The 119072-nt window shown below is 38.4% G+C and overlaps 5 protein-coding genes across 11 annotated transcripts; 1 reads left to right on the forward strand and 4 right to left on the reverse strand.

Annotated features, from left to right (window-relative positions):
• Nucleotides 1-43809: 43809 nt before the first annotated feature.
• atpaf1 (ATP synthase mitochondrial F1 complex assembly factor 1) lies at nucleotides 43810-47851 on the forward strand. The gene is made up of 9 exons (XM_008406748.3): nucleotides 43810-44042; nucleotides 45099-45207; nucleotides 45298-45360; nucleotides 45578-45640; nucleotides 45937-45987; nucleotides 46070-46117; nucleotides 46306-46401; nucleotides 47197-47304; nucleotides 47386-47851. The coding sequence occupies exons 1-9, from the start codon at nucleotides 43828-43830 to the stop codon at nucleotides 47566-47568; spliced, it is 936 nt and encodes a 311-aa protein (XP_008404970.1). The 5' UTR covers nucleotides 43810-43827; the 3' UTR covers nucleotides 47569-47851.
• Nucleotides 47852-49221: 1370 nt separating this feature from the next.
• Nucleotides 49222-76870, reverse strand: rhpn1 (rhophilin, Rho GTPase binding protein 1). 3 transcript variants are annotated; one of them, XM_081606207.1, is made up of 16 exons: nucleotides 76780-76870; nucleotides 64444-64543; nucleotides 62925-63040; nucleotides 59177-59305; nucleotides 58483-58558; nucleotides 57479-57556; nucleotides 57182-57306; nucleotides 56421-56587; nucleotides 55622-55809; nucleotides 55149-55305; nucleotides 54685-54810; nucleotides 54392-54586; nucleotides 54241-54317; nucleotides 52253-52399; nucleotides 51457-51609; nucleotides 49222-51367 (listed from the first exon to the last, which is right to left on the reverse strand). In XM_081606207.1, the coding sequence occupies exons 2-16, from the start codon at nucleotides 64492-64494 to the stop codon at nucleotides 51158-51160; spliced, it is 1995 nt and encodes a 664-aa protein (XP_081462333.1). In that variant the 5' UTR covers nucleotides 64495-64543; nucleotides 76780-76870; the 3' UTR covers nucleotides 49222-51157. The 3 variants fall into 3 exon arrangements, with proteins under 3 accessions (XP_081462333.1, XP_081462334.1, XP_081462332.1); XM_081606208.1 differs by lacking the exon at nucleotides 76780-76870 and adding an exon at nucleotides 64953-67324; XM_081606206.1 differs by lacking the exon at nucleotides 76780-76870 and adding an exon at nucleotides 64718-64945.
• Nucleotides 69386-89146, reverse strand: LOC103463423 (CREB-regulated transcription coactivator 1-like). Of its 4 annotated transcripts, none has more exons than XM_081606210.1 (14): nucleotides 88853-89145; nucleotides 85481-85597; nucleotides 84870-84997; nucleotides 83942-84001; nucleotides 83616-83710; nucleotides 83022-83107; nucleotides 82893-82936; nucleotides 82180-82403; nucleotides 81277-81428; nucleotides 80958-81188; nucleotides 79575-79661; nucleotides 78518-78604; nucleotides 78267-78441; nucleotides 69386-76980 (listed from the first exon to the last, which is right to left on the reverse strand). In XM_081606210.1, exons 1-14 carry the CDS (start codon nucleotides 88976-88978, stop codon nucleotides 76823-76825), a joined length of 1770 nt encoding a protein of 589 aa, XP_081462336.1. In that variant the 5' UTR covers nucleotides 88979-89145; the 3' UTR covers nucleotides 69386-76822. The 4 variants fall into 4 exon arrangements, with proteins under 4 accessions (XP_081462336.1, XP_081462335.1, XP_081462338.1 ...); XM_081606209.1 differs by having other exon boundaries at nucleotides 69386-77034; nucleotides 88853-89143; XM_081606212.1 differs by lacking the exon at nucleotides 85481-85597 and having other exon boundaries at nucleotides 69386-77034; nucleotides 88853-89146.
• Nucleotides 89147-90145: 999 nt separating this feature from the next.
• klhl26 (kelch-like family member 26) lies at nucleotides 90146-96583 on the reverse strand. Of its 2 annotated transcripts, XM_008403470.3 has the most exons (3): nucleotides 96282-96582; nucleotides 94756-94938; nucleotides 90146-93738 (listed from the first exon to the last, which is right to left on the reverse strand). In XM_008403470.3, exons 1-3 carry the CDS (start codon nucleotides 96329-96331, stop codon nucleotides 92157-92159), a joined length of 1815 nt encoding a protein of 604 aa, XP_008401692.2. In that variant the 5' UTR covers nucleotides 96332-96582; the 3' UTR covers nucleotides 90146-92156. The 2 variants fall into 2 exon arrangements, with proteins under 2 accessions (XP_008401692.2, XP_008401693.2); XM_008403471.3 differs by lacking the exon at nucleotides 94756-94938 and having other exon boundaries at nucleotides 96282-96583.
• A 2140-nt stretch (nucleotides 96584-98723) lies between these two features.
• On the reverse strand, nucleotides 98724-108878 carry il12rb1 (interleukin 12 receptor subunit beta 1). The gene is made up of 13 exons (XM_081606214.1): nucleotides 107257-108878; nucleotides 107055-107185; nucleotides 106922-106955; nucleotides 104570-104692; nucleotides 104136-104212; nucleotides 102817-103045; nucleotides 102587-102733; nucleotides 102347-102445; nucleotides 101146-101301; nucleotides 100900-101055; nucleotides 100688-100757; nucleotides 100143-100218; nucleotides 98724-99380 (listed from the first exon to the last, which is right to left on the reverse strand). Exons 1-13 carry the CDS (start codon nucleotides 107327-107329, stop codon nucleotides 99081-99083), a joined length of 1671 nt encoding a protein of 556 aa, XP_081462340.1. The 5' UTR covers nucleotides 107330-108878; the 3' UTR covers nucleotides 98724-99080.
• Between the last annotated feature and the right edge of the window lie 10194 nt (nucleotides 108879-119072).

The raw sequence follows: 119072 nt of genomic DNA on the forward strand, positions 1-119072 counted from the left end.
ACACCCTGGTCACATGACCACTATTTTGTTGCATTTTGTGCCAAAACTAAAGGTGAAAGATCCTTCTGGGAAGCAGCACCAAGAATCCGGAACGGTCTTCGTTTCCGTTTGAGATTTTCGGACTCTGTTGAGTTTTTTAAGAGCAACTAGAAACTCGTTTTTGGAAATCAATCCATTGATTCATTGGACGTTCTGGTACGATTTGTAGTGTGTATCGCAATTTTTCCCTCTAAAGCACTTTCAAAATGTAGAAATTATTGAAGTTAATTTACTTAATGACTAAAATGTATTTTAGTAAAATAAGTTTCATTTAATTTGCTATTAAGTAAAGCTTAATAAGAAATTAAGTTTTACAATGGAAAGATGGATCAATATATATAATCATTGACATTTTCCTTACCAATGACTCTTTTATCCATACATTTGATGTTGCACATACAAATGTCCAAGGTGTAGCCAAATAATTTCAAAAGATCATAAATAGAGAATCCAAAACAGAAATTTTCTTGTTCTTTTGTTGTTTAGGATTGATGCTCATATTTAGTACTGGAAAAAAAGTCCTCCTAATCATCAGGTTTCTTGCAGACACCTAAAGACTTAGTTCAAATATTTCCAGGTCCTAACTGCCACACAGACTCAAACTCCAGTTCCACCAATAGAGAAGTAACCCCATATCATAATAATGCCACCACCATGTTTCACATTGATTATGGCATTTTTTTGAGTGTTGCAAAGTATTGTTTTGGGACCAAAGTGACCTTTTAGAATGGTGGCCAGAAGGTTTAAGTCTGGATTTATCAAACCACCAACAACACTCTCTCCCACTAGACTCTGGGATGTTTCAGACAGGCTGGTTTGTTGTTTTATCTGGAAGAAAAGGCTTTTGCGATGCTGCCCTGCTCCTTTTTCTAGACAAATGGAAATATAACTAGTATACTTTGCATTTCTTGTCTCAAATTTTCCATTATATATACATTTATTTTATGAAATCGTTTTCCGATTTGTACCTTTAAATAATTTTTTTGGTTTCTTGTACCCTCTCTGCAAGGTGTGACTTTTCTTAAAGGATGCAGAGAAGTGCAGTAAAAGAGCCACAGCTTGAATTTTATTTGAAACTTCCTTAATTGCAAACTGCACTGTTCATCTGATAAATGACAGAAATGCTGTAAACTTTTAATTCTAACTTCTAATACATGAATCATAAACTCCGGAACAGAAGGTTGGGTGCAAGTTTGCATGGGCGTGAGATTTTGTATTTTTTATTTGTGATTTTTTATTTGTGTTTGTAAGTGCATTTTAGGGGTGAGGGGGAGGCTTACGGAAACCTGTACAAACAGGGTTTCCCCCGTCTCGCAGACTTTGGGGGAAGGGGACGGAGGGATTGCAGGAGGTCTTCAGACCAGTGGGGAGATAAACGGGAGAAGTGAGGGGGATGAAAGGGATGAATTCCTCCAGACATGGAGAGGAAATCTGCTCAAATCTCCTCTTGTTAGAGAAGAGAGAGGGATCAATCCAGCACTCTCTTCTGGCTGCAGCTTCCATTTCAGCACCAGCTGGAAAAAAAAAACATTCAACATGATGATTTTTTTTTATACTTCTCCTCATCCTCCTTTCTTTCCTGTTTCTCTTTCACCTTTATGTTCTTTATACTTGTTCCCTTGATCCTTTTACATTTGAAATACAGGATGATCTGATTGACGATTGACAGAAGTAAAAACCCAAGACAGAAAAAAAACCTAAAGTAAAGCAGGTAATTCTCTGAAGTTTTAATTAATAACTCGTTTTCTTTTAGTGTCACCACCAGTCCCAGAGGAGGGAGAGGGAGTGAGGAGGGGGGATAGGTGTGTAACAACAACACAACTAAAAGGGGGTACAGGTCTATAAAGAGGTAAGGGGAAGTGGGACTGGATCACATGGGAGCCCCTAAGACCGGGGGGATCAGCTACCTGTCATGAATTAATCAATCTCCTACGGCTTGCTCTGGTGAATTCATTAGCAGCTCCAGCTCCTGTGTCCTCACAGTATCATCCAATAATTAATTTAAAAAGGTGAGACTAAGTTTTGCTCTGAAATAAACTTCGCAGGTGACTGGCTGTCTCCATGGTGACAGGACTGTCAGAGGATGTTCGGAGAAAAATACACAGTCATCTCACATGACTGATGTACAGCCATGTGAGATCTGTTTCTTTTATTTATTTTTTTTTGACATTCAAATGATTTCAATGATTTCTGAGAGTTTCATGTCCTTCTGGCCTCATCATTTGATTCAGTTGCATAAAAATTTCCCTGTAAGAGGTTGGTAACCTGTGCAGGCTATAACTTGCCTCTCACACATAGACTTCTAGAGACAGGTGTGTATAAATAGGCATGAAAAATGGATGATTTTATGTATAAAAACTGTAATAATTAGTTATCACTCCACCTTGCTGAGAAAACATCAATGTGACAACCAAGAGACACTACAGAGAAGTCAGTGAGAAAGTCTGATCGATGGCGTTGTTTAAATCATCATCTTAAAATTGAAAAATTAAGCCAAACATCTGATTTCAATCAGAGAAGAGATCTTTCTTAATGATGCAGGAGCTGCAGAGATCCACAGCTCAGGCAGCAGAACCTTTCGAAAGGACAACTATTGGTTGTGTGCTCCACCTTTATTAAAGAGTAGAGAAAAGAAAGCCGTCATTAAAATGAGCCTTTCAGAAGTCTCTTCTGCAGATTGTCACAAAGTCAGAGTTGTAAATTAAAATAAAAACGACTGAAAAAGCAAAAACAAATCGAAAGCTCAACATAAAGTGTTTTTACACAGCAGTTTAAAGGGTGGCAGAGTTTTCTGTTGTCCACTGTGACACTTGCCTGCAGGAAATCCTTCACTCTTAGTGCTGCAAAGACGTTGTGACCTCACCTGATATCTTTGCAGCAGCGTACATGATCAAAATCAAGTGCAACGATAAATCTCCCTCTGCTGAAAACAAACAACACAAAAGTCTGTTCCGCCTACTCAGATCACTGCCATGGTCAAGCTTGCTGCCTCCAGGCAGTTGTTGCTGACCGCTTTGGATAGATTAATGAGCGTGGGATCCTAGAAATGTTAATTAATTTGATTATGCCAGAAGAGGGGAGGGGTCTATGGTTAGGTGGAGTGAGAGGTGAGCATGCCAGGGGGGTGAGGGGGGAGCAGGGCCTCCCTCAGAAGATGAATAGGTTCTGTGGCTTCGGCCAGCTTTGCCTGCCTGTAATATATAGCACGTGCTGCCACATAGTCAATGCACTTTTAATTCACTTTTTTCTGCACACACAGACATTAACAGACCCATATGCACACACACACACACGTTCATTACTCCGTTTACTAATGGAAATCTAATCATTACTCCACCTGCTTGTTCACACACACGTGAACACAGCCCTGTGGTTTATTTATCACTGATATCCCCTGATGTATTAATACTGGACCTCAGGGGGTGTTTATATGCTTATGAAGCCACACAGCAGAGTCAGACTAATTGTATTAACCGACCCAAAGAGGAGCTCATGATTCTGACCCCACGCCGTTTATGACCTAAAGATCAATTGACCTCTTCACTCTTTTTCCTTCAGTTTTTCTTTCTTTCTTTCTTTCTTTTTTTTTACCTTTACGCAGTCCATCACCCACCTTCTCCACATTTTGGCTGCAACTAAATTATCCCTTTCTCCTACTTTCTAATTACCATCATCGTTAAGATACTGTAAATGACGGACTGTAAAAGCATGTCGGTAAAACGGAGGGGCACAAACAAACGTGAGCTTTACTGCTGCGGCCTGGCGATGCTGATATGGGACAGCAGTTACGGCCATTTGGGGTCTATCCAGCTGACATTTTCATTCCAAATTTAATTGCACACTGGTGATTATGGCACTTAAGGTTTTATTTTGAATTTATCTAAAGCTGCTCTGGCAGCCAAGTGGTGACACTTTTTTATTTTATTTGGTAATCAATCAAGCTGAATTTACTGCCGCTTTGAGTCTTTCTGCCCTGCACAGTAGGCCCAACATGTACAGAGTTGTCCGACACATGAAAGGTAAACAGGATCAGAAGAGGTGCTTTTTTTTTCCATCCAAACCTGCAAGCTTCTACATATAATACCTTGTTCATCTGTGCTTTTTCCAGCCCTCTTCACCTTATTTCTTTTGATGCAGGAAAGCAGCAGCTTTGACCTAATGATCTCTCTGCATGACAGAGTTGACTCACCATAACTTCCTAGATTTTAGTTTGCCGAGTTAAGAGCGGGTCTTTAGACCTCATTACATTTTTGGCTCAAAAACTATGACTTTGTTCTTTACTGACTTAAGTAGAAAAAATGAGTCATCAGTATATTGTAAAACTCTTTAATCTGTTCTGTCAGGAGCAGGAAAATAAAAGTGGTGCAAGAATATAAACCTTGAGGAACCCCACATGTGATCTTTCATTCTTCAGAGTTATAACGGCCTTATGGCACGAAGTAATTCTGCTCTGCCAGGTAAAATGTGAATCAGTCAGTCTGATCCGATCAGCAAAGTCACATGCAGTAGTGAGATCCAGAACCATCTTTGGTGGAACTTTAAACATTTTCTGGCGTAAAGCATCCTGTTCGGTTTTGTTTTATTTTACTTCTTTAAAGTATTACACGACTCATTTAAAACAAATCAAAGTTTCTGCTCATTCTGCTAAAGTCCACGGGTGAAATCGAAATATTTTTTGTTGTTTGCAAGTGAAAAATGTTTTTTTTTTTTTAAAGCGTTTTGTCTGATCTAAACAGTACAGAATTTTCCTCAAATCGTTCCCATGCAGCACCATTTAACAGATGTGTGTATTTTTCTCCGAACATCCTCTGACAGTCCTGTCACCATGGAGACAGCCAGTCACCACAAACAGCGAGTCACACACGGAGACGGGCCCAGGCAGGGCCGGGACAGCACTTGTCACAACGACCCAGTGTCCCAAACGAGCCGCGCTCGCAGTCAGAGCTCATTGCTCGCTGGCGTCTCCGGCAGTCAGCCGGCTGCTGTGCGAGAACAGACAGGTGGAGGAGAGGAAGAGGGGAGGACAGGTGGAGAGGGGGTTTCAGCAGGGCTTTTTGTTTACTGAGAGGAGCCATTAAAATATTTTCTTTGTCTCTTTATTGGCATTTTGTTTTTTTTTGACAGTCATTGTTTTCTGTATTTGTTAGGATACAGGAAAGGTGCGCACTGTGACAGATGCTACTGGTTTATTAATAAAACTCATGCCTTTAAAGCAGACAACATCTCAATAGGAGGCCATTACTCTTTTGTTTCATATGTTATCCTGTATCTTTGTTTCGTTCAGAGGTAAACAAATCCCCCTAACTGTGGTTCTCAGGGAATGAAAGGAGCCACAACTTTCATATTCCCTGTCCTGTTTGTGGTAGAATGTTTTGGACTGGCTATAGTTTTGTTCTGTTTTTTGGACTTCTGCGTTCTCTTGTTTACTGGTCAAGGTTTTTCCTGATCCCTCTGTTCCCTGTACATGTTTATTTCCTGTCATTTCCAGTCAGCCTCCCATAGTTTTCTAAATCCATGTGTCATCAATGTAATCAATCATCAGTTTCCACTCCAGTTATTACAGATTCTCCTGTTTCCTTTCATGTCTCTCTTGAGACTTGTTAGCTTGTTAGTTTGTCTCTTCATTTTTATGTCAAACTTTGTTTTTTTTAAGTTCATCTTGTTATTTAATTAAATCACTTTATGAATGGTACCAACTTGGTTTCTGCTCATTGTGGGTTCTTCTTCATGAGAGCTCAGATTTAAATCAGATTTTAAAAAATTATTTGAAGTTTATGTGTTTTATATGACGTTCCAATTTCCAGAGAATCAGAATTTTTATTGCTCATTAGTTGTAAGCCATAACCATCAAAATGAAAATCATCAAAAATACACTTGAAAATAAAAAAATGTACATAGTATGTGACATGTGGCTCTCCCTTTTGAACTGAATTATGAAAAAATAATTTGCTCTCATATGTTTCATTATCTACTTAAAAAAGAAAGAAAAAATTTTAAGAATAAAAAAAAATATTTTCAAGAAAGCTACAGAGCATTACAAATTAAATATTTTTATTTGCATACATTTCTTAAAGCCCCACTAAGATTTACTCAACATTCAAAAATTTTGGACAAATTTAGGCCCACATTTTTACAAAGCGTTCTATTGAATTGTTATATAAAATTTAAACTTGCACTTCCTTGATTAAGTTATAAATGAAGGCAATAAAACACAAAGTGGAAGGAATGTTTGGCTTTTTATCTATATGTAAATTTAGCAAACATGTGGACGTTTCTGGTTATTTAAGTCAAACCACAGCAAAGGAAAAGTGCAGTGTTTTGCTCAAAGCCTCAGAGATTCTTGTGAAACTCTTTCAAGTTCTGGTAATGCAACGTAATGCAACTGTGAAGCATTTTCTGAGTCTGTCAACTTTAAACTGAATGACTGTCAGATGTTTTGGTAACTTCCTGAAACACTGTTTGCTCCAGACACCAAGAGTCCTGGCTAATTGAATCCTTTACTCACTGAGCCAAAAAAACATCCAAACTGAAAATGTTTCTCTGGTTACTTACCTTGACCTTTAACCCAAATGTTCACATAAGTATTGTTTGTGGGATGTAATCTAACTGGGTCCCACAAAGATGTATTCTTCCCTCTGCAAAGAATAATGATATCTGTTAAGCTATTAATCTTCAAATTTAAACCCACACAAACCGTATAAGCCCCTTGTGTTCAGCAGCAGTCTTTTTTTGTTTGTTTTTAGACCAACAAGCTATTATTTGTAAAACTTTGCTCTTTCGAATTATGCTGAGAAATTAATGCAATGTACCGAATGCTGGATCTGCAAACAATATTTCTGGCAAAAATAATGAAGAGACCCACTTAAAAAGGTCTTTTAAGAGTATTTATCGTCTTATGGGTGAGTGGTCCAAAGATGCCATTATGGAAATAAAACTGGTGGTGGTTTTTTATGTGCAGGTTCACCTGCTGTGTGCTTCTAATCACTGAGATAAACCCCTTCTTATCTTGTGGGCTTGTGCCCTACATCAGCGCTCAACCGCATGTCTGCAGAACTTGCTGTAAATGCTCTGTAAGCACTTTATCAGAAACGCTTGTTCTTTTGGTCTTTTTCTGCTTCCTTGTTGTTTTTGTTTTTCTTCCCCACCCCTCATCTGTCTTATAAAAAAAGAAACCTGCATTCTGACACTCATTAAAAGAGAAAAGAGGCAGAGGGAGAAAAAAAAAACATCAAGAGACAGAAGCGAGGCACTCTCACGCTCGCCTCTCTCCATCCTGCGGTCACATACAGCCGTCACGGCGCACGGAGGTGCGCTTGTTATCTAGATCAGACTCCCTCTGTTTTTGACTCACCAGCCACCTCATATGAAGGCGATCAATTATGGATCAAATGAGGGCTTCTCTTTATTTCATCCCAGTTTCCTTCTGTGCTTTGTGTCCTCCTGCACTCGTTGAACGTGTGGGAATAAAACGGACACAATGTGCAACATCCGCCTCCACATGTGTTCACTGATCATCTCTATGAGTGAATACTTAGAGATCCGATCTGCCTGTATTTTACTAAATTATCTGACATTTTAGCACGTTATTTGCCCATTGTTTGTATTTTTTAGATATTTAGATCTGAACCCTAATATGTCCACTGTAAGAAAATATAATAAAGATGTGTTTGACTGGAAAAGCTTGGTAAACAGAGGAACAGGAGTCTGTTCTCTTCATGAAGGCTTAGATCTCAGTTGGGTGTTTTCTATGTGGTGTTTGCATATGTAACATTTATGCTCTGGTCTGAACTGACCTTACCGATGTGTGAGCATGAAAAGTTTGCTACAGTCATACCTGATCAGGTTATATCCCACCTTTCTATCCCGTCACTTGTATACAGGTTTCAGCAAGCTTCACACAATGAAGTAGACACACAAAAACTGAAAACTTTATTATTGTCAGTAAATGTCAGTAAATAGGAGGAGTTCATTTTCTCAGTTTTAACCTACTAACATCTAACTTTTTTATGTGGTATTTATTATATGCCTCTCTAACCAGCTTAAATGTTGTAATTGTAATAACTAATTTTTTGTTGTTATAGTAGAGGCAATAAAATAAATGAATACTACATCAAGGTTAAATTCATATAACTGCATGGGATATTTGCTAATAATATTTTGATTAAAAATAGACAAAGTTCATCCAAAAAGTCTGTTTTCTTTTTTTAATTAAATATAGAATTTTAATTACCACACATTTCAGCTGATTTTTTAAAGTTCACGGTCCTCCTTTCGACCCATATGCAATTACTTTTAGGTCTAACCTTTCATCTTTATTATTATAATTTTGTTATTATTATTATTTTTAAAACATTTCATCCTTCTCTTAAATCTGTTTTTCTCTTCTTGTTCTATAGGGTTTTATTTATAATATATTTAACTAATTTTGTAGGCCAATTATTTTTTGATTGGGCTATATGATGGCCTTATTTTATTATTTGTAGCAATTGCTTTATTTTAGTTTATTTAAACTAAGCAGTTCAATTTTGGTAAATTTTTTTGTGCTTTAGATAAGTTGTCCTCCCCTCTTATTGATGCTTTATGAAGCACTGAAAGGTTTTAGGTTTAATTAAATGTCAGTGTTGCTAGTCATGTATGACTGACAGGAATGTGAGGCAGCATTTAGTTTCTGAGCTCCAAAAAAGTACCTGAAAACCAGAGACTTTTGGATCTTTCAAAAGTACCCAAAGACTGAAAACATTAGTGTTTATCATATCTTCCTAATAAAAAAAGCTAAGGATTATTTTATCAGTCCTATCCTGTCACGGCTGTTCTTTACTTAAAATTGCAATTTGTTTTAACCTTTTGCAAGCTTATGTCTCATGCCTTTATGCTTCAATGTGATGCTTTATTTTGCCGTATCCGACAAGGGTTTTTTAATTTAAAGTAAGCCACAATTTTGGCAGATAACTTGTAAGTGTGTCATCCAAACTTCTAGCTGTCACAGAGTTTCTTTTAAACTCAGTAATGAAACTTGTTTGCTTTTCCCATTTGGTGATGGGATCGTATGGGGGAAGGAGCTCTGCATGGTATACCTGACATCATGTGTGTCACTTCTCTCCCTCTCAGCTGTTAAAGTAAAATAGTGGATGACACCAACGTCATTCCTCCCCCTTCTGTCTCCTTCCTCCTCCTTCCCCTCTTATCCCCTCCATCACTCTCATTCATAATTTATCCGGAGGCTTTTTTTTTTGTTGTTTTTGTCGACACAATCCCAGCACAGCAGCGCAAACACTCTCTCCAGTTTCCCTCGGGCTGCGTGTCCACTTCCTCCTGCAACAGGAAGCAGGTGCCGATAAGTACAGGAAGTGAAAACTGGCACCAGCCTCAGGTGAAACTGCCCTCTTAGGTGTTAGATATCCCTTACCATTACTTCTTTTGATATACACACACACTAACACACACACTCACACGCGCACACGCTGTATACAAACACTACTGTGTAATGTATCCCTGCTAAAGGAAAGTTAATATTACACCTGACTACAGATGCACTGATCAGCTTTTACAGATGGAAAACGACTTCCGGTTTTCCTTTTACATCTGACCTGCTGATTGTGACTTTTTGAGATATTTAACACAAATGTGTGTAAGATGTGTTTTTATTGCAGCAATTAAATATAACAAACTCTGAGAAAAATAAAATACCATTGGTTCATTTGATGAAGAAAATGAACCAAACAGAAAATAAAATGATTACAAGATTACCTCTGTTGTAGGAAAGCAAAGATTCTTCAGATGTAAAGTGTCTTTTTGCAGGTCACTGATTGAACAAGGTAATCTTTGGTCGGATGGTAGATGATGCGACTAATTGGAGACAGATGATTCGTTCTGGCGACTTCTGAAGGGAGGATATATACAAAACATAGTTTTGCCATCAGTAATATATCATTGAACCTTCAAATGCATTGACATGTTTTTATGTATAGTCAACTAAACATGTATTCATGGAATAAAATCCTGCAATTTAATAACTTTTAAATTGTCACTTGAAAATTGAAAATATGAACATTATTTAATATTTTTGACAGAATGAGAAACTCACTCCTCCCCTTCTCTAGTTTCAGGCCAATGCTCGTCTTGTCTGATGCCTGAAACGTGTCTCTAGTCAAGAATTTGAATTACATAGTTACTGGTTAATAGGAAAACAACCAGTAACAACCATTGTTAAAATACCCATTTATTTTATCGATCTAAGCCCAAAAAATATCAAGTTAATTCCAGTTGATGTGGATTCTGAAGTCAGTTATTTTTGTATTTTTTTTATGAAAAACTCTAATTATACATCCTTTGACTGGCCATTACTAAGATGCCACCTTAAGTTGTTGCAACTGATTAACTAAATAGTCCAAAACACATTGTAGTGAATGACTGCTATTTTCTACTGAGAGAACATAAGTACCCTACACCTAAAATATGTTGCTCGTTTTTGGTAGTTTCTTAACTTTTACTGATTTGCCTTACATGAGAAAAAAAAATCTTCAAAGCAAACAATAAAAACTGTGCTTCCGACTTGAAGGAATTCATACATTGACACACAGGTGAGCATCAGGTGTTGAATATCCCTTACCTGTACGATTCACCGAGTCTGCAGTACATAGATCAATGGGTTCTGTCAAAAGCTGAACCCAAAGCATCACAAAAAACCCATACAGAAAGGGATCATTGAATTAGTTAAAAATACATATTCATAAGAAATATATATGTAAATTAAAGGGTGTGGTTTGCTGATCAGTCCTGCTGTTTTTTCATCTCTCTCTAACCTGTAATAACATTTATTACTAAATCAAGGATTGTAGTCAATTAGAGTTGTGGTCAGTTTTCCTATGACTATGTTAGTCAACAAAGCCATATTAATCTGATATTTACTGATTTACCGTCAGATGAAGGGAAAGCGGTAAGGATATTTAGAAACAGCCCATCGAATATTATAGAAATGTGAGGAAAAGTTAGGGTTTTTTTTTTTTTGCAAATTTATTTAAAAAAAATATAAGACCAGAAAATCTGATTTATACAAATGTGAGACACAACATTCTCTGGTCTGAAGAAACAAAGATTCACTCTCTTTGGTGTTAATGCCAGGTGCTATGTTTTGCAAAAACTCCATTATTCCTGTAGTGAAGCATGGTGGTGGCAGAATCACGAATAATGCCTCAGCATAACAAACTGTGTAAAACGTGAAATTCTGTGAATAGTTTCAGGATGCATGTTTGTGTTTTTATGTCTTGTCTAGGACAAATTAAAAGTTTTTCCCATAAAAGGATGATGTAGGAAGATGGAAAAACTGAGTGAAACAGCATCTTTATCAACTGGTGCTTTGATTTGGAGTTTTAGTCCTCCTGTTCCAATTCACAATAAATAAATGTTGTAGTATATTGGTGTAAAGTTGTCAGAGCTGCTTCAGAGTAACGCTGTGCTCAGATACAGTGACTTGCCTTTGACTGCTGCAGCCTCAGAGTCTGAACAGGACGATCTCATCCTCAGCAGTCGATTAGACAAACTCTCTTTCTACTTCACCTCCTCAAAGAGGCGTCACTGTGAGCCATGATAGACATTAGTAACTGACCCTCAGCTGTGAGACGCTGAGAAAAAAGGCCTGGATCCCTGAGAGAGTTTTCAATTGGAGGAGACTCGAGGTATGGACAGCTGATGACAAGCCTCCTCTTCTTAAAGAGACAGAATAACTTGTTCACATTTGCTACACAGTTAAGTCAATCAGCAAAGTCATACAAAATCTCATGATATTACAACATTGCAATACTTCTGTTTGATGTGACTAAAATCTTATGAGCACCAGCCAATTGCAGTGGTTGTGGATTTTCCTGATGAAGTTGTAGTATACCATGCCCCAACTACCTTTTAAGCCTTTTGTTTGGTAACAAATTTATGTTTTCAATAGGAATGATAAATGGTGACAGAGTGACAAACAAGACACCAGCAACATGTAAGTAGTAGAATATTAAAATGTTAGAAACATTTTGGTTTTAGAGACAAAGTAAAAATAAAAAATGAAAACTTCTTATGAATTGCATTCAACTTAGAAGAAAACCTCAGATTGACTAGGACTTTCCGTCTTGTGATTGGAAAGTTGTAGGTTTGATTCCAGCTTCCTCCTGCCACACGTCGATGTGCCCCTGGACGAGGCACTTAACCCCAAATTGCCTACCGATCTGCGTATCAGTGTATAAATGTGTGTGTGTTTGTGAGTGTGAATGGGTGAATGTGACTCTAGTGTAAAACGCTTTGAGTGTTAAAATTGACTGGAAAAAGCGCTATATAAGTTCAGTCCATTTACTATTTATTTCATCAACAACATTTTATAAGCCTGCTACTTTCAACCATGTTCAAAACTAAAGAAGTTTTTTGGATGAAAGTTGAAACACTTCGATGAAACAAGACAGAAGAGCAGTCACCTTCTCAGTAAGCACTTAGGATTAGTAGAGCACATAAAAAAAAAATTAAGACAAAATTATGAAAAAGAGAATTACAACACAAGTGCCTTGTTTGATATTGATTTATTGAAGTCTAACACTGACCAATCTGCATTGTCTTCATGTTACAGGCAGAAGAAGAATACAATGCTTTCATATCTATGCGGACATTCATGTTCCCCCCACTTCATATAAAGAAGGTCTTATAAGCCTTTCAGTATATTGACTTATTACTATCCATGATTACATTTTTTTAACAAAACGCAGCAGTTTCAGTTTTCTTTTTTTTTCTTCTTATGATGCATTGTGTTTAAGCAACTTTAATTTCTCAGGTTTTAACAACATAAAAAAAACCCAGAACAATCTTACGAGACCTTATTTAAGGTGTTACAGTCATAAAAGATTGGGAATAATTTCTTTACAGGGCAAGTGTGATTTGTAGAAACCAACATCTGAGTAGAACGCATAAAAAAAGAGATGTGGCTTGCAAGTTTGCAGCAAAGTAAAGGTCAGAGTGATGGAATATATCAGCTCCTGTGGGAGCAATGAAAATTCACAGCACATATTGTAGGAAAACCATATTTTTCAAACATCTCATTTTAGTCTATGTCAGGTTAACTAACTTAGGCTGGATTTCTGTGTACAAAAATATTCACACCTTTTGATCTATGCCACACTAACAGCTAAGAAAATAATATTCCTTTTTTTCTTTTTGTTTAGTTATAGACACAATGTCCAACTTGTTTTTACTGGGATTTAATGTGATAGACCAACAAAACAGCACATGGTGGTGGGGTGAAGTTAATACCTGGTTTTAAAGTAAAGAAGAGTGTTAATCAAATAACCAGTCAGAAGAAACATGCTAACTCTGGAGGAGCTGCACTGCTCAGGAGGGAAATGTTTGAGACACCTTTCCAAAGCCGTAGCCTTCATGCAGCTTGAAGTTTGCCACAAGTAATGTGAATTCAGTTTTTGTCCACAGTAGCATTAGTACATTGTACTTCACCCTGCGTACACCAATTCCATATTAAAACATGGTGGTGATTCCATCATGCTGTGGGGATTACTGAAAGGTAAGTTCTCTTTCCTGTAAGACAACAATACACAAACAGGGCTGCATTGGAATGGTTTATATACAGTGCATTCATAGTTTTTAATGGCCCAGTCAAAGCCAGAACTAGACAATGCAGAATTTGTGGCAGGACTTGATATTCACAGGTGATTTCCATTCAGTGTTACTGAGTTTGAGCTGTTTTGCTAAAAAAAAATGAGCAAACATTTCAGCTCCAGGGTCTACAAAGCTGGTAGAGACGTATGCCAAAAATATGCAGCTTCAATGTTAAAGGTTTTCTACAAAGTATGCGCCAATGGAGGCTGAGTACAAATACACACCATGCTTTTGAAGTTTCTACTTGCAGAAACATGTCTTTTGATTTCCACTTCACAAATTTTCATCATGTTCTGACCCTGTGATTCCTCCAAAATTCCCACAGAAATCACAGTGCCAAACTCCCATTTGAAGTCTCTTATCAATAATTAAGAAAAAAAAAGCCCTCAAACTGATGGACCCCAGATGACCTGTTCCCCACATCTAACGGCCCTCTGTCTATGCCGTTGGCTCGCCATGGAGACATTCCCAAGAGACTGTTTTCCGGACGGTTTTCCATGAGCGGTATGGAATGAGCTCCACATCTCTCGCCCGTAAAGAGACGTGGGGAAAAAGCAGCTGCCTCAGCACCTGCCGGCCCCCAGCGAAAATCAAAATATCAATAAGCTCTTATAGCATTAAAGAAAATGCCTAAATCTGACACTTTCTCTCCGTCCATCCCATTCTCTTTCCCTTTGCCAATATCACTCAACCACTTACACTTGGCATGGGCCCACTGGAGAGTTTTACATGTACATTAAGAGAGGCTTTCTGCCTCTATTTGTCCTCCTCCGCCTCTTCTTCCACTCCACTATATCTATTAAAGTAAATATACACTGGGTTGTGTGGTGACACATAGTCCATCCTCATTCATTTTTGAGCAGGTGATTGACAGAAGTTGAATAATAGCCCCGGTCAAGGAAGAGAACCGCAGCAGGATCGCCCGGCGAGCCCAGTAATAATCTTAATGTTCCACTGCGGTAAGAAAATCAGAGGAAAACCTCACCACTGTTTGTTCCATTAGAATACAGCGGGAATAACTCAGGTTTAGATAATCCATCACTGTAAAAGCAAAGACTGACCTCGTGAAAAAAGTGCCCTGCCAGGGGAAAGAAGGAGGAAGATATGATACATATAAAAGCGCTACAAAAGTGGGCCGAATAAGCAAAAAGAGATATCACAGAGTGAGAAGAGTTTAAGTAGGGAATAAGGTGTGGAAGGGATGAATGGCCTAGGGCAGGAAGAGGATAGAAAGAGGAAGAAAGGATTGGGGGGTCTGGGAGGAAGGAGAGTGGTGGTAAAGCTGAATGATTGCTCTGTGAGAAATATTATTGATGATTCAGGCAGTGTGAATTATTAATGGGGAGCGAAAAGCATCTTTGAACGTGTCTCTGACATTCAATACTGCCAGAGATCAATGAGCTGGCGTGGACGCAAAGAGAAGAGATGAAGGGAGGAGGAAGGAAGAACGTTTGGAAGGGAGGGAAATAAAAAAAAAAGTAGCAAAGAGAGGAGTGAGGGAGGCCGTTTTTTTTTTGTTTTCTTTTTTTGACATGTGGAGTATTTCAGATTGGGAGCTTGTCAAAAGGGGTTAGGACGGAGGAAAGCACGACGAGACGGCCAACTGCAGGGAGTCATGTGACGGGGTTGAAGGTGATTGGCTGTGACATTGTCCGGGGTCTAATGCTCCTCCTCAGACATAGGAAACAGCAGAACAGCTCCTCCTCCCCCACATGCTGGACAAGGTTTTCTCTCCTGCGCACCCCAACCATATCACTGCATGTGTGTGAGTTTAAAAAATGACAGTCCAGCGTATTTTCCCACACAACACAATGCACATATTGTTAAAGATGGCTCTGTGAGCTTTTTTTTCCCAGCAATCTGATCCCTCATCACTGTCTGCACTTTTACACCGATAATTTCTCAACTTCAGTTGACACCACCATGACCTTCCCATCAGAGAGAGCAGAAGACTTATCAAAAAAATAAATAAATCAACAACGCTCCCAGTATTGGTTTAAAGCATACTTAATCATGTGCTGCATCCTCTTAAATTTACTTTGATCAGGGCGAGAGGCATATGCTTAAGCTAGTTGTCTGCACAAAATATTTACAAATATTTAGAAAGTATAATTTCAGCACCAAAATCCAACCCATCCAGTAATAAAAAATAAAACAAATCCATGCATCAGTTTTCCCTGCACCTGCATATTCTTTGCTCTGGTTGTCCCAATAACAAAGTTTCAAACTTGATTCTAATACTAAGAAAAATGCCCAATATCATTGTGTAGGCCTTGGGTTGATGAAGATCAGGAGATCTATATATTGCCTTAAAAGGGCAGCATTATGTTATTCCAGGCACACAATGGCATTTTATAACAAAATAAAGTAACTATGTTACCTCAAGTCATTATAAAAATGCTGTACATATCAAACATGACTGAGAAGAAATTTGACTTTACAATTTGATGTCTTGAAATTGGGCTTCTGTCCTTCTAAGAAGCTTCTACTCTTTCCGCCTTCAGCAAATCTTCACAAAAGATTTGAAAGAGCCAAACTAAGGGTTAGTGAAGGTGTACATACATTTTATGTCTGTAGCATTTTTAATTATTTAGGCAACCAATTTCACCCCCCAAAAAAGAAATTAATGCATTTTTATTTTTGAAGAATCCCGCTGCGGAATACAATTTGTTTGGGAAAAATTGGAAATGATGTAAATTCTCTTCTAAAATACTTTTCACAAAGTTCAAAGTTAACTTTCACAGAAAAAGCTTTAAAATTCGACACCAGTACTGACTCGGTGTTTCTAAGGGTTTCAGGTTGTTTTCATCTGTTTACATTTTCTGGGCATCTTCAGAAAAACAATGTGATTAAAAATTGCATGAATGTAAAATATGTGCTTCGTCCTGTTTCTGTGCACCTTCCGAGCATTGGAGCGAAGTGGAAACCTGAACCTATTCTGTGAGCTCAAGGGTCAGCGGACCTTGCAGAAAAAGCTGATCCTAAGGGACAGACTGTCAGGCCTACTCAGACGCTCCCCCCCAAAACACAAACACACACCCACACACGCACTCACGCACACACACACATACTGTTTGTTCGGACTGTCAGTCCTCGCACTCTGACATAGGCATCGTTGTGAGTGACACTAAAAGGAGACAGGGCTCAGCTCCTATCGCCACGGTAACAAGCTGATGGGGAGACAGACGAGCTCCAGCCGCCACACCTGATCACGGTGCAGGATGAGAGCTTTTTTCTGATAGACATGCAGCGAGCATTCGCTTTCTGGCTGTCATGTAAACAACCAAACAACTGGTGCAATGGCTCAGTGTGGATGTAATAACATGTGTCTTTACTTCTGTGTTTGCATTTCTGCATGAATGGCCACATTCAGCCATCTTTTGTGGTTTATTGAGTCCAAAACAGTTTGGGTGCATAAAGCATCATAAAACATTTGACTGTGTACTGACTGAAAATGAAAATGATCTCTGCCCTGAAAAAAAAAGAAGAAGAAAGAAATAATAGTTTTGGAACTGGACAACAGCAGTGTTATATTTTATTGGCCTAAAGTTGTTATTGTTGGTTTATTTACTTCATTTTCTTCAGTGTTTTTCTGACCCCAACCGCCTGCAGCCTGGCATGCGTCCAGGTTAGACACAGTTCCCATCACAAGGCAGGTCCTGAATGCTGACATACCTGTTTTTTATGATCTGAGAGCAATGTGAGCAAAATCCAATGTTTTTGCATCTATATATTGTATGACATTTAATGCAACACTTTATGATAAAAAGGAGCACTCTTTGACGGGAAGTGAAGACTGCACAATATTCCTCACTTATGTGTCTATTTCGAGTATCTGAAGCCACAAAGAAAACTCTACTTCTAGCAGTTTTTTTTTTTTTTTTACAGCAAAGTGGATATTTACATTTGTAATAATGAACACTCTGAGGCAGCAGCACATTTTGAGTCTGCTTTTATTTTTCAAGCACTGGTGTTTGACTTGATCTGAGAGCATGGAGTTGCTGACGTGCAAACATTTCTGAATCAGGCTTGGGAAAATTGCATGTTTAAAAACTGGAATGAAAGCATGTAAGACACAAGGAAAATTTATCAAATAAACCTTGATTTTCCATACTAAAACAAGGAAATTTGGATCTGTATGAATGTTATTGACTTTAACATTAACAAAAGTGCCCAGTATAGAAAACAAATAGACACTGAAAAGTCCATCCGATATACCAAATACTGTAATGACGACTGCCATTAGTTTTCTGACTGTGGAGTTGTAAATTAAACTAAATAAATTGAGCTTAGCCTGATATTTACAGTGCATTATGACCAGAAGGAGCCCGATTTGTCAGGGATCAAAGTATAAATATAAGGCATATGATCGACATACCTGCAGACACATTACGATCGACAAGATGAAATGCAGTTGACTGGGTGAGACTTGGGCCTCTCAAAAGTACTTTTAAAACTAAGAACGGTCTCGGGTGCTACAACATAAACTGAATTGGAAACAGTTTTTCCATTTGTTCTAACATCCTGAGCTCCCCTCACCCAGCTTATCCTTCCGTCTTTCACCTCTGAGCTCTAATACAAAGGGACATGCACGATTGACCCACTCTAAAGCACTAACAGACTGTCTGGCCCCAGCATGGACACTAAAGAGAGACGGACTATTAACCTCCATCACCCGGCCTCCCTCGCTCTCACTGCCCTGTCATTCTCCCCTCTTCCTCAGCTTCCTCTTCAATATCAGCACCTGAAAACAGCTGCGGGTGAGTTAGTGGCTGGTTTGCGGTCGGATCGGCTGGAGGTCTGTGACAGGGGTTAAGAGCGGGGTCAGTGACTTAGTCGAACACATTGTGCTGGTTGGTTTTATATGCATGTATGCCATTGTCGATTATTTGTCTGAAATGACTACTGCGCCCTAGACTTAGACTTAGAGGTTTTCACTCTCATTCCAGTCCCTTTAAAAGTCACAACCCAAACCACTCAAGAACTTGCTGAAAGTCATGGATTGAAGAGATTAGCAGAACCACATCATGTGGAAAAAGCAAAATGTGACTCCTTAGGATTACAAACCAAGCACCCTCATCTCCACAATTAAACTTGAAATCTGTCCATGAAAATGGTCAACGGTACCCGGCGAGAACATGGAGCAGCCTTTCACTCCAACATACACTTTAAACAAGCTTCATTCCCTCCCCAAACTAACTGACTGACTGTGATTAGCCCCACTTTCTTTTCTGACTTGTTGCAAAAACTTCCTCAAAACGAACCAAAGCCCACTGTAATTTCCTTCCACCTTAAAGTTTTTACCCATGCATTGTCATTCCGACTGATTCAGGAATCCCTAGTGGCAATCAAGCCCTGAAGCGTTTAAATTTCATTATTGTCATATTATATACAGAATATTATTATTAAAAAAGGTTTGTCTTGTTTTTTGGGGTTTTTTTGGGGTGATTTGGGTTTCTAATTATGTGGCCTTTTCCTATACACAAGTGTAATTGAATCAACTAATTAATAATAACTGGTGTACTTTTTCCAAGCTATAAGAGGATGTTTCACAAAAGAATGTTTCACTTCTTATTTAAGCTTTACTGCTTTAGACTATCGACCATTTCATGATGCTAACCATATAAATCCAAAGATGGGCCACAGCATCTCTAAGGCTCTACAGGACACAGAGCAGAGCTTTGGAAATCCAGCTCCAGATGCAGTGTGATTAAAAAAGCTCTGATCTTTTCTGCTGCCTCTACAAACACCAAATGCATTAAATGAATAATGAAAAGGATTTCCAAGAAACTTCAAAGGCATGTGACCTGCAATGGATGACAATTACAAGCAATGCAACCAAGAACTGTGGCTTTAGAAAAAGCAGACTGACTTTGCTGAATGGGGCGAATGGGCCAACCACTGATGACACATGGGTGATTTTTAGTTTTAACAGATGGAAATAAAGGATTTGTTGCATAAACTTCAAGACTATTGATTCTCAAAGCTTTTACAGAACGTCAAGAAACATTTCCATATTTTCCTTCTTTGTGATACATTTTTGGATAGTGCATGTTTAAAAGTATTTTTCTTCTTTTGGTACATTTGAGACTTTTAAGCCTGGAAACTGCCCTTTGTGTTTGACTAACTGCCCCCAGTCAAGGAGAAACAAATCACTTCTCATTTGAAAGCAATTCTCACTATGCATCATTTGCTCTTTTCATGGGACGTTTGCTAAGAGGATCCCACACACAGAAGGAGGAAAGAGTACAATCAAGAGTCAGAGAGGCAAACAGGGACCTAAGGCAGCAGTGGAGTCCCCATAAAGCCAAGGTTAATCCCTCTGCCGCTCCATCCATCACTGAGCAGCGAAGAAGAGGGGTGTCTTTGTAGGGTAAGGGACCACTTTCAAGCCACATATATGCGTGTGATGAAAGAAAAGAGAGGCAGTGTGGGGTAGAGGGGAAATACAGTTGTTGGGGAGGTGGAGGGGTCTGTATCGCCCCATTGTCTCCCCAAGCACCCATAAAGGGCGTAGGAGCAGAGGGATCATAAGCCTCGTTTGGCAGGAGTTATGGTCACTAACACAAAGCAGACAGACCAGAGCAATAACGGCTCGGGATGTAGTTGTCACGGTAACCAGCAGGTACTGATGCTGGCGGGCCAAGAAGGATGCTGGGTGGACAGCAGCCAGGACAACACATGGAGAGGAGTAGAGACATCACTGTCACTGGTGATCAATGGTCAGCGGGAAGACTGGGAGGCAGCAGCAGCAGTTAGCCACCCACAGAAACAGATAGAGTTTATTACAGAGGTCTGGGACGATAGAGGCTCAAAATGATGCTTTTAAAAAACAAAATTAACAACTGCAACAAGAAGCAAACTTTTATTGAACATCCCAGTCCAGGACACAAATCCCCTCACGCTGAGGCTCAGTTGGTGCATAACAATAGCATGAACCTAGAAGGTAAAATGCTCTGATAACATTTTTATGGTACTACTAAAATGTCCCTAAATTAAATACTGACGAACTTCATTCCCTCTTCCTCAATCACATTACAAAATTACATACGAGTCTATATGTGAGACTCAAGACACACAAACCACTTACTTTTAAAAACAAAATTAAGACATCAACTTTAGATTGAGGATGGGTGTCCTGCTTGAACAGACATAAGATGCAGTAGGGGAAATAAAAAAAACGCTGTTAGGAAGCTAAGATGGTAGAAAGTTCTCTGCTGCTGCTCATCTTCTCAGGAGGGATTTTGGACCCATTCTCTGGACACAATCTGTTTCTCAAATTTTTAGCTCCCTCCAAACACGTTTTTAGGAGATTGGCCAGGCTATTCCAACTCCTTTGTTGTCTTTAATTATGTAAGTCCAGATGCTCTCATGTTGAATGAAATGTAACCCGTCTTCAGGGTTCTGGTGGGGAACGAAAGTTCTGATCAAATGTTTCTGTTTCTGCTTAGGGATGGCGGTTATTGAGCCATATTAAGGATCCGTTCCTCTAAATGTGCTGTGATAAATTGATGCATAAGAGCTTGACTTTAGGATGATGTGGCCACAGGACTTCTCTCCAACATTCTCTGAACTATTTCAGCATTTGTCAAGAAGGCAAAGAAGGACCTCTTAGTGTGCTTTCTAAACCAAGCGTACAGGATTTGAATGCATTTACGGCTTATATTAAAACTGTGGTCCTACCTGCCTTCATATAATTGACAAACTCCTCTTGTGTGTAACTAAGATGGACCAAATCTGTGTCATGATTATTCTCACCTCATGAGACCGAAACAGGCATCCTGTCTCAAGGATTTTATAATGATTCAATTTCCCAGTATTCACACTGACAGTGGTCACATTCTCACTGAGTTTCTTGCAGAAAGCCTTGTAGATCATTACAGCCAAACTGTGATCTTGTTCCTGGCATCGACAGCTCTTTGGTCTCCCCACACTGAGGGGAGACGATAAAATGCCAAATTGAGAAAACGAGTATTTGTGATTGATTAATTTGTCAATTTCTGTGCCAAATCATCATACAAGCAGCCAGAACTTTGTCTGGGCACCGAAGGATCAAATGCTTATTTTGACCTAATAGCGCGCGTTCGTTTGTTTGCAAGTGATACAATTCTCTATTATGATTATCTTCACTGCATTTTTTCATGCCCTTTGTATTTCATGTACAGCCTTCTGCTTGTGTTGAATCTGTGAAAAATACTACACAAATCATTCAAACAGAAAACCAATTCCCTTCTTAAAAACACATCTTAAACGACACAGAAAGAAATATCAACACGTTTACTTTTAAAGTTTGTTTTGAAAAAATTCAGTCTGTTCTCATCTTCAGTATTTTTTTGTGTTGAAAAGTAACATTTTAATCATCCACTTTTCTTTTTTTCTGTAGATCTCTCGGGTATTAGGCAAGTGTGCGGTGTTAAAGCCACAGTTTGCACATATTTTGCTCTTTCCCTCCGCCTCTCACTCCTTATGTCTCGGAGGGTCATTTGCCTGTTCAGATGAGATTATGAGCTATAATGGAGGAGGTGTGGAGTGCTGAGACAAGGAGAAATGGCCCGCCGTGTAGATAGAAGATTTGATGGTTAGTCGATAGCTCTTCTCGGTCGTCAGAGGCAGAGGAGGAGAGCACAGAGAGGGGCCACACATGGACCTTGATTCTATGGAAATGCATTATTTGTGAAGATTACCTGAAACGGTCTCGGAGAATCATTTTGGCATGAACTAACCTTGAACATTCCCATACTTATGTAAATGATCTCCATCAGTGGTAATCAATGAATGGAATAGCCTTGAGGTTCTTAAATGTTACGCAGAGCGTTTTCGGTTGTTAGTTTGGTCATAACAGCCTTGTAAGACAAGTTGAGGGTCACGCTGTCAATTCATCTTTTTTGGCCCCCCTCACAAGTGCAATCAAATTGTTTTCATCCCATTGATATTGTTGTGTATATAGTAAAGAGTTCAAATCTTGTGCAGTTTAAAATGTGTGAACCTGCTGCTTTTCTCTCAGTGATTTTTAGAAGAAAGTTGCCTGCAAGCTGTCAGTCCACTTCAATGCTGTGTTGTCTGTCCCCGTAAGGCCGCTGTCTGAGTGGAAGAAGGACACAGTGACACGAAGCCCCTGAGGGACGAGTTCATCACCGACTCTGGCAGGAGGCATGAATGACGCCTGACATGTGGCCGGACTCTGAGTGCCGCCTGCTGCTAAATGCTGCACAGAAAAAGCCCTCTGATTGACCAGATCTGACACAAAAACAAGTGAGCATGCAAGCCTGCGTTCACACACAAGGAGGTGTGATGACTAGACGAGGATAACAGGATTTCCCTGCTGGTGTAATACTAACACTAGTGCCTAGAACAAGTTGTTCATTTGATGCATAAATATTTACTATGTAATCAGCTTTGTGTCACTGTTATTCAAGCAAAACAATTATTGAATGATTGTTTTCCTCCCTTCTTGGTTCTGGTCAAAGCTCTAAAAAAATCTATTGTTATTATTTATTTATTTGATTAAATCAGGATATAAAACCCCAAAGAAGATTTTTTTTTACCAAACTTGCCTGCTTTTTATAACTACTCTTGTCTCTTTTGCAAAAGTTGTCCAAAAACTGGTCTATTTAAAACCAGCAGGTTTGAAGTTTAGGATTGGAGAGGTTCATTGCTGATGAGAAGCACGGGTCCTTTAAACAATTTGTTCAACCATTTCATCAAAGTTAACTTTTTTCCTGCAGCTCACTTCATGTTGTTTTTATAGTCATTGATTACTTTGGCAGATAAATCTATTTTTTTAGATTCAGGAAAAGACTAATATGCTGAAGTACATCCCTCAACTGTGAGCCCAGCTGGAAAAAAAGGAGGCAAGATAATCTCTAGAAAAAATAAATAAATTATACAATGTCAGAAAAGATGCAGCCAGAGGAGCTTAATGGTCAAAAACAAACCAAACAGTGGTTAAATAATTGTTTTAGTTGTTCAGTTTGCTGTTATAGCTCCACCAAGTAAGTCTGCTAGATTATCACCCTTCAATCACTGTTTCTGGAGGTAGTGGTTGAAGCATATACAGCTTGATCAGTCACTAAATGTTAAAAAAAAATCTGGTGGAAATCATTCTGTCATTTTGTGATCCCTGTTGTATGCTTTGTGGATTCATAACTGATGTTTCCCAGTTTTTTCCCAAAGCCCAACCTCAATCCTCTCCTGGAGAAAGCCTCAAAGCCTCAGCCACACCAAACTGAGAATACATACTTGAAATAATCACCTCTCAACAACAACCATCCACTGTGGAGCCTTTTCTCCTCTCAGACATTTCAGTACCAACCCAGCTCTCCATCCTCTAAACTCCCCAAATCAGCAAAACCTACAGTAATAACACAGCCATACTTCTTTTAAAACTCAGCTATCATTGGCCAAGAGGCATAAATTAAACACAGAAGACCTTCCGTTTTATCTGTTACTGCATAATTTCATCCCATTTAGTAGTTAAATTATTAACTAATTTAAACAAAAACACAGATTTTCAGACAATTTATGTTCTCGTGGTTTGCTGCTGACGTTAGGGAAATGTGTTTTTTTTTTATGCATAAAAAAAAAATAAAAAAAAAACAGTCAACATACCAACAAAACTTGGAACCTCGGCCAGTCTCTGCACTGTGACGTGCGTGCAGAGCTGTTTGTGTCTAAAATGCATGAGAATGTGTGCAGTGAGCTGGGTCTATATGCATGGCCGCACCCACTTTAATGCATGAAGCCTATTTACTGCTCATTCATATTTATCTGCAGCACATGTGTGTGCTCTGGCCCACAGCTGTTCCTGAGCAGGTAGCCATGCACTTGCAGGTTTTGAATGTGAAGCTGCCCTCTGGTGCAGCACGTGAAGTTCACACACTTCATGTGTTTGCAAACAGTCTGACTAATCCTGATAGTTTCTGTATGAAGTCATGTTTTCTGTGAAAAACACAGTGAGAAGCTATAACAGCTCTCAGTGTCTGGCTTATTCGCAAAGAACACACACACACACAGACACACACTCAGCACCTATCAATGAGGATACTGAGTCATCGATTAAGTAGAGTCACGATTATCTTAACCTTCGCCCTGAGGCTCCTCTGCTTCTACAAACGAACAAGACGCTCCATCACAGTGAAGATAATGGTGTGTTACATCTGTTAGTCACTGACAGTAAACATTTACTTCACACAAAAATCATCCATGGAAATCTCATGTCGGTCAAATTGATTTCATTTAATTGCATATTGCTTTCTAAAGATTTTATTTTCCATCCTATTTTTTGTTGACTGTGGCTTGGATTCCCATCTGGGCCTGGTGGCTCCTGTGAAATATGTATGACAAACCAGCAGAACTGTGATTGACCTCCTACTGGGAGAAAACTACTGGAATGTCGCCACATTTCAGGAAAAACAATAGATTAAATATAATTACCTAAACACCCACTTATCTAACACAGTTTGAGTGACGGAAAATAGGGCGGCATTAACAAGCTGTGTGACTTCCAGAGGTTGGTAGATGAAAACATGGCATCCAGAAGATTTTCACAGGAAAGACAACGGATATGTCAGGTCCTGTGTCAAGTAATTGATGGATGCTTTTCTCCACTATTGCTCAAGTTCCAAAAATGTAAAATCTGATGAAAAAATTAGACGATGTCAAATAACTTAAAAACTTTTTTCTCCAAAACAATACGATATTTATTCTGTACAATTAAGCTTCATTATTGGGGAATCCCTTTATTTTTAAAGCATTTTATAATCCTACCTCGACTTTTTCTTGACTATGATTTAGATCCAAACTCAACAATGTGTGACAATCTGAATGTTTGACAACTTGATTCTCTTTCCTGCCTGTATTGCTTTTGACGTTTTAACGTCCCACCGTCTCTTCCTCTTTCAGCATCACCCCCACCCACACACGTCTTTCTCCATCTCACTCCGCCTCTGACACCCTGATCAATTCCCCATCAAATCCTAATGCTGCGGTTTAACTCAAGTGTGGCATCTTAATTAGAACGATAACTGCACACTGTCAGGGTCATCGACTGCGCCGGACGCCAACCAATGCCTCTCATCGACAGGCTGCCAGCGCTCAGAGAGGCTCTGAAAGCTTGGGGCAGGCAGACGGAGGGCGGGGTGGACACAGAAAACCAAACGGCCAGAGTTGAGGATGAGACAGGCGGGTTACTAGTGACCTGAGAGAGCTATGGTTTACCAGAGAGGGAAGGAAATTAAGACATCTGAGGATCGGCCATTGTTTGGTCAAGTATTGCTCCGCTTGGCCTCAGTTAACACTCAAGAGAATTGATAGCTGTAAGGTTTTCTGTGAATAGGATGGGAAGCCTAATGAAACAGAAGACTGTGGCAGGAAGGACTGTTGCAAAAAAATACTTTGACGTATGATAAAGAGTGAAGAGAAAGATTTAATATAAAGCCATTAAAGTGAAACCTAGCAATGATGAAGGCTACATTAAATTTTATTACGGAATCAAAAATGTATGAATAAGGTTAATTTCTCTCATTTCTATTAAATCTGAATCTGTAGGATAATTATTTTAATGATCCATCATAAAAAAGCAATGAGTTGATTTTTTTATATATATTTATTAAAAATATGAGGTATGAAAGAATTAGTATTCACAGTTTAAATGAAATGAAATGATTTCTGCTAAAAGAATCAACCTCTAACGTTAGTTATCACATTAATTGTTTTTGACTGTTACAATAAACTAACAGAAACAAAACCTAGAAAACTAAAAAGCTTAACTTTCAACTCTATCAATTTCTCCGAAGTTTGAAGAAAATGGTTTTGAGAATAATTGACACTTATTTTGCCACAAATCTGAGGAATAGGTTTGAACAAAGAAAGTAAAAGTTTCAAAGAAGATCTAGTCACCAGAAAACACACCTTTACCTGATGTCGGCTGTTTTCTGCTTGATGTTTTTGTATGTTGTATCTGCATCCAACCCGCCTCTGGTTAGGAATGAATAAAAGAGAAACCCAAAAACAGAGAAGAAGAAAAATCATTTTAGCTGTCAGCGAGAAACAAACTTTAGTGGTGATTAGAAATGGATACTAAAGATATATACGTTTTTTTTTTTTTTGCATAAAAACACATTAACTTGCATATAATCCAACAGAGAGACTTGGTAAAAAACGAAATAAATCAGTGGGAAAAGAACCACCTAAAACAAAATGTTACAACATGACATGAAATTAAACGACATGCTTTATGTGACAACAGGGAATAATGTTATGTTCTTTGTTGTAGAAACTGTTTGTCTCAGGTGTGTTGTCACAGAAGACAGACACATAGGCATCACAAACAGAGAGTTGCCCACCGTCACCTGTAGACACACAGTTGTCAGCCACAGCACACTCTGTGCTAAAAGAAGCATTTTTCACACCAGGCAGGGAATTCCCTCCTGTTCATCTTGTCAAGTGGCCATTTGTCCTCTTTTTATCCCCCCCTTTCCTCTGAGGAGAGATGAGGAGGAGAAGAGGCGTGAGAACAAGAGATGAGAGACAGAGACGGGAGGAGCAAGTTTCCCTTTTTCTTGTGACAAATAAAGAAATCAATAAATCATTGCAGGCCTTTGACGGCTGTGGTGAAGGAGGGGGCGGGAGGGGTTTGCCCGTTCTTCATAGACTATTTATGAAGCTGTCGTCGCCGTCCCCCTCTCTGCAAGTGTGTGTTGGACAGCCGCTCGCGTCGCGAGTGAGAGCACTGTCTGAAATATTTAAATGTTTGCGTGCATTTCACACTGGACCTGTGGCCCCTCTCGGAGGATGCTGTGGGCTTTATGGGGGGGGATGGGCAGGAGGTGAGATGTGTTTGTCAACATGTTTGTTTATAACAAATCTGACCGCCAGTGGCCGGATGTAAATAAAGCAACCTTGATGCTCCTCATCTGTCACTCAAAGCTTCCTCAGTTGTTTTCTCTCTATAGTGCAGTTGTGCGGCAACAATGTTTGAATTATGCAACTATTATTAACTATGATTAATGGCTATTTAATAAGATCAACAAAGTTTTTTTTTTTTTGTTAAACAAGTCGGGGCACTTCCTGATGACCAGCAATCATTAGCCAAACACGTTCAGTGTCACCGACAAACTGATCCTGTGTCGCCGGATGCTACCAGGATCCTGTGACTGTATGCTAACAACTGTGGCTGCCGTTAGCATACAGATTTGAGCTATGCCGTATTATCCAACCAATATGCAGACACTGACATCTTAATGGCTGTTTCATATTTGGGTTTACTGTATGTACTCTGCGCTCACTTCACATTGACGGTTAAGATTTTGTAGTTGAGTGTACCGATATGCATATACTTCTTGTGACAAATTCCTTAATTTCCCACAACCTGGCAGGACACCAGCAAGCTTGATGAGCTAGTTGTGTGCCAAGCTCAGTTTCCTCTCTGCCAGGGCACCTACCTGCCGCACACCTGTTGTTGGTGTGGCCAGTGGCGGAGCTAGACTTTTAAAGTTGGGGGGGCCAAGGGGGGGCCAGGACTACCTCTGGGGGGGCAACATTTAAAATGTGTGTGTACATCCATCCATCTATCTATCTATCTATCTATCTATCTATCTATCTATCTATCTATCTATCTATCTATCTATCTATCTATCTATCTATCTATCTATCTATCTATCTATCTATCTATCTATCTATCTATCTATCTATCTATCTATCTATCTATCTATCTATCTATCTATCTATCTATCTATCTATCTATCTATCTATCTATCTATCTATCTATCTATCTATCTATCTATCTATCTATCTATCTATCTATCTATCTATCTATCTATCTATCTATCTATCTATCTATCTATCTATCTATCTATCTATCTATCTATCTATCTATCTATCTATCTATCTATCTATCTATCTATCTATCTATCTATCTATCTATCTATCTATCTATCTATCTATCTATCTATCTATCTATCTATCTATCTATCTATCTATCTATCTATCTATCTATCTATCTATCTATCTATCTATCTATCTATCTATCTATCTATCTATCTATCTATCTATCTATCTATCTATCTATCTATCTATCTATCGTCCTGCAACTTTTACATGTGTCTCTGCTCAAACACACCTGGATCAAATAAGCTGCTCATTTCCAGCCTATTGCAGAGATGAATGAATGCTGGTGAGGAAATTCAGACATTTTGGAGCAGAGGTGAATCTAAAGGTTGCAGGATGGTAGGTAGCCCTTGAGGACTGGAGTTGGTGACCCCTGGCCTACTGGATCATTTCAGTGGAGATTTCAGACTGTGGCAGGAAGCCGGAGTGCCCGGAGAGAAACCTGTCAAATCTTTTTACATTTTGTCCCATAAATTTAAATCAGACACATGTTTGGTCCCAGTCAGATTTCTCCAGCTCAAAATGATTACTAATTAGATCTTCTAGGATTCTTTTCTTCTTCCGATGTTAATATTTGTAGCTCCTTTCCAAAGGGCCCTTTGTCTTCTTCCAGAGGAGGGGCTGGAGAAACTAACCTCTGGTGTCTGATCACTTCTTTTCGTAAATGTAAATGAAACCGTTGTTGATCATGTCTTCACTGCAGTCGCTGTCTGCAGTGAAGACATGCTCGTTGTCTGCCTTCACGGTTCGTTCTCCCTTCATTAAGTAACAGTAAATGTCTGTCTGCTTTGGATCCCCACAGATGACGGAGGACAGGTGGTACGTCTCCGTCCCACATTCTGCAGGCACATCGATGGTCTGAGTGGCTTTTGTTCGGTATTCCCTGGTAAACCTATGCAGAAAAAACACCAGGACCTTGTTATCGGTCAGACAGTGTTTCTTCTGCCAGGGTGACCCGCAGCCTGAACAACGGCGTTTGCACGCCAAATCCAACCAGTATTCAAGCAGTATAGAAATACTGGTTGAAAATAATACTGGTGGAAGTGAAATGAGGGCGCCGTCGTTCAGGAGCCTGAGGGAAGTGGCTCCACAGTTAGAGCAGGAGTCGTTGTCATACAACTCTCTATCTGTGTCGCCACCAAACGAATCCAGCCAGACCAGCACAGACTCCAGCAAACTTTTTGTGTCAAAATCCTTTCCCCCGCCTGATGGCAGCTTCTTCTCCCTCAGCTCCATCAGAACTGGGGAAAGGTCTTCCTGACTAAAATGCTTGCCGGGCTGGCGGACAGCTGAGAGGAGGAGACTCCCACAGCAGGGGATGGACGATGCCTCCAGAAAAACCCTTTCCTGAGCGAGACACCGCTTGGTGACGCTCAAGTTTAGGACGCTCTGGAAGGCAGCGTTCACCCAGCTGTTCTGGAGCTCATTGGAGAACTTGAAGTTCTCCTCCTCTTGTCCTGGTCCTGCAGATGTCGTCCCTACATCTGGCAGATCTGAGCCAACGCCATCCACTGCATTAACGTCAGGGGAACAGGAAACCTCGACAGCAACAGAGACATTTACATTTAGAGCTGGTTTTTCGGACAAACAAGCAACTCTGTTGTGTTCTGAAATACAACGATCCCCGTCCGGGAAACGTTGTATTTCAAAGGACCCTGAGAAAGTGGCCTTCAGAGGACTACTATCCTGTAAGGATGGGACCAGCGAAACCAAAGCTTTGGCTGTCACTTCAGCCACAGCTTTGGCTGCGAGATCAGCCGCAGACCAATCTTCCCCAGCCGGGTTAGATTTTTCTGCGACTGCAGTCTCACCCTCACGTTGTACCATCGTTTCTGAACAAACCTCCCCAGCCGGGTCGGTTTGTCCAGAGACAGTACCATCGTCCTCTGTACTGTCTCGTTCAGAGGACGAGATGGAGTCCGAGGTCCCAACATCCAGCGAACAAACCTCCCCAGCCGGGTCGGTTCGTTCTTTGGAATTGGATGGAAATCCATTCCAAAACAGATCGTCCTCTTCATTCTGATCGTTTTCTTCGTTGCCATCCTTACCTGGAAAAAAACGATCGCACACTTTCTTCATCCCAGTCGTCACGGCATATCCGATGCCCCAACCAACCGGGAATATCAGGGGAACAAGCGCTGTCGCAAAACTGAACATTGTTGCTTTACACAATTGTGAAACTCCAAGAAATGTAGAAATGTCTGGATCCTGACTGATGCTTAGAGATTCCAGCATTCAAGCATTAGAACTTCTTTGATCTACTGTGATGTACATAATGTCACCTATGACCTCATCAGTGAGCTCACTGGACTTCTGGTGCAACGCCTTGCTTCTGATCGTTGCTATGGAAATGATCAGCTCAGCTCTGCATGACTCAAGCTGGCATAAATATTTAAATAAAACATTATAATTTTTATTTTACATGAAGAGATTAAAGGATTTGTATATGATTTAATTTTTGCTTTTGTGGTTTTCCATACATGCTGTGGTATAAATGTTCTGAAGCCTTTTTCCACTATAATTTTTAATTACAATTACGGAAATTTATTAGGATTATTAATGTATTAATAATTGCACAGTGCTAGGAACAGTCTGTGACTTATTATATTTATTTGTATACATTTTCGCAGACAATTTAATGCTGTGACTATTTTACGAAACATAAGAAACAACAGGATCCAGCCCTGCACTTATACATCATTTTATTGAGGTCCAAAACTTAGAAGTTCTTGTCTTGCGTCATTCAGGAGTCTTGGGTATAAAAGGGCTTCATGATTGTATTTCAAAGGCAGATTTCAAGAACAACTCGTCCCTATGTTACGGAGAGGAAGCTTCTTCAATCAAGACAGGGCTCGGATGTCTTTTACTGAACATTTCTGTTCAGTTTTTATTGAGGAGAAAACGGCCCATGCTGATAACGGCAACAGCTGTTCGTTACCTAGCAACTAAAATCAACAGAAGCAAGACAGTGACAAAAGACAGAACCAGATCCTGTTAAGCATTCTTCAAAATAAAAGACTTCCTCTATCCAAATAAATCACACTTAAATATGTTTCACTTCACCTTTTGTAATTATATACAATCATGTTCAATTCAATTAATAATAATCATCATGTAAATTTTGGTTGACATATAATTGTAAATCAGCCACTTATCATGCAAATTATACTTAACATATAAGTGTACCGTGTGGCACAAAGTGGCCGTCTGGCTGATGTGCGTCCTTGTGTCTGGTTGCGGCGACTTGAGTTTACACTTTGAAAGTTTCAAAAGTTCTCTCTTCCACCAAGCTGGTGAGAAGAGTATAATCCACTTAAATCTGTGCCTCCAATTCAGGTGTGTCTCCCTGGATTGGCTCCAAAATGCTAAACTACAGGCCTGTTATATTCATGTTCTACTCTGTATGGCTTGAAATAAGTTCAACAGCATTCTCGGTTGTAAACGATCATTCATATTGTGGCCAAAACAAGAAAAAAAATCTCTTTAAATGTGATTTATACATAATCACACGAAAATGTCATGACTTCTTTAAAACTGGAAGAGAAGACGCTCCACTTAGATTCCTGCAAAGTATGTTTATTTCTGTCAATTCAATATAGATGTCTTGTACTTTGGGTCATGATCTATATCTTATGACAGGCAAGGGACAGAATGTGGATGCACCAATCAATTAGGGGCATTGTCTTTCTATAAACTATTTATTTACCATAACACCCTAGAGTAACAGCTTTATTACTACAATCAAATCCACAATTCATTCCTCCATATCTATTCTTCTGTCTTCACCGAATGAACAAAATGCTTGAATTCCCCTCCCTTGATTCAGATACTCAACCCAAACCCAGAGGGAGCACTCAACCTTTTTTCAAAATGAGATTAATGAGAAAATATGGAGTAACAGCAGCTTGCCTGGTGTCTTTCAGAGCTCCGCTGGGTACCGCTGTGTCTGAGTGGACCTTCACTGGGCATTAGTTCATTAATAAATTAGAGTTCAGATCCAAATGGAGCTCTGCCAAAGAGTACCACTTCACCAACCTGCAGTAATCCAGCTTTTACAGGAAGATTATCCAGATTATTACACCAGCTCAACAGACCCTGAAGTCAAATTACAAAAAAAAGGGATGATTGAAAACACTGCTAATTTTTACTTTAGGATAATCCCCAAATGAGTATTAGTACCTTGTAAAACCTCTGTGGAAAGACTAAAGCTGACGTCTCTTAGACATGCAGTGAAACACTCACCTAATAATTAGTTTTCTTCGGTCTCTATTCAATGCGGTCACATTTTTTAAAACTCCGTCCCAGAACTTTTACAAATTTGAATCAAATGTAAATGCTTTGTGTTGTGAACACGTTTATGTTTAATTCAATAATTCTCTTTTCAGGAATACATTCATACTCCTTCCCCAGCTGCTGTTATATCTTCCATGTTGCCAAGTATATTTGTGTCTTCAAACCATGACCAATGAAGTGGGTCTAATAAATCTCCTCTAAGCTTAAAGTCTTGTTTCTCATTTAGTCAAAGCAGAAATGCTTCTTCTGGGTCAAGGTGGAGGAGACTTGTCTGATCTGCAGAAGTTGCTTTAATCATGACTGATAATAAAATGAAGCAGAAGATGATTGGACATTGATGGTTCAACCTCAGAGACCGGGATTACAAGTGCAACTTCAGCCAAAGTTGTTGTTATTATTATTATTATTATTATTATTATTATTATTATTATTATTATTATTATTATTATTATTATTATTATTATTATTATTATTATTATTATTACCCACAATCTGAAACTGAGACAGTCAGTGGAAACAAAGTTTGTGTGTCAGTCACAAATGTTTGGCAGGAGTTGGGGATTAATTATCCATTAAAGCCAACAAATACAGTATCACAGGAGTGATACTTAATGTTTTTAGCAGACGTGTAACTTATAAACTCATAGAATAATTTTTGCAAAAGTTGTAAAGTTTGTATCCTTCATTTAGGTTTTGCGTTTGTTTAAGTTCTGAAGAAAATGTGTAGCTTTTGTTTAGCTTTTGTAACAATAAATTTTTTCAACCTGACCAATAAATTCATGCTATTTATTGATGGGTTGCTGAAGATCACACTGTCTGTGCTACAGCATCAGATATGTAATTGTGCTGTAGCATCGTTTTACCACAGTTGTCTGTCGTCATGCGCCATAGAAATGTTAGTATGCGAATGTGTGGTGACGATATTAGAAATCAGCTCAGATTTTTTTCTTTTCCTTGAAGGTTTTACAGCTGACAATAATCTGTGGATTGAAATGCAGAGGCTAGTTTTGTAGGATCTCCAAACGTTCCCTGTAAATTGTTAACTTTTTAAAAGCTGCTACATTTGTAGCCCCCTTGGAAAACTTTATTTTCCATTTTCCCCACACTTTATAAGCACACTCAAATAAACCCACATCCAACGCTTACCTGTCAATGACTACGTGAAAATAAACTGAACTGAAGCTTTAAAAGGTTCTCCGAAAAACTCGGTGGTAAACTTTTGACATCAGTGACATTCCCCGTTCTCACAAGGATATCTCGGTTGCCCTCCTTCATGGTGAGTGTGTGTACCTGTGCAGCACAACACTATGAGAGTGATCCAGAGAGCAAACACTAGATTAAGCACTGTGAGCGCTGGCGGCGACGCTGAGATTTAAACTCATTCTGTCTATGGCTGCTTCACATAACGAGCTGAATCAGCATGCACCATGAACACACACACACACACACAGCGTTAAAGTGAGCATGCGTCTGACATCCAGAGAGGAACGGGAGAAAGGCACGAGCTGATATAATGAGCTAAGGTCCTTTTAGAGACACAACTGTCACTTTATCATCTCTTGTCTTCTGTTTTTTTCTACACAAGTCTTTTTCCTCGGCATCCTTGTTTCATGGAGTTTCCTTTCTCAACAGCAGCAGTTCAGAACATTTAAGAGTCTGACACGGTCAAAGGTTAAGAGAAGATGTCAAAGTTTATTTAATATCCAGACTCGTTTGCCCTAATCTGGAGATCTCATTGACATCCGGCGACCCAACGCAGCAGTACCAGACTCAGCGGTGCATCTAGATCCTAAGAACAAAACGCATTCCTTCAATGACAACAATCTGCCCCTTCTGGTTAGGAAAGACACATGGCTTGAGAAAGGAGGAAAAGAAGCAATCTACATTAAACATAACAAAATAACATTAAACAGTGGAGGTGGGGTGAAGTTCAACCATTCACATCCAAAGACTTGAAGAAAGCAGCTTGTGTCTTGGCTTTATTTTACAAGTGATACTGGCCCGAACAATAGACGGGTAGTTGGACTGAGCCCTTGACTTCTGTGACTTTAATGGCTCTATTCATCTGATTGTTGGGAACTGTAATTCATAAGCTTGATGCTCTGAGCTCAGAGTCACTCCACACCAAATAAATGCCCAAGTGGGTGAATATGATGGCATGCAGAGACTAGGAAACCATTAGCCTTTTTCTATTAAAAAAAAAAAGCAATGTGCAGACAAGAAATTGCGAGCAAGAAATGGATGTATGGCAAGCCAAATGGTGATATAATAGAGAGTTTTGTAATGTGTGATCGAAATTTAAAAAACACCACTAGATATGCCACCATACAACATCAGATACTAAATGAATACAGGTATGCACTTATACAGCACAACCCGGCGTTTAAACTGTTGTTTTATATTGATTTTATAATATTATAGCATTGTTATTTACTTCTGTGTTGTATTTTTTTGTTATTTTGATTGACCTTCTTAACATATTTTTAATTTCAAATTGATGTCCCTGGCAGATGAATCCTGACTTTCTAATAAGCTATTATGCTTATTTACACATTTTGTTCAAAACAATATTGGCAAGTCTTCTAAGACGATTTATTGATTAAGCTATTGTCAAATATTTTATTTGTTAGGCACGTGTGTAGAAAGAAGGTTAAACTGTCCTTCACTATCATCCTGAGTCTAAAGCGTTGACATGGATAGGCTGAATGAATTAGGACAGCATCACTCTTGGAAGAAGTGGCTTTAAGACTATTGGATTTGCTAATTACAAATTTTATTCAGTGAGGAACAGCAGGCTATAAATTTGTCTTAGACAAACAGGAAAAGTAAAATTGGTTCATCAAATCATCTGTACAAATACTTTATTAACCTATTTCATGTTTAGCAGCATCAGGGAACAAATGAAAAACATGATTTTGAATACTTCACTTGAAGCTCTGGTGAGCTTCCACTTTCTTTTTTTTGATCAAATTTGATCAGATTTTAAATTTTATTTACCATTCCATTCAACAAAAGTAATTAGCAACTTTCAACCAAGAAAAAAAAAAAAACATTTCATCACAAGGTTCTTGCAGACAGAACTGCTTTACACATGCAGAACTAAATGTTTTAAACTTTACATTAATCATTTCTCTTGATAATTTTAGAAGTTTTTTTTTTTCACTATTAGATGAGAGCAGATTCAATTATATTCCAGAAAAATCATCGTACAACATTTTTTGTTTGCCTGTTTCAGATTAGCACTGCAAAGCGTTGGCTCTGCTCCTTCTTCCTCTACAGACGTTGGCCTCTTTGTTAGCTCCGGATCACTTTCAGAGTCCCGCTGTCACTGCTAACAGCAGCATGACCCTGATGACCCTGTCTTATATCCTCTGTCTTATCTATCCCAACTCAGCAGCCTGCACCCAGGCCCTGCCACGTACCCTGCTGGTACCACTCCCCAAGAGGAGCAGAAGGCGGAGGAGGTGGTGCAGAGCTTCTTCAGGCCTGTCGCTGCTCATTTCAGGTTAGCTCGTGTGCATTAGCACCAGCAGAAGTGACAGCTGTCAGCATCACCGAGCTCGCTCCGGATGCTGCCCCCACCTCCCACCAACCCATCCGTCCTTGGAGCGTGGCCAGGTTGAAGAAGAAGAAGCATGTTAAACAAGGAGGGAAAACAGAAATCTGTACTTAAAGGAGAGAGAGGTGAGTAAGGAAAACATTCTAAGGAAAGGAAAGAGAAAAGAAGCAAGAGTCGTCATACAATTTAGAAATGTTTTTTAAATTATTTCATATTTTAACCACAAAGAAGATCATCTGAAAGTATTCTTCTCTGTTTTACCTGATGCTGTTGAGATAGAAGGAAACATAGCACTCTGCACACTGGTAAAAAAAAAAAAAAAAAAAAGTGTCATTATCCAGAGGGAAAAATGTCCTGTACCAGCATGGGCTGAATGGCCACTCAGAGAGGAAGAAGCCATCACATTAAAACCAAGATAAAACGTGTTTTTGTTTGTTTTGTTTTGTTGTTTTTTTTTCATCAGTTGAGGCAGGAGCTATTGGCCAAACGTTATGTGAATATGGGTGTATAAATATTTGTTTCTGATATATATACACACAGTATATACAATTATATATAAAAGAGAAGCCAGTAATGGGACAGGAGGAGGAGAGGAAGGAACAAGGAGAAGAAATAAGACCAAACGTTGTGTCATTAAATGATTAAACAGTGATGCAAATGACAACCATTTTTATTAGAAATTATCCTTTCCCAGCCATTAAATCATCTGAAAACGTACATTAAAGCTGCTTCAAAACCTCGCATCCCAACCTACACCCTGCTGTTGTCGGTTTCTGGCCTCTCTGTGGCCCCGGAGCTCCTCCGGGTCCGTGTGCGAGCAGTGCCGCCTGCTGGCCAGGGGCGGAGCCGCAGCCTGCCGCAGTTAGCGCTCTGAGTCCTGCGGAGCTTCACATCCACTCTGACAACAGCAGCTGTGGAGCTGCGGACACGGGACAATTATTCTGACTAGCACGAGAAATCGACGAGGTTTGCTTGATGTAAGTATGCTTATTTTTCTTTTTAGTTAGTCGTTATGTTTTTTATATTTTTCTCTGGGAAGATCAAATCAACAAAACAGATTTGCATTTTAATTATTACTCTCTACTTATGTTATTAAGACTTCAGGTCACGAAAAAGATGTTAATGAAAGTGATTGTGCAGAATAAGTCTTTGTTTATTCTTCACATTAACAAAGATGGAAGGGAAGTAGCACTCTGAACACTTTTTAAAAAAATAAAAAATGAAATGCTTCATTTTAATTTATAGCATTTCTGAATCCTCTTGTCCTCTTATATTTTAATCTTTATATTATAAAATAACAGATATTAAATAAAGGGCCACCAGATTTTTTCTTTTTTTTTCTTTTTCAGCATTGTTTTTTATTATAATTTCCAAAATCTCTCCACTACTTTTTGGAATATGCAAATACTTATACATATAAAAAAAAATTTATAAATACATAAAAATATAAATAAAAATATTGCTGGTGAATAGGTCCAGGGAGTTTTACCTGGGATTCAACATGAAAATTAAGTGTTGAAGTTTCAATCCAGCAACACTATCTATGTCCTGTTTTTGTTGTTTACTTCATGTACCTTATGTTAAAGTAGCGCTTAGCGTCTTGTTTTCACAGTGCTTGCTCCAGGGGTCAAAGGTCCCTGTAATGATCGCATGAAGACCATGGATTCCTGAGGTGCAGACAGAACATGCACACGCTCTGCTTTCATTGACTCCTAGCACAGAAAGTGAGTGAAGACCACCACAAGAAGCTTTAATAAATGTACACATGAATAAATAAAACACACACACACACACACACGTAGAACTATCAGCACCGCGGCAGAGCGGCTGTCTTGATTCCTAGACAGACACACTCATGCACTATTAATGGGATCCCTCTCTAAAACCATGGGATTCCTTTGCCAAGTGTGACCCTTTTCTTCAGTGTGTGTGAGTGGGAGTGGGTTTGTGTGTGTGAGTGTTTACAGGAGGTGTGGGCAGGGGGGGTGGCATCCACTTGCCCAGGGGTGCGATTTTAGTTTGCCGGAGGGAGGGGATCTGAGTGGTCCCAAGACCCCAGAAAACCCCAAGGCTTGAAATCAACCCTCACCGCGCTCATACACTCAAAACATCCCAGATCTCCTGCTGACATGCAGAAGGGTCCATTTTTTCTTTTTATCCAGAAGCGGAGTGATCCAGTTCACGGCTCCGGAGTTCACTTTCTGCTTCTTAAAATAAATGAAAACCATCTTCTGTCTGCAAGGAAATTGTACAAATGTTGTTGGAAAGATTCAGCAAAAGTGGAGGCACAGACTCTTTCAAATAGCAGTTTGATAAAAACATGTCTTTATTATAATAATAATAATAATAATAATAATAATAATAATAATAATAATAATAATAATAATAATAATAATAATTGTTGTTATTATTATTTTTATTATAAAAATAATAAGAATTATTATTGTTGTTATTATTATTCACCCTGGTCTTATTGGAGGAGCATCAGAAACATTGTAATGAGAAAGAACAACAATAAGTTTCCTTTTAACTTGAGATGCAGCGATCAGTCCGTCAGAGATCAATTTTCCTCCAACAGTTTTGATTGCTGCATCGGATGATCAGGTTTTCTATTTTTTTGTTATTAAATGCATCAAAACTAAGAAATTCCACCATTTTCAGTCCATAAATTCATGAACCAACTGCATGAACTTTGATGTGCTACCTAGAGACTTTAAACCTTTGTTTTTATTCAGCATGCCAATTCTTTATAGAACAAAATTAAAATGTCAGAACTGCTCAAATTCTGAACTGGATGGTCAAAACTCAATGGAAGCCAAATAGGAGAAGACTGATCTGCATCTTACCTCTGAACGCACAAATCTCTGGATTTTGTCGCTCAAAGCATTTTAATGCATAACATTCAGAGTTACTCGCTCTGCTTTGAGTCTGCACACAGCGTCCACAGCTATAGCTGGTTAAAAACAGGCTGAAGCATTCATCTTGTGGTTTTTATTGTTACAGTCAAAAGTTTTGAAAGAAAACACATTTTTATGTAATTTGACAAATAGCTTAATGCAAAAAAAGACTTCACTGAAAAGTTATTGAAAATTATTTGTGTTTTGCAGAATCAGATTGAGAATTTTCAGGATTTTTTTTTTCTTTAAAAACCTGACCAATTTTTTTCCCCTTATATTTCAGAGGAGGGGGGAATTAGTCACATATGTTTGAAATAATGATTTGTTTAGAGCTAACAAGCAAATCATTATTTGCTCAAACATTTGCTCAATCCTCGTTTGAACTAATCCCATTAAACCATATCATCCGAATACACTGGTCATGCTTTTCCAGCTGTTGATATTCTTTAGCATTTCTTTTTTTATTGTATTTCACTCACTGCTTTCTTTTCTTTCAGTAGCAGGCAAATATAATTTGAAGCGTACTGAGTAAATGCTTTAAATGGTAAAGATATCTTAGCACGAAAATGAAACCAGTTTTATATAGTAAATAACTTACAACAATTAAAAGTGGATCAGTGAGAAAAATAAGTAGCCAAGTGAGAATTGAACGGATCAGAGTAAAGACAAAAAAAAGTAGGATTTTTATTAGGTAACATAAGTAATACCCCTACGTTTCCACAACATGTGGTCAGTTTTCACTTTATTTCAGGTCCTGGCACTTTTAAAATGTATTGCCATTTTCCAAACATAATTGCTTCTTTATTTATCAAATCTGACCACTGGCTAAAACAAGAGCATAATTTTTATTCTACAGATAACTCCCCCAAATGCAACCAAATATATTTGCTGATTAAATTTTGGAAGACTTTATTGAAGAAATATGGCTCCTAATTTTGTTGATATTTTGTTTGGAGTTGTGGTTACCAAATGTTCTTGGTCAAATATGAAATAAAAATAAAGTAGTGTTTCAGATACTGAAAGTCATTGTCTCTTAAGCTTATTGTTTGTGTATATTTTGAGAAAACTGCAAATCGTTTAATGTTATGCAAAATGTAACAAAATATGTTATAAGAAAGTAAAACTTTGTTCAACCAGGATGTGTTAAATATTAGAAATGCTATCTTACCCTACTTAATGAATGCACTCAAGAGGTGAGAGAGTTTGGTTTAAAAACAGCAGTCAAGTTCTTTTGAAATCAAAAGATTTCCGTAAATGAGTCCATCTTTGAGTCTGAGTGTTTCTGTTTCTGTGCAGGTTTTACACACCGCATTGTTCTGAAACTACAAAGTGTGTGATTTGGTGAAATACTTCAACAGACTGAATAAAAAATGAAAGCATGAAGCAGCTGTTCCATATTTATTACACAAAAGGCACTTAGAGGCTGAAGGCTGCGGAGGAAAATCTGTATTTCGGCTGCCGTGTTGCACATCTGAGAACGCAGCTGCACTGTGCCAAATGTTTGTGGTTTTTGCTTTTGCTTTATTTATTTATTCATTTATTTATTTGTTCTCTGCAGAACGGGATTTACCTCTGAATTATGGAACAGTCCCCTTTCTCTCCTTAAGTAAAAAATAACATCTGTCCGGCAAATGGAGAGCTTAGTGTTTCTCTATAATTAATGGTAAAAGCCTCCAGAGCTGCGCATGAAATATACATCCTCCACACAGCAGCCCACCACCATAACAAAGAGAGCAAGAGAAAACAGAGGAAGAGGAGGAGGGACAGTGGGTCAGTGAGAAGAGAGACTTAAAGAAGAGCTTAGAACCCAACAGCACAGAAGATTAATATGTATTTAAATGAAAAAAAAAAGTGCAAATCTACTACCAAATAATCTTTCAAGACATCCTGAAAAAAATGACAAATATTACAAACAACACTTTTGCTTTGGGATCGGCACTTTATTTTGTTGTGGGAACATGATGCTAATAGAGTTCATTGCATAATTATTAGCAAACATATTTAAGATGTGTAACAACCTGTTAAATAAGTGCATTTTATTGCAGTTCATTAAATTTACACTGAAAAAGAAGAATTACTTTTTTTTTTTAAACTGTTAATCTGAATACATTTATTAGTTGGGGGAAATCCTTAAATAAAATTTACATTTTTCTTTCCAAAATCCTTGATACCCTTTTTTCCAAAAAAAAAAAAAAAATTATCAAAGATTTTATATTTACACTACATATTTTATGCCTATTTTATTCAAGTCCTGGATTTTTCATTTTGTAATCCATGACGTTCTGCTGTTGAAATATGATTTGGTTTGTGTCTTTTAGTTCGTCATTGAAGTGGGAAAGACGAGAGAACATGCCTTTGAAGTAAAGCAGTCGTGTGTTCGTCTTTCTACATAAAGAAATGTTACCATAAAATACGAGCTTGCCCATATCCATAGCCGTAGCACGATCAAGATAACTGGAAATGTGACAAAGGGGCTGGACAAGGTCCCGAGTTTCTCTTGAGAAAACACAGGAGGAAGACAGAAATCTCCAAGGGTCATTGATAGAGAGTATGGTATATGCTTCGATGACCAAGTCTTCAAAACAGCCACTAGTTTCTTTCTGCATTGAAAGAAAAGTTTGTCATACAAAAATCTCTTCTGTCCTATTGTCACATGTAAACACGGGGCATTTGTCAAACTGTACCGGGACTTTATCTGGAAATCTGTGCTGTGGTAAAGAGGATAGTTAGATTGAGCCTTTCAGCAACGACAACTTCAAGGAGGTCGGGTATCAAACAAAGCAGGATAATTTTCCTTCATCCTGCCTTGTATGAAGGAAAATCTGTGATGCTGTGGGACCTTTTAAGCCTCAAACCTCCTGATAACTTTTAGCTGCTTTCTACCTGAGCATCCACATAGATCATCTTTAGTGTCATCTTTCAGTGTGCAGTATCATTTTTGCATCATTTGGAGGTATACAACTAGAAGGTGATCTGATAGACTTTAAGGCTGATGTTCATACTAAGCCAACCTAAAGGCCATAAAAAGGAACTTGCAACTGAGTTTCTTTTTTGAGAAACAGCCTTTTCATATTTTTCATCGCCTTCTTTCAGTGACATATGATCACACTGTTGTCACGAAGAGTTGTTGGTTTTTACAAGTTTGGACTTTGTGTAAACTTTTATATTTAAAAGTATTTTTTTGTAATACAGCACACTGACACTGAGCTGCAGCAGGTTCTGAAGAAGACAGGTGCAGCATTTTCATCTTTAAAAGCTCTATTAAAATTGATCGTCTCACTTCAAACTGACTTTCCTTTCAGGAAGTATGATAAATGCTTCTGTCTGCATAATGACTGAAACTTGAACAAACTTCTTGATAACTTTGACAAAACAGAGCAAAGATCACTGAGGGATGTTGCCTGATCATAAAATCCACCCTTCTTTTTTTCACATTTCCCTGCTGCACAGTAAATGATGTCATTGATCAAAAGACATATTCATCTGCAAAATTATTTATTATGAAATTCCATGAGAGACAGCTGCTCATGACCAAAGTGATGTGTATTACATACAATCAAACTGTAGAGTGAAAAGTCAACCATGTGGTGCAGTGATGAACGGCTGAGACACAATGTAAACACATGAACACAAACATTTTTGTTGTCCTCTGCTCGGCTCCAGAAGCACTAAACTGTTCCGGGCTGCTCTGTTTATTGATCAGAAGAAACTGAAGAAAATATTGTGGAGCATAAACACTGAAGCACTCAAACCATCATGAGGGAAATGCACATGACACACATTTGCACAAACACACGCAGAGACATGAGCGTGTGTTTGCATGCTGTGAGGACAGGACACAGGCCGCAAAAGATTATTGCTGAGCTCTGTGACCAACAGAGATGAGGGTTTTAACTAAAGATGGAGATGGGAGCTGAGGATTGAAGCAGGGGCAAAACACAGTCTGTACTGACCTCTACAGGGTAACGGGTGTCTCAGCAATCACATACAGTCTACAACTTCTTACTGTTACAAAATCTTACATTAGGACTTAAAATTTCATTTGATATTTCCATTCCAGTGTTTGTAGGGTGTGATTTTATTTGCAATGTTCTATCTCACTCTGGTTTTACGACAGACAGACAGACAGACAGACAGACAGACAGACAGACAGACAGACATACAGTAACACAGACAGACAGACAGACAGACAGACAGACAGACAGACAGACAGAGAGACAGATAGATAGATAGATAGATAGATAGATAGATAGATAGATAGATAGATAGATAGATAGATAGATAGATAGATAGATAGATAGATAGATAGATAGATAGATAGATAGATAGATAGATAGATAGATAGATAGATAGATAGATAGATAGATAGATAGATAGATAGATTTTTTTACCGTGAGAAATACTACTGATTCTCAATTTACTAGCATAAATTGAAAAAAAAGAGATAAAAACACCACCTCTGGAAAGGCGGAACCAAAAACATGCGCCGCCACATATGTGATCGGACTATTATAGATGTGGGACGGCAGCGATGGAAAGATGTCGGCGGCCTTGATCCAGATGTCATGTCTCTATCGGGGCATGTTGGCCGTCAGGGCCACTGGCACCAGGACGCTGATTCCCGGGCTGGTCCCACAACAGTTTCGGGCCTTCTCTGTACGAAAGGATCCGGAACTGGAGGAGAATCCGTTCTACAGCAAGTACCAGGACAAGATCCAGAAGCTGCGCAGGTCAGCGAGCGGACGGAGCTAGCAGCGTCCGAAACCCCGTCATTTAGTCAGCTATTTTAAAGATTATCAGATGCTACAGCACAGAGAGGAGTCATTGGAGCCAAGGAAAGTGTGACTGAAAGACTTTATGTCAAATAATCATTTCGGCCCATTAGTCTGTTGTATTAAGCCCGTAAATGTTTTTAAACCTTAGTTCATAAAAAGTTGTCAAATGTCACCGCAATGTTATCCTATAGAAAAAGGCGTGAACATTTTAGGCCAATTCAGCAGCAAGCTTGAACCTTGTGCCGAATTTTAGCCCACGTTAGAAAGAGTGGACATGACCAAAATAATCAATCCTTTACATGCTAACTATTAAAAATTAAAGTTAAACTATGGGGGAAAAATGCCTTTCCTGCGAAAATGCTGTGTGAATGCTGTATATTGACTATTTTAGTGAGAATTTCAGAAGGATTTTAAGTCAGTTGCAGAAGATTTGCAGAAATATAAGAAATAGGCAAAAGCAGCAGAATAAAGCACAATCCTGGAAAGTCCAAATAGAAAAACTTTTGAAGAAAATTAATACCATCTGTTTGAAAATGCTACAAAATGCACTGAGCATATTCACTTCAGTAAGTCAAATGTGATCTAAATTGACTAAGATACAAAGGTATGCAGGGCTGTGGCCATAATAACACAGTAAAGCATTCAGATTTTTGTACAAAAAGTAAATCTCAACTTCCATACGAGTACAACAGTATTCATCTCTCACTGGAGTCTCACTGTTTGGCTTGGCAGATTTAGCATATGTCCATCAAAACAGCAGGAACCTGTAGGAAATACATTTTAAATTTAAAACAGCTAAATGCCTGTGAGAACTACTAACCTGCAGCTTTAAGGTGAACCCCTTCTGATCAACCTCATAAGTGTCCCAAGATATTTTTACTAGAAACTAGACCAACAATACTAGTTAAGATTTAGTGTCTTTGCAATGTGTTGGCAGTAAAATATGAAAAGTATTCAACTGAAGAATTTTGTTGTGGAGCAAATAGTGATCAGTTTTCTGTATGCTTTTAGTGTGAAACCCCAGGAATATAAGGAGCGCCTGGAGAAGCGGCATGAGGTCAAGAATGACGTCCTGGGACACTCCAAGCAGGCGGAGTTCGTCCAGGTCATGGAGCAGGAGGTGACGTTTCTGCTTAGCTCCTCGTTCAGGCATTGGTTACTTTTAAACCGGAAAAAGAAACAACTCCTTTTGTTCCTTCCTCTTTTTTAGTTTGAGAAAAGAGATAAGATGGCGTCTGGTGATGGAGCATCTGGAGCTTTTACAAAAAACAAGGTGAACTGGCCGAAGAAGCCAAGCTGAGGATCAGATCTTGAATGTGTAGCGTAGCAGAGTCACCGTTTGAAAGGCTGAAAAATATTTTAGTTTTTTTTTTTTTTGTGCAAAAATACTAAACAAATACTTTTAATTTAACTTTTTTATATATAAAGGAGAAAAATTAAAACTTTTCAGCAAGAGGAAGATGTATAAAAATAATTTGGTGCTCTTTTAGACATTAGGTTCCATCCTTAACCTGGAGATGATCAAGGACAAAACTGGCGAGGAGATCTCACAGGTGAGTTTGACATTTTGTTGGGTTAAGTACCCTCATTGTAAATCTGTGTTTCTGAACTCTACTGTAACTTGTAAATTTTGTTAAATTAAAACTAGCTAAACTAACTAAAAAATTAAAATAAAATAACTAAAAAATGTTTGGTGCTTTGCTTTGGTTCAGACAATTTTTTTTCTTTTCTTTTTGTCGCTGATGGTCAAACCTTCACATTTACTTTCACTCTATGGCGCCCTCTGGGGGGCTTTACTTGTAAATCGCAAAATAGATCTAGACTGAACTTTTATCTTCTACTCTTCCAGCTTTGGATGCAGTTTTATTCAACCAAAGACACGATCAGCGCCGCCATTCCAGTGAGTTCATTACCGATGAATCCTGGATGTAACTTTAATAATTTACTGATCATCTAACACCTGTCTTCTGTCTTGTTTGCAGTCCCAGATGTATGAGGTGATTTTCCGCAGATCCAAGTCCTGCCCCATGGTAAGATCCCTGCTGAAACTAATCCATGGTTCACCAAATCAGAGTGTGTGTGTGCATGTGTGTGTGTGTGCGTGCGTGCGTGCGAGAGATTGTGAACTGCAGAACCAGAAATCATTTCAGATTTTTCTTTGCTAACTATTCTTTTATCATGGATTCCCTGCTCACCTCTGTCTGTGTGCTCTCTCCAGTTCCTTTACGCTCTGCCTCAGAAGGAGGGCTATGAGTTCTTTGTGGGTCAGTGGTCCAGACACGAGCTGCATTTTACTTCACTCATAAACATCCAGGTAAACTGATTCACATTTGCTACCTCATGCTTTTGACAGACAGGAAATGAGCTCATGTTTAGTTCAGGTTGCTTCTGAAATTTTCCTACAAATGCTCTTGTTCCTTGAAAGGCCTGGAAATATGAACTCTGGCAAAACAAATGTAATCAGGCCATTTGAAAGCTTAGTTGTTTGACGTAAGGTAATTTCAGTTCAATAAAATGTAACAATTTCAGTTAAATTTATAGGCATATTGTACATGAATGGTCCACACTTAATTTCTCGTATCTGTAATTTTATTTATTTCCAAAAAAAATACGCTGAGCATTTTCAAACAGGACATAAATCAAACACCGGATCTATTTGTATTTTCTGGTCAGTCACTATTTTAATCTGAAATTGTCAGAATAAGTTTATTCAGCTCCTTTCTGATACAAAATGAAGTTTAAAAATGCTTTGCATTGTGTCTGGATTATTTACTAACAAATATAAAAGATTAAATTAAAAAAATAAACCTGAAACACAATGAAATGATATGAAAGGATAAAAATAGTTATGTATGGATATAGACACTATAGAGATTAAACTGTTAATCTTCTAACTAATCTAGGATTTCTGTAATGTCAGACATTGACATCATGACTTCACTTATTTTCCAGCCTTTTAAAATATGTCGGTTATATCGCTGCACTTCCAAAAATATCAGAACACATTTGTTATGTAAATATTTTATGCATGGACATCTAAAGTCAGCAAATCTGCATAAAAATACATATTTGACAGCGTTCAAAGTTTTTTTCCTGTGCTTGCACCCAGACGCTTGGCGAGAACGCTCCGAGTCAGCTGATCCTCTACCACTACCCGGAGCTGAAGGAGGAGAAGGGCGTCGTGCTCATGACAGCAGAGATGGATCCCAAGTTCATTGTAAGCCTGTTTTAAAAATGTTTTTCTTTTTTTTTTTAAATGTCTTCAGGGACATTTAAAGCATCTCTCTGTTTCTCTCAGACTGTCCACCAGGCTCAGTGCTTGGCCAATCAGGTGCAGCTGTTCTACGGCACACAGAGGCAGGAGACGTACCGATTGGTGGAGACGTTTAACCACCAGCCCGAAGACTTTAAGCACATGTCGGTGATAGCAGAGCTGGAGCAGAGCGGGCTGGGGTCAGCAGGCGCCCCGGGGGGCTCCTGAGATCAGAAGATGTCCAGGGACTATTTATCTGTCTCGGACTGAAGCATCATGGCTCCTCTCTCTCCATGTGGATCCAAACGCTTAAATGGATATTGTGAGCAGAAAAGACGCAGGAGCAGCATCTCATGAGCCGACATTTAGTGATTTAGGAAATAATGTGGTGGAAGAAATGGAGGCATTTTTATCCACTCTGTTCCAGACTGGATCCAAGAGACTGTAAGCACTGAAGCTGAGCTCAAAATTCTTCATTTGATATTTAATTAAAAAAAAAAAAATCTTGTCAGTCTGAGTGTTCTTCTCTTCGGTTATACAGCAGTTAGACATGCATGTCTTCAGCTTCTACCTCCTTACTTTTCACAACAATTGCTATATTCATTAATAACTAAAAGTATTATAATGTGGGTGAGCTTTGTTGCAGCTGGACCTGGCCAGCTCATCGCCATGGATTCCAATTTGACTTCTTTCAAGTATCAGGGGATGTTTGAAGAAAATGTGAGTTGATCCAGAACTGGAACCTATAGCATGTCATGGACTCAAAACATACCAGGAAGTGCTCCAAAGACTGGCTGAAAACAAAACAATAAAAACGAATAGTTGACGGAAAACAAAGATTATGAATTTACAGAGATGCCGAGGGGTGACATGAAAAGAGCTGTCCATAAATTTTTAAAAAACATTTCATAGCTGAGGGTGAGGAGTTGGATACGGTGTCCTAACGTCTTCCTCAGAACTCACCATTTTAAAATTGTTTTAATGAGTGAAACAAGGTCCATTTTGGGTTTTATTTTACCTGTAATTGAGCCACTTTCTTAATGAAAAGTCGCCTTTGGCACAATTAAATTCAAATCCTGTTTTTAGTCATGCTATGTTTGAAAATGCGTATCAAAACTATAGACTTGCAGCATTTCCAGTCTCCATTTTTGGCCAAATGCCAAACGAATTCATATAAACAATTCATATAAATGAATTGTTTCATTTATATAAAATGAAACAATTCATTTTATATAAATGGTTTCATTTATATAAAACAATTCAATATTGGGTTCAGTTTTCTCACAAGTGAACTATGTGTTTATTTATCAATGTGATGGCATTTTATACATCAAAGACAGTGCACACCCCTACCTGTTGGGGATTGTCAGACATACAAACATGAATTCAATTTATCATGGCTGACTTTTTTCATACAATACCAAACAAATAAAACCCAAAAAACATCCAAGTGTCTAAAACCAAAAAGACTGAATACTGTCTTCAAAGTTGTTGACAAATAATGCATTGAACTCATCATATAGCAAAACAGGCTTTCATTTGGAAACTGTTACAAATTGTACTTTTGGGGTGAATTTTAGACTTTTATAAAACCCAAGCTTTATAAAAGAAAACATAGAAAACATTTGTGTACTTCATCTGAGCTTAAAGAAGACTATCACTACGAAAAACAACTAAAGTGAAACGACACATTTTGACGGGAGAAATTTACCTGAAATTTATGAGGCTGTTTTAGTTGTTAAAATAAAAAAAAAGAAAAATATTTTCCCATTAACATCCTCAGCTAAAGAAACTAAAACAGTGACTCGACTGACATACACACAAAAAACCCACTGTTGACATTGGAATAGTCGCACCACATGAAATACTTCACCAGACAAATCACAGCCTCAGTGTGAGTTTATTGTTGTAACAATAAAGCTACAATATAAACAAAAAAATTCTCACAGTGCATCAAAGATGTCTAAACTACAAAAAAAATAAAAAACATGAAAATTCAAGTGCATATAATCTAAAGAGAAATGATCTAAACAATTATTACAGAGAGAGTTGAGCTTCACACCATAAAGTCATCCAAACCAAGATGTTTCTCATCGCCATGGTTACAGAATATTCTCAGAGAAACCTGAGCAGTACCACTGAGTAATAATCCAGAGTTCATACATAAATGTCCCCTTCTCGTCCAGTTGACTTTCAGGGCATTTTCACGTTTTCAAGGGTACATAAGTGACTGACTTTTCATCACCTGCCAATTTCTTCCTATTGTAAAAAAAAAAAAATGAAAAAGCTACATTATGCCTTAGAGCAGGGTCAACTCTTAAATTAAGTTTTGCACATATGGTTTGCTCTTAAATTGTTTCCTATTATAATATGGCCTCATGCGCAAAGTTTGCAATAAATGAAGAAATCTGGTTCTTTGAGTAATTATTTACCAAAAGATAAAAAATGTTCATCTTTAACTCAAGTAAAAAGAGAAAAATTGTCTCATAATATTTCTTTCCATACTTCATTTTGTTTTCCATGCCCATATGTGGAAAGTAAAGGTAAAATAAAGCAAATTTAATACTTTTACAAAATGTGTAGGAACTCGAGACATAACTAACTTACTGTGTACCGTTGTCAAAAATGATGTAAAATACTTGAGTCATTTGCAGTCAGAGCAACTTTTTGTTATTGCTTTTTTTTGTCCGGTCAGTGTGAAAGGGCGCCCCCTGTAGTGTGAACAGAAAATTGGTCTGATTGGCAGCTTATAATTGCTAACTCCTCTCTCCAAATATTACTCTTGTATGTTTTTTCCCTCAATATTTGCTTTCATCAGCAACTATTGTTTCTCTGTCTGTGCTAAATGAGCGGGTTAACGGCTGCAGTACCAAGGTGAATTTAAATATTCTATTATCTCCCAAAGTAATATTTTAATTAATTAAAACACAGTTAGCACCATTGGCTTATAATAAAACATTAAATATTTATACTGTTTCTAATTCTTAATCACAATCCCTGTAGGCTCCTTCAGCAATGTGATAAAAGTGTCCTTTCTGGATCTGGATTTTATTTTGTAGTAAAACCAATAAAATCAAACGGATTTCTATATACAGTACACTATGTTCCCTCATTTGATCATAAGAGTCTTATTCCAAGACCTGCATACAAGAGGCTGATGGTGATGAAGACAAAGATTGAAAATAAAATAAAAACAACATCGTTCAACTTTTTAAAGTAAGAAATTTGAGTGATTTATCTTTTGACTTAACATTTTTTAAGTGAGGGTGATTTTATCTATCCTAAAACCAAGACCAAAAACTTTTTCAACTAGCAACACATTCTTCAACCCCCACAGCGTAACTTGCTACAGTATGTACTGAAAACTTAAGGATGCAACCACTGAGGCTTCCTTAGCTGGAGAAAAAAAAACTATTTTTCCAATAATACTGAAACCCCCTTCAGTGCTGCTGTTGCCCTCTGGTCTTGTTATTGTTTCTCATGATTTCCTTAAGTGTCATTTTGTAGAAACAGTAAATTTACAGCAGAGAAAATCAGGATTTTATCTGCTGATATAAACAAATTTTAAAAAAAGTATGCACAGTAAAAACAAAGCCATGATGTTTTAAAGTAGAGTTTTTCATTACATGATTATGTCACAGCTTCTTTATAGGCAGGTTTTACCAAACAAACTCACATTTTGACTAAAAAATTGTCCAGTTCTCCAGAGAGACTTGCCTTTCTATGTTTGAGCTCCTTTGCTCGGCACAAACTGTTGCTGCCCACTGTACCTTCTCTGCTGTTGTGGGTCCCTGAGTGATTCCTCCACAGTCCCGTCTCAGTACATGGTCTCCGTGTCACGGATATTTCCAAAAGACAAACTAAAAGTGCTTCCTAGTTTCTTGGCGACACCGCTGCCTTCCCTCTTTTTCTTCCTGTTCCAGTTCAACAAGGAGCCGGAGCTCTGTCCCTTGGCCCCGCCCAGCAGCCTTTGGCGACTGTTTTCTTTGTCGCTGCTGTGGGACAACATGGCCGCCTTTCTCTCCATCTGCATGGACAAATATGACTTATTCAGTACGATTTATCTCTCAGGTCTGCACTTGCTGTCAATTTGAGCACACAAATTGTCACATTTACCTGTGTGTCATGTGAGTGTAACGTCACCACACTGATCTCTACTTCTCTGTCACTGCTGCTCGTCAGCATGAGGACCACCTCCCCGTGTTTGGCCCACTTACAGTCTTGTCCATCCACTGCTACAATGTAGTCTCCCTCTCTTAGTCCTGCCTCCTGAAAATCAAACAAAATAGAGAAAAAATAAATAAATAAATAAATAAATAATATATATATATATATATATATATATATATATATATATATATATATATATATATATCAGAACATTTATTTTTACATTCTCTGTAACAAATATCTTGTTTTTTTAGAAATTGGCTGGTGGTTGAATTTTCAGTTGATCTGCCTTGATCAGTGACCAACAAGTAAGAAAACTGAACAATTTGATCTTTTTCCAATCAAACATAGATTCTACTAAATTAATTAATTTTTTGCTGAAAAACTAGATAGCATGGGCAAAATTCTGATTGGTGCATATATATATATATATTTTTTTTTTTACATTTTCATCATCCTCATTTCTTACTTTTTGTTCTGAAACTTTATTCTTTATTTAATAAAAGTTGAACGTAGAGTGTGTTTTTTCATTTCACTAGGATTTTTCTGTGGTAAGGAACATAGCAGCCATTAAAACACTTGGTTCCTTTCAGTTCCATGACCGATTGTTACTACATTATTTAAGCATCAAGAAATTCTCGTCAACACATTTTATGGATACAAATGCTATCCAGAGGATTCATCTTGTTTTTATTTAGTTCTTCTTAAGGCTTACACCCTTAACACATGCAGTTAGTCTCACCTCTGCACAGCCTCCAGGTACGACTCCAGCAACCAGTACAGGGGAGTCCCCTCGGAGTGTGAGACCCATCCCACCATCTCTTTTCTGCAGGCAGATCACACGTGGGGGGCCCCAGCGGGCCCTTGCACAGAACACTGACAAGGGGCCCTGCAGCACAGGAAGCAGTTCTGTGTGACTGTCATGTTTTTGATTATTTCTAAATAAACATATACAGGGTCTCTCTAATGCAGGGGTGCCCAAACTTTTTGAGAGCAAGTTCTACTTTTTCTCTCACTAGCCGCCTGAGATCTACCTCATGACACAAAGACACAAAAATTGCAAATTAAACTCTATTGACTTATTTTATATGCGAATATACATCAGTTATAGCAGAAATAATAAAGTGACAGAAAACTTGATCCAGTTTCTTCCTCAGTGAGATTCTGACACTGGGAGCAGCTTACTGGTTTCTCAGTCAGAAGCTGGTTGCAAACCTGAGGCCAGCAGGTGTCAGTCAGTCATGGTAGATCTGAAATTTGGTTTGATGACCTCAGTGTGAGAAACTACAGACTGACAGGAGGAACCAAAGAGCCCAGTAAAGGTAAAGGCAGATCTTCTGAAGTTGGGATATGATGAATTTAATTTCACATAATTATCGCGGTAGAATTTGTTAAAACTTAATTAGATATATTTGTCCTATTTGATGTTTGTTGTGACATATAGTCACGAACGAACAAGGTCATTAGTCCAAGTTTGTCATTTATTGAACGTTCAGAAACTACAGCAGGTGCGATGAGCCACAGCAAAGGTAAACAAAGGTAAAACAATCCGAACAGGTGATGAACTCAAAACCACTCCTACTTCTCTCTCTCAAGCACACCCGTTGTCGTGGCAACCGCCTGCGCCCCGCAAGCCGAGCAAAGATTACATTAAAAACACAACATTCAGTCCGTTACATATCAGGTTTCCAGACTTGATATTTATTTCTCGATTATTAATAAGCCTCTCATGAACACAGCGGTGGTTGAGTAGCTAATTTAAACTCCTACTCTGCTCGTCAGTCGGACTTTGAGTTCCTTTTTTTCTCTTTTTCTTTGTTAATGGAACCAAAACGCACTGAATTGCGCAACACCTTGTTGAAACAATAATTACTGAGATTATTAATTTTAACATGTTTTGTTGACTTTTTATAATTATTTTTTTCATGAAGCTACAAACATTTAGGATCTTAGTGAATATTTTTGATAAGCCTATCAGAAGAGGAAGTGCTGGTCTCAGCGTCCTGGCGGCGTTCAGTTTGTCACCTGCCGAGATCGACTCAAAACCTTTCCGCGATCGACCGGTCGATCGCGATTGACGTATTGGGCACCCCTGCTCTAAAGAATCCACACCCTTGTTAAAAGATTCAGTTTTTGTGACGTGTGTCTGTCCCTATCAAATAAACCAATCCAAACCGACATTTATTATGTTGAGATCAACTGAAAACAAACTAATATGTAAAAAAAACTGAATGGTTAAATATTTAACCCTTATTATTATAGGATTAAATGTTTGCCCTTATAATAATAGATTATTGAAGCATGTCATATATTTGATCACTCTGCCTCCAAAAACATCTCCAAAAATATCACACTGAGTTTATTTATTATCCACGTCCCTCTTCTGGCAACTTCATCAAATTTTGGTCAGACTTTGTTCTAAAGTTCAATTAAACCATTTCAAAAACCTAAATTTCATCTGGTTAAGCCAATCTTTAAGCTATATTTTCTAAGTTTGGGTAAAAAATTGACTGATATTTTGTACTTGTCTTGCAAGTATGAATTATTACAAATTATTCAGCACTTTTATTACAACCGTAGCCAAAAAACGACTGCTTGCTACAAACTCTGGGGCTCTCATAACTCCCCTTGATATAAATGAAAGAAATCGTAGAGACAGATTATACACCTGATTCAAAAAAGCGGCAATTTGATGTCTCCCATATTTAAAAGAGGTTTTCTCTTCCTCACCAGTCTTTGAAAGATGTCAGAAACCTGGACTGTAGTGAAGCTTGGTGGAGTGATGTCTGGTTTCTGCTGAGTATGAGCTGCAAACATAAGAAGTCACACTTAGTTATTTATGAATTGCTTATCTGCAACACTGCATTGAAGAAGTTCTCACCTTGTATCTCTGGGGCTTCTGCTGTTTCATCAAAGTCGTCTTCGCGGTCCAGCTCCAAGTACTTCTCCAAGGAACGCTTGTGTGTTTGACATAGGACGTCCTGCAGGATGTCCATCTTCCTCAGGATCTTACACAGACTGTGGACACGCATGGCCTCCTCGTGCCTCATAACCGCACGCCGAAGGTGGGCTTTACCTTCATGTCAGCACAAACAATTTTAAAGAAGTGAGTGATAAGTCTGCACTAACATGTAATTCCTGCTGAGAGCAGATTTCTGAAACATGTAGTCTCACCAAGCTTTCGCCTTTTTTCAGGATCCTGCAGAATCTGGCTGAGAGTTTGCCCTGAAGCAATGTTGACATAAAACTTGAGGAAGGCCTTGTCTGACTCGTTATCACACTCCTCTCCATCAAAAGATACTAAAGGAGGAAATAATACACCAAGTTAAGTTCGGATGCGTTGTCGGAACCAGGTGAGGCGGGATTGTGAAGTGATGCGCTTCAGTGACAACGTCAGAGAGGAACAAGAAAAGTTCTCTGTCTTTTTACACAATGTTAGTATCACAAAACCTACATTTCAAAAATTTCTAAACATCAGTAATATTTAAGGCTCCTATTCTACCTGGATACACTTATGCTGATGAACATTCATTATGTTTTTCAGGTTTATAGATGAAATGAATAAATTCCTCAGTAAAATGTGATTTAAGCAGAGGCCAAAACAACTAAACTAAATAACAATCTTGGTATCTCCTTACCTGTGTGGTCGCAGAGCGCAGCAGCAGCGTAATAGTGTGAAAGAGCACGGAAGTGTTCAGATTTGACCTGAACCATGGACGCCCATGAAAATGGCACATAATCCTTCATCAGGGGTTGCGTCATTGTCTGGTGCACCAGCGAGTAAACATCCGACACCTGCAGAACACAGTGTAAAGAAAGTGTGTGTTGCAAAGGAAACAAACTGGTAAATTACATTCTTAAGCAAAAGTAGCTGAATTAATCTTGATTGTGTTTTGAAATTATTGAAGGCCCAAAGTCATTTTATTACATGCAGACCGGAAATGGGTGCATTTCCGGTCTGGAAATGCATCCACCAACATGATGTTCTCTGAAGCTCTTTAAGTTCACAAAGCAGCAGGTCTGAACATGTGCTTTGACACATCACCTTCTACTAGATTCGAAACACTGATAGTGTTCATTGAATGTTACACAAAAAGCAAAGTTAACTCACCTGTGCAGCCTCTTGTGCCAGCTGGAGTTGGGAGGTAAACTTAGTGTCCCGCGTGGTGATTGTGATGCGTTCAAACACACACTCCTGCACCTGAGCAACCATTAGGCGAACCAACATGCTGAGAGACAGAGCGCTCATGTCCAGACTTGGAGCGTTGGAGAAGTTCTCCTTAAGGTAATTAAATGCACCTAAATGGACAGCGAAGGCAGTACCTCAGAATGTGAAACATCAGCTTAAAGATTTTTGCACAACAGCGGAAAAAACTGAAAAATAATCAGATTTAAATCTCAGTCATGGTTTGGATCTTCTATGATTAAACAAACATTTGATACAGAAAATATGTGCTGGAGCACAACTCAAAGAGAAAGAACATCAAAGTCTCCCTAAAATTACCTTGACTTTAGGATTGTGAACGACGGCGCACAATAGCACACAATGGTGTTAAATGTCTTCTTTTACGAAAACATATTTATGTCTTATTCGTGACATTCATGTTTTGGAAAAAATAAGATAAAACTTGCAGTAATAAAAATGTTTTATCTCTTTTGTTTAAAAATGTAATTTAAATTTAATAAAAAGAGTATCAATCAATTGCTCAATTAAATCTTCCAATAATATTCAATTAATTGAAACTATTTATTAAATCTATATATTGATAATCCTAATGATTGGCTACATGTAATGGAATAGAAAACAGTGGAAGATTACTTAGAGCGACTGCAGAGATTCTTCCATTGTCTCACAAAACAATTGAATGAAATATCTGAGGTGTTTTTGTAAACGTGAGCTCTGCCAGCACCTGCAGCTCGCTGAAAGGCGTCTACGGCCTTGTCGATGCCGGATGTAGCAGCGCGATCCTGCCGCGCTCCGATCTGCGTGTGCAGGGCTGCGATGTTGAACAGCACGCTTCCCTTCTCAAAAGCCAGCGCACGCTGGGATGACGGGACCCCCGTCAGAGAGTCGTACCTTGGGGATTATTTAGAAGGAAGACTTCTTACCTTTTTAGGATAATAGGGAGTTTGCATTAATTTAAATAAACACCTATAGCAGTGGTCCCCAAGCTACGGCCCGGCGTTGTTATGAACGCCGCATTCCAGGTCGAATTCTTCGAAGCAATGTCTGTAAGTAGCAGCTTATACTTCAAAACGAGCCTTTATGTTAACATATGAGGAATTCATATGTTAAAGTTACTTTCCCTCAATGGAATATATACTAGTCAGTCCCAGTGACCGTTTCACTAACGGTTTTTACCCATGTGCTTTCTGGGTAAAAATCAATCGATAAAACCCCATCCCCCCCCACCTCCTCACCCCCCGCGTCAACAATTTCCGGCAGCCCAGGTGATAAACGTGCAACACTTTTCCCACCAGAGAAGGGAAAAGTTATGTGGCCCTCACAGGAAAAAGTTTGGGGACCACTGACCTATAGAGTCCAAAGTTAAAAGATATTACGTCCACTTCTGGCTGGTACTCTATGGTCATATTAATGGTAATCGCCTTAAAGGTGAAGCATAAGTGAGGATAATTTCCTAGATTTTTAATGAGAGTGAACATGTTGTACCAGTGAAAGTGAACGCCCAGGTTCCTGTGTGAGGAGAAGAAGCGCTGGTCCAGATAGTACAGCTGATTGTAGTACTCCATCAGCAGTTCTAGCCCAGCCTGGCTCCGACTGGGTGTGCGCATCGCCTGACAAACAAACAAACCAAAAAAAAACCAGAATTGTAACAGATATACAAAATCCCTGCTAATGTCCATCACTGCTGATCTTTGGGTGTTTTTCATTTTCATGGAAGCAAATCCAGTATTGGACGTCTGGGAAGTCTGCTGTGTATAAAGCTGTGATGGTGCTTTTATGAACCTGTCTGAGTTCAATCAGCTCTTTGATCTCGTTGTCATACAGACTGCTGTCCTCGCCGTAGTGCTCACAGATGAAATCCTACAACAGAGGAAAGATAAAAGAAACTCATTGTTTTTTTTGTGTGAACAAGCAGTTTTATATGCCTTCAACACGCAAAAGAGGATTCTGTGCCGCACAAATTTCAGCTATCCTTAGGTAAAAGACGAACAAAAAAAAGATACTCTTGTTGCTGCACATTCTTGACTTAATATATCAACGCTGAAACAGATCTTGTTGCATTAAACACAGTAAGAAGAATCTTTCATGAAGAGGGAAAATGATGCACTTATAAAGAGATAAAAAACAGCCTTCTTAAGTTTAGGCTTCCTTCTTTGTTTCAGGTAAAATATTAATATTAATTTAAGCTGAAAACTTATCTGTCAAGTTAGGCTGGCTGTGATGTGCTTTGAGTGTATTAAAACAAATATAACTTTCAATAGTACAAATATTAGAAGGTATTTGGTATGAAGGTGTGTTTATTCTTTGACGATTGACTGACTGAACACTAAACATCTGTATTTTTTAAAGTGAACGTTGACAAAATGATCAAAGTTCCTCCTAATCTTTATATTAGCAAGCAAGTTATGGATCTATGTGTGTAGAGACTTTTTACTGCTCTGAATCCAGTTTAACTGGAATAGGAACTGGTTAATTTGTAATGAACATTTAGGATATGGAAGTTCTAAAGAGGATCTGATCGAGGGTTCATCTCACCACACTTAATGATTTTCCTTTGAGGTCTGCTGATTGGCTCAAAGAATGGACACCTAAATTAACAGAGTGTTTTCATGGGGTTCCACTTGGATAATCAAATTGTGTGACTTTCGCTCAAATGTTTCATCCAATCAGCTGTTTGGAATATCAGGTCCATAATCAGTCAAATCGAGCTCTTATATAAAGTTTAACAGGCAAAATAATTTTTCCTGAACAAAAAAGCTGAATAATTATCACAATAATACTCTCACCTGGATGGGAACAGTAAAGTCCACTTCTTTGGTTTCTTTAAGGCCAAGGGGGATCATGGGAACACTGATGGCATCACTGTAGACAGACATAAATAGACGTTGTGGGTCTTAGTCATACGTAAGCACTAAGCAGGTTTCAAACAGAAGACAAGTCCGCACCGCCATCTGCTCATCTTAAAACCCAGCAGGGGGGCTCCACTCTCTGACTGATCCTGCTAACAAGCAATGTTAAAGCCAATTATTAAGCCTCACAGGCCGCTCAACCCCCAGGTAAGCCCCCACCATTAACTAGCACTGCAAACAAAGCATGCATGCATGCGATGGGGTCATTAATGACACAAATGAGGGGGTTTGTCCTGGCCCTGACCTTGGACTGTGGAGGGGGAAAAAAACTACTGACAGACAAAATTTGCATCTCGATAGCTTCAAATTAATGGCATTGCTCTAAATTTCAGGTCTAATTTAGAGCAATCTAAATTAGACGTAAAATGATCCTTTCTAAGGAAGAAATATTACTTTGACAGTTTAAAGCACAAACCATCACAAATATAACTGTAGACAGATATGCAACCTAAACAGAGCGTGAAAATAGAAAAATGACAATCCACTTGTTTTTGCTCATTATAATTAGTTTAATGAGGGTGGCCTAAATTGCATGCAACAAACAGACCATGAACTGTGTCTGTGTGACTACCTGTCTGTCTGGTAGACCTCCATGTTGCTGTTCAGCTCTTCCAGCTCTTCTTTGAGCAGCTGCAGGTTGGAGTTGACAAAACTGAGCTCCAGAGCCACCGTCTCCTTCACCTTGTTGTTGGTTGTTGCCCTGTAAAAAAATATAAAAAAATTTAAAACAGGATTAATTATCAACAGAAACCCCTTTTCGGTTCCCTTACAAAAGTACTCATGATATAACAGAAGCTACCCAATAAATATGCACACCTTGATGTAGGGTGTTGAAATCATACCGCCTGCTTAAATCTAATAGGCATGTGTAAGTTTTTACAGCTTGAGGTTCCGAAATATATATGTTTAAATTGCTCACTTACATAATAATAGCGCACACAGTCTAATTCAAATGAATTTTATTTTATGAACCACTTTTTTTTTTACACAGTTAAAAAACAACATATGGATTTGCTATTATTGAGTAACTCCACTGTCCTATTAGTCGATCAGAGCCTCTACTGTTCTCTAAACACAGACTTGGCACAGAGCAAAGCCAGCTCACACTGTTGTTCCAGGAAGTCTGAGGAATCATTGGGTTTGGCAAAGAAATTATTCCCCCTCCAAAACTCAAATGACTGAACAAGCACATAAGAACAGGCTGGAATAAAGTGAACTCCAATGCTAACACAGAATAGCAAACATCTCCATTACATTTGGAGGATGTTTATTAAAAACATGCAGTTTGTAGATGAATTAATGAGTGTGTAAGGAGCTGGAGCTGTACAATTTCACAACACTTTGATCACATGGTTTTTCCTTGTCAGCACTGTCTGACTTCATTCGCTTCTCCATGTAATCCGTCAGTGAAAAAACATTTAGCAATTTTCTTCCCCCCCCGATTTCCTTTCATGAATGTTATTATTACCTTCAATCCTCATATATATACATTTCTAACTGTCCCACTGTCTTTTTTTTTAAATATTTACAAAACAAAAAAAATAAAAAATTGGGATTGCAGAATATTGGGAAAATATTGGTGAGTTTTGCAATAACTGTTCAACTTGGAATAAACAAATAACTAAAGAATCTTGTTTCTTTCTACTTTGGGTATAAAACCAGTAAAAAAAAGGGACCAGCAGTCTCTTTACTGGTCACTCCCATCTCAAGTCTCAACATGCACACAAGCATACACATTTATCTAGTCTCACGCCAAAGGCAATCTGATTAGTCAGCTTTAAATGGGCTGCCAAATATCCCCTTCATTTACACACACTTGCACGCACATCAGGAGAAAAAAAAACCTGACTAACTCACCTAAGAAACTTCAGAGATACTGAAGTTTTAAGAGGAAACCTGAAAGCGTGGCATATTACTAACACCCTTCTTTGTTAAACATCAAGAATTACTGAACACCTCCTACAGGACAACACTCCTTAAAACAAGCCAGCTTCCCAACAGTGTCAGTGAGTAAAACTGCATGGTGAATAACCAAACACACACTAACAAACTATGAAGGGGGAGGTTGCCAGCCAGATGAGTGGGGGGATGAGCTCAGTGAAACTCATTGGGAATCTCTGCATGGGAACAGGACGGGAGGCGGACACAAAGCTGGCTGATTACAGGCTGCCGGGCCGTGTGGGGGTCCTCTTTGTCTCTGTGACCAAGCGTCCAAAAAGAAGGCGCAGGAGTGCTTTTTTTTCTTTTCTTTCTTTTTTTCATTATCTGAACAGAACTGAGTCATCACGTTTTAACACAACAGCTTAAAAAAACTGCCAGCTCTAATGTGTGATTAATCATTTCAATCAAATAAAAATAAAAAAAGCAGGAATGAGAAAACAAAGAATCAAATCCAAAAGATTTCACAAATCACAAACAACACAGCAACCAGTGTACAATATGATTTGCAGACTTAGCTGGACCACTATTGCAACATGTGTTACATTTTCAGCTGGTCCAGTTCACTTTCATTAACTAAACCCTTTGAAAAAAACCTTTCTTCTTTGTAAAATCTAAACAAAAATGGAGATTTTTGTGTTTTTAGGATTTCTCTTTTGTCTTTGGCAAAAGACCATAAGTCATTTCTCCCACTAGAACAAGACATGTACTTTTGTTTTGGTTCTATTTACCCAGAATTCCCTCTGCCATAGTCCGCTTCCTGCTTGTGGAGCAGTTTCCGGTCCTCTTGGCATTCACATATGTATTCAAACTGCTTCAGAGTTCACCTCAACCAAACTCAGACTAGGTTGTTGGTAGAGTTTGCTTTTTTACTCAACATTAGCGTCTGATTGCACATTCACACCTCTGGAAACATTTACATTAAAAACCCATCTCATAAAGGAGATAATTTCTATTTCTACTCGTTGACTTTTATTTGTACAGAAGCACAGGAAAAAATAACCTGGGAGATTTTACTGTACTGGTAGATTTATAGTAATACACAAAGAAACTGCTTTGTAACTTTTGGATGTTTCAGATAAAATGCAATGTTTAATTTTACTATGCATGTTACTGTAAAGAGAAGCACATTTTGAATTTAACCACAACCAAAAAATAAACGTTCTCCTTTTCTGTGGATTCACAAATCACAAGAACACAGTTTTACCATCTGAGAGTCAGCCATGCAATCGAACAGGTTTTTGATCCAGAGAATTACAAAACATTGGTGGAGAACAACTTGCTGCAGTCAAACAACTTCTGAGAAGAGCGAATGAGGGACATATAAATGTCTTAAACCAACAACTTTACATGTCGTGCTCTTTTAAATCATGCAAGTTTGTTGGGAAAAAGAGACATGCAGCAAGAGTAACTGAGGACGGGGGTCGAACTCGGGACGGCTGCGTTAATATCCATAACCTCTGTAAACGGGGCACCTGCTCTAACCACTGTGTCACATAATGACCCTAAACTCACACATTGTTAGTGTAAATGTGGCTTTACTTCCCCTATGTGAATTGTATTTTTTGATACATGACTTACTCCCACTCTGAGTGCTGCACAACTTGTAACTAATGAGACAAATATAAAATTTAACAGTAGGAAAACTTTCTGACTAAAAAAAAAGTTGTCTAAATGTTTTCTCATGTCTAAAAAACATTTTCTAGTTCCATGTCTTAAATGTTGGAGTTCTAGAGTGATGATAATTGACAAATTCATCAAACAGGACTGCCATAATGCTCACCGTCACTCGTCAAACACATGAGGTCGGAGAACTGCTATGTAGCTCTGGCACTATTCTGCACTGAATTCACCTTTGCAGGTGAATTCTGCACTGTGCAGAATTCATTTGGTACTAAATAAGCATCAGCTGAGACAGTAAATGTGTTTATATTCAACAGTTTAAATCTGGCATAGCACATGTCCTCCCAGATCTCTAAGCTGCTCTTGTCCTTGGTGTGAATAAATGAATTTTATTTTTCTCAAATTAATAAATCAAAATTATTATTGTTTTAAAATTGGATTTTTATTAGTAAGCAAAGACATTACAGTGATTTAAAAAACACAATTTCTATTATAGGTTTTATATGGTAGAGGGCGCTTCAGATGTACAGCGTTTTTGTTCTGATGTGCAAAGCAGAACATGGTGAAAGAAGGAGGTTTAAATGCAAATGAAAAGGAGCGCTAAAAGAATCCACAAGTGAACAGCAATTCAAACAAAAATGTTCTGAACGCCCATACTCCTGTCAGTTTTGTCTAATTTCTCCCTCACCAGAGGATTGATGCACATTAACAGCGCGGTTCTTAGAAAGGCATCGGTATAATACGTTCATGTTGCTTACCTAAAAAGATTCTCTGCTCCTGCTCTCATGCGCATCTCCTTGTTGATCTGCTGGTTGATGCGAGCCCGTCGATGCTGCAATTTACTGCGCTGAGTCTGAGCGAAGGGATCACAGCCCTACAGGGGAAACATTAAACCACACGAGGAGAAAACTTTTTTCTGATTCTTACATCCAGCAGTCAATATGAGAATCAGGTTTTAGTACTTTGATAGTTAGGATTATTCCAGAATCTGCAAGCATTTTTTTTCCTTCAGTAGACTGCACACGGGTTTAGAAGCAAGTTTAAGATTAATAATAAAGAGAAAAAGAAAATGAGTTTATATTAAGCAGGGGCTGGAGTTTAAACATGCTGAATACTCCCTCTGCTTCTCCACAAAACTTTTTCTAATCACCTTTTCCCTCAGAAACTTGTAACCTTCTTTCATTTTAATGCACTCACTTCCCTGTTTCATTCCTGCTCACCCAATGAAAGTATTTATTTAACATGCGAATGTCAAGTAATCCTCAAAGTGCCTGTGTGGATTAGGATTCTGGCTGAGCTCCCACCTCTGCTCAACCATCAGGAAGCCTGCAGGACAGAGGCTGCTCAACAACAGAGCACAAAACATCTAAAGGAGGAGACATTGGCGAATCGTCACTGCACGCGTTCCTAAATGCTCAATTTCATTTAACAGTGAAGGAAAATGACAAGGTATGCACAAATATGAGCTGTCAAGTAATGCAACAGGTGAATGGTTTCAAACATGTCCACACATGATTCAGAAAATTAAAGGATTAACCAATCAAAACAAAAAACATGTTTTGCTCAGATCTGAATTTAATTCTGCAGTAGAATGATCTAACTTTAAAGCAAGACATATTACTGGGAGGATTATGTATTAAAGTTAGATATTTTGCCCAAGCTACTGATTTTCCCTCATTTTTTAATTAATACTTATGTGTCTTTGGTGTAGCATGCAGAACAAGGGCTGGACAGCAGAACAGGTTGGAATACCAGCCGGGGCCTTTATCTTTCACCTGAAGTTCCCAGGGGATAGTCCGGCTACCAATTGTCTAAAAATAGATGATTTGAGTTTAAGCAAGAATCTGCAAAAATTACTTTAATTTGAAAGAGGACCTTGGATCATTGAACAGCAGTCCAGTTCATTTTCTCCTTACCTCTTATTCATTAGTAATTAAAGGCACACAAGTTGAATATGGCAACTTGTGTGCCTTTTTCCTACCACTCAATTTTCCCTTAATAAGCTGAAGTACTGAGTACAACAATCGGTGTCCCTTGTGCCTTATCTTCTATGTGGACGAGTTAGTGACTGTATGCTGAACAAGTGTCAAGTCAGCAATCCTCCATGACTGTATAGACCATAGCATGACATTTCTGCTATAAAAAAAAGCTTTTTATTATTATTGGTTGTAACAGTGTAATAATCTGAGATAGAGAATTGTGCGTTTTTATTAGTAGCAAGCCATAATCATCAAACAGGCAGATGAAACATATCAGGGTGAGTTTCTGGTGTCTCACCTTGCGGATGCTCCCGCTGTGGCTGCTGTCTGTTGGCAGCGTCGCGGGCATGTCGTCGTCGTCGTCCGAAACGCCGTCTGACAGAGATAACTCAAAGTCTCTGTGAAGAGTAACGACATTGGATTTATTAAACTCATTATTCACATGCACACATTGCACACTAATGTACACTTAACATTTAATTTGAACTAAAAACAAACAAACAAACAAACAAACAAAACAAGTTTTATTCAGTTGAGCCTCAACTTTTAACAGCTAACGGTAAACCACTTGCCTTGTGGCAGGTCCCTCCATCGTAACCCAACAACACCCGGCGGCTTAAACGGCCCCTACATCCCTTACAGCCTTATTGCCAGCTTTGTACAAACAGCAACGCACCAAAAGTAACAAAGAATAGGCCAAAGGCAGGTGAACCTTTATCTCCTAAACACAAGCCAAGCTGAACACTTTTTTCTCTTGATAAAGCCTTGTCGTTGTTTTCAGACAGAGTTCTGAAAGAGATTACTCACCGAGGGAGGGTAAAGGAGAAGAAACGTAGCCAATCAGGAAGCGGCTTTTTAATGTGACAGTAGACAGAGCAAATTAAAGAGAGGAAAGAGGCAGATTGGCTACTTCAACTGACCAATCACAAGTTTCTTAGGGCGTGCCTTTCTACTCCTCCCACCTCCTACTGCTCAGATCGTTGTTATGGTTACGACAGGGGCAGTGGCTTGTGTACCGACTCCAAAACGGTGGCAGCAGCAGCAACCTCCCCTCGCACATAGAAACAGCTCAAATAATAGCAGTAACACTTTGCTCCCGCTAAAAAAGGGTTGTTTTCAAAATAGAATTATAATCTTTTATCTCTTAATTAATCGTAAATATATTTGAAGATTGACCGGTTCGTCTCTACACAGTTGTTTATCCAATTGCAGTCGAATGGAGCAAAAATCACATTTTCCTGTTGTGACGAATATTAAATAAGTTAAAACTAGAATTAAACCTTATAATAAAAACTACAATGCATAGGATAATTCATTATTTTCTGAAAAACACGATGCCTGATTTTCGCAAGATCAGCGCATGTTTTTATTTGGCCACCAGGTGGAAGCCTCGTCTTCCTAAAAATCCTACTCTAGATGTATGTCTGTGCCATTCTAAATGTATGAAAGATATATTAAAATTCATGTATTATGAAAGTTAAAGTATGAACTGAATTCAGTTGAGCAAACTAACCAGTTTCACAGGACTTTCTAAAAAGTAACCAAATCCATCATGCAGCAATTTTTTTAACCCTCCTATTATGTTGCGGGTCAAATTGACCAGTTTCAAAGTTTAAATTTTTTTTAAAAAGAGTTAAAAGTATTCTGCATGAAACTTTTTCTATTTGTCTTAATAGTTGCACTCTATGTATAAAATGAAAATGGTTCATTTTACACATTTGCAGCCCCCCTGCGTCTACTTGTTACATAGATACTGTTCTGGTCAATTTGACCCGGCAGTCAAGTTGAAGGGTAAAAAGGTAAAAAAAATGTCCAATTCTATTTGTTTCTTTGCACCTATGAGACATATTTCACCACACACAAACACCACATCACACATGCATGCACACACACGCGCACGCACACACACACCACACACACACACACCTAAACAAGCACACAAACCCACTCTTTCACTATTCTCTTTACTTCACTAAGAAGCTGCCAGAGAGCAGGTGGTCATACAACTTTTGACAGGAACCTTTTCTGTTCCCCTGGACAAACTCCACCCACACTGAGTGGACACTCAGTAGAAGTGGAGGGGGGGACATAAATACTCTCTGCAAGGGAGTCCTAAACACATTACACACTGAAGGTACATGTGATATCGTCACTGTCAGAGATCAGGAAATGAGCCACAGGGAAATAAAAAGATAACAACCCTGAACGCTCTGGAACTTGTTGATCATGCCAGGGCCGACTAGGATGGCAGTAACTCACATTACAGACATCAAGTCAGTCTTTGAGCTACTTGTGCCTAGTGCAATACAGAAAATCCTTCTTGAAATGACAAATCTAAAAGGAAGGCGAGTTTTTGGAGAGAACTGGAAGGAGCTGGACCAAATGCATTTACATGCATATTTGGGGTGGGGGTCCTCATTCTGACCAGAGTTTATAAGTCAAAGGATGAATCAACAGGCAGTCTAAGGGATGCAGAGACAGGCAGGGTAATATTTCGGGCCATATTCCTGGAGACTTTTCTCCAGAGTAATCCGATTTGACAATCGATGGACAAGACAAACTAGCAGCTAATAGAACAGTGTGGAACATGTGGGTTGTAACTTCCCCTGTTCTATAATCCAGGCCCTAATGTCACAGTGGATGGAAGACTTGTGGCATTCATAAAGATCACCGCTGGCATTCAGAGGTCGCTGCTCATTTACGCATTATATGCCTTCCACACCAGCTAAATATGGCATAAAAATTTGGGCAGCATGTGATGAAAAAACCAGTTATGTTTTGAACATATAGGTTTAAACTGGAAATCCAGCTGGAGGATCATCTTCAGGACTCATTTGTCTTGATTTTAATCAGTGGGTCAATTTGACCCAGAGCAGAATAGTGTCTCAAGTTCAATTATAAAGATGACCCCTTCAAAAAAATATCTAAATGTAATATAAAAAAATTTACAAAAAATCACTTTCAACAATAGTTAGTGTAATTTTGTGTTTAGGTTTTTTCAGTGGGCATAAAAAATGTAAATCGCATTTTTTTATGTCCAAATGAGTAAATTGTCGTCATTGATCCTTTATTTGTGAGAAATAAAAAACCATCATTGCACAAATATTGATTGAAATGGTTAGTATTGGAGTTAATCAGATACAAAAAAGTTTTGGAGGAATTTTTTGGTTTCTGACACTATAACATGACTAAACACTCTCCGTCAAATTGACAAATTGACCCACGAACATTATTGCTGTACCCAAGAAACGAACATAATAGGAGGGTTAAACGTTTAAAAATAGACCATCATTACAAGAAATGTCATTTTTAAACTTGCTCTTTGGGTCCGAGATTAAAAACTGCTTAAATATAAGAGAGTTTCAAGTGATTTGATTTCAAAATTATTTCTATCTCCTATCTGCCAGAATAATAATCATGTTTGAAGAGATTTTTCTTGCTTTCCTCATAGTCAAATATTTCATACATTAAGATTATATGCTGCCAAGTCATTTGGTGATATTGTCATATTATGGCTTTTTACATTTTTGATGAGATCATTTATGATATTAGTTTTGGAAATTCTAACTAATGTAAAACAAGAGAAATTTCCTCTGATTTAACTTCAGACAGTGAGAAAAGATGTGTCTTTTTATTCAGTGTATGCAATTCTGGTTTCAATAGCATGTGTATCAATGCCCAAACAAAATAGCATGCTACAGGAGCATGCTGGCAGAATCTGGTAAGAGAATATCATTATGAAATGAGTCATACACTAACATGGGCTGAACAGCCACTTATTGAGGAAGAAGCCAAAAGCAATATAAAAAGCAGATTATGCTTTGCAAATGCATTCAGGGACAAAAACCTTAATATTTGAAGACAAGGCCGGTGATCTTTTCAAAATGAAACAGAAACATTTTGCCATTAAACACTTGAAGCTTGTGGTAATTTAGGTTTGGCTTTTCTCTACATAGGTCCAGTTCTACTTAGGACAAACATCGACACGTGTTTATGCTCATCATTCTTTTGTTTCTTATGCCGTTAATCTTTCTCCGCCATATTGAATTTTTTGTGTTCTATTTTGTGTTTTCGGTGGTCTACATAGATGTTTGTTTACTATATAAACATTTCTGCATGGGCTTGTTAGAAAAATTAGACAGTTGACAAAGAAAAAAAAACACCACCATTTGTCACATTACTTTCTCCCTTGAAGCAGTTTTAAAATCTTCTGTATCGGTTTAGCCAACAGGTATTTTGTTTTGTCCATCTTTTATGGTAATCTCGCAGCTGCACAGCTCAATTGAACCTGCAAGAATTGATTTTGACCTGCAGACTAGATTAGCACCATTAAACTGTGTGATTAAAATGCAGATTGCAGGATGGCTACATTTTTGTTTTCCTAAGTAATTAAAATGTGGCAACTTTGTAAAGTTTCCTTGGGTATTTTAGAAATCCAGAATGTTTAGCTCTATTTTGGTGCTTTAAAAACAAAGCAAAAAAAAAAAACTGTTTGCAGAACCTCTGAGAGTTGACAGGGGTTAAATGTAAAAGTAGTTGATGCACTGCCACTGCACAGTGTAATACAAAAGGTGCATTGCTTTGTATCAAATAGCAGTTCAGAAAGTTATTCCAGCCTCCTGCAACTGTTATACAAATGCTTTCACTTCTTGTAAATGTCTGATCTTTCCCTGTTTAATACAAAACGAAGCAACAATTTACTTTCCAATAATTTGCTTTTCCCCAAAATACTTTCAGTATTTGTCTGCTGACCCTCAGAGGCATTCACAAACCTCAGTGCCAATTTAGCTTTACATTGGAAGCATAACATATACTTAGATGTGTAATGTTTAATATGTTAAATACAACTTCACGTTTAGCCTTTTTTTAATTATAAACAAGCTAAACTTTAACTAAAATTAGATACATCTAGAGGTTCTTAAAGTACCTACTCCTCAAAAGGCCAGTATATTTAGTTTTAAGTAACAGACATGACCTTTTTTTGTTCCAAACTCAACAGCTTTTAGTGGAAATCAACATTCTGAACATTTCACAAGCATGCACATATCCAAAATAATCTTTTAAATTTGCATTTACAGGTTACAAAATAGAAACAATAGCCAAAACACTTTTACAAGAGGACTGAAACATCATGCATGTCTACAGCAACACGCTGTGATGTTAAGAAATAAATTATTTTCTTTTTTTATGTCCCGAATCAGTATTTTTTTTTTTAAATCAAGACTATATGCAGAGAAAAATTCTGTCCTTCACATTCAATTTAATCAAGGGTTTTCTTTCAGCTTTATAAAAACAAATGGTCACATAAAAGAGAATCACATGGCAACAAATAAATACCAACAGGTCTCACTACAACTTACAGGACAACAGTGATATAATGCTATTCTCACGATAAGCTTAAAGTGGAACATAAAACTGTATTTCTAGAGCCTGTCATATAGATTTTAATGAAAAGTAACCCCTGGTTTTTAAAGGGACATCATTTTCTGACTGAGCAGCAAATCTTGGACACATTTTCTCTTTTACAGACAAAATACATAATCCATCTCCAATGCTCTTTAAACACAACCTGATTGTTGTGCTGCAGCGTAATGCAAGTTTGTCTCAGACTAAAACAAGGAGTCTAAAGTAAAATTTAAGATGTGTAGATGTAAAAAAAAAACAAAAAACAAAAAAAAAAACAAGTCAGGTACAAACTTTCATCTTCAATTCTAATCATGCTTTTACTCTAAGAGACTTTTTGTACCTCTTAAATATAAAGTTAACAAGCTGCCAAATCTGACATCAAGTCCTAGTGCTGCATTTGCTGAAACTAATGCCACACTAGTGTCTCCTGTATGAACCTACCCGCCCTGTAATGTTTCATATGTCCAGATGTGAGACAAACTGAACCATTGCTTTACAGTCGAAGCTACTTCGGTGAAGCATCGCAACAGCATATAGTACACTTAGTAACAGTTTGCGTAGATGCAAATACAAACTGTTTGAGTGTAATGATTTTGAGATTACAAGTAAATAAGGAAGCAAGGGAAAGTCCCAGTAAGAGCTGGAACACTCAAATTCACTGCAAGGTTGTTTTTTTTTTCTTTTTTGAAGTATTGAAACATAAAAACTGAGGTACAATAGATCACATTTATGTTTCCATTGTTCCATGTTCCCCAGCTCAACAGAAGGACCTCAGGCAGATGCAATGAGAAAATTAAAATGCACCGAGTTTTATCTTAAAAGTGTACAAATATTCAAAATCCAAACATGCCTGGTGAAAAAAGTCAAACTTTTAGGATGCCTCGTCATTTCGCAGCTTTAGGTTTGGTTGGCTATTGCATCATCATGTTTGAAGGGAAGACACAGTCCCTGGAAGTTTAATCCTAATCATATATACATAGTAAAAATCAGGTTTCCTGCATGTTTTTCAGATCAAAATGTTTAATATCAATTAATCTTTTTCGGCTCATATTAAAACACAGAACATTGAGATACACTGTATGCTTAGACAAGATACTTCTAATACAGAGGCCAGGTTACAGATCCAATACATAATCTACAAAAAGACTAACGGAGATGTGTGTTGTGTAAGAAATATAGTCTCATTAGAATCGGACTTATTTCAGACACTGACTTTAAATCACAAAATTCTTATTCTGTGCAATTATGTATGCGGATTTTTCTTTTACTTTAAATTTGTCTGTAAATGCAGTGACATTCTGGTGACCCAAGCCAAAGCAATCAGCACCATATGGTGATGAGCAGCTTTTAGTCAATCAACGTACTGGTACCATGTGATCAAAGGAGCCTAGCAAGCAGGTTGTTACTGGTGAATTTAAAGTAAAATATAAAAATAATAATCATATTCATAACTGAACAGAATACAAATTATGTTATAAATTCAACGTCTAAAAAAAGTCTGCTGATGACAATATTTCTTTCATAAAGAAGGAAAGAAGAGTACGGGACAGATAAATGTATGGTCGTATTTTGAAAGTTTTAAGAGATAGTTTGTAAATGCAGAAATATTTTCCCTCCAATTTGTTTTTTGATACTTTTCCAGACTGAGGGAACCATGAAAATGCCAGAGAAGAAGCTTAAACCAAAATCTCCCTCAACAAAATCTGAGGAGAATGAAAAATGGTGATCAATTTCAGGTCTCCTTCCAGTTCTGTACAATATTGAATGTAAAGCATGTTCCTCAACACATATTTTTGCACATATCAGATTTAGTTCTTAAAACTGGGGGACATAGAAGCACGGGAACATAAAAGCAATATCCTTCGTTCAGTTCCAACATTAGAGTGTAAGCTGCACCGGAATAAGCCCTTTCTGATTTTGCATCTTCTAAAAGTTTTAACAGCTTCAAATAAAAGCAGAAAAAAAAACAGGACAAGCCAAAGTGTAGTTCCCAAAAGAAAATAGAGAATCCATCTTTTTGTTTTACATTAAAATATCTCTGCTATGAAACAGTCAGCATTCACATCAGGCTGAACAGTCCCAGCACAAACGTCAGGGAGTCACAGTTAAAGTGCGAAGCAACTAGTGGACTAAAACATTGCACAGTAACAGAAACAGTTCACTTTATCCAGCCCAGAACCAAACATGGTAGGCAACATCAGAAAACAAATAAACATGTCTTAAAACACGCTCCACTTTAGCATAGCAAGATTAAGATCAAGTACATAGCATGGGATAAGAACCTGCTAAATGTGTCAATCATGTCATGCAGCTGACTGCATAATGTAGATGCTTCAGAGGTCCACAAATGCAAACAATCAGAGCGCGTGCCAATCTGGAACATTTACAGGGCGGCATCTCCTATTTGTTTGAAAAAGGGTCTTTCACAATCGACTGCAGAGAGATGCTACAGTGTGAAGAGAGAGCGGTACAAGCAACAGTCAGTTTCTTAATGGGGGAGGAGGGGAGCCTTGACCTGCTGGGACAGAACCAAACACTCCAAACATCAACTCATCGGGCTAAAACCACAACACTGTCACAGAAGTTACATTCTTGTATCATTCGTGAAGTAGCATCGTACAGAAATGGAGGTAACAGAGTCACTTAACAGGAGTTTACTGTTGCACAGGAAGAAACTCATAACATGCATCCCTTTAGACGGTTTGTGTTAGCATAATGTTACACAAATCAAACCTGCAGAGCTATAGAAGGCCTTCGTTTAGAGGTCTGGACTGTCCGTTTAGTCATGCATTTTGTTGCAGCTTTATGTACAAAGTCCATTTGAATGACTGCGGCAGGATGAGGGACTGGGGTGAAGCTCCAATCACTGGCATCACAACAGCAAAGTCTTATGTACGCAAACCTTTGGAAACAGAACATCTGCACAAAATGTCTAGGCTTAAAGAAAAAATCCAACAATGGTTATGGAGTCGTTTTCAGGTAACCAAGTCTTTTTGTAGGTTATGTTTAATCTTAAATAACAGCTGGCAGCTAAACTTGGATATCAGCTTACTGAGCAGAGAGAAGTGCTCTGCCCAGTGAGGATGTACAATTAATCAAATTAGTAATTCAATCTTGGCTCCAAACTATCACAAAAAGATTATTTATTTTACTTTCATATATTCTAGTGTTCCTGATTTCTGAAAAAAATCCATTGTAAAACTGGAACATCAAGGAAGTACAAGGTTTTTAAACCTCTGCAACAATGTTAGCTATCAAAGAACATGATAGAGTGATATTCTGTTAGTGAATAGTCAGGTTTAGCTGCTGTTCACCAACAGCAGCTAACCCTGCTGTTAGTGAGGTTTAGCTCACTAACAGCTAAACTTGTTAGTGAGTTAGTGGGATATATATATCATTGGGATATATATATCCCAATGATATATATCAATCATTTGATTAGACACGTCTTAGGTGGAAAAAAAGATTGGCTAGTATGCAAAATACAAAATTCTGAAAAATATATAAAACTTTCGAGCTAAAGCTTGCGCAAAAAATTTAATTAAACTTAAATAATTGTTATAATCATGATTTTTTTCATAACTGAGCAACCCTACTGTCCACAAAACATAAGCATTTTGAAAAAGAAGAAGGCAACATCAAGCATTAATTTAAAGCTGGATTTATGCTTCAGCGTAGAGACTTTTTTCTTATGTCAACATTTCAAAACACAATTTTGGTCTTTGATTGTCATACCGCCACCAAAACATTCCCGTTCTGCACTCAAACATCAAAACTAGCCTTTCTTGCCATATTTTACAAAGTACAACCAATAGATTTTTGGCTGAAATTGGCCAAATAAAGTTTTCAGTGAAAGCCTCTTTAATTTTTTATTTTATTTTTTTTTTTTTACAAAAAGCAGCTCATAATGACCATGTCTGTCAAAGCTTTCAGAGGAGTTTCAGGCATGTTTAAGTAAAAACACCTCCAATATTCTGCTTCAGAAGAATAAATCCAGCTGAGCATATGGAAAAAGTTGGATTTTTCCTTTAAGTTCCATAGAGTTTTTTGTCATCTCATTTGCATAGGAGTCAGGGTGTGTTGAAGGCAAACAAAACTGCTGATGGAGCTGTCTACTGGACACAATGAACGCTTTAAACCCGCCCAGGTGCAATTCCCATCCTGGGTGTGTTTAGACAGTCCGTAAAAATGTCAATACATTTACACCTGAACATTAAAGTTAGTCAAAAATGATCCCAAAAATCTACAGAAGCCTTTCAGGGAAACTCTGACAAAAAGGCTGAGGCGGACCAGTTGGCACTGAATGCGAAGGTAGTGTTGTCAACATCAGCCGTGCAACTGGAAACATTTTGGCAACAAAGATCAGAACTCATTGCAGATGACAATGTGAACGGTTTGGCTTGAAAGATCTGTGAAGTGTTTGTTTTTTGAAGCCATTTCTGCTGCTTCCGAGACTGAACAAACAAGGCAGATTTGAGTTTTTGAAGCATTGCACATTTTACATAATTACACTTAAGAGTTCATCTTAAAGAGATCTTTAGCTAGCTTTTATGCACCTCATCTAAACAGAGGATATAAACATTCTTCAAGAGAAGTCTCTTAAAATTCTTAGAGCGCATCTTAAAACACTTCACGTGACTTCGGATTCCTCTCTGTATCTAACTTCAGTTGCGTTTTTGTTAGAGACCCCCTGTAAAGGAGCATAAAGCCTCCCCATAATTGAACTCTTTACATCATTTCTTGGACATTTGTTTTTCCCCTTTTTTCTTTTTGTCCCACGTAAAAAACAAAAAGACAATTTGGCCATCAAGTGTACAGCTACAAAATACAGTACATCGATTTGTTTACACTTTACATAACCACAAAGATTACCGACTGACCAAAGTTTGTCTCAAATACAAGAAAAGGTCAAATATTCAGTTAGGAAAATACGTCGTCACATAAAACACTGAAGTAGAACAGCAGAATATTACTGTAAGGCAAAATCAGGTGATTTCACAGTGACTGAAAAATATTCAGATTTGAATGTTCTCTGGTTTAAAAACAAATGTGTTACTTTTCAAGTGAACTTCTCAGCTTAAATATAAACTACATTGCCATCAGTATTTCCTTGTTTGGCTCTCAATACATATATGACCTTGAGTGACATCCCATATTTAATTAGCAGGGTTTATTTTGTCAGCCTGCCTTTTGCAGCTCTACCGGCTGCGATTCTTAGGGGAAGGATTTCCACAAGGTTTAGGAGTGTGTTTGTGTGAATCTTTCAAAAGTCTATTTGTGAGACCAGACACTGTTGCTGGACGATAATAGTGTGTTCCATTTGCAGTCAGAACTCAGAAATTCTGACTTCCCAGTCTGAAAAATCAACGTCAGTGCCCCCTGAAGACGCACTTCTCACTCAATGCGATTTGTAAAGTTGACTTCCAGTTTCAATATGGCTGCTATCAACAGTAGTAAGCTGCAGTGGAGATATTTTATTTACAAGACAAACTTGAAAGAGTGTGTCTAAAATCAATGTTACATGTAGTGCCCGCAACTATGAACTAAAATTAAGAGTGGTGTTTGCTTATGGAAAGTAAATCTTAAAATAAATATTGCAAGAGGTACTGCAAGCAAGATCTACTTGGGCATTGCCATGTCGCAAACAGGACTTCTCACACTATGTTAACTGGAACACTACCACTTTGGGTGTAAGGTAAAACACAGCTTCAAGTTCAGACTTTCAAGGTAAAAGGAACATGACATAAGGTTCGGCACATGATCGTCACTCTACTTTATTCAAACTCTCTAATCTACATTTTTACAGTCTTGCTTGGTATCCTGAAGCGTTTCAAGCTCTTTCACTGGAACTAAGAATGTGAACTCTTCACCAAACTTTACATCTGACACAAACTACCAGACTCAGACAGCCACACTTCTGATTCTGTATATTACACTTTATGGGAAGGATGTAGCTGCTCAGTCATCGAAACCTTTTTCATGAAGTGTTCTATGCACTGAGCTAATCTGAAGGATTTCAAGTTGGTGATTTCTGAATGCAGTGCACCTTTTATTTGACCTACCACTTTTGGCTGAGTTTCTTCCACTTTTGAAACACTGTTACAAGTTGAGAGGAATATTAAGTGGTGAGCAAATGTCACAACTGGACATATTGTTCAGGTGATTTTCTATAACACCACAACTCTCACCTATCTCCTGAGAATGACACATTGGATATTTCCCCAACGTCTGTAGAAGTGTTCTTTATGCCTAAATCCAGGATTGTATGCACACCTGGCCCCAGAAGTGATTAGAACAGCTGAAATAGATTTCTTCGATGCTAAGTGAATACTTTTGGCAATATAGTGTATATAATGGCTTTTTTTCTTGCCGAGAATGAATTCTGATGCACTTTTCTTTAGTTTTGGTTAAATTGAATTTCCTGATAAGTGGTAATCCCAGTCCACCTGAAGTGGTGCTTAGAACTGATTTCTAGATTTGCTTGTTGGACTGCAGCACAATATTAAATAATGGCACAACTAACACCAAAAGAGCAACTATGGGGAGGTTTTGCACTCCTTCGTTTCCCAAGTAAAAGCTTAAAATAATAATAAAAAAAAAACATTTATGTGTTTGTAATTAATTACATCAGTGAAATTTTACACTCCACCTACAGACATTTTGGCATCAAATTTAAGTTAGAAAATATCAACCCTTTGACCAAATAAATAAATAAATAAAACATAAATACACAAAACATAAAAACATATACAAGATGAAAATAACATTTGGTTGTCAAAAATAAAGCTTTGAGTGTCAAAAAGAAAGTCATCATGCTATGGTAGGAGAACTTGTTTCATCGAAGGGTAGTGAGTAAACCAGCTATGTTGTTTATTTTCCTCCTCTTTTATACATAGCCAAAACTATTATTTTACCCAATAAATTAGCAGCTTCCTGCTACAAGCAAAAACGATTAAAATGAACGTGGATATGAAAAGAAAATGGGTATAATGTGCATTTTTTTAAATATATGTGGCATGTAATGGAGCACTGTAAACAAGAGTAGGCTAGCGAAAGCGCCGAGCGACCAATCTTTATCAAAACAACAGCGAGGCCATTCCCGTTGCAAGCCAATGGACGACTTTTTCCCCGTTTTGTTTTTTGGTGGCGCATCTTTCAGAGTCATACAGCTGGATGGCCATGCAACGAGGGAGAGGGTTCATCCTGCCCTTTGTTTCACTTCACTCACGTTAGTGTTTTTGTTTTTCCCTCTTTGCTCCATCACAGCCTCGCTACAGCCTGTCCATCCTGAACGTGTCCTCCGTGGCGGGGTCAGCGAGCACCATGTCGGGGTCATTGAGCATGTGCAGTCCGTCCAGTGTGAGTGGATCTATTTTCAGCTCATCCAGCGGGAACTGGGAGTCGGCATCAAAACTGACATCACCAACACCTGCCAGAGAGTTGGTCAGCTCTTTAGAGAGGCTGGGTGGAGACTCACCTGTGACTAAGAAAGGTGACAGCAGAGAAACGTAGACAGCTTCAACACAAAGCAGTCATTTAGCTACCAATGGGTCGGATACATTTTACAAAACAGATGGCATCACGAATTATTAAAATATTCAAACATCTCAACACAAATGGGTCTTCCAATTGCTCAATAGCCCTGAAGGCCCCCACATACTTGGACGTTCATCATCTTCTATGAACGGACTCTACGCACACCGTCTGCAGATGGTGTGCGTAGAGTCACGCACACCATCTGCAGACGGTGTGCGTGACTGCACACCGTCGTGTGCGTGACGACGGTGTGCGTGACGGTAGGCAATCGGTACGCCTATATAGGCAATAGGCGTACCGATTGCCTATATTTCTCATGACAGATTCCTTTATTTCCCCCAATCCGAAAATCTTGAATTCTCCCACTGTAGAATTCAAGCATTTTCCAATAAGTTTCAAATTAAGTCTTTAAATCTTTCCAGCACCACTTACCACGCCAGCTAGTTGGGCACCCAGCCCAACTAGCTGGGCTTCTTCTCAATAAAAAGCAACCACCACATACCTGTTGGTGGTACAAAGCGGGAGTCTGTCTGATCTGCGTCCTTGCAACTGGTTGCATTGACTCTCAGCCTTATCAGCTTGACTTAACATACAAAACAGTTCAGTGTGCAACAAAGAGCACGTGGACGTGAAAATGAACCTTTGAGCAGATGTGTACGGTAGATGTGTGTTCTGCATTGTAAAGTGTACCCAAGTTTGTGGGGGTCTTAAGCCTATCACCAAATTTGCACAAGTGAAACAAGTTTAGTATTTTGGAGGGGCCACCGCAAAGCCCTGATCGATATCACAAAGAAAATGTTTAAGGAAGAGTTGAGAAAGTATGTTTGAGCAAGATGGCTCAAACCTGACTCAGTTTTATAAGAGTTGTATCAAGACGAATGGACCGAAATTCCTGCAAACTGTTGCGAGAAGCAAGTAGAAGGATATCAAAAGAATTTAGAGCTTTAAAAAATCTTGTAGCTCTGGTATGTAGAAAATATAAATAGTTTTGGTAATCCTAACTGACCTCAAACAGGCAAAGCTCGGTTTGATTTAATAATAAGGGGGGAGAAATAGTTATGGGTTGCATTTTATAGTATATGTAAATATCTGGTCTCAATTGCATTCCCATCTTTTTGCCTGGAAAAGAGGTGAAGGACATGTGAAGGACAATGCATGGATGGGTGGTGGTGCTGCTACCTGTTAGAATGATGTTGGGGATGTTGCCATGGCTACTGTAGTTGAGCTGCTGCGAGTCCTGTAAGCTGCTGCCGGTGAGGCCCATCATGGCCGCCTGCGTGTAGTTGAGGGTGGAGCATTGGCTGAAAAGGCTGGACGAGCTGATGGGACTTTCAATCATGTTGAACTGCTCGAGCTGAAAAGAACAGATCTGTGAGGCAGAGCAGAGTCAGGACAACGTTCTGTCCTCGGTTACTGGTAGTCTTGGTTACCTGGTGAGAGAGCGCATTGGTCTGCCTCGATGCCAGCTGCTGATCATAGAAGGAGTCGCCAAATATACTGCCCACCACAGGAATGTGCTGCAGGGGAAAGGAAATATAAATTAAAATCATAAAATAGATTGCAAGTTCCTCTAACAAGCACAAAAAAGTCATCCAATTGACTAAGGCCATATTTTAGTGATGGAGTAACAAGGAAAACCAAGCAAGACAACACATCACACAGCTGTCCAGCAGAGCAGGAAATATAAGCAAGTGGTTCTCGTAACCAGGGTTAGCACAAGCCTACGAAAGAGTGAATGTTGGCTGCTGCAGCCCCGTTAGAAAAGAATCACAATTCAGTTCATTAAAGAGAGGCCTTGGTGGTGAGCCTAAACTGTATAATAAACACCAAGACAATAAACCCTGGCAATTTAGGAAGATAAAAAACATCAAAAGGACAAAAAAACGAAGAGGTGAAGAGGTAAAATCCAGCATGACAGAGAGGTCAAACTGGATTTACAGAAGTAGAGAAGAGTTGAAACTTCCCTTCAATAATCTTAAAAAACAAACGCTTCATAGAGCACATCATCAACAGTGTGGGATTGGCTTTCTTATGTGGTAGAGTCCCTGCTTAAGCATCATCTTAGCCAAAGAGCATGCAGTCCATGAATGATTAGAATCTGAGAAATTTTGACCTGAACTTTCACTGATTTAACCACAATTAATTTAGCCACAATTGTATCGTAAAAAAAAAATGTAAAAATGTCTCACAGAAAATAAGATTTAATTCATAAACTGAGTTGTTAAAAAAATATAGCACTTTTTCCAGAAAAAAATATTTTATTATACAAGGAGCATCCCAGTGTGGTGCACACTGAGAAAACCAACATGTTGTCATGCACACGGTGAACTGTGACAGTGGAGATGAGGAGATGAGTTATGCAGCTGCTGACACCATGAGTGGTGCAAACACACAGAATGAAAAGCAGCCTGGCTATGAACAGTTAGCTTTCCCCCAGAAGCAAAGCCCTTCCCCAGGCAGCAGCGAGCTCGGAGGGTGGGCCCTTACTTGAGGCGAGCCTCCAGGGGAGAAGCCTTGATTGGAGACTGGGGAGGTTGGAGACTGAGTGGCTGGTGAGCCAGTCTGATTGCGATACTGTTGGAGGGAAGAGGGTTAGCTAACACTAAGCTTCATGTCTGGCACAATCACACACATCTTTAGCAATAAGATCAAAACGTGTTCAGTCGCAGGTTAAAGTTTGGCAGTGACATATATGCTGTGTTTTGCAAATGTTGCATCTTTATTATTATATTACCTAGTGACTTGTTGGATGTTAACATGATATCAAAGTGTATTACTACTGGGACTGAAACCATTGTTTTCTTGTGTTACTCCTGGAGAAAAGCATGCGCAACATTTTCTGGATCATTGAGAACTTCAAGGTAAGAAGTTAAATAGGACAGAACAATTTCATGAGGTTTCAGAGACAGTTTTTCCTGATCAGTTCTTCTACAGAATCCAGTTACCAGTGCAGAGCTTGTTCAACATCAGCAGCAGGCGAGTGAGAGTGTATCTACATGCACAAAGAGACTTTGGGGTAGAAAAGAAGATACTTGTGTCTAAAAAAAGATATCAAGGAGAGAGAGTTAAGTTGCGCAGGAGGTTTAGTGATGGACAGTAGAAGGCTGCTGAAAAGGTACCGTCTCTGATTAAATGTCCATCATCCCAGGAAGAGGGCTTACTCACAGCTCTGAACAAGAACACTGCCATAAATAATGGTAGGCTAAAAACAGATTCCAAGAGCTACTTCGTCCAACAATGCAGGGACAATTTGGCGTTTTGAGTATATTCCAGCACAAGGGAAAATAGTTGATGGAGGGGGTTAAAAAAATCATATTGGAATTAAAAAACGAAAGTCAATTCTACAAAGTTGGCTCCTGGATAAGAAGGAGCCAACAAACTTAGATCAACTCCGAGCACCGATCGTCAAGATTTAATAGTGTAGAGGACATCCAGGATGCCAGATTAAATTAAGTTATGAAAAGGCATCAAAATTCCACATTCGGACTCTGCATAAATTTTATATATTTCATATAAAAGTTTTTAGATGTCTTGTGTTTGTAGTTGTGTTTTCAGTTGACCATAAACTGTTGAAACCACAGAATAACATCTGTGTCACTGCCAAAGCCTCTCACTATGACTGTACAGTGGACAAAACAACAAGTTTTATCATCAGCCTCCGCATAAGAAGTGAAAAGATTTTGGCAGGGAGTTCATTTTGTCTGTCTACACAATAGCAGCAAGCTATGATCATTTTGATCATGTCATGTTTTCAAAAGATTTATATATTGAGCAAAACCAACAAAATGGTAATCATGACAATATTAGGAAACGTTTCCAGGAAGCTGTGAGCCTGCCTTCACTTTCCTAACTGAATTGTGTGTTTCTTACCGAGCTGATGCTCATGCTGGCGGTGGTTTGGCTGTCCGGGGAGGGGCTGCTTGCGGTGGCTGTCCCAGACGAGGCCAGAGTAGGCAGAGCGATGAGCTGGATGCCCTGTGGCAGCGCCGGCTGTTTCTGGAGGTCACTGAGTAGCTGAGCCTGGGCCTGAGGCGTCAGCTGGTTGAACAGGGGGTACTGGGAAAGCTGCTGCTCCAAAGTTAATGTTTCTGTTTGCAAAGCCTAAAGACAAGAGCACACACACACATTACAGTGTTTCACCTTGAACACCAAGAAAAAAACCAAGTGAAGCCTGACACCAGACATTTACCTGTGTAATATTAACAGGTGAGGAGAGCGTGGGTGAGAGCTGCTGTGGGGACTGTTGGAGGTGGAGGTCAGAGGTGAGAGTAAGTGGCACCACGGGTGGCTGCCTGCGCTGGCCCGTTACAGTCATGGAAGGCTGAGAGGGCGTGGTGATCCCTGGCAACAGAAGAGTCACACATGCACAAGTCACTGGGTTTTGTTAGAGGAAAGTCAGATTATTAAGCATCCAAACATGAGAATCAGCTAAGAAATCATAGACAATTGGCAATGTTTAATATACTGCTTCTTAAAGCTTTACTTTTATTAACAGGCAACACGCATACAGACTGGGTTCACCACAGACCACATTTCTTCACCTATGTCATGTGTCAAAAACAAGCAAGTGAACATTGTTGCAGTCCAAAGCAAAGAGGTTAACGAATATGCAGGAAACAAATTTTAAATGAGAATTTCGCAGAAAATAAACAGCTGGTGACCAGAACAAGATGTAGTGAGTAACTGTTATCTGACCAAAATACTCATCAGGATGAGAGGATAAGATTTTAGGACATAATGAGAGGCAGCCAGCAGCCCACTGGCAAACAGAAGACCAAAACAAAGGAGAGTAATACAGCAGCATCTAACACAAAGCTAGGTTTAATATTTTCTGCACACAGATAGAAACACAACAAAACCTATTCTAAAATTATCTGGGTTGTAATGTGCCTCGAGTTAGAGATTAATTTTTCTTTATTGTAAATAAAAATTTCCTGTTATAGTAAAATTATTTGATTTAAAAAAAAACAGGCTAAGAAAATGTGCCTCAAGATATTGGCTAAAACAACCTACTTTCTTAATTGGGAGTAAAAAAAATTTTTTCGTCTTCTTTCTCCATCGTCCTAATTTTGGTACATGTGAGAGCTCTTACCATGACTTGCAGCACTGATGCCCAGGTGGGTGAGGTTGGTGGTCAGGCTGCCCGTGCTGTTGGCTGAGCTGAGCGAGGGGAAGGACACGGTGTCCTCGGGGTCAAGTGGTGTGGACAGCGGAGGAGGGAACTGGATGTTAGTCAGATCCGGCAGCGAACCACCAGTGTTGTGAGCAGCTGGGACCATGGACGGGCTTAATTCCTGGTCTGGTGACGGGAATATACTGGAAAAAGGCAACCAGTTGGTTAGTGACGTGAAACACAAAAATAGCACCAAAAAATGTTTTTGGATAACTTGCTTTAATAATTCTAACTGCTGATAAGTGAATCAATTATGTGACAGATATTTAGACTAAAGTATTCCATATCTGCAATATGAAAACAAAGCCCTCAAATTATTATAACTCTTAATCAGTTGAGAATTTCTATGTTGGCCTCTCTGAGAACTTAGAAGGGAGAAAAATAAATCTAGAACATTAGAAAATGTTCATCTTTTATACAATTTACTTCTCTGATGTGGAAAAACATCAAATTACATTGAAGCTTTAATTATATGGTTGGTCTAAAGCTTCATTACATTTAGTAAAGCATTGTCCAATTAGAAATCTACTTTCACTTATGTGATGATGGTCATTATAAGAAAAACTTAAGCATTTTTCAATGGAAATTAAAAAAGAAGCAGAGGTTTGGAAAATCAAAATAGTAATACTCACTTGATTCCTGGGACATCACATGTATTAGGCTGAGATGCATCATCCTAATAAAAAACAAAACAAAAAAAAGAGTCATGATTAATTCACCACATGAGTTCACTTTACAGTCCCTCACTGTCCCACTGGTACCTTCTTGTCATCCCACAGCTGCTTCTGTACATCCTTGTCTGCATCCGACTCTGAATTTTCCGTCCCTGGCACCGTAAGCAGCAGCACTATTAAAGAAAAAAACAGAACACTTTTTTTGTTGAGACAATATTCAAAAATGCAAAAGCCTTACTGAAAGAAATTAGTCATCGATATCCCAAGCCACCATGCAGAAAATAATACTGCTGTGCACCAGATTCCCACATTTCTAAAAATAGCACAGGTGACCACCAGACGCTGAACGGAGGCCAACTAATCTTGGCTTCATTGTATTAGAGCTTTACACATTAAAAGACATGATCGATAAGGAGTCAGTTAATGATTGATTTTGCTCTTTAGGTTGCCCTGAATCAGCTTCATTCAGAAATGTCTACAGCCAGCAGAGTACAAAGTCAAACAGAAACACTTCTCAGTAGATCAGCTTCCATTTGCACCTTAAATATTTTACCACGCGTCTACATCTGCCTCTCTTTGACACCAGCTCTTTTGTGTCTTCGGAGGTTTGCAGCTTGGATTAGCACGTTGCTCATGAATAAATGAAAGACTCTGTGTCTTTGTCACTGGATCCTCCCTCACCTCGTTTAGGCTGCAGCTCCTGCGATCCTCCTGAAAACACCTCCTGGGGTTTCGGGTTCATGGCGCTCTGGTGTAAGGCCGAATCCGAATTCGTCCTGTATGTGACAGAAAGATGAGACGTCAGCAGAATCCCAACACTGGAAGAGGGCCAACTGTTAAGCATCATACCCATCAGGGGTTACAGCCCTCGTTACTGAACTTTATTTGCCACTAAGTTGCCCAGTCCATCCTTGTGAGTAATTTCGACTTTAATTAAATGCATAAAAATAACTGTTTCTGACTGGGTAGTTCCAACCTCTTGCAAATGGACAAGCGAAGAAGCTTACCTTCTCCAGCTTGTGTCTGGCGGTGGGGAGAGGTAAACTGAACTGTAGGGACAGCTGTCAATGTAAATCTAGTCAAGGCTAATAATTATGAGGAGAAATAGAAGAATCAATCAGACATAGGCTTTTGTTCATCCCTTTGTGCCTAAAACATTATGAATAAATAATCCTGGACAAATCCTACAGGGAGATCAAATCTCTAAACTAAAAATGGAAAACATTTGTCAGAATAACTCTGCTAAAGTGCATTATGCCAACATGTGTAACTCAGCAGACGGTTATCAGTGGATGTACAAAAAATAAATCATTAATTTATTGATCTTCAAATCAACATAAACAGGAAAGCATCAAAGAAAAACAGACTTTTAACACAGAAATGTTACTGAATTGTATATACACTGAATTACAAAATCAAATGGGTGTGTCTTACAGCTTTCAGTAGCATTTGGAGAATTTCTCCAGAGCTGTGCTCTTTGATGCAATTCCCAATGCCATAAAAAAAAAAATCTAAATTTTTTAATCACAATCAAATTCTGCTTATATTTTTCAGATCAGATGGAAGGGAAGATGATACAATGTGTCCATCATGAACACATGCTGCCATCTTTGCTTTGTACCTCTGTCTCACTAGTTACACAATCCCATTCTATCCAAACCAACATAATGACTGCTACTTCCAGAGGTGGATAAGAGTCAAAATATTTGTGGGTCAGTTTCAAAGCCAATCATCTAAAGGAACTTTCAGATGACCACAATCCTTCGAACTCTGTAACCTTAATTACCATATGAAATGTAAAATGTGGTTTTATCTGAAAAAAGGACACTGTATTTGACTGATATTCCAATCATGGATAAATAAGACAATTTAGGAAGGTGAGACAAAGTAACTTCCAAGTTTGATCGGCACATGTGACGGTGCAATAGAAAGGATATTTGGCGACCGTGTTTGTCCACTGAAAGTGGGCGACGGTGAGGAGACGTGATGCGGTTACGATCGCGGTAAACACGGTCCACGAGTCCATGGTGCCTGCTTGTCCGACTGGTGTCCAGCACAGAGTTCTAAGGTGGACACACCAAGTAAATGAGATGAGAGGAGTCCTTTCAAACAGAGCAAATCTTTGCATTGGAATAAATGGTGCTAAACATGTTCACTTTAAGATGGGTCAAGTCAAGTTGGCAAATGTAATTAAAGATGAAAAGCCATGACAAGCAATGGTATACTTTAAAATTTAGGAACCAATTCTCAATTATGGGGAAGAAAAAAAAACAACTTTAAGACAAGCTCTTCTTTAACTTTTGAGGTATGATGAAACCTGGTGGAAGATGCAGCTCTAACCAGCCAATAGTCTTACAGCTGTCGCAGCCAGAGAAAAGCCAGCAGATTATTTTACTCCTCTTTAAAAATGGATAGTCTGTACATAAAGTATTTTTCAACAGATCTGAAAAACAGCTGAAACCTGTGTGTGTCCAACATTCACCAACAGCTGACAAGGGTACACTGATCCAGAACAAAACCATTGCTGAGAGAGGCTAGGGGCTCACCTGAAAAGGCAGGTCAATGTTGCCATTCCCAATCTGATTGACATTGGGCAGTGAGCCTCCATAGTACTGTCCACGATTCTGCCCTAGTTGCAAATACTGGGTCTTCTGTAACTGCAACTGTGCAAAGTAAAATTGCATGAAAGCATGAGTGAATGACTGATCTGATTCACAAACAAAAGAGATGCTAAAAATGGGCAATGCGTGCAAGTCTACAATGATTATATGCAAGATTAATGAGTTTGGGGCTTTTATGAACTGAAAAAAATGTAACAAGATGAAACAGGCAAATGTGGCTTTTTCATGGACAACTGACAAGCAAACAAAACTAGCTGATTTGAATGACACTGGACTGACAGCTTGAGTTGTCACAGTTGGGTATTTACTACTTGCATATAACAGTAATAAAAAAAAGTAATGTATGCTATAACAAAAACAAAACACTGACATTCTGTACACCCAGAAGAATTGAGTCAGATGATCAGACATAATGCAGTGACAGAAAATCTAAATGGCAACACAAGGGAATGAGGCAGAGACTATACAACTGAAGAGTGTTTCCCTCCTAGGAAATATCAGTATGGCTTAAGGTTAGACACACGCATCATAGTAATAAAGTGTGCTTAATTTCCAGCAAACAGAAAAAAGAAATATCCCAAACACTTCCCGACTTCCTGACGTCAGTGCAGCTTGAAGAAATGAGTCAATTGATTCATTCAATATATGCTGGTGGAGCTTCCTGGATGATTAACCCTCATCATTTGGGGCTTGGGGCAGAGAAAAACAAACTGGCTGCTGCTCATGCTGGATGTCCTCAACACTTACTGCCATGGCCCATGCCTCCCTCTTTCGATTAAAGGGACAGCAAACTTTTTTTATTTTGATAGATAATCCTTATTTTGAAGAGCATCACTCCAGAGGAAGGGAGTGGCAGTGATCAAACTCCATCTGATTTATACTGCTTTTCTGTTCAATTATTTACATTTCTGAAGATATATTTTAAGTCAAAGAAGAAGTCTTGAAAAAAAATTATTCCAATCCAAACAGAACAATCTGAAACAAAACAGTCCTCACATTTAAAATGTAGCAAAATGTGAAGGTTTGCCACAAAACGCTACAGGTTTAAAAAGTTATAGGCTAGCAGTTCTGACAGGTCCTTACATTCAACATTGACCCCCACTGACTCCTGTGAAGTTAACTGTGGGTCTCAACTGATTCTTGTGACCTACTAAATGTGAACTTAAATTATTGGAAACCTGACTGAATACCCTGGTTGTAAGCTGCTTATTAATAAATAGGTAGCATTTCTTGTGTACAGTTATATTACATTATATAGCATAGTATGACAGTCTTTTAAACATGACTTGAAATTAAAAATAATTTGAAGGCACACTACTCTTTGCTCAAGTCTCATTAGTAGAAACTTACACAATTTTTTTATCCCACAACTGACAGGCAATCACAGTTTTTACCCACATTGCAGAACAAGAGCAGGAAAAGATGCAACATTTTGAAGCCTGTAAAAAAAAAGAGAGGTCCAGAATTTTTGCTTAATCTGTCAAATTCACAAAAGCTCTGACATTTTCAATTAGCTCCTAAAAGGAGAGAAATAGCTATGTAATGCAAATTGCAAATATGAAACATCAACAAGTAACTCCCTCCTCTGTTTTTAATTGCACAACTGATGCAATTTTATCCTGAGTGCATGATGCTTGCATATCGTCTTCACAACAGGGAGTAAAGTTATAGTTTTATGGATTTACCAAATAATGATAACTTTTGTTTTTGAGTTTTACAACACAACATCTGTGTTTACCCAAGGCCGATTCGCATAAACTCAGTTGGATAACCTTTAATCTAGATCAACAATTAAGCATGAGGAAGAGCTATAATATTTAAAACAAAGAGAAAAAATGGTGGGAATAGATTTCAATCCAACAAAAAATGAAGAGCTTAAGATTGCCTTTATGCATCAAAGAAAAGTTTCTGACCTTTGCAGATAGACAACTATGTATGCATCAAGTAGTTCATGAGACAGGTATGCTCAAAATGAGCATAATGAAAACAAGAAAAAAAACTTTATGGGGGAAAAAAAATCTGCACTCGCAGACATTCTATAACAATAACAGACATTTAATAAAGTTAAAAAGCAATTTGCATCAAGCCTTCAGGAAAGAAAAAAAAACCTGATAATGAGTTGTAACAAATATATGGATTTCTTTCTCTTTCTTTTCAAAATCTGATGTAAGCAAGTCGTTGCACCATAGCTCTCCCTTATTTTAGTTTTTTTTCTTTTTATCATTCTGAGAGGTCTTTCCACCACACACACACACACACACCCCTACACACGCACGCACGTACACCCACCCACACGCGCGCGCGCGCGCACACACACACACACACACACACACACACACACACACACACACACACACACACACACACACACACACACACACACACACAACATAATTGTGAGACATAATCCAATGTTTCTCAATCCTGCTCCTCCGGGCCCACTGTCCTTCATGTTTTAGATGTCTCTCTGTTCCAGCACACCTGATTCCAATGATTAGATTACCTCCTCAACATGCTATTAAGCGCTGCAGAAGCCAGTTAATTGCCCATTCATTTGAGCCAGGTGTGTGGCAGTGGTGAAACACCTAAAACATTCAGGACAGTGGGCCCTAAAGAGCAGGGTATTATTTATTTTATTATCATTAGAGGGTTGATAAATCATTTCATTGTGATCCATTGCTGACTTTCAACAAATCTGTAAAAACTAGTACTGTCAAGGGGCGTGGCTGGATAAGCCAAAAACATGTAATACATTAACTAAGCTTCCGTTTTAAATTGTGTTTTTGTTTTAATTAAAACGTGCCACGGTGGAAACAGTTGACGTGGGGGCGGGAGGGAATCCACGTCCAGTGAGTCCGATTGGCCAGTTAAGGCTGCCTTAAACCTGTCAGAGATCCCACTCGCATTTGCTCCGCTTTAATTTACCTGCCAACAGCCTCAACATGTTATTATGCGGTGATGTGTGCGCCTGGAAGCAGCCGAAACGCGTGCACTTACCGTTGAAATCATACATGGGGAACAGGTGCACGTTACACTCAAACTGCTGGCGGAGCCAATTAACGGTGCACTAAACCACGCATGTTTTATCGATAAAATAAATAAAAAAAATGTAGCGCCCGTCAACAGACGGGCGCTACATGTTGTGATTATGATAGACCGATACAGCTAAGAAAGAAAACATGGACCTTACCCAAATAGAGAGCAGTCGCTCAAACATATCACCGCAGTGTTCGTTAACTGCCAAAAACAGCGATGCAACAAACTGGGACCAGCCTGTGAGGGGGTGGGGGGTCTTACCCGAGCGGCTCTGGTGATGTTCAAGTCCTTCATCACTTCTTCAAAAGCGGCAGTCTCCTCCGCCTGCTTTTGATTATGCAAAGCGATTTTTTCGCTAAATTTGCGCGGATTGTTAGAGGACGCCATCTTTCCCTCTTCTTCTCAATGGAATGTTACGCTACGCACGACGCCAGGCCCTCGTTCTGTCGTCACGACGCACGGTCGAACGCCTCTATTGATGTTACCCCTCTCTTCTTCAGCTGCCTGCAGAATCTGAGAGGCAGGCCGCGTTTGAGATAAAATAAGACTCACCACAGGGGGAATTGTGTGCCCTAGATGTTCGTTATTAATAGTAACATAAAGGGGGGGAGATAAACATGGATATGCACCGAAAGACAATAAAATCTGGACACAGAAAAAGTGACTAAGTGCAAACTGACTGAAATATAATACATTTGTGATAAATTTTGACGTTTGTCACGTTACTAAAGCAACGTGTGATTTTGGCTTATTAAAATTTTATGTGATACTCATGTAAAGAAGAAAATCACTGATGAAGGAAAATTACACATAGGCTTTATATTTTAGAATCTGACATGAAAATTTATTGTCACTTATTTTGATAGCCCTAAGTAAAATCTAATGCAGTAAACTGAAATTAGAAGTAATCTAATTAGTTTGTAATCCAATCTCAGTGTAATCCAGCTGCTGTGTTGAGGGGTCTTACTGTGGGGTTGAGGGGTCTTCCATTACATTAGTGAACAAACAGCATCATTAATATGATGGAACATAGTGGATTGGTCCGGGATAGAAGCTAAGTTGAGATAGTTTATTGACATCATTATTGGTGACACTACAAATCTAGCTTGCATAGAACAGTGTTATGAAGGTCACATAGAACAGTGTTATGAAGGTCTGTGGCACATTTTCAGTTTGCCACAGACCTTATGGGGAAAATGGCAGCTTAATGGAAATGTATAACCTCAAATCTACCTGAAAAAATGTGAAAAACATTTTACTTATGTTGGTCTACATAAAATCCCAATTAAATACACTCAAGCTTGTGGTTGTAAGTAAAGAAAGGGATATAATTCCTTTGCAAAACACTGCAAATGTTTTATTGTCACATTTCACAAAAAATTGGGAAATTAAGTTCTAGACAACTAAAAACATGATGAAAAAGAATGTTCACCCTATATTCAAAAATTTCAGATTGGTTTCTCTCTAAACCAGGTGGTACAGGTGATAGATTTTTTTTTTTAATTCAGAAGTGTCAGAACATATTTATAAAAACCAATACAGATACAAAAGGTGTACATTTTTAAAACACTATTGACTTTAATAAAGGATTGACATGAAGCTACACAAACTTGTACATTCCCCCTGGAGTACATCAGTTTTCACAGTATTGCACTTTGACAATATAATGTGCTTTGATTAGTACAGGCAGAACAAGACACACCATAGGCAAGCAGGTGGCAGACATTTTTCCACAAAAAAACCCCTCCTCACTATGATGGAGGTGTTCAAGTTCAAAAGGAAAAAAAAACAAAAGGTTTGCTTCTTAAAGTAAAAACAAATATATAGGTCATGTACAAACACAATATCTCATCAATATAGCTTTAAAAGTGCTAAGGATGCAGAAAAATAAAAACTGTAAAAATTAAGCAAACAAGCTTCAAGGAAAGAGAAAAAAAACAATGCAAAACATTGTATTAAGACACAAATAAATTATTCATGTAGCTGCCGCAAGAGGTCTGCAGTTGTGTGTGATTTTAGGTAAGAAAAAGAAACATCTGAAACAGTTTCAGTTCCATTAAACACATCAGAAATCAGAAAGACATTCATATAAAGATTAAAATCATGTGGAACACATTTTAAACTGTAAATCATCCTATTCGTGTTTTTGTGCCGGAATTTATGTGCTGATATGTAGCTTGTTGATTAGGATACATCTACAGTAACTGACCTAAAGGTAAATTGTTTCAAAAATTAAACAGCATAACAAATAAAACTTCCGTACAATCAAATTGTCCAACATTTTAAATGCTGATTTTCTAAGGAATGTCATATCTGATGTGCCTTTTGTAATGTAAGCCCTTCATTGGTTTTACAAATTAAAGTAATATTTTCCTTTGAAAATCTACTATAATTTAGCTAATGCTACACCAGTGAACTGGACTGTGATAATACACTTTCTAAATGACCAAGTATTTAAAAACAGTGTTGATACATGTATGAAGATTTCAGACTTAGTCTTATCACCATTTTAAAATATGAAATCCAAACATTCATCATCAATTTATGGCAGAATTCACATAATGTATAAAGAAATAGGATAGAAGGAAGAACTAAAGACAGAGCATAAGGAATGAATGACAGAACAGAAAAGACACAATAAAGGAATGAACAGAACAAAGGAAGGGTGGACAACAAATGAAAGGAAGGAAGAAAAGAGAAAAGTAATAAAATCAACACAAAAATGAAAATGGAGGAAAGAAGAAAGAGAGGGAATAATGAATGACTTAAAGTACAAAAGGAAGAATACAAGGAATGGATGGAAGCAGAATGGGAAGAGATAAGGAGGGAAAGAAGCATGGAAGGAAGCACACACATAATGAACAAATATGGGAGACGAGAAAGGAAAGGAGGAAAATTATAACGTAGAGATGTAGAACTAAAAAAGGAAAAGAAGGACACAGGACAAAGAAGTAAGCGTGCAAGAAAGAGAAGAAAAAAGGAGTGACTTGAGGGAGTAAGTAAACAAGGAACAAAGAAGGCAAAGAAGCACCCAAAACAAAATGGACATAAGGGAGGGAGGAAAAGAGAAAAGAGGGAAATGTGGACAGAAGTATGGAAAGATGGGAGGACACAAAGAAGAAACAAAGGACAGAGGGAAAACAAAACATTTTGACAAAGGAATAAAAAATAAAGTCTGGAAAGATTTTATCATCATCTTTTTCATAGTTAACTAGACCAGGGTAATCACATTCTAGCCTTTTCTGCAGGATCTCTGCAATTATGATTGGATTAATACATTTTCAGACCTGCATTTACTCTGATTATTAGCTTATCTAAAACCTTGCCTCTTCAATGAAACCTTATCATCAGCAGTCATAGCCATAATTCCTAAAGCTGAAAGAAAGTTTCTTAAATATACTATACTATATTTAAAAAGTTAACACGTTTATGTCAACTGAAGACTAAAAAGCTAAAAAGACAAACCTACATCCATACATTTCAAACATGTTCACACCTTCATTCAATCCACTGGGCAGTAGAAGGGCACAAAGAACAATAGACTTCACAGTTGCAGGTCAGGAGCTCAGCGTTGTGTGGTGTTCTGAGGAAGTATAATCGGCGTACTCGCAATGCCAGCAAATGATTCTGGAAAGTGCAGATCCCTTTCCCACTCATCCGTCTCTGTGTTGTAGACTTGAACGATGCTTGTGACATTGTTCAGGTGCCAGTTATAACCCCCTATAATGTAGACCTTAGCATCCAGAAGGCAGCAGCCCGCCTCGGACTGCCCTGCTCTCATGGGACTGACGGTCGTCCACTGGTCACTTTCTGGACTGTAATGCTCAACCGCCAGCACATCGAAACAGCGGTCCACATGGTCCATGCGGCCACCCAGAGCGTAAACACGTTGTTGGGTGCTGATCATGGCGTGCAGCACTCTGGGTTCATTCATGGGGGCTTTAAAGTCCCACTGGTCTGATACTGGATCATAGCAGTGGAGTGTTTTCTTGTCGTCCAACGAGACCCCGTAACCTCCTGAAATGTACAACTTTTCTCTGCACGAAGTCCCAGCATGGCCCCAAATTCTGCGTTTCAAAGGTTCCACATAAGACCACTCGTTCTTTTTTGGGCAATAACACTCAACAGAAGACAGACTCCCGGATCGATTACGGCCTCCAGTGGCGTATAGTTGTCCCTGCAGGACATTGAGTTGAAACTGGATGCGAGCCTCCTGCATGGATTGGATGCGTAGCCACTGGTTAAGATGCGGATCGTAGCGGAAACAGTTGTCCACGGCCCCCTCCCCACTGCGGTATTGTAAGTGCTGCCCACCGACAATGTACACAAAGTTGTCAAGCACTGCAACGCAGGAATGGCTGCACCCTGTCTCCATTTCTGTCAGCTCTTTGAACTGACGGGAAGCAGCATCAGGAAGGTAGTAAGACTTGGTGCTCACTGTGCGGTCGTTGTCGGTGTAGGGGGTCCCACCGAAGGTGATGAGGGACAACACGTCAGAGCGGATGAGCGTCCGTGAGGACTGCATTTCATGCTGTCGGAAGGGAAGGATCTGGTAATTGAAGGCCTCGAGGAGATATTGGCGGCATTGCACATCCTCCACCATGATGTCCACCGTCTGAACGCTGTCTACCAACTCTGAGGAGAGCATGAGTGGAAAGCGCACGTGGCAGAGGACGCTGCTCGCCTGAGCCCGGCGGGATTCATCATGCTTGAGCCACCTTATGGCAGCGTGGAAGAGGTCGATCTCCTTGCAGTTCTTCAGCTTGTTGCTCTGCAGGAAGAAGATGAGGCGCTCCATAGGAATGTGCAGAAAGTCCTCTTCTTCAGCGATCTGGAGGAAGTGACGAAAGGTGAAGGCATCCACGGACTCTTTGAGGGAAGACAAGCTGAACGTGGTGGCCATCTGCCCAATGTGAAGGCAGGTCTCGACGCTCATTGCAGACTTAAGGAATTCCTCACAAAGCTCCACTACGGGAACCATCTGGAGAAACACAGCGGCCCCCAGAACGTCCTGAATACAGTCCAGGTCTAAAGTTACATCTGAACTGTAGGCAAAGTCGATGATATGCTTCAGCCCTCGGGCTGACAAACCTTTCAGCTCAATGGTGTCTTGGTTTGACTCCCTCATGCCTCCTGTAAACATAGCTCTGAAATCAAAAAGACCACAATAAATCATGTTATTTACAAGTGTACTTCTGTTTGAAAAAGTTGTTTGAGATCCTTCTGAGTCTAATGTAAACAGCCAATGACTAAAAAGTAAGAATAAGGTTGTCTTTTGGCTTAATTGCCTACCGAGCCTTACAAATGTATTCATACCGTTTGAACAACCACAAAGATCAAGGAGAAGTTTAAAATGGAGTTGTGCTACAAAATAATATCCCAAGATTAGAACGCCACATTGAGCACTGGTTAATCATCATCTGTAAGCAGAAAGATAGTAGCATAACCGTAAACCTGCAAAGACATAGCATTCCATATAAACTAACAGGCTGGGCAAGGTGAATATTAATTAGAAAATCAGAAAAAGTGCATATGGAAGAGTTGCAGAGATCTACAGATCAGATGGAAAAATGTGATGACAGGGTAATTATGGGCGAGAACAAAAGCCATTATATCAAAACAAAGCTCAGTTTGCTGAACACCATGTAGGAGATAAAGCAAACATGAAGAATGTGAAGTCAAAGTTTTGGCCTACAGTAAAAACTGTGTATGGGAAAGTTAAACTGCACATCCACAAACACACCATCCCTACAGTAAAAAAATTATATTGGCACTATTCTGTAGAAAGGCTATGTCTTTAGCAAGGGAAGAGAAGATGCTCAAAGTTAATGGGAAAATGTAACTAGCAACAAAACAAGGTGGAAGAAACCCTGAGAAAGGCTGCAAAAGACTCGTGACTGTGACAGAGGTTCAGCTTACAGCAAATCAATAACCATAAAAATCCACCCAAAAAAGTTGAATAGGTAGAAATATTTTTGTAAGGCACTGTAGGCGTTCCTACTGAACATTTTCACCCACCATTAACATTCACTCAATAACTTCTGATAATACATTGAAAACAACACTATTTTACAAGTCATTATTTCCACCCTATTTTTTGCAAGCATCAGCTAAGTGCTTTCGATTGAAAATCCAAATGGACTTGGCGAAATCTCAAGACTAACCTGAAGTAATCACTACAGGCGGCCAGCACTGCTTTATGGACCTGGAAGTGCTCTTCATTGACAGCCAGCACGACATCCAGGAGCTGACCCTGAGCCCGCAAAACCGACAAGCCCTGGAGAAGAGTGGCACTGTGGCTCGGGGCGGAGAAAGTACAGCGCAGGGTACTATTCTTGTTAGCCATACTGGAAAGAGAAATACGCCTTGTAACCATCAATAAGCTAGTATGCAATTCCCCCCCTTTTCAAATCCAAATGTAATATATTCCTAACAGAAATCTAAGCTGAATTGTTACATCTAGAAGCTGTTATCTGCTGATGAAAACAGGCCAGAGTGTGGATATGTAGTATCCAGTAACATTCTAATGGAAACATAATGTAATTTACTAGTCAAGCAGAGGGGAATGCATTTAGCGTAGAGCTTTTGAATGAGTGAGAATGCATTTGTATGTACGAAGACAAAGACACTAAAGAGAAAGCTATTTATCTCTCCAGGAACTTTAAATCTTCACATGCTTAAAGGAATTAGTAAGGAAAAAACAACAATTAGAGAATAAGGAAATATTGCTCCATCAGTTGTTTATAAAAACAACATATAACAGTACAAAAACAGCACTGCACAGTGTCGTCTGAGAACTCTTTTCAGCATCACATGAGATAGAATAAAAATATAAAAATGCATCCATTACACATGAGGTATGGGGAAAATATTTATGTTCACAAACATTTACACAAAGTCATCCTAAATACACAAATCCATACAGATTTTTTTTCTTTTTGAGTGGAAATATAAAATATTGAGGAAAATAGAAAAGCAGAGGAGGATGACATTGGATGCAATAATAAAATTAAACCTTTGAAAAATTAAAGTAATAACATCCATTCAGTGACCTACCCGCAAAAAGTTACTTCTTTCCCTTCATTTTCTACGTTTTCATTTTTTTTAAGTTTGCACTTACACACTGCTTAATCTGAATATTTGTTTTGGTAACTTGTAAAAATAAATTACTATTTCTACTTTAAGTTAAGTTAAAGACAACTTGTAAAATACTCCAAAAAAAAAAAGAAAATTTAAAAAACCACATACTATGAAGTGGGTTTTATTATTGTTTGAGAAATACACTATGATAGTCTCTATATATAGACTATCCATTAAGAAAACTTAATTTATTCATTAAAAATAAAACATTTGCTCTTTTCATATTCTATCTGAATTCTCAAATTTCTTGTGGTATTGTGATCACTAAAGAAAATCATTATCGTAACTTAAAAAATGTTAACTGCCTTATGTAAAGTATTATTAATGTAAACGTAATTTCAACCCACTGAAGACATGTTATAGTATCCTCATAAAAAGCTACTGGAGCCCCAAGGTCTGGAGGCCGAATCAGAGCCTCGGTGTTTCCTGACCTGAAGAAGCCGTGCCGCGAGTCACTTCGGAGTACAGTCGGTTCAATGGCCGTGGGGAGACACCGTGGTACCAGATACACATCGCCAACTTACAACACCATCAACTGCAGCTCACTCACCTGTTCTCCAACTGTTTCGGAGTAAAATCGCCACCGTCCGACTCCGCCATCTTCTAGCACATACCAACACGCATTGAGCATTTTTAGGAATGTTATGAGGAAATCATCGGCACAAATGGATGATTCATTATTGTTTTTGTTTATTTCGTGCAAAGAGCCGTTGGTTATGGAGGACCAAAACTGTACAATTGCCTGTTTGAGGTCCTGCGGTGAAAACAGAAATGACCCGTCCCCCCTTGGTGGCTGTTTGAAACACGAATCTCCCCTGTACCGCCGCTACCTGACCACTAGAGGCCGACAGAGTCACGCGCTCCTTCTCCCCAACATGAAAACCCTGGCAACAAATAAGAGATCTCTACTCTTGGTGAAAATAATTTTATTTTGTTAAACAAAAGAATTACTTTATTCAGCATCGTACAACTCTGTATTTGTGAAGTACATTTTTTGTCAGATCAAACTGGGTAAAAATATGCTCGCAAAATATGAAATTACCATGTTCTTCTGATTGATGCTATGAAAACTACTCTCAAAAAGTTTGAATATTTGTCTTTTAGGTAAAATTTATGGAAAACATAAAGAGTTATTGCTCACAGTAAAGCAGTCATCAGTGTAGGATGTGGCCTAAGGGTATCCACTCTATGCCTTACAGTCACTCTTCCAGTCTCTGTATCTCAGTTGCAACTTACTGATGACACTGTGTATCACTTTAACCTCAGTCGAGACTTTCGTCTAAAAACATCCTGTTTGAAGTCTTGCAATGGCAAGGTAGGGTTGTCAGGTGTTGTCTTGGTCTTGTGATATCAAAATGTATCTCAAAAGCTCAAATAATACCTGAGCTATGATCACAATTCCCAGAGAAATTGAAAAAGAAGGCTTAATGGATGAGGGCAGAGAGAAGGAGCAGGAAGTTAAAACCATCTTGTCCATCGATCATAACGCCTCTGTACCAGATTTTCATACAGCCAAGCAGAGATTTAAAAAGTGAGGTGCTTGCCAATAACTGAGGATGTCATCCAGGACCTGTGAAACATTGTCTCTGCAGCATGAAAATCAAGCTGTTAGCACGTCATGACAGTCATGAGATTGTCATACAGCAATAATCTTCAGTCAGAGGCCTTTGCAGATGAAATTTGCAGAAATGTGCAGTTATGAAATTTGTCATTTTTCATTTATGCCTGAAGGGAAATGACATTGTTGTTGAGCGCCCTTATGACTTGCATAAGGGCGCATAAGGTTCGTTTTTGGGGAACGAACGAAACAGGGGCACAATGGGGTTACAAACCAGAATTGAAACAATGTTTACTGCTATGCTCATGCAGACAAAACACTATGCTACCGTAATGACCACAGATTGTTCACCAGATACATGGCATCCCGCCTGTGGTCAAAACTGGGAAGTCTTTATCTCGATGTGGTGAAAGATAAACACTTTTAATTTTGGGTTACAGAAGATGCCCTCTGCTGGTTTTGGTCTTTCAAGCTAAGCAATAAGAGACACTGACTCAAACTTTTTCTCAAATTTATGTGCACTGCGGTGGAATATACAAGTAGGTCAGCTCTTTTGTTTTGTGTGTGCACATAACAGGACATATTCTAGTCTGAATAAGAGAGATCAAAAGCTTTTGTGCCTCTTGTAATGAGTAGTTTGTCCTTGTTTGCTTCTTTTTTTAAGGTCAGTAATTTTCTTTTGTTGTGACCACTTCCTGTCATGTAGCTACCTCAAAACATGCTGGAGGTTTACTTTTGAATTTTTGAGCCATCATGTGCATTTGTTTTTAACTGCTGTGTGCAATTTTACAATAACCTATAACGAGCCAGACTCTTAACCATCAGAGTAAAAAATAAGTAAAACTTGATGAATACAGTGTGATTTTAATAGAGATGAAGACATTATAGGTTTAAACTTAGAGCTGCTGCCAAGATGCCCCTCAAGGCTGCAATAATTGTAATAATTACTACATCATGTTTAGAAATTAAATTCTACGATTTGGAAATTTGGCTGCACAGTGGCGCAGTTGGTAGAGCTGTTGCCTTGCAGCAAGAAGGTTCTGGGTTCGATTCCCGGCCTGGGGTCTTTCTGCATGGAGTTTGCATGTTCTCCCTGTGCATGCGTGGGTTTTCTCCGGGTACTCCGGTTTCCTCCCACAGTCCAAAAACATGACTGTCAGGTTAATTGGTCTCTCTAAATTGTCCCTGGGTGTGAGAGTGTGTGTGCATGGTTGTGTGTCCTGTGTGTCTCTGTGTTGCCCTGCGACAGACTGGCGACCTGTCCAGGGTGTACCCCGCCTCTCGCCCGGAACGTTAGCTGGAGATGGGCACCAGCATCCCTCCCGACCCCACTGAGGGACAAGGGTGAAAGAAAATGGATGGATGGATGGACGATTTGGAAAAGAAAAACTACATACGCGTTCAACAATGGAAGAGGAAAGAAAACAAAGATACTGACTACTTGAGTTTTAATAGGCAATAAAAGAAAAATACAATGAAGATATTAAAATGCTACAAACCAGCTCAGGATTTCCCGTCCATCTTTTGAAAAGTGTGAAAATATTAATGTGCAAATATGAAGCAGTAGTGAATTATTCTGCTTTCTGATATAGTATTGGCACCTTATTGAATTCATGTTGAGTTAGACATCAGTAACTTCCAGAAAATATACACAAAGTAAACGAAAAAGAAATACAAAATTAAATAAAATAAAAAATAAAATTTGTAGATACAGTTTTATTTACAGAGGCAAACTTTTGTCAACGCTTGCACAGTCTTGTGCTGTTGAGGCAGTTAAACAGTTAAAGTGACTCAAAGTGATTCTGACTTCACATCAAACACCAAACCATTCCTGTATATCAGCATGGCCAACTCTGTTTCCACCTGTTCCAGGCCCTTCAAGTCTGCTTTCCTCAAAGTGTCGTCTCCTGAGGCAACACTCAATCTCTCATCGTCAGATTCTCCCGAGCAGCATCCGTCTTTCTCCACCTGCCGCCCTGCCTCATCATCCCATTCGCCCTTCAGGACTGTGGCCTCTGAAACGGGCTTCTGCTCTGGAATGAGCCTGTGTAGCGTGACCTCGTGCACTTCCTCTTTCCTCTCCCACATCTCCTGTTATTGGGTCACATCGGCAGAGAACAGAGTCAGTGTTCTGGGGCACAGGAACAACTACAAAGTCTGACGTTAAGTTGCTTTTAAGTTATGATCATTGGTATCAAAGATGAAAGTAATACCAGTAAATTACACTCAGTAATTTTCATACAAAACTTTTTATCCTTTTTTTTGTTTTTTTTGGTTCTGGATGTTTTTTATTTATTGTACTTTTGTGTAAGAAAATGTGAATATAATGGGCTGTAAGAACCTATGATTGTATGGTTAGTTTTGGACTGAAAATTCACATTTTATTAAAATAATTAGAATTTTGCATATATCTGCACCATAACTTTTTTATGCATTCTTTTCAAATGCTTTATACAGTTTTATGGTGTAACATAAATAATAGCATTGCTATATGGATAAATTGAAGTGTGCTATTTTTCCTTGTTTATGATAAACCAAAAATCTATTTGCTTACCACCTGCTCTGATGTATTTACGTCAAATTTATTTTGTTTGATTCTTAAATAAAAAACTGCTTCTGCTTTGTGGGGAAATAAAATGTTAGTAGTTCTTTCACATCATCTTTCTATATACTTGATAGGGACTTTCCTTGTTGAAACCAATGTGCCCAAATTAGTGCATTTTTAAAATACACTAAAGGTATATTTAAAATTGCCTCAAGAGACTAGATGCAGAAATTGTCAAATTTGAGTCAAACAAAGTTTTATGTTATATGAAAATATTGTTTAAAAAAAATCAGTGGAGAGCTTCTTACCTCGCTCTCTGGTGGACGAAGACTGAAGTCTGGCATCACGGGTTTCGGCACAGGAGGGAACACCTTATTTTTGATTCTATAACAATACAAGACAGAACATAAAATGTTTACACAACAGCAACTTGTGAAACCTTGTCCTCAGAAAGCCAGCTTTGAAATAGGACGCACGTGATTAGAATCCAGCGTAAACAAAAAAGAACTCATGAATCCTATCGTTGGATCACATTTTATGTGAGGTATATGGAAAATTCAGCTAGATTACAAAAAGACATTGAATTGGAGAGTGGAAAATCAAATAGACAATATGACAGCATACAACAAAGGAATGTAAATAATCAGTAACTTTAAATGGAGGGTAGCAATATATGACAACCTTTAAAAAATTAAAAACTTAAACTTGTTACATTATTTTAACATGACGTAGAGTGCCTCACAAAACTTAGCTTAGCTGAACTTTTTAACATTTTGTCACTAAACTGCGTATCTGTGAAGAACTTTGACATTGACATTTGATATTAATATGTTTGCAAAAGAAAGTCTCAAACCTCTTCAAGACAACGGTGCAACATATTGAGAAGAGGAAAAACCCAAGCAGCAATCCAAAGCTTATCCACACTAAGGACAAAGAGAAAATAGCAGATTAAAAAGCAGAAGGATGAGACATTTACAACTTGAAAATTCACTGATGTGATTTTAAAGTATGCAGATCTATGCAAAAGCCTATTTTTCAACACAGTTGAATTTGCAGGCTGGATACCATTGAAAGGCTTCTCTCGCAGTGTGGTAAAACTCTCCATGGCTACCGGCCCTTCTCCTGTTTGTGTCACTCCGGCCAGGGTGACGTTGTATTTGGTTGCCGGTGTTAAATCTTTCAGATGGTGTTTTGTTGCTGATGTGGATATGTTGATGCACTCTGTTCAAATGAGACGAAACACAAGCAAATATATTTTCTTTCTCATTACAAATTAAGAGAAACCATTAGAGAAAAGACAGTCTTTCAAACCTGGAGGCTTGCTCTGTGAATTTATTTTTACAGTACATAGTTTGTAGTGTGTGAGGAAGCCACGGTGGTGCTCATATGAAATTTGTTTCCAGGTTAGATCAGCAGAGTCGTGTGTGTCAGAAACAGCCATGAAGTGCTGTGGCTCTTTGCTTGGCACTGAAACAACAAAAACAACAACAATAACTGGTATATCTATTATTTGTCCAGTCAATTTTGATATTGTGTCCAGGGATAAAACTATGAAGTGATATTCACTGTAATAGTAACAAAATATGGAAATATGTAATTTATTGCATAGCATTTCCACTAACTATGCAAAAACAAAGGCATACATGGAGACAATTCTAGCAAAAATGTGCAAAAAAAAAAAATCCCCTGTAAGAGTTTAAATTTGCACAAATATTTTCATGCAAAAATCGTAACTAAGGTTTTACAGACGTACACAACCCAAATTGAAAATTCTCAAAATGATTATTAAACATTTAAGCCAGTGAGAAAAGAGACACCCCATTTTCAGTACACCTGATAAACTATCAGGCTGTTTCTGCCTCTTGAGCTGTACATGCTTAAACATTATCTGTTGATTCCCATTGAAGAACTTGATGGATAAATTACTGAAGAAATACAGAATCAGAACTAAGTGAGAGCCAGATTATACCGGTCAAGACTGACCCACTTGCTTATAATTTGGTTGTGAAATAGTTTTTGTTAGTAGTGGTACTTGATTACATTTAATAGAGTTAATTGCAGAGTCTGTAATTAATTAATCACAATTTAATTGAAAACCATATGTTCTAATTTTAGATACTATGTTCTTTTTTGAGACAAAATATGACTCTAAAAAATTGTTGTTAATTTTGTTCGATCTGTCTTAGTTCAATTTGCCCAAATCTGACTTCACCTTGATCAATGGAAAGAGATTGTGATGTTAAATGATCAGAACTGATAAACAAATGAATAAATCACACAAGAGAGTTGAATTTTTCAGGATCATTTATTCTACTTTAGCATAAATACTTAACTACCAAGAAAAAAACAACTAAGTGAAGCGTAACGGCATGGATGACAAATGGGAGTGTGAGCTGGTAAAGAAGTGATCAATGTTTGAGGAGCCTAACAGCACATATGAACAATAATGTTGATAATGCAGTATTCCACCTGCATCATATTCAGGTTTATAGTGCTGAGTGCACACACTTACCACCCTCTTTCTTATAGTATAGGCACATTTTCCCCGTTTGTGGTTTGCCAGCATGACATTTGTGTTCAAAGTAAAGGTAGCGTGTGTAGTCCTTCATGTCTGTAACGGAAACAGAACAGGTGCTTCAGCTGTCTGGGGAGCCACATTTGATCATTTTCATCATGGCAGAGCAAAACTGCAAAAATTACATACGTAGTTGTGATATAAAAAATAGTGCAGAAACCATAATATCCAACTTACTGTTTTCTATTTCCTTTCTTTTGTTTGTTCTGTTCTTTGACGTTAAACACCAAACTCTTTCTGGTATCAAATCTGCGTCTTGGAGCTCGTAAAACTCAAGGCACACTTTGTTCTTTAATTTCTTATCCAGCATTGTTTCGTCACAAGCTACGAGCGAGGAAAGGTATGAAAACATTTGTGGTTGACATGAGGAAATAAACATGTTCATGTACACAGTCTGTAGGACCTACTTTTTAAATCTGGGGCAGAAGCAGCTGGCACATGCACGACTGCTGGAGGAGACAACCCTGCCGCGTTTCTGGCAATAACAGTGATGTTGGCGGCTGAGTATGACACATAAACGGTGTATCTGTTCCACATGGTATTGTGACTACTCTTCTTACAGGGACACCTTAGGGAGGATTGTGTGACGTCTACGATATAAGTCACGCGTCTCACGGCTGCTGCCTGGGGCATTCGCTGATGAGACGAACAGACATTGAGTTATATACAGAAACAAATGGAAAATCCCCACCTCCCATTGCACAGTGGTGCAGCATAAAAACACAAAGGAGAGCTAGTGACTTAGAAAATCTGTTGATGGTTTTGGGAAATTCTCTAAAAAGTTGCATGCAAATGTGCAGAAGGTATTTGAAAGTACTTGAATTAGACAGGTTTCTTAAAAAAAATTGTTATGCATGATAAAAAATGAGCCACAAGCTGAAAGAGTAAGACAGACAGGATGGAGCAACAGAACAAGGCTTCCAGGCTGGTGAAGAATATGCACTGTTAATGACTGTTTCACCCGTTAAGTGTCTGCCACAATATTTTGCCGCTCTATTGAGTCAGAGTGGAAACACAGAGGTAACAAATCTCAGTTTGTGCTGAAGTGAAAGACTGGGATCTACAGTTTAATAGCCTGGAGTTATTTAGAATTTCTTCATATTTGGCTTTCAAGCAGCTGGAAGGACTTGCAGACGTCAAAGTTATTATTTTAATCCGCGAATCCTTTGGTTTCTAAAAGACATCATAAGTTTAAAGTATTTATGCTACTCGCCTGAAGTAACACAGACCCAATTTGTTACAAATTTGTCAAACCCATGACCTAAAGACACAATATGACTGATAAATAGTACTTTAAAAGTAATATTAATATGTGTGATGCAAAAATTTTATCACAAAATTGTGTCCAGTTCTGCCAAAATGTATACTATTACAGTAACATGTAAGTATTACCAGATAAAGCATGCTAAAAGTACACACAGTGTATTTTGCATATCAGAAACTCACAGAATGCTCCCAATATCAATTTCTTATTATTGACATAATTTTGGCTTATTTTTCCTGTGAGTTTTTGGCTATTAATTGTTTTATCCACTGTTTATAGAGTTTATAATTATACTTCCTAACTGTAATACAAAATGCACCTTATCAGAATTTAAAGTTATGCAGTAGATAGTTACACATTGCTGGAACACTGGTTCTAAACTAGTTAAAATAACTCTGTTATGATATTGTTTCAGTAGGTTTTATTATGTAACAAAATATCCAGTAAATTAAACTTACTTACCTCCCAAGTCAGGTTGACTTGTCGAGTGCCATTTAAGAGTGTTGTTGTGCTCCAAACTAATGGAGGTTGTTCAAATTCTGTTGGAAAAATAATAATAAAAATATTTTTTACATTTTTTTTTTTTATCAGACCAAATAAGAAATCATATTTTTAAAGCACTCTGTCTTTTTTATTTACTTTCACAAATCCAGACACAGTCTTTACATTGCTTATAAAGATAATATGATCATTGAAATTATGAGGTTAGATTAATGGTTATAGCTTGTTTAATATCTACAGAAAAGTTCTGTCTTGGTGGGTACAATTGCATGCACTTGTGCGGTTTCAATGAGTAAGCATGATTTTTGTGTGTACCTTGTAGGATTTAAAAGCTTATATGTATGCTTATAGTTTTCAGCTGTACTAAAAGAAAGCAGGGAATTACATCGGTTTACCTGCAGGAACTAACACAACTGGTGACCAGTCGCTCCACAGCGGGTTTTCAGCCTGGATGGACCTCTGTCTGATTTGAACCTGGTAAGCTGTATTCTTCAGAAGATTCACAACAAGGAGTATTTCTGTTTCAATAAAAATAAATTAACTGTTATCTGAAATCTTTTTGCTTATCCATCCATTTTCTATATCTGCTCCTCTGTGCATCCGATCTGCACAAATACACCGCTTGGTGCCTATCTCCATTAAACGATTAAACGAGATACGGGTTACACCATGGACAGGTTCCCAGTGCATCACAGGGTAACACACAGCTTCCATTCACTCCCCAGCTGTTCCTCACTGCCTATGATTACATTTTTGGTTCCTATATCGCTCTCCATTCCTTTCTCATCATATTTATAGCTGTTGTGCCACAAACCAAGTTTTGTACGTTGTTCCGTTTTTATTTGTTAAACTGTTCAGGACAAACTGTCAGATTTCCTGTGCCTTGGTCCAAGCTCAACACCACTAAGCATGACACCATGAAGAAAGAGACCAGAATGTGAACCGGAGACCTCAAGCTGCAAGGCAACGGTTCTAACATACGTTATAGTTTCCTCATTTGCTTTTCAGATATCTGAATTTTGCATGTAAGTTATTAGTCCATATGCAGCAGGAGTGCACATCTGAGATGAAAGATAATAACACACCAAAGATATAATGGATGACTGATTAATCATACGTCTTTATTTTACAGACATGGAACCCCTGGGGAAAAAACAGGAATATTTTTTTTCAGAGCTGCACATTACATGGTGATTTTTGTCTTATGTTTGCTCTACTTGAACTAAAGAAAAATGCTGATTTTTATGTGAAGATGTCCAGAGAAATGAGTCATGCAACTATACCCAACCTTAAATGAGAACACACAACCCAGCTGAACGGCAACTAGGTTTCTAAATGAAGAGCTTACCACACCCTAGTACCTTCAGTCACACACATAAAGAGCAATACTGAACTTCAAAAGAAAAAAAACCCACAAGCCATGCAAACAAAACATGAAACCTAGACGTGGAAAGAAAAACCATGCCCTGAAAAGGGTCAGAACATCAACATCAACTAAAATATCCACCAATCACCAAGATCTCAACATTGTAATTATTAATGACATGCATTAGTTTGTACAAATTATAACAATTTTGATTAATAAATAAATAAATAATACCAAATTGATATTTCAGGAGTTTTAATAAAATATGTTGCTGTGTGAAGATGTGAATTAAATAGGATTCCAGCTGTAGAGGATGGTGGAATTTACAGTGGTTTTAATATTGGTGCCTATTTCAAGCAATCAGATTTGGATTTGACTGAGTAACTGATGTTGAACTGAATTTGAGACTGTGCAGAAGGGGAGGATACTGAACAAATTATCGTCCATCATGGACAATCTGGACCAACCCTGGCTCCACCACACAGCAGGTGAGATACAGAACACCTTTCCTTCCACATGCAATCATCTTAAACAATGACTCAGTCTGATTATTACCGGTTACTTGTTATTGGTATTGTTCCACATGCACAAAATTTTGCATAGGATTTTTAAAGGAACATGTTTCTGTTGAGCTTATTGTCTGTTTCCTTCATGTCATGTCACTATATCACTATACTTTAACTTACTATAGACTTTCTCCAGGATTGTGAATTTGTACATTTTGTTTGTATGGATTTGTATTTCTAAAGATGTCTATATTGTTTTATGACCGGTGTTTACGTATGTTTGCTAGTTTTCCGCCTTTAGGCATTTGGCCTAAAGGTATCTATCTGCTCCATCTATCTGATTTGAACCTGGTAAGTTGTATTCTTATAAAAACAAGGAGTTTTTCTGTTTCAATAAAAATAAATGAACTATTATTTGTAATCTTTTGTTTACCCATCCATTTGTAAACAAAATGGATGGACTACATTCAGCTACATTAAAGCTGCAGTAGGTAACTTTGATCAAGAATATATTTTTTAAAATATTTGTAAAAACTATTACTATATCATGACAGCATAGTATGAGACAGGTAATCAATGAAAACACAGAGCTCCTCTTCTGCCTCCCTATGGTCATACAACACTCTGCAGAATTACACCACTTGGTCAGAAGCAACCAATGAGAGCCAGGAGGAGTGCCTTAGCGCTGTCAATCATGTTCAGAGTTTGATCCTTCTTGCTGAAAGGCTACAATCTACCGTGCCTAGGCAATTTTGCATTTTAATATCAAACATGCAATGTTTTCAGAGCAGGAAAAGGAAACCAGAATATAAGCAGAGATCCAGAGATTCACATATAATTTGAAAGACTAACTGAAGGAATATTTGTGCACTCACGCTTAGGAGCTTTATTGGTAGTATTCATTTGTCTCTGTAAGAGAATGTCAACATAAATTAGCATTAATCAATAGGTAGCTTAACAGAAATGCAAAAACATAAGAACTTGTAAAGAAAGAGCAATGAACCTTACTTTTTCCCATGATTCTGTATGATCTTTCCTGAACCAGACCTCAGCTAAAGATGGATATTTAGACTCCCAACTTAAGCTGAGATCGTTTCCCAACCAGGACACACTTATATTTTGTGGTGGTTCATATTTAACTGCAGAGAAAAACAACTGTTAAACATTTTGCGAAAACATATGGTTGAGTGTTGTTTGGTGCATCCAGTACCTGTATGTTGCAATATTCCAGACCTTATAGGTGAGGTGCAGGTGGATTTTCCAGCACGAGCCGTCACCCACATGTCAACTCTTGAAGCGACTATCAGTCTTTCCTCACTGAGCTCTATGTGGTTCTCCTTAAATTCTCCAATTTTGTAATTATAGGCAATTTCAGAACTGTCACTAGCAAGAAAAATGGAGATGTAAAAATGATCAAATTAAATACATGTTTGTAAAATGAGTAAATACAACTTGCCATACTAAAACCACAATTTGATCTATATACACATTTTTTATTTGCATGAACTTTATGTTTTTACTGTAATTCTCATCAACATCATATGTAGGAAACAGTTATATGTGTTAAAACTGTGCAGTTCTTGTTCATTTAAACTACACTTAGTGTGAGATACATATCACTAGTTCTTTCATGGTTCCCAAAGCACAGTGGACTTCTGCCTGTTAATGATTCCTTATTTGTTGATTTTTCTGTCTACAATAGTCCAGATTATTTGTGGAAAGCCTGCCCTTTTTTTGTGTATCTACAATGTTCTATTCTTTGTCTCTTTTTGATTTGTTTTGCCTGCTTCCTGGTCTATGTTCACTCTTCTTCAACTCCTCTTGTGCCGTCATTCTCTTGCCTTCATTCTCTCTGTCTGGTCTCGAATCTTAGCAGAAGTCTTTTACTAATAAGCCACCTGGCCCTTGTCAGGAATAAAACTCCCTAGTGATGTAGCTTCTCTCTTTCCTTAACTCTTTTGTTTTTTTGCCCTGGCTTCCTGTGAGGTCGTCTGCTTCTCTTTGGTCTATCTGTTCACGCTGAGGACATCGGTGCAACCAGCAGTGTTGTGCATCTGTGTCCGACGCATTGCACTCTCCACATGAGGTGGGTCTAGCTGATCTTTTACACCTCCTCCAAGGGATCGGGCTGTGGCCTGCACTTCTCCTCGTCTTCTTCGCTGTCATTTCCAAGATTCACAACTAGTGTCACGTATCAAAACCATAAAACCCATCCGCCTGCAGCGGCCCCAACAGATCTCAAGGCTGCAGCAGAAGTTACTCATCTCTCTCCCCTGCAGCAGCAGAAGTTGACCTTGCTGCTGCTATCCTCCTCTCTGACAGCCTAGCTTTTTCTGGGCTCTTCCAAGGATGTATCTGGCTTCAGTGCCAGCCTCCTGAGCACCTGAATGGGCTCCAGACACACACCAAGTGTTCTAGCCTACAGAGCTCCTCCATGGGTCCCTGTCTTACAATGCTCCTTGGGCCTCCAGTATTGTCTACCCAAAGGTTCCTTCGCCTTTGTCGCCAGCCATCATCTGGGTTCTTCTGCCTTTAGGATCGGTCTTCAGAATCCTCAGTCGCTGTTGTCGACTTCTGGATTCTCCTACTCCACTGTTGCTGGCCTCAAAGCTCCTGCATTGCTAGAGTTCAGTCTTCAAGCATTTGCATAATCTCCTTCCTGTGCTGCTCAGCTTCTGCTGATGACCTCCTGACTTGATGCCCAGACAGCCTCTTGAGCACCTTCGTCACAGGTCTCTGCTCTCCTGACCTCCTATCATAATGGTCTTAACTCCAGCGCTCAATGCAATTTTTTTAATCAACTTGAATAATGAAGTGAACTTGATTGCACTGATTGATAGCTAGGATTGTTTGATAGCTAGGATCAATTGGAAATTGTACAGTGCCAAAAAGTTTTGTTTTTTTTTTATACACAGATACTGCTGATGATCTTATCATCAAGAGTCTTTGTCAGATCCACCTTAATCCTATGGAAACAGCAAGAGTACACTATTAAGCCCGACGGACCCTCCGAGGGTTCCAGCTGCCATGTGACCTCGACTCGCTCTGTAAACAAAGGCTCCGTGTGCCTTTAAATTTTTTATTATTATTATCCGCTAAAAGAGGCTTTAATCTTTCAAAACTATTCCGCATAAAGGTTTGCCCAAATGTAAGATTTTAGAGCTATTTAAAAACAGCTGATGAGATTTAAAGGTCCTCGGGCGATGACGCAACTGCCTGGAAAACACCCGATCAGCTGATCATCACGGCCATTTTATGGCTTCACGTGAGAGTGGAAAGACTCTCAGAGTATGGCACAAGATGTCGGCTACGCAAAATCATAACGTATTTTCCGGAACCCCATCTAAATGAATGCGTAATTCTTGCGCTCTCCAAGCGTTCTCCGTGCGTAAGCATGTGTGGTATACGGGAGTCTGAGCACGTGGAGTTATCTCGGTTCCGTGAGTTCAGTTTTGATTTTTTTATGATAAATCGATCATAGCAGCAGAAACTGGACGATTTAGAGGCTTTTGAAGGCTTTTGAACAACAACAGTTTTTCGATTTGCTACGAGTGGAGCTAAATCTTCTGATAGCTGGTGGGATTCGGAGAGGAGGAAGAGGAAGAGCAGGACACAGCAGACAGACTTGATCTCGGTGATGTGTAAGTTTCCCCCCGCAATTTCACACAAAATATTTGATGTTTTGGTTCTATTTATTTATTTATTTCAGTGATTATATGCTTGTAATAACGGCAGGAAGTAAAACCATGTGGTTATTTGTTTACTTATGTTTTACTAAAATATGTTTTATTTTACTAGTAAGGATTTCATGTTTACTTTGGTTCATTACTTTGTAATAAACCTCTAATTCTTCAAATACTTTATTTTATTTATAGTCGAGTGGAAGCCGAACCATCAAGCTCGGGTGACGCTGAACCTCCCCCACCTCCCCCACCTCTCATGATTCTTCACCTTCTTTGAGGTAAGATGTCCATTTTTTTGGTGGTGATGGTGGTGGTGGATTTTCAAAATTGTTTATTTGCTCTTTTAAATTATTCAAAAAGTATTTTTGACTGTTTTATCTTGTTTCAATAAAAGTTTTCTATTTGGAGTCAAAGAAAGAGCTTTCACATCATCATTATTATACATATTACACTGTGCATAATGGTACATTTTGCATATAAATGGGGTAAATGTCATGACCAATGGTTATATTATATGTAGAAAGTGTAATTAGGTGGTAATAAGCTATTTAATTTTAACAAACCCCAGTATTGATGTAAAAAATACATTTGGCACAGTTTGGTGACATTTTGGATAAATGTGCCAAAATGGCCTCTCCGCCTAAGAAATTTCTCACTAATACCATTCTAAAATAAATATGATTCATCTGATTGAGTCCAAATTTGGTATACTTTTACACAACATTTAGATTTAAAAGTCTGTACTACTTTTTTGTGTTACAAATACTATTTTGGTAGTGTTTTCAATGTTTATTTCAAAGAAAATTTTGGCGAGGTTCAAAAAAATGCAAAATATTTTGTATTTTGTCCCTAATATTTCAGGCAGGGTCAAAGCTACAATGGTGCTGACACCAGAAAACCATTCTATGACATCTTACCTTTACAGAGGTACCAAAAGTTTCTTATTAAATCTAATAGCTGTGAGGCTATAAGTGATTTACTTTTGTGTGTTTTTGTCAGGCGGAAATTTATTTATACCCCTTAGGGGGTAAGAGGTTAAGCTGAGATCGTTTCCCAACCAGGACACACTTATATTTTGTGGTGGTTCATATTTAACTGCAGAGAAAAACAACTGTTAAACATTTTGCGAAAACATATGGTTGAGTGTTGTTTGGTGCATCCAGTACCTGTATGTTGCAATATTCCAGACCTTATAGGTGAGGTGCAGGTGGATTTTCCAGCACGAGCCGTCACCCACATGTCAACTCTTGAAGCGACTATCAGTCTTTCCTCACTGAGCTCTATGTGGTTCTCCTTAAATTCTCCAATTTTGTAATTATAGGCAATTTCAGAACTGTCACTAGCAAGAAAAATGGAGATGTAAAAATGATCAAATTAAATACATGTTTGTAAAATGAGTAAATACAACTTGCCATACTAAAACCACAATTTGATCTATATACACATTTTTTATTTGCATGAACTTTATGTTTTTACTGTAATTCTCATCAACATCATATGTAGGAAACAGTTATATGTGTTAAAACTGTGCAGTTCTTGTTCATTTAAACTACACTTAGTGTGAGATACATATCACTAGTTCTTTCATGGTTCCCAAAGCACAGTGGACTTCTGCCTGTTAATGATTCCTTATTTGTTGATTTTTCTGTCTACAATAGTCCAGATTATTTGTGGAAAGCCTGCCCTTTTTTTGTGTATCTACAATGTTCTATTCTTTGTCTCTTTTTGATTTGTTTTGCCTGCTTCCTGGTCTATGTTCACTCTTCTTCAACTCCTCTTGTGCCGTCATTCTCTTGCCTTCATTCTCTCTGTCTGGTCTCGAATCTTAGCAGAAGTCTTTTACTAATAAGCCACCTGGCCCTTGTCAGGAATAAAACTCCCTAGTGATGTAGCTTCTCTCTTTCCTTAACTCTTTTGTTTTTTTGCCCTGGCTTCCTGTGAGGTCGTCTGCTTCTCTTTGGTCTATCTGTTCACGCTGAGGACATCGGTGCAACCAGCAGTGTTGTGCATCTGTGTCCGACGCATTGCACTCTCCACATGAGGTGGGTCTAGCTGATCTTTTACACCTCCTCCAAGGGATCGGGCTGTGGCCTGCACTTCTCCTCGTCTTCTTCGCTGTCATTTCCAAGATTCACAACTAGTGTCACGTATCAAAACCATAAAACCCATCCGCCTGCAGCGGCCCCAACAGATCTCAAGGCTGCAGCAGAAGTTACTCATCTCTCTCCCCTGCAGCAGCAGAAGTTGACCTTGCTGCTGCTATCCTCCTCTCTGACAGCCTAGCTTTTTCTGGGCTCTTCCAAGGATGTATCTGGCTTCAGTGCCAGCCTCCTGAGCACCTGAATGGGCTCCAGACACACACCAAGTGTTCTAGCCTACAGAGCTCCTCCATGGGTCCCTGTCTTACAATGCTCCTTGGGCCTCCAGTATTGTCTACCCAAAGGTTCCTTCGCCTTTGTCGCCAGCCATCATCTGGGTTCTTCTGCCTTTAGGATCGGTCTTCAGAATCCTCAGTCGCTGTTGTCGACTTCTGGATTCTCCTACTCCACTGTTGCTGGCCTCAAAGCTCCTGCATTGCTAGAGTTCAGTCTTCAAGCATTTGCATAATCTCCTTCCTGTGCTGCTCAGCTTCTGCTGATGACCTCCTGACTTGATGCCCAGACAGCCTCTTGAGCACCTTCGTCACAGGTCTCTGCTCTCCTGACCTCCTATCATAATGGTCTTAACTCCAGCGCTCAATGCAATTTTTTTAATCAACTTGAATAATGAAGTGAACTTGATTGCACTGATTGATAGCTAGGATTGTTTGATAGCTAGGATCAATTGGAAATTGTACAGTGCCAAAAAGTTTTGTTTTTTTTTTATACACAGATACTGCTGATGATCTTATCATCAAGAGTCTTTGTCAGATCCACCTTAATCCTATGGAAACAGCAAGAGTACACTAATTTTTTATGACTGTTTGTATTATTCTTATCCATTCAGTACTGTTGCTTTTATCATGTGGCATTTCATGAACCTATAGTTGACTCTACAGAGAACCACTGGCTAAGATTAACCTCAGAGCTGCAACATAAAATAATAAACCGTTTTTTTTTTCAGTATAAAACATCACACAAGGGACAAAACATTTGCACCAATTTAGCAATCATTTAGTATGTTTTGATAAATAAAGCATTCAGTCTAATCATGGTAAACTCTCATGATGACATTTAAATCTGCAGTATTAAAGCTTCACTTTCCTACTAGAGGAAATGGTGACCTATCTCCTGCCTGTTCAGTCCTTAGAGAGAACTGAAAGGAGTTTATCTACATGCTGCTCAACTTTTCTTTTAGGAGTTCGGTTTGCAAAATCTGCCTCTTCAACACTGAGCAGTACTCACTTAAAGTACAAGTCAAATGTCACTTCTGTTTCATTGGTGTTGAAATCCCATTCACAGATGTAAAAATTCTTGTCTTCATCTTGTCGGAAGCACAGAGGACTGGAAGGAGGTTCACATGCTGACCCTTAGGAGAAAATACTGTTATGCATCTATTTAGGTCAAGACAATTATATTTGAACAAACAGAAAAATTATCAGTTTGATTAAATGGTATGTTTTTGTTTTTGTTTTTTCCTTTGCAGCTGTTAAGCCAAATTATTCAATAAATGGATTTCTTTACACTCCCCCTTGGGGGCTTGTTGTAGATTTTGGTGTAATAGTGCTTCTTTTCCCTTTTCTGTTTTTAGGCACATACACTTGAACATTTTTGTACCATAACATTCACCATAAAATATATATACTTTTTTCCTCTTCCAAGGAGAGCCTGAAGTTAATTTGAACAGAAATCTGACAGTAACTTTAAACTAGCATCTGTATAACAGGTTTGGTATCGGTTTGAATTTGATCAGTAGGTCTTTGCTGAGGCAGCCCAGACAGCGCTGAGCGGATGTCACCTGCTAGTGCAAACCACATAATGCTGATAAGCTAACCAATGTTCTGTGGCTGATCTTTACTTTTAGTTGATTTGTCTCTTTCATTTGAAAGATTATTATCCAGGAATCATTGTGCTGTCAATAGAAGTTTAACAATGGCTCTTTAGAGACAATAAAATGACGAGTTTACCTTTGCTGATTGTTGCGAGGAGCAGAAATATCATGTATCCATTTAGTGAACTCAAGTGCTGAAAAGTTTCCATGAGATAAAGTAGAAAGATGATCATAACTGAGTGTAGGAGAGCCCATGAAGCCAACCTGTGTTCGAGTAACTGGTTTGTGTTTCCCAGAAACGTCACATTTTCACATCTCAACTTATATGAGTTAGAGCAAAACCACAGCCAGTCAGGGGTGGGGGGAGCTTGTGTTCGTCACCCTTGCAGACATCCATTGCAGTGACTCTTTGAAGTCTTTTCTTGATTTTTTTTTTTCTATGCTCATTTCCCTACAATTATTCTTCTGTTTACGCTTACCATCAATAGTGGCGCAATAATTGGGGAAACTACAGTAAAGGTTTGTAGACACCTACATGTAGCGCGATGTGTCACAATAGAGAGCTGCTTGCACACCTAATTGAGTTATTAAAAGAAGGGGAAAAGTACCACGTTTTCTCAATTTGTTTAAGAATCTGAGAAACTGTATAAATCATCTAGGTCAAAGAGTTTTTGGCTTTATGATTTCAGTTGTTTTAACATTTGTTTTCTTCATCAGACAGTGCTGTCAGGGACAAGTGTGCCATTTTTCCTCTTTTACTGACAAGAATCATTGAAAAAGAACAGAATGTTCAAAACTACATCAGTAACAAAGTATGCCAATTTGGAAAAGAAACAATATAAGGAAACAATATAAAAGGGTTTTATTATGTTATGCAAAGTGTTAAATGGGTTTTCTGGTGATCTCAGTTATAAACTGAAAAATAAAATTTGACGTAAGAGTCAACAAAAGTCACTTTATGCAACACAGTTTCAGTGTCCTAAAACATGGAGAAGCGTGGTTTGAGGAGATTCCGATTGTCACTTCCTTTCGTTAGAACTGATGCATTGTGCAGACCACCACCTTTTCTCTGCATCCTGTCTGACTGCTGAGTGACAGAGGCTCCCTTGCAGGGAATGTGTTGCACTGCAACAAGCCAAGAAAATCGCACAGCTTATTTGAATGAAAGCTAAAGTCAAAGTATGACAGTAGAATGCTTGCTTTTGCAGTAATTAAGCTGTGCAAAAGTGGAAGAGCGGAACCATTTTCGAGATAATATTTTGAGTTAAAAATCTCTAGAAGATAGTTAATAAAATTACCTTTAGTTGTCTTTTAATTAGCTTCAAATCTGGATAGGACATATCTTCCATTTTAACATTTTACTACGTAGTTATTCATCCAAAATGTCAGTTTTATTATCTGCCAACTTGTCATCTCATATTTTGATGCTTTACATAAGTATCAAAATATTTATTATTAGAGGGATGCAAAGATCTCTCCCATATTTGACCAGTCAAGAAAAACGTATGCTTCTTAATTATGTCCTTCTACTGCTGACTAACGTTAAATATAATGCAGGAGAATACTCATCTGTACTTTGGAGACATTGGTATGACTGCCTCCTGCCTTTTTATTGTACTTTTTATTCTTTTATTGTATTTGTTATATTTTTATGTACATTGGACTTTGAGTCTGTAAAATCTATCTATCTATCTATCTATCTATCTATCTATCTATCTATCTATCTATCTATCTATCTATCTATCTATCTATCTATCTATCTATCTATCTATCTATCTATCTATCTATCTATCTATCTATCTATCTATCTATCTATCTATCTATCTATCTATCTATCTATCTATCTATCTATCTATCTATCTATCTATCTATCTATCTATCTATCTATCTATCTATCTATCTATCTATCTATCTATCTATCTATCTATCTATCTATCTATCTCTACTTTCTGTGCTCCTTAGTTAGTTTTCTTTGGTTAAATCAACCATGTTTCTGTTATGCTTTGGTTCAGTCCTTCCTTAGTGTTTCTCGTTTATAATTGTTTTTTGTGTCTAGTTATTTCTTGTTTCTCTAGTTTTATTATGTTTCTTAGGTCCAGTTATTCTTTAGTGTTAGATTCATTTCCCAAAGCCTTGTGTACTCTCCCTTGCCCCTTGTGGCACTTTTTGTCTCTCTCTCTCTCTCCCCTCACACCTGCAGCCCAGGTCCATAGTGCCTCAGTCCCAGTACTCTAACAATTCTGTCACACTCCTTTTGGTTCCTGTTATAACCTATTATCTCCCTGTAGTTTCTGTGCTGTTCTTTTATTTCCTGGGTTTCTGTGGTTTTTGTTCTCCTCTGGCTCGCTGCATTGTTTGTGTCTCCATGTTATTTTTTTATTTTTTTTGGGCGGGAGGAGGTTGTAAGTTTTTGTTCTTTATTTTTTCATGAAATTCTTCTACATAATTCATCCTCCCAGCTCCAGTCTGCATTTTGGTCCACCTACAAATTTGAAATTCATGTGCCATAAGACATCAATAAATGTCACGTACAACTTGAAATTGTTCAAACTCCATTGTTAATGCTTCAGCATTGTATGTTGCTGGTGTCTCTATGCCTTTGATGTGATGTATAACCCAGATCTTTGTTGTTTGTGTGAGCTACAGCTTGACAAATGTTAAAAATATCCGGAAGCCAAAACCATCACAGTACCTCTGATGTGACTAGTCTACACCTAGAGTCTGTTTACTCATAACACTTGTCACTTAGTGGTGGCTGACAACTTGTCAGTTTCGTTTGCTGTTTCTAACTGGCCATACTGACAAAACATTTAGTGTCAGCTAATATACTACACATAGAAAATCTTGCTTTTTATCTGTGGTTTCTATGTAACAAATAGTTTCACAGTAGAACTGCTGCTTTGCAGGAAGGAGGTTCTAGTTCTAATTTCTTTATCCTGTATAGGTATGTCGTGTGTGTCTCCAGCCTAAAATCAGTCCATAATGAATTCTGCCTCTTGACCTCTGGAGATAGGTACCAGTCCCTTGAACCTTGCAAGAATAAAGCAAATATGACAAACTCAATGGATGAACATGTGGGAAATCGCACCTCAAAATGTTTAAACCTCAAGAGACAGTTTCTACAATTAGTCTCTTACTGAAGAGAATTGCTATATAATTTAAACTGATGTCATTTTAGCTTTCAAAATATCAAGAGAGAGAACTGAGGCATAGTAATGAGCAAATAAAACAAGTAAGTTTATAGACTGTGGCATTGATGAAGAAAAATGAAAACACAATTGAAATGATCAACTAAGAAGAAATGACAAACTCTGATCTAAGAGACCTCAAAGGGTCACGACATAAGGCAGTCTTCCTAGTTCCAGCTCTGGTGGTTCTTGTCCTGGAAGCTGACAGATCAAAGTTGGTTCTGAACTTTTTTGTTTTATACAAATCTTCTCCTTCAGATTATGTTTAGGCATGAAAATCCAGAATGTTATGTTCCAAAGCCTCTTTCCCATGATGTTCTTATAGTCTTTTACATATTTTAATCATTGTTCTTAAGATCTTCCTGACCTAGGTATTAACTCATCCTTCATAGAAATTTGTATTTAAACAATAATTACAGTTAGTCCCATTGTCCTTTAGATTTAGAGAAAAAAATTATTGCATTGTTTATTACAAGTTGAATTATTTTAATTAAAATGAGCATTGATTCTAAATAAATACTAACTCAGAGAAAAATTCAAAAATGTCCTAAAAATACTTCATCCATAAGACTGACTGATAGAAACGCTTTGTTTTATGAGTGAAGACAACACAACAGATTCAAACAGACATGTCAAATCTGATCTGATGCTAAAGCAACTTGAGCTTAAATCCTGAGCTTTAATAGATTTTTAAATGTTTTTTATTTTGTGGGTTTTTACAGCTTATTACACCTCTCCCTTCAGATAGTTAATTCTGACTCAGGGTGCCTATTGCAGAACATATTTCACATGATACGGTTAACATATCATAAAATGTGGACTTGACTTTGCCCTGGGTAACTATCAACATTAAAATGTTCCGGCTGGTACAAAGTAGTTTCATTCACACAGTTATCTACTGATTGCTCAAACCCTCTCCAGATAACCCCATTTAGAAAACTAGGTGCTTAAAAACTTCATTTTTAAGCAACTGAACATTCATTATATTGAAATTGACACAATGTTTACATTTATTTGTATAGGTTCAACAAGAAAATACAATAGTCTATTGTTCTGGGTGTGATTTGTAGACCACAAAGTTTTATTACCAGAATTTGTGCTTGCGGTAAGGCAAAAGCCATTTGAGGAGCTTCTGGGATTTAACGAACGTCAGCTCACATTGTGATGTGTGAAGTGGCATCTTCTTGTGACTCTTCCCCAAACTTCCTCATTCTGTTCCCCATTTCCCGGCCATAAAGTTTCACACCCGGTGATTCTACGTGTTTGTTTTAAAAAAGTTGCTTGCAAAAATAGAAACCGTTTAACTGACCAGATAACCCACGGTTTCAGTGATACTTCTGAGAAACATGTAGTGGTGAAGGTGGCAGGGACGTGTGTGTATCAGTGGGGTGGGAAAAAAAACTCTGGTGATGGTGGACAGTTTCAAGCAGCATTTTATAGTTTCTAAAATGTAAAGCACCATGCATTTTCTACTGCTGTACTGATTTACTATGAATTACAAAAATAATAATAATGTTTTGGAAGGCTTTGCATATTATTGTTCTAGTTCGGCAAAAAAAAAAATCATGTCTCATTCTTACCTGACTGACCTGACCTGAACTGATTATATGAATTAAGTGGAGTCATGTGAAGTAGTTGGTAGTAGTAAGCGTCCAACAGTTTTGCACTGATCAAAGAGATTTAATTTGAAATAATCTTAAAGAGACATTTTTAGTTGGAGTCTCAGCAGCAGATCAGAATAGGGTTTGCATGTTTGAGGCACTCAGAGGAGCAGCTGACAGCTTGTGTCAATTGTGTATTCAACATTAGTTGTTTCATGTAATTGCAGTTGGGTTCATGCTGATTTTGTCATAAGAAGAGCTTTGAAGAGAGAGACTGTATTTGAGGAGTCAAACTCAGAAATTCAAACAGCTCTTTTAAATAACAGTTGTTCTCTTATAAATAATTCATCCAAATGCGTTATTTTATCAGGCAATTATATTTTACTTACTCTATTTGGAACCATTTTGAAAATAACCACAGGTTACTGCTAAAGTTAAGAAAAATCATACATATTATCTTTCTTTCCTGTCCTTTTCTGCATAATGGTATCCCCACAGCATGATACTATCCCCTACTGTGTCTCCCACAAGGCTCATGGGAAACTGCAAATTACTTTTTATGGTTTAATTTAAAAACATACCTTT

Source organism: Poecilia reticulata, chromosome 4 (assembly GCF_904066995.2).
Source record: "Poecilia reticulata chromosome 4, P_reticulata-male-v2, whole genome shotgun sequence".
Lineage (NCBI taxonomy): Eukaryota > Metazoa > Chordata > Actinopteri > Cyprinodontiformes > Poeciliidae > Poecilia > Poecilia reticulata.

What these genes read in the sequence shown, in the direction of transcription:
- atpaf1 (XM_008406748.3), top strand. Translation starts at nt 43,828, where the DNA reads ATGTGGGACGGCAGCGATGGAAAGATGTCGGCGGCCTTGATCCAGATG. An exon ending in CTGGCGAGGAGATCTCACAG is followed by an intron (nt 45,641 to 45,936) that starts GTGAGTTTGACA and finishes CTACTCTTCCAG; the next exon opens with CTTTGGATGCAGTTTTATTC. An exon ending in CTTCACTCATAAACATCCAG is followed by an intron (nt 46,402 to 47,196) that starts GTAAACTGATTC and finishes GCTTGCACCCAG; the next exon opens with ACGCTTGGCGAGAACGCTCC.
- rhpn1 (XM_081606206.1), bottom strand. Translation starts at nt 64,737, where the DNA reads ATGGAGGGACCTGCCACAAG. An exon ending in ACAGCGGGAGCATCCGCAAG is followed by an intron (nt 63,041 to 64,443) that starts GTGAGACACCAG and finishes TTTCCCCTGTAG; the next exon opens with GGCTGTGATCCCTTCGCTCA. An exon ending in TACACTCACATGACACACAG is followed by an intron (nt 51,368 to 51,456) that starts GTAAATGTGACA and finishes TTGTCCATGCAG; the next exon opens with ATGGAGAGAAAGGCGGCCAT.
- LOC103463423 (XM_081606209.1), bottom strand. Translation starts at nt 88,978, where the DNA reads ATGGCGTCCTCTAACAATCCGCGCAAATTTAGCGAAAAAATCGCTTTG. An exon ending in CATCAGTGCTGCAAGTCATG is followed by an intron (nt 81,429 to 82,179) that starts GTAAGAGCTCTC and finishes TTCTGTTGCCAG; the next exon opens with GGATCACCACGCCCTCTCAG. An exon ending in CCCCTGGAGGCTCGCCTCAA is followed by an intron (nt 78,605 to 79,574) that starts GTAAGGGCCCAC and finishes TTTCCCCTGCAG; the next exon opens with CACATTCCTGTGGTGGGCAG.
- klhl26 (XM_008403470.3), bottom strand. Translation starts at nt 96,331, where the DNA reads ATGGCGGAGTCGGACGGTGGCGATTTTACTCCGAAACAGTTGGAGAAC. An exon ending in CCGAAACAGTTGGAGAACAG is followed by an intron (nt 94,939 to 96,281) that starts GTGAGTGAGCTG and finishes TTCTCTTTCCAG; the next exon opens with TATGGCTAACAAGAATAGTA. An exon ending in GCCTGTAGTGATTACTTCAG is followed by an intron (nt 93,739 to 94,755) that starts GTTAGTCTTGAG and finishes TTTTGATTTCAG; the next exon opens with AGCTATGTTTACAGGAGGCA.
- il12rb1 (XM_081606214.1), bottom strand. Translation starts at nt 107,329, where the DNA reads ATGTGGGTGACGGCTCGTGCTGGAAAATCCACCTGCACCTCACCTATA. An exon ending in AAGTCAACCTGACTTGGGAG is followed by an intron (nt 103,046 to 104,135) that starts GTAAGTAAGTTT and finishes TCGTCTCATCAG; the next exon opens with CGAATGCCCCAGGCAGCAGC. An exon ending in AAGAAAGGAAATAGAAAACA is followed by an intron (nt 102,446 to 102,586) that starts GTAAGTTGGATA and finishes TTTCCGTTACAG; the next exon opens with ACATGAAGGACTACACACGC.